The following is a 144,179-nucleotide window of genomic DNA, read 5'->3' as shown; positions in this document are numbered from 1 at the left end:
TGTGACAAGGACTGCTTGCTGAAGCTTACTCACATTTCAGCAGAATCGTAAGATGGCTCCTTGGGATCATTTATCTGGAAAGATGGTATGCTTTCGAACTGCTAGGCGGGGAGGAGCTAGGGACGAAATGACGGGAGCCCAGTTCCATCATGCGGAGCTGGGCTCAAACCATTGGAGTGTCAACCATTTCTGGCCGGCAAACTCCAGTGTCATTAAGCCGCTGCACCACCATGTCCCCTTTGAATGCAATGTAGGGACACCATGACTAGTAGCCATTCAAAGCTTTATCCTCTGGGCATATGGCTGTTTTTGTTTTTGTAGGCATCTAAACTGGTGGTCGCTTTTGAACTTTGGTGATTGGAGAAGACTCTTGAGAATACTTAGGACAACCAGGAAGACAACAAATTGATCATCAAACAAATCAACCCACAGTTCTCACTTAACGCACAAATGACAGGCTCAAATTATCCTACTTCGGACAAATTATGCTAAGACCTAGCTCTCTGGAGAAGGCTTTAATGCTGTGAAAGGTGGAAGGAAAGGGGAAAAGGAGGAGGAGGAGAAAACCACCAGCAGCAAGGTAGATAGGCTCAGTTACAGTGGTAATGGGGCACTGTTGAAAGACCAGGTTAGGGACAGATTGTCATGGATAAACTCCATCTATGGGATCACTAAGAGTTGACACAACTTGAAGGCACATCATCAATCAAAAACTGGTGGTCATCACCATATTTTGTGGCCTTGAGTTCCACAGATCCACTCTGATATGTCAAAAATATGTTTTCAGTCCCTTGTGGGTCTCCTGTCATTCATTTCCATCCAATGACATCACAGTTCATATTAATCCATGGCTGGCTCAACCATGGTTTTGTTGTACAAACCAAAATGGAATGGATTCACACAACACGCCAGGCTACAAACCACAATTTACAAACCACCAAGGTTGGTTTACACAACTGGCTAAGCTGAAGCCAAAGAAACTATATTCTCCTTTAATGCAATGTATGCGTTTGTTCACCAACACTTGCTGATCTTCTATATGCACCCAAAATAAAGGGGGAAGGGAGCATGAACAAATACAGATGGATATCTTCCCCAACCAGTACTCCCTCAGATATGTTGGGACTGCAGTTTCCCAAATTGTCATCCGGGCTGACCTTAAGGAATTCTTGAAATTACCTTTCTTACAAACAGAACCCATTATTTCAAGTCCTCCTTGCAAGAGTATTCTTCTTAATTAACTGTGGCCATTAACCAAATCAAAGATTGTTAGCTGATTAACCCCATGCTTTTTAATTGACAACAGTTTCATCAGTTCCCATATTACTAACACCTTGAGACAGTTATTTTGCCTTAAAAAAATTACCTGACAATTTAAATATAGCAAAAAAAAATAAAAATATTGGCTATTTATTACTATAATCAGAAAGGCCAGCATTAAATTGTTTTTCCTGTTTTCCTATTACAGCAATCAAAGTGAATAAAAACAACCACATAAACACAAAAAAGCAAAATCATACTCAACCAGAACCTACTGATTAAAGTTTTCTGACCTCCCTCTGACTTACATGCACCTGATTAATCTAGGAAGCCACTTAAAAAGAGTGAGCAGTGACAATTTCTGATTTAAAAAAAAAACACTTGAAAGAAACAGAGTCAATAATCAGTTTTAAACCAGGATGAAATCTGGTGAGCTTCTGGTGGGTCAGAGAATCCAGCAGATGTGAAGACAGATATGAGTGCAGGGGATAGGAATAGAGAAATGCAAGGAATGTGGTAGCTATGAATGCCATCAGAATATAATCTGTCCAGCACAAAACTGGCTTATTTCAGCAAAAACCTCTTCTCTAAAAGCAAGCAGCATCAATTCCAGACCCACCATGTTGCACTCCCATCAACATTTACAAATTGTGCTCCATTCATCGGCCCAGTCAATTATTTTTTGCGGTAGTCTGTTGGCTTCATGTCCTTTTTTCCTTAGAGGAAGACAAAGAATGAATTTGAGAAGGGGAGTCTCTCCTAGCCACAGCTACGGTGTATGCTAAGGGCCACACAGATCTTGGTTGCCAAGTTCTGGGCACAAAGCAGACTGAGAACAAGGATGCTGGGCAGGAATTCTTCTTTTTCGGTGCGTCTCCAGATGAGGGGAGGTAGGGCTGACTCTGAGGGACTGGGCTGGCCTTCTGGCCTCTGATGGGGATTTTGGGAAGGGTGCAGAAACTTGTTAGACACTGGGTGGTTTTCACTGCATCTCCAGTTTGTTTCCCTGACTCTCCCTAAGCTATTCAGAGAAGAGGTAGAGAAACACACACTAGCATATGCAAAAGAATTCACATTGCGTGGAGGTGGAAACAACCTAGAAGCAGAATTTTCCTTTTTTTGGTAAGGTTCGGCAGCTGCCAGGACATATCTGGGCCCAATCCAAGGAACAAACCAGCGAGATCCTTACACCGCATAACTGTTTCCCAATTCCGAAGAGCACTAAGTTTAGCACACTTCAACGGCCTCCCCACAGCAGGTTAGGAGGGCTGATACAAAGAAGTCCCCGATGAGCTGAGACTGTGCCCGTGGGGACAAGGGGCTGTTGCAACTACAGCTCACGTCCTGCTATACTGTACCTTCTATAACAGTGTTTCTCAACCTCAGCAACTTCAAGATGTGCGGACTTCAACTCCCAGAATTCCCCAGCCATTCGTGCTGACTGGGGAATTCTGGGAGTTGAAGTCCGCACATCTTGAAGTTGCTGAGGTTGAGAAACCCTGCTCTATAAGGATTCAAGCCTTATGACTCCTTATCTGGTGAAACACCCAGGAAATTCCGATCTTTTTTATGCACAGTTGTTGTGATCAGGTCAGTAATGATTCACGCTCCTTGAAAGTAGCTCCATTTTGCTAGGCTGCCTGTAAAATTAGGCAGACTTTTACTATCCGCTGGCAAACCCACCATCAATTGTATTATTTTATTTTATCTTGTTTTGTTTTTACTTTATTTTCATTTCGTCTTTGTTTGCAATTCTGGCCAGTGACCATAATAAAAATATTCATTCCACCTCTTCACCCTTGAACAAGTAAGGTCATTCCCCCTTTCATTTTCCGTCCTTTTGCAAACAAAACTGCAGGTTGACTTCTGCTGCAGTCCCCACATCCTTCTGTCTCTGGGGTTCAGCAGATTATGTGCAGGCATTCTGCTAAGATCAGGAAAGCCAATTCTGAAAGAGCTCGGTAGAAAGAACACCACCGATAGAAACAGGCTGGCTCACAGTTCTCTGGGGAAGTGCCCCCCATTATCCCTATCAGGCCCCTTCCTTACCCCAATAGCATCTTCTGCCTAGCCCAATCCTACAAAAAGCTGTTTTCTTATCCACTTTGCGTCTCTAAACAATGCTCCCATGGCCCATCTCACACATTGACTGGCTCTCTCACTGGAGAGAGCAATGTTTTGCAATGTTAATTTCTCACCTTCCTAAACAGCAAAGATTTATCATATACTCGACAGAAATATTTAATTTTACAAATGTCTTTTATTTGTCGGCCGTAGCGGAGGGGGGGAGAATCATTCAGCACTCTTCGGTTCTAGAATAAATCACCTTTAGATTTGATGGCTGAAGACAGACGCCCCAAATTGGCATCTTCAGGAGGAAAAAAACCCTCTGGCCTCTAGTTGGATTTGTTCTCACCACTCCATACCGTCCAGAGTTGAGGTCTGGTGTGCAGAGTCAGCCTGGGAACATTGCCCTGGTTGGATGGAGGAAACAGAAACGGTTCTACTCCGTTGCATCAGAGAGAAGTGTTAGCCAGCATAATCTCAGCCGGTACGTTAACAATGCTTGGCAGCCATTCCAACTGGCCAGATTCAGACCCCAAGCAATGACTTGCATTCCTGTGCAGAAGGAGGGGGACCCTGGAAACAGGAATGAGAGTAGTAGAAATCATGCCTGAGGGCCAAACAACGGGGTCCTTATTTATTTACTACCCTTCTGATGTTGGAAGAGTTGGAGTGGTTTAGTTGGAATACTAATCAATTAAAAACCAGAACTGCAGAGCGGTGACAAAAACAGCAGATGAAACTAGAAAATAAGAATGAAACAGTGAGGGGCTAAAGAGCACACTGCATGATGTTCAGGCAAAAGACGGGGCCAATAAAGAGCAGAAACATCAAGAGGCATTCCTTAACAACTAGAAGAAAAAAGAGGTCTTTGCTGGGAGAAGGTGGTGGGGGGTGAGTATTCACTTGGGAGCCGAGGTGTCTGCAATGTAAGTGCTGGCAAGCTGCTTTGGGACAGGTGTTCTACAGCTGGGAAAGCACACTTGGCGGATCATTTCCTTTGTAGGCAACTGCCTCACCTAATTAGTCTCAAGTTTAAATAAACATACTTAACCTCTTTATTTCCCAAAATCAACCCCTTCTTCACAATAAGCACTGCTGGTTAATGATGTACCTGATGTCATTTTATTGATCCTCATTCAGCAACCAAGTCTCACCAGGATGAACTCTCTCTCCTCTAAAGGGGATTCTGAAGTACATGTCTCTGCTCTTGTTCCCAACTTAGGTCTACTGACTCAGCAGTGGGCAGCAGCTGGCCACCCTTCTCTGAGCTTACAAGTTAAGCAGGATTAGGCCTGATTAACAGTTGGACAGCTGACCATTAGCAAATCCCAGGACTGTAGACTGGACTGTTGAAAATGTTTCTAGAAGAAGGCAATGTCAAACTAGTTCTCTACAGTTGCCAAGAAATCTCCAAGGTTTTGTTCATGAGGTCACCAGGACTTTTTCTTGACTCAAGTGGCATATTACCCAGCATCTGCCTCTCTTGCATCTGATCTAAATTTCTGGCTAACTTGCTTCTTCAAGTCTGCTCCACTGGGCTCATCTTTGTCAATCAGGCTGGGTTATAACAATGTATGAAACATTATGCAAAAATCCGGTGTTTGTTTTCCTCTTCCCTTCCATCCTTCTTACGACACAACTGTTGAATTGCAAGCTTCCTATCTGAAACTGCTAACTCTCTTAAGGAGTGGCAGCATATATCTGTAGCCAGGCCACTTCTCAAGAATGAAGAGAGATGTCCAGATCTTTCATCATAGCAAAGATGGAGAGAAAAGAAAGCTTTTCTTGGTCCATTTTTTAAGCAATTGGACACTGGGAATTTTGCAACCGAGCTCATCAAATGGCAGATCTTCCAATAGTCATTAACTAAGGCAACTAAATAGAACCCAAATAAAGATCAAAACTATGAAGGCAATGGTTTTCCATCAGACACTGTATGAAAATGAAACTTAGACTTTGAGGAAGCAGGACAGAAAGACTTTTAATACTTTGGAACTTTGGTGTTGGAGAATATTTTTTTATTTTATTTATTTATTATTCAAATTTCTATTACCGCCCATCTCCCCCCAAAGAGGGGGGCTATACCATGAATAGCCAAGAAAACAAACAAATGGATCATAGAATAAATCAGTCCAGAGTTTTCACTCAGGACACAAATGGTCAGCCCCAAATTATCATATTTTGGGTACATCATGCAAAGTCGCAGTTCCTTTGAGAAGTCCATAATGCAGGGAGAGAGGAATGAATGAAGAGGACAACCCAGGCTAAAGTGGAGGGATTCACAAAGGGGATAGATGCACCACTGGGAGACCTGAAGAGCCAAGTGAGGGACAGATCCTCCTGGAGAAGGTCTATCTGTATGGTCACTAAGAATTAACACTACTCTGATGGCAATGTAATCAATCCTCAATTTGTAGTAGAACTCAATAGGGGGATGTGCACAGTCCAGAAGACCAGGCTAAAAATAGGTCAGGTAAGTTATGGGAACGTAGCCATTGTCTCAACATATCCTGTGAACTAGGCCATCATATTAAGCTGCAATGGAGTTTATTTGTTTGAGCACAGCATGATACATGACCATGGCATTTTGTTAACCTGGAATTCTGCATGTTTGGGGAACCCAGCACACAGCTCTCCCTGGCTTGCAGAGTTTATGAGTCCTCACAGTTCTAGATACACTAAATATCTGGGCTTTTCTCTCCCTCTAAAAGTCAGCTGATACTGATAAGCATCCTACCCCTTAGGAACAGTTAAAAAAAGCTAAGAGGAAGACTTGGAGGGGGAGGGAAAGATTGTGATGCCAAATATCCGGAATTTAGCATCACCCAATCTATTCTTTATGAGCTCTACAGGAACAAGAGAGAAAAAGTAATATCGGGAAAACATGAGCCTGCCAGGGAAGGGGATGGGTAGGGAGGGCCATTAGCATAAAAAGTGGTCCAAAAGCAGAGTTTTATGAATAATAGCCTTGCAAATTGGAGAGAAACAATCTAACACCTGTTAAGGCACAGGTTCCAATCTAGACTCCTTGCACAGCTCTACATACAGATGGTTATTAGCCCTGCCAACTAAATGGAATTTCCATTTATTGGTGCAATCACTCAGAATACCAATTGCTGAGGAAAAACAGGGAAAAACCCAGCTTGGGATTGGCAGGTTGGCCACATTTTTCTGCCTCACTGTGATTCTTGAAGGAAAGTTAAACATTTAAGGGAGTTAGGGGACACATTCAACCATTCAAGAATCCAGCACAGACTTGATCATGTCAACAGACCACAACAGATACTACATTAAGCAAAATAAAGGATTGGGTTTTTTTAATCAGCTCAATAAAAACTCTGTTCCCTTTGCCCAGAACAAAATACACAAGTCACTCCCCTGCATTTGTGAACCAACCTTTTTATCTTAGAAAACTCCAGGACACTCAACTCCCAGCTTTCTCACAGGCTGCTGAGCTATGCTTTCATTTAAAGTATGTTTTGTTGAAGAAGCCACTGAACAGGCATCACATATAAGTGATAATTTACAGTTTGCAAACTCCAGTGGGCTGGATTCCTACATCATGTTAATCCAAAATCAAACATGCCCGAATATAGCTTAAGTGTAATTTTTTTTTTTAAATTCCCCACCTGAGCTCTGGCGAGCACATTCTCTCCACCCAAATCTTTTCTCCCTTCTTCTCACATGATATCCACTCTCCATCCTAAGGTGCAAATAAATACCGGGTGTCCCAGCAGATTTGCAATAAGAAATACATAAACCACCTATCGCCTCCCCCTTCCTTGCTTGCCAAGTTCACGCAACAGAGAAGAAAGGGGACAGAGGCCCCTAAAGAGCTGTGAAGGTAGCCACAAGTGACCATGCTGGATTGCACTGTGTTATCTACCTCTATCCTGAAGAGGGTACCACATCTATTTGCAGCTTCCTCTTTGCTCATGGTTCCCATAAAGAATTTCCTTCTGCCACAGTTAAAAGCTTTTGTCCTTTCCTATTCATTGAGTAACTGCTCCCCACAGATCCATGTTCCTTCATTCTTTTCAATATGTTCCTTGTTAGCTCACCTCCAAGTAAGAAACAGCAGCTTCCAAGATTGAGCGTCGGTTTAGAAACTGAACATTGTGCCAGGGGGAAAGACCCTCGATGCCAGTTACTCTTTCCCTCCTAAGAAACATCTTTGGAACACTTAACAGAAGCAACAGCCTACTTAACTAGAGAAAGGAGTTATGGCAACTTTTTTGGCCCAGTGCAGTGTATGTTATGGATGCTCTCCCATAATGGTGTCATTAACAAAACACCAATTTACCAGAAGACAAATTAATGAGGTTGCTTCCCACCCTGCCCTTCTATCCTTGAAGAAGCTGTCTTCTCCCCAGCCTCATTGTTTTTCTGGACAGGGATTCGTAACAGGCCAGTCAAGCTAGTTGCCCATCATATATTTTGGACTGAAATCCTCATCTCCTTCAGCCAGCATAACAGTAGCTTGGGTGAAGGAAGCTGTAGCCTAAAGAATCTGGTGGGCACCAGATGAATGGTCTGAGACCATTGCCAAAGGACCACCAGAAGAAAGACTGAGCCAAGGTAGAACAAGCAGCCGTTCCACATGATGTAAAGATCTCCATTGTGTTTGCCTCCTCCATAACTGTAAATCCAAACAGGTTTATGAATAAAAAGTAGCCAGATGGATCAGACTTTAACTTCATTGTGGGACACCTTCTTTCTCTCAAGGGGCAGATATATCCCAAAAGACCCTGAGAACATACTCTTAATATCACACGGCCTAGTTCTTCTGTGCACTTGGAGGATTTCTCAGTTCCAGAAAAGGAAGAACGGGTTCTGCTGACTCTGTGGAAGATTCATCCCAGAAACACCAACCCAGTGGTGAAAAAGGTGCCAGAGCTGAAATCTGGTACTGCTATTGGTAATTGAGGGAGGGATGGAAACTGAATGCTTTGTGCTGAAGCTGCCAAAACAACAGCTGACACGAAAGGCCAAAATTCATGCACTTATCTTCTACCAATTGCAGTTAATGTACATGCTCACAAGCAGAAGATACACAGGTACACCAGTCAATGTCCATGTGTTTACTTGAGCACATTCGCATTCACTAATGAGAAGCATTTGACTGCGTTAACCTGGGCAGCTCTCAGACATGTCAACTAACTAGTTAGGGATACTGAATCTCAAGCATTATAAACTTTCTTGAACATCTGCATTAACATTTCTGAGGGATGTTTCGTTTCTAAAAGAGAGAGAAGAAGAGAGAAAGAGAGAAACACTTCTCCTTTAAACCTCTCTTTCAAACCCCTCCCCTGCAATTTAAATTTCAGAGACAAGACAAACCAAATAAAAACATGGCTGATTGGGGAATTCTTGGAGTTGAAGTCTACACATCTTAAAGTTGCCGAGGTTGAGAAACACTGCTCTAACAGCTTTTTCTCCGTCTTAAAACCTTTCTTTTATGGATACCCTCTACTCTCTTTCTCCAAAGCCACAAGGAGTTAGAGAAAAACAGGGGGGGGGTTGTTTTTTTTAAACTGAAAATCTTCATTATAACCCAATACCTTACAGGGGTCCATCTATGGCTGCCGTTTTGCAGTAAGTCAATTTTTTTTTTAATCCACATTTCGGTGGGTGGCATGTGCAATCACCCAGCTTCATTGCCTCTGGAATAGGAATGCCAGAAGGGGTGACTGGTTTCCTAGAAGATAGGAATCTACCTAATCACCTCCCAGTTTACAATTTGAAGGAACATCAGCTGACAGCTTTCAACCAGAAGTGAAGCCCCATTTCCATGAATGGTTCTTACTTTAATAGCCCCATTTAGTCAATGGCCATTTTACTTACCACTATCTCCAGGAGGGGTTAAACAAAACAAACAAACAAAAAACAGTTTCTCCTATTTTTCTAAATGCTGTAGTTAGTCCTTGATGCAGCTGCTCTGATTCCTTACGGAAATAAAGATGTGGCAAAACACAGAGAAAATGCTGGGAAAGAGAGAATCCATGTAAAATGGCGCTCGCTTCATTTTCTCTGCTCCCACATCCACAGATGACTGAGCTCTCAAGAAGCAACTCTTCCTTTTGAGAAAAGGCAGGAAAAGAGAGAGAGAGAGAGAGTGCATTCATCTTATTTACCCCCAGATGAGGATTTTGCATGGATGCCAACTTTTGATTGGCAACCTTGAATTCAGCCTCGATTTTGCCACCCCCTTCTTGCCTGCAAACACTTCACAATCTCAACACAGTCAGAGCTGCCTAGCTTGATGTGGCCGTTAATTACGAGAAAGTTTGAGAGAAGTTGAAGGGAGGGGCAGCCCCAGAAAAGCATAAAACATGCCAGGAATAAGCCAGGGTATGTGTGTGTATGTATGTATGTATGTACATACAGTATGTATGTATGTATGTATGTATGTACTGTATGTATTTTAATTCAGACAATGCAAAAGATACCATACAGTGTTGGAATTTGTGAATTAATCGCAATTGCTTCCTGCCTTCCTTGGGATGGATCTGAACCTTCTTTTCTGGTAAAGGAGGTCCCAAGAAGCCGTGGGGCAGAGCAAAATGTGGGGAGAGCCGTTTAATGGGTCTCTCTAACACAGTGTTTCTCAATCTTGGCCGCTTTAAGACGTGTGGACTTCAGAAGGCAAATGAGAGGCTGAAGGACAATCAGGAATCTGCCAAGCAAAGGGTATCACCTGCCCTGGCAGGGCATCCTATTGCTAAAGCATTGAAGTGAAGGGTGGCTGAATCATAAATGAAACCCAGCTTCCAACCTCCTTTTTCCAGACACACAAAGCCCTTTGCGATGCTCCCCTGCAGGCATTTTCCTTGCATCGTTAGCGCGGTATTATTGCTTATTGCTGGCCATGTAGCTGGAGGGTTAGAAAGGTCAGCTCTGCAAATGAAAACCTCACCAGAGGGATGGGAAGGTATGTGGTCCAGGGCGAGAAAATAGCCAGAAGTAGAAAAGGAGTGAGACATCGCTGGATTTCAAGGGGGCAGAACCTAAATTGTACCTTGTTTGAATCTGGGAATTAAACAGCAGGCCCCAATTAATTGGAGGCAAAACTCTGCTCCTGTGCTCAGTTGAAATGTTTGTAACAAGCTGTTGGATGCACATCCAAAGGGTTGCCAGGAAGAGCAACAGGTGGAATCAACTGGAGCAGGAGGCAGCAAACAGCAAGGGGACTTGCTTTAAAGAAAGGGGGCACCCACAGGGACCCCAGCTATGACCCCCAACCCCCTGGACCTCTCGAAAGCTGCGACTAAATTGCATTATTTTAATGTGACAGAAGGGGACAACTGCTGAACGTATTAATTTAATCTATCACACTTTTCCATTTTCTTCGAGCTGCAACCTAAGTGATATCAAATTTAATTTTGTGCTCAGCCAGCCTGAGGCCAGTTCTTTGTCTCATCCCATTTGACTTGACAGTCTCTAGGTTCCTGCTTTAAAGGACCCTTGGCCTGAAAAACATTGTGACCCTACAGATCAAACAGAATGGAGAAAGAATGGCAGCAGGGGAAAGGCAACATCAGGGAAGGTTCTGAGCTTGAAATGGGCTCCACATGTTTGGGAGCTCACCAAATTCAGCCCATCCCACCCCTGGAACCCTCAGGATGGCCTGTTTTGGAACAGAAGATTCCATGATGGTGTGTGTTGGACATCCCTGGCAATAAATCAATCAGAAAACTGCTAATGTTCTCAATATTTAGAAATTCACAAGCCATCTGGTCTGGAAGGCAGACTTTCAAGAGTCCTTCCAGAAATCCCATGTGAAATTGCAGATCTTCTGATAAAGCATTCAACCTGTCCCTGAGCTTGGCCATGGATGAAAGGAACATCCATCTGTCTGAGGCAGGGGAGGGAAACATTAGTAGCCATCCCAAGGATCCAACTCACATGACTGTTGCAAAGAAGCATTACTGCAAAGGACAACATGGCCTGAACTGCCCCACCAGAGGGGTTCCCCAATGCTGAGGGGGACACATGTTGCACATGCTTGTAGGTGCCTCACATCCCGAAGTTTTGTTCTGGCATTGGGTGCAAGTGTGTGAATATAAGGCAGTTTGGGTTTATATAACCAACAACATGACCCTGAGGTGGGTCCCTCCTTCAGCACCTTCTAGCTGAGTATTTTTTAAAAGTTGAGACAACTTGCCAAAGCAGAAGACAGTCAAAAGAAGCCTTGACCTCCATTTTTGCTTCACCCTCTGTTTGAAGGCATGTCTACACTCAAACTGGCTTGAAACCAGCTGGACAATCACTGTTTCCACTCAACAGTCACCACCCAGCCTTTTTGAAAAGCTCCTGACATCTAAAGACCTCCAAACCAAATAATAACATGCTGGAATTTGGATGCACTGCATCTCAGAGCTAAGTGGAGAGAAAGCTCTCCTTAATTTATTTTTCTTAGAACGGCTAGTTTTTTCCATCCTCTCCAGAATTCCATTCAAAATGAGTTGAACTCTGAAGTTAAATAGCTCCCAGTGGGTGGCATTCATTCAGCTGCCAAGAGTGGAGAACCAGAGAGAGAGAGACGAAGGTCTCCAGTAGCAGATGGCCTTTAAACAGGGCACATGCTGTCCTTTGAGAGTTTCCACATGGACCACTGAGCTGCACAGGAGGAAAAAGACGGGCAAGAAAGATATTGGGGAGATGGAAGCTAGCAGAGATCAAAGTGAACTTTTTTTTTTAACTTGGCAGATTTTGCCTAAATCCCCTTTTCTGCCAAGATAGCTGTTAAAATCTGGCAACATTAACTGCAGGAGCTTCACCAGTTAGATAGCTGCTGAAAAAGTCCTACCACCTTCCTACAGTCCCCTAACTTTCCATGACCTCCTTTTTGCTCCAGTGTACACCCTTCCTAGGGAAATCTAACTTGGGGAAGCCACCACAGATTGAACCCAATCATCAAACATTTTTGGAAGTGGAGAAACACCACAAATGGAGCAGTGAAACAAGACTATCTGATTCCCATGGCTATGTATGCCCAAGCTGTTTATGCACAGGTCTGGATGGGGCTTTCCAGTCCCTGCAAAATACAATATCCCAGCATGTATGGAAATTCCCATGCACAGAAACAAAGATTTACATGAGCAGATTGTATAGGTCAATATGTGAAGGTCAGACTATGTGGCTTGAGATGACAGAGGTGAAGGACATTTCCAGTTCTCATCTGCAGTGTCCATAACAAGCCACAATGATATCACAATGTCAGCACATGTGTCACCCCATCATAGTGCAGGTGGTGTAACTGGGTAATGACCTTATGATGCCTGATGCAAGTACGTAAGCTGTGTCAGTTACATGCTGATATCATCTGTCATCCTTTGCCCACCCCTATAGATGTACAGGGTTCTCAGGGCACAGAAACATCAAATATCTGAAATGGCTACAGGTGGCCCATTGAGAGATTGTGCAACAATTGCATCATATTCATTCTCACAAATTTGAGGATATGCATTATTTGGAGTGGTGATCCCCCAGATGGGGCCCACCAGGCTCCCTGCTCCATCTGACTTTTCCCATTAATAGAAATTCATTACCGAAAAGGGGGCAACTGTTTGGTCGCAAGGCAAAGGGCCAACCTTCAGGGTCTTGTTGGTCTCCAAAAATGCCTCTGGATCCTACCCAGGCCTCACTGGCATTCCTAGAAAAAAAAAATACTAGAAAATTGATGCCCAGTCTCATTTGGAAGGTGCCCACCTGGCTGGCAAGGGACAAAGATAAGCAGGGGGAGTATGAAGCATCCAGCTGTGGGTGGCAAGTAACTGTTGCCAGTACATAAATCAATGCTTTGTAACTACTTGCGTCCTCCATGGCTGCCATTTTGTGAGAGTCCCCAGAGATGTTTTCAAAATTCCACATGCATCTTCTAGTTCAGAGTGATTGAGATGGAAAGATTTGGCACTACCCACAACAGAGGAATGGCTGGTGAAGATGATGGAATTTGCAGAGATGGCTAAATTGACTTCCTTGATCAGAGAACAGGCAACAGCTACATTTATTGCTGACTGGAAACCCCTTATGGACTTTTTGCATGAAACAGAAAAAAAATGAACTTACGATTTATGGTTTTGATGATTAGACTGGATAGATTATAGAAAGAAGAGAGTTATCTTGTAACCATAGAGTGAGAGGTAAATTTATGATTTACAACTGCTGTGAAGAAGTTTGGAAGCTACTTCTTTGAATCTATTTTCTTTTTCTTTTCCATTTTTCTATTCCTTTTTCTTTCCTTCCTTGCATGTTTAGCTTTCTCCTTGATTTCTTCCTTTTTTCTTTTTCTTACTTTATATTAGTATTAGTTTTTATCTTCCTTTTTAAAAATCTTTAACAAAATTGTATGAAACACACACACACACACACAAAATGGTTGAGGATTCCTGTTTTAGAGCATCTCTAGTGCAGAACAGGCTATCTGCCCCAATTACTGTCCTCAAGTTCTCAGGTTCAGACATCATAAGGGCCTCTGCACACTTTATCTTTTACCTCCAGTCACTGATCCTTTTTATTTTCTTCCTCTGCTTTTTTTCCTCCAGCATCAATTATGATGTGTGCCATTACACAGCTGTGCCAATAAGCTTCCACAGAATGGGAATGGTTTAGAAATCCAAAATAATAGTAATAATAATAATAAAAGCTCATCACCCTCATTGAAAAAGAAAGTAAGCCTTGTCGCATAAATCTTTCTGTTTGTTATTTCTGGCAGTTTTGAAAGGTGTAGGCAGACTAATGACTAACACACAGTTAGATGTTTGTAATGGAGCAAATAATGGAGCAATAAAATGTGAAGTCCTAATGCAGGATATGAAAAGAGGAAAAAGAGGCAGACTGGATGCTGGATGCATCGATATAAAAACGGAATCACAGAAACAGAGCAGGTTCTGAGTCAGTGTGATGTATCAAGAATGCACAGGGCAGGTCTGGGAATGGGTTGCCTCAGGTCTTCCAGCAACCTTCCCCAACAAAGTACCCTTTGCTGGACTCCATGTCCCACAAGCCACAGCCCCCTTTGCTGGGAATCATGGAGGTTGGGGTATTGTACTTCCACCGAATGTGATTCCATAACGACCTTGCTGCAAGAAGTCTTCCAGAAATCCCATGTGAAATTGCGGAACTTCTGAGAAAGCATCCAACCTGTCCCTGAACCTGGCCATGGACGAAAGGATCGTCCATCTGCCTGAGGCAGGGGGGCAAACATCAGTAGCCACCCCAGGGGTCCAACTCACATGGCTGTTGCAAAGGGGCATTACCGCAAAGGACAGTTTGGCCTGAACTGCCCACCAACGCTGAGAAGAAGGCATGTTTCAGCTCCCCCTCCCTGCAGTCCCCGTGGCTTATTAGGGGAGGCATAACCGTGACCTTTGCATGGAGCTCTGCTTATCTTGTCACTACACCTTAGGATTTTAATCGCAGGCTTTGCAGAGCGGGCTCCTCTCCGGCCAAGATGCTGTAGCATCTCCACCAGCCTCCAAGCTAGCTGGGGATTCTTTCCACAATAAGACAGTTGTCATGGCCTGCAAATGGATAAGCATGTCAAGATAGAAAAAATCCTTTCTTCTTCTCCCCACCCCGCTTTTCTCACCAGCAAAGCAAAGATGTGATTGAAAATGTCAAGCTCCGAGTGCATGAGCCAGATTCTCGTAGTTATCATCCTAAATAAATTGTGCCACCATTTGTACTATTTAGAAGCCCGTCTCCAAAATCAGACAAGCTACGAAAGCAAGGAGGGCTGAAATACGCCAAATGTGGGTTGTTATCTTGTGCCTGTGTGTTTTTCACTGATTGCTGCGCCTTGAGTTGCCTGCCGGAAGCGTAAAACGTCTCTGGAAAATAAAACCAGGGTGTGCAAAGAACTCTAGAAGTTCTACTTCCAAAAGGCCATTTTCTTGCACGCCAGCATATTCCTTGCACCGTTTTGACCGACCGTGGCTAGAAATCTCCTTTTTAAGGCATCTCAGCCAGTAGGGACTTCCCTCTTGCTTAATTCTATTACTTCATTCCAGAATTACAAAAGAGGTGGGGAGATGCTCTTTCTCCATTGACTTTCCCCACAGTAGGCATAAGCATATCACTTTACTGGAATAAAGAATAACAGAAGTCAGCAAGCAACTTTCCCATCCAACCTCTACCTAGAGTATGTATGGCTGTATAGCAGTGATACACACACATTGCATTTTAACTCTGTGGAATAGCATTGTCTTGAACGATGAATCCTCCCGCATTTCATCAAACCTACAGCAAAGGGAAAGAAGAAAAGGAAGGAGGAGCTTGGGGTCCACTTTTAGGAAAACAAGCTTCTATATGAAAAAATGGGTTAGATCGGGCTCAAACATCCCGCAGGACGAACATTCATGTCTTGAGTTCCTTAAAAGCAAAATCCCTGGTTCTCATTATTGTAAAATGATTCGCAGAGAAGGAAGGACTTAGGAAGGACTGAAAATCTCATGGACCTGTCCAAGCAGTCCCCAGGAGTCAAGACTGATTCAGAGCCTCCAAAAAGAGTGGGGCTGGCCATGTGTGGAATGGGGGCAGGCTCTCTGATGCAACATCTCATTAGCTCATGGAAGACACTGCCTTGGTGTTCAGTATGGCCAGAGACTTTGCGGGACCATGGGGAGTCCACAGCTCCTGAAGACTAACCTGCAGGAAAATATATGCAGCCTCTTTCTCAACTCCAGACAACCCTGTTTTCTTCCCAGATGTGCTAGTCCACCCCCTCCTTGCTTTTCTGATGTTCTCTTTCATATTCATCCCTAGCAGAAAGAATGTCTTACGCCAGGCTAGATCGTCGGATCACCTAACGCCCTTCTGTCCACGCTGACCGCCCACAGCTCTCCAGTGTTCCAGGCAGAAATCTTTTCCAGCAATACTAGGAGATGCTGAGGACTGAACTGGAAACCGCTCGCGTTCAAAGTAGGTCCTCTCTCAGGTCAGGCCTCACCCTCTTCAATGGCAGAGCCACTGCACACGATCTTAAACAAATCTGGGCTGTTTGACTACCAAGCCCAATGTGGTTCCTATCCTCAGTTCAGGAACTCCTGGAAGCCAAAGGCTAAGCAAAAACTGATCTCATCCTGAGAAGGCAGAAATGCTGGGGAGGAAGCATGCTCCTCCCTGGCTCTCACAGGCCCGGATCCAGGCAGATTTTTTCACTTCCTCCTATATGGCCTCCCACATTAGCTTTGCTTTCGTCTTCCACCTGTCCTCAAAAGCTCCAGGCTTCAGGCAAGAACCTAGGCAGGTGATATAGAGACCTCCTACCCCTATCTGGTTTCAACAGGTCCTCGGTGGCAGAACAGGGGAGGAGTGGCTGTCTAGGAAAGACCTGTACAGATAGTCCTTGCTTAATGACAATTGGGACTGGAATTTTGGTTGCTAAGCGAAGCCATCATTAAGCGAATCCAGTCAGATTTTACCACCTTTTTGTGGCGGTCATTAAGCAAATCACTGTGGGCGTTAAGTGAACCATGTGGTTGTTAAGCAAATCACACAGTACCCCATTGATTTTGACTGCTAGAAGCCATCCAGGAAGGTCGAAAATGGCCATCACATGACCACGGGACACTGCGACGGTCATAAATGCGAGCTGATTGCCAAGCGCCCAAATCATGATCACGTGGCCATGGAAATGCTGCAATGATCGTAAGTGTGAGGACCAGTCGTAAGCCAATTTTTCCAGCACCATCATAAATCCGAACCATCACTAAACAAATGGTTGTTAAGCGAGGACTACCTGTACTAGGTCTCAGCTAGGGGTAACCCCAACAGAATGACTTCCAAATTCTCTAGCTTTTTAAAATTTATTATTAATTATTAGATTTTTTATCCTGCCTTTATTATTTTTATAAATAACTCAAGGCAGCGAACAGACCTAATGCTCCTTCCTCCTCCTATTTTCCCCACAGCAACAACCCTGCGAGGTGAGTTGGGCTGAGAGAGAGGGACCAGCCCAAGGTCACCCAGCTGGCCTTCGTGCCTAAGGCGGGACTAGAACTCTCCATCTCCTGGTGTCTAGCCCAGAGCCTTAACCACTAAACCAAACTGGCTCTACCAGCAGCCTTTTTAGCATCCTTAGCGTTTTAACTAGCCTGGATTCACACATCCCACAAATTGCCATCACTGTGGAGACCCATGGAAGTGACACTGGAGAAAGCATCAAGAAGCCGTTACAACAGGTGCAGGAGAAGCATGTGTTAAGCCTAGGGGGGTGGGAAAACGTTAAAAGAAGGCTCAGACTGACTCACATTGACTCCCTGGAGTATAAGAGAAGGGAAGGGAAAATACAGACAGACTCAGAAGATTCTGTTGTTATAGCCTATCTCAATAAAGTAGAGTGCTAGTTGGTTTCCTGGCCTGGCCTACTTTATTAATTAATTAGTTACATTTATATGGCCGCCCATCTCACAAAAAGTGATTCTCACATAGCTTGTTCTGTTTGGCTTTGCATGTTGAATGAAGTCAGCCATCAATGTTTGTAAGCAACTAGTTTATGGTTTACAACAGTGTTTTTGAAACTTGGCAGCTTTAAGATGTGTGGACTTCAACTCCCAGAATTCCCCAGCCAGCATGCTGGGAGTTGAAGTCCACACATCCTAAAGCTGCCAAGTTTCAAAAATACTGGTTTAGAATATGAGCAGACCCCAATTGTGCTTTATTCGGTCAGGGTTGCATAAAACCATAATTTGATGAGATGCATGGATCTGTTTCAGGAGATGCTGAAGTTCAGGAGTTCCAACTGGGAGCATTTTGCATAGAGAGCTCTTACATTCAAAATTAACAATTTCCAATTGTTACATACTAAATTCAGGCACATTTGGTTTGATTTCAGAAGGCAATTCTTTCCTCCCAGAACATACCCTCCTGTTTCAACCATGTCTTATTTGGAACTAAGCTGCTGGGTTGTGGACGTTAAACTGGAAAAACCACCACTGATGATTAAAATATCTATCTCCATCTCTTTACTCTTGGCTGATCCATTTTTCCTGTCTTATGCCATTAACTGTTGAAAGCATACACATCTGAATTTTCATCCTATTATCGGGAATAAATCCATCAGAGGGAATGACATCTTGACATCTTGAAAACAGAAAGATGCAAATTTGGGTTGTTGTTCTGCAAAACACACGCTGGAAATACATTCACAGAGGCTGTGAAAACCAGGGATTATCCACTTGCAAAGCATCAACTCACTGGGCATGCCCACAAAATGTGTCTACAGAATGCTCAGAAATGTTGATTAATTATCTAACGCATTAGAACAATCCCGCCACTGCCTTTCAGGGTTTTTAAAAGAGATACTGCTCCAAAACAAAGAGAACAATACAGAAGCTAACCTGGTTTTATATCATATATTTCTTCCATGGCCAGCCAATGACAGAGGGGAAAAATAAATTCTTGTAAAATGTCCAATTTCTTAACAGTTAAAAACAAGTAAAAAAACACCACCACCACAGACCACTTTCTGAATTTTGTGTAATTCAGAGGATTATTTTAATAAAGAGAACCCTTTTGAGACTGCTAGGAAATGTCACCCCATGGACAGGCAGTATTCAAGAGTTAACCAGCATAAAACCCACAAATGTGTGGTGTTAATTAAACACTCTTTGAAAAGAATCAGCAGGAAATGCTTATGGACTATGAACACTGCGTTTTGGCCAATTACACATCATTCAGGTTTTTGTAAAGTCTTTTCATCCACACTCCTACCTCCTGGGAAGATTGGGTAGGGGGGGGGAGAGAAGGTTTTAACCAATTTTAACTGCCAGTGTAGCAAAGCATTCAAAAGTCACTCCTCTTTCATAAATGGTGAAAGCTTTCAAAGCAATGGTGGCAACATATAATCAACTTATCCTTGGGCTACCTGGTGGGATCTCCTGCTGTCACAACAAGGAACAGCTGGAAATATTGTTTGCATCAGATAGCACACCTGAACCAAAACACTTGCTCAGGGAAAGGATTTAAGATCAGGTGTGAAAGTTAGACTGCTAGGTTTTTTCCCCCCTTTCTTTCATATTCCTGTCTTCACGGAGATCTCTGCTCCCATGAGTGACATTTAAGGGGAAAACCTTGTTCGTGTTTTAACGTAGCCGCCGTTGCAAATAAAGCAGGGCGCGGAGGTTCAAAACTGAGCAAAACGTTACAACCAACACGGTCAGCTTAACGTTCCAGATCTCAGCTCAGAGGGGGAAGATCCATCTCCGCAAGGCAAAACCGCCAAATTTAATAGTGTGGGGAGCAGTATTACTAGAAGGACTTCCATTGTAACGTATTGTCATATTTCAAGCGGTAGTCCATCTACAATCTTTGTATCCTCAAGACCTGTAAACGTATAGCTTCAGAACGGTCAACAGTGTCAAAGAAATGGTTGATTGTTTTCACAGCACCACCATTCTCTCATCACCTTCAGATCTCTAAGCTTTTCTTCATGGCTGGAATGTCTCAAAGCATTCCATGATCTCACAGCAATATTGGCGGGTCACCTGGCAAGTAGAAGACAAGGAAGGGGCTATTTCACATGGTACTTTAAAAAATAATAATGATAATACCCCTAACGGAGAGTCGCTTTACAACAGAGAATATCTAGGAAGGGTTCAGTTTCAGAAGGTACTTTTCTTTTCACGGAAGGATTGTAGGGGGTCCAGAAAAGCATCTGCTTCTGACTGAGAATACTGACAGTTGTAGCCCCCTCACATCAGGAGGACACCAGCTTGGGAGAAGGCTGATGGAGCAAAGGGGATATGAAAATCCAAGGGGTAAGTCCACAAGTAGCAGCCTGTCCAATGGATAAGTTGCCCCCTGTGCAAATACTGCTACAAGATACACTACTGAGTGTGTATCTTGACTTCCCTAACAGTGAGCAATAGCAAGGTGAAAAGGCATCAAGTAAAGATTAAAGCTATCAGGTCATACCAGCTATCTGAGATATTAACAATATTAACAGATGCTCTTTAACTTCAACAGAGGTTAAGACCATTACAGGGGCTATTTAGTGCAAAGAAATATAGTACTAAAGCAAAAAGCAAATCCTATTACTTCTTCCGTGTTTTTAATGTGGCTCTTTCTTGATGCCCAAAAGATAAAAGCACAGACACCAGCTGCGCTTCCCATGGCCAAAGCCCGTAGTTGAATTTTCATTGACCTGAGCACGTCCATTATGAGCAATGGGATACTTGTGCCGTGGGTTACAGAAACCCCACTGAATGGTTCTATTCAAAGCACTTAAATGCCCAGTAAAGCATGTTCAAACTATCGAACAGTCGCACTCATTTCACATGCCAGTAAGGAAATGCTCAAGATCCTGCAAGGTAGACTCCAGGAATTCATGGAGCAAGAATTGCCAGATGCACAAGCTGGGTTTAGAAAAGGCAGAGGAACTCGGGACCAAATTACCAATATCCGATGGATAATGGAAAAAGCCAGGGAGTTTCAGAAAAAACATCTATTTCTGTTTTATTGACTATTCTAAAGCCTTTGACTGTGTGGACCAGAACAAATTGTGGCAAGTTCTTAGCGGTATGGGGATACCAAGTCATCTTGTCTGCCTCCTGAGGAATCTGTATAACGACCAAGTAGCAACAGTAAGAACAGACCACGGAACAACGGACTGGTTTAAAATTGGGAAAGGAGTACGGCAGGGCTGTATACTCTCACCCTACCTATTCAACTTGTACGCAGAACACATCATGCGACAAGCTGGCCTTGAGGAATCCAAGGCTGGAGTTAAAATTGCTGGAAGAAACATTAACAATCTCAGATATGCAGATGATACCACTTTGATGACTGAAAGCGAAGAGGAACTGAGGAGCCTTATGATGAAGGTGAAAGAAGAAAGTGCAAAAGCTGGCTTGCAGCTAAACCTCAAAAAAACCAAGATTATGGCAACCAGCTTGATTGATAACTGGCAAATAGAGGGAGAAAACGTAGAGGCAGTGACAGACTTTGTATTTCTAGGTGCAAAGATTCCTGCAGATGCTGACTGCAGCCAGGAAATCAGAAGATGTTTAATTCTTGGGAGGAGTAAGTAAGTAAGTAACTTTATTGATTAGTCAAATGGCCATATCAGAAAGTTGGGCATCAGCCACTAAAAGATATAAAACATAAAATATGATATCATAAAACAGCTAAAATACAGTAAAATTAGCTAAAATATGCTATGGTAAGGTAAAATACAATAAAACATAGTAAGGTAAAATAGAGATAAAATTGTAAGATAAAAATGCAAGATGTAATAAAACAAGTAATAAAATACAGAAACAATGTGAGTTTAAATGAATTCATCACCTTTACATGCCACCCCATTGCATTCTACAAATTGCGTTCTCAGTTGGACAGCCCTAACTATAAACATAACAGTTCTATTGACCACATACATATTTGTGCCCTGGAGGAAGTAACATAGTCTTTTGTTATGGTCCCAGTATATGGTCTCTTGGGAGGAGAGCAATGACAAATCTCGATAAAATAGTTAAGAGCAGAGACATCACACCGACAACAAAGGTCTGCATAGTTAAAGCAATGGTGTTCCCTGTAGTAACATATGGCTGCGAGAGCTGGACCATAAGGAAGGCTGAGAGAAGGAAGATCGATGCTTTTGAACTGTGGTGTTGGAGGAAAATCCTGAGAGTGCCTTGGACTGCAAGAAGATCAAACCAGTCCATCCTCCAGGAAATAAAGCCAGACTGCTCACTGGAGGGAATGATATTAAAGGCAAAACTGAAGTACTTTGGCCACATAATGAGAAGACAGGACAGCCTGGAGAAGATGCTGATGCTGGGGAGAGCGGAAGGCAAAAGGAAGAGGGGCCGACCAAGGGCAAGGTGGACGGATGATATTCTAGAGGTGATGGACTCGTCCCTGGGGGAGCTGGGGGTGTTGACGGCCGACAGGAAGCTCTGGCGTGGGCTGGTCCATGAAGTCACGAAGAGTCGGAAGCGACTGAACGAATAAACAACAACAAAAGCCAGTGTACCTAAAGTCTATTTTTCCAAGTACACCCATAAGAATCAGAATAAAATCAAAACTATGAAAACAGGGGAATGGGATTTTAGAAATCTGTGGTCACCAGCAAAATGTGTCATTTACTCTGTTATCTCTGTTCTCCCCAACATTTAATTCTCACTAGCAAGGAGAAAGTCCCCTTAAGATGATTTCAGATTTTTCAGTACTTTGCTGTAAGAACTAGTATTGACCACTAGGAGGCAGTACATGACTGGATTCATCCTATATTGGCCCTTGTCAGATACAGACAGATCTTTCTATGGGTTTAAACCAGTGTTTCTCAATCTCAGCAACTTTTAAGATGTATGGACCTCAACTCCCAGAATTTCCCAGCCAGCCATGAGTTTGAGAAACACTAGTTTAAACCCTTTATTGGGAATTGAACTCATGGACCATTGCACTTCAGATAACTATATACAGGTAGTCCTCGCTTAACAACTGCAATTGGGACTGGAATTTTGGTCGCTAAATGATGCAGTTGTTAAGTGAGGCATTACATGACTGGACCCAATTTTATGACCATTTTACCATGGTTGTTAAGCAAATTACTGCAATCGTTAAGCAAATCAATGGTTCCCTATTGATTTGGCTTGTCGGAAGCTGGCTGGGAGGTCACAAATCGTGATCATGTGACTGCAGGATGCTGCGACCGGTCGTAAATATGAGCTGGTTGCCAAGTGCCCAAATCATGATCACATGACTGCAGGGGTGGTGTGACAGTCATAACTTGAAGGATGGGTCATAAGTAACTTTTTTTAGCCCTGTTGTATCTCTGAATCGTCGTCAAACAAATGGCCGTTAAGTGAGGACTACCTGCACACAATGCATTAGTTTTAGGAGCTATCCAAGTCTTAGTTTTCAGCACTCTGCACTGCCTCCCAAAGCCATGACTTCAGTATGGATGTTACAGTACACTGGCAGAGTTGATTCCTCAACTTTAGCTAATGCATTTTGTATTAGCTCTATGGTGCAGACAGCCCGATGTACAGCACTTGTATGGTCCAACTGAGTGGTAATCAAGTGGTACCATCAACATGCCTTGGGGTGACTGTGAATGCAGCCAATTCTCCAATTGTTTCCTTCTGCAGGGCACACCCAGACTCACAAATGCCTACGAGAACCCCATTCTTGTAAGGTGCTATATCGTTTACTCACAAAAATTATTTTGGATCTAATCTTCCAACCTCCAGTGCAAAAGGCAAGGGTAGGTTGTCACTTTGTGCTCTTTTTCTGCTTCTGCACAATCTGGCCAGCTAGATGTCTAACTATCCAACATTTGGGGAAATCTCTGGGGATGGAGGCCAGAAGTGACTCTTCTCATTATCCGGGGGAAGTTTCAGAAGTATAAATCAAGAGATAAGCAACACTGTTGCTTAAGACTCAATTTTCGGTACTTAGCCTTATATCTTGCTGATGATTAAAAAAAAAAGTATGTTCATGATGTTTAACAGCATTAACATTAATTGGCTTAGTTCAAAATTGGCCCTCCTGGCAATTGTATTATTCTTACTTTACTTTTATCCTAAAAGCCCTCACTTAATCTGCATCTAGGACTGGAAAGCATTTTTAAAAAATTAGCAAGACATTTTTTTAAAAAAAACTCTAAATTAGCAAGACAGGAGGTTGCAATTTTTTGCAAACGGAACTGTGCATTTTGATCCCTTCCTCTGCTATGTATCCTGGGCACCTTTCCTCCCATCCTAGTCTTTGCTATTACATGCTAATTTTTCTCCTTGAGTTCAGAAACTTAAGTACGAAATCAAAATGAAGAGCGTCCATCCATTTCCTTTATTCCTTGGTTTGATGCAGAGGAGAAGAGAACACGCATTCCGCCAATTCCCCAGCCAAGGAAGGATGGGATGAAGGAAGGGGTACAAACTGCTTCCCCTTCTCTGCCTCGTGCTTGAAGCACAAGCCGAGTTTTATTCTGCAGTTTCTTTCATGGAGAAGATGGTCAGAATAAACACTATGATTCTCTGCCATCACCTGGCTGCAGTACAAAAGAAGGATTTCTAATTGAATGGGTCCTGGGAAGCAGCTTTCTCTCTCCAGTCCTTCTTCTCCATTCATAAACAAGGCGGCTTGCTTATGCTCCTGAGACCTCAATAAAAGACAGCAACCTGTTTTGCCTGGGAACCAACATGGCTCTCATCATCAAAAGATCAAGGGAGATTTGGTGGACAGACCATACACCAATCCAGGCTTTCTTAAGCACACTTTGTTGAATAAAGCACAACAGCTTTATGGGATGGATGGTATGAAGTCAACTCGGGTTACCTGCAGGTGAAACCCAGCAGATTCCGAGAAAGGTGGGAATCTCACACTGCCATGATTCCTTCCTTAACTGAGGATTGGTCCCAGTCATTTTTTTCAGCCGAGGACTACCCCACAACACTGAAACCAATACAAGCATTGGGAAACAGGAAGGGATGGAAGGAGAAATGGGGAGGGGGGAGGACAACACTTGCTTTCCCCTGATTTTGACGTTAGATGGCCAAGAGACTCTGTCCCCTTTGGCCAAATATGGTTGCACCTCGTCACGCAAGCCGGGGTCAACACCGGGGGGCAGCAGGCTGAGCCAATGGAGCTGTGGGTGTCTGACACAAGCCACAGTGATGTCCCGTGTCTCCTCTTGCCCCACCCCGCATGGATAATTTGGAATTTACAGAGTTGGGATTGGACCACAACATTCAGGTCTTGTAGGTGAGTGGAAGAAAGAAGAAGAGACTTATTAATATTGTTGCATTTCCTTAAGGGAGCGACATGATTGAGCAGATTCTTCTGACTTCTGTTTAAGCTGCTGGTGTGTTCTTCATTCTGTTCTGCCCTTATTTATTTTTTTAAAATAAAATCTGTTGAGCCCTTTGGTTCTGAAAAGAGATTAATAGTATCTAGGTGGGTTAGGAGCAGGGAGGCAAGCAAGCAAGTCTCTTATCTCCCAGCTCCAGCTCCAGATGACCAACCCGCTCCACCCACCGCTAAGCCATGGTGGGGTTTTTTTGCTTGGCTTTGTCTTAGTGTATCATCCAAAACCAACTGCTAAGGCTTATTCAATAAACCATAATTAAGTAAACTCTGGCTTCCCGTGATGCATGAACAGTGTCAATGTGTTTTAGGCATCTCATAAATATTAGCTGCTGGTGAGGCAGGAGAGTGTGGTATGGATCTCTCAGCAAATTCTTCCAGTGTTTCCAGAAGTCCCTTCAGAGGAAACACTTCAACAGAGACAAGTTCTGATGGTACCAAGTCAGAGCATGGCTAGGTTTCCTGGGTTTTGTCAGGCATCTTCCCCTTGCCCACTTGCTTCAAGCCGATGCCATGGACAGCCTCTTAATCTTTGCCAAACTCTCTCCCACTGCCAACACTTATGATCACCTTCCTTCTAAGGATACCCTTGGACCTTACAACCTGCCATCACCTGTCCAAGGACAGTCAAAAACCCAATTTGTCAGCTGGGTTGATCAGCATGTTTATAATCCTTAAGGCTCCACCTGTTTCTATCCTACCAAACAACCCAAAAGATTAAAATTTCATTTGGCACCATCATGTCTTTTTTCTCTTTGTCAATGAGCTTAGCAATAGTGGGGAGAGAGAGAGTTAATTTTTTTTTTCCATGAGTCAAAATCTGGCTCTCCTCCTCCTCTTCAACAGATAGCAAACTTTTCTTTCCGTCTCTCAAAGCACATATTTGAAAACCATTGAACCTTGACTTATTTTCCAGAAAAAGCAAGAGGACGCCAGGTTTGTGCTTAGGCACACTTCCAAAATCTACAGTTGAGCAACTGCTATTAGTGAGAGACCAAATTGTCACTGAATAGGAAGTCTCTGTTTATCAGTCTGGATGCTGAGCAGGTTGGGGAGAGGAGGAGGAGAGGGAGAAGCTTGGCTATGAAGTCTGCATTGAGTCTCCATCTGAAAAGGGGGTGTAGCAGGAGATTGCAGGCTCCTTGAGGATTAAGTTGGGTGTTATCCGGATTTCAGGGGACACCTAAAACAGCTGGAACTAAGCAAAACCCCACAACGGCTGATTTTCCCAATTTCAAATCCAGCTCTCCTTTTTACAAAGTTTGTTCCTGCTGGGACCCATCAGAAGACACAATGCAGCTATTCCATCTTCCCCTCATTAAAGGTGCAGGGATAAAGATAGAAAAACACTGAAAAGTTACAATAAAGAAACAGAACGATCAAGAATCCTCTGGCCATCTGTGCCTAGGGACAGGGAATTGCACAATTCTTCTCCATAGCTAGGCTCACAACCAGCTCATGATGCGTTTACCGGTTTTCCTTTAGCATGTGGGATGAACCCAGCATAGTGTGGTTTATTCAGATAAACACTAAACAAATTAGGGCTGGCCGTATATAAATGTATAAAACAGGAGCATGCCTCAACTTTCAGAGGATCGGAAGCAATGAAAAATGTGCATTTATATTTGGTATCGGTATGACTTCCACTGTTGGTGAACTGCCAATAGTGTGTTTTTCAGACATGAACTGAAGCCCTCTTCAAATGGAGCTTAGCTCCTGATGACTTCATGAACACACCGATGTAGTTTTCCTGGCAACAATATGGAAGTCATTTGCTATTGTCTTCTTGCAGGATGTTTTTCCAACTTCCCAAACTAGCCTACAGCCCTGAGGTTCCCATGTGATCTTCCATCTGAGTACTAGCCAGTTCTGAACTTTTGGGGATTAGCCAAGGTAAGCTAGGTGCTGCAACCTGCTATGGTTTCTAGACATTAATTATAGCTTATGAATTCTGCTTTGTCAAGTCAATAACTTTTCATCCTCAGTACATGCAAACTGAGCTGAATTATTCCAGGACCTCTCAATGAGCTTCCTTTGGCCTTACTGTGATGCCACTATTGCCAATGTCTTCCACCTACCATCACTTTAGAACAATCATGGAACATTACAACACTGGAAGCCAAATGGTATCAGAGTTGAAAAAGCAGAGGAGACCCTAGAATCCAAATGCCCCAATTAACTTTCTGAGCAGACATAAATTTTTACAGAAGCAACATGAATTATCCAAGGCTTTCTTTCTCAAAATGGAGGACAATATATCCTGTTTTCTGTACTAAATTAACCTTTCCATTGAGGACAACATGACTAATAAGGCTGAAAAATGTTGTTGACTAACTCACCATTGATTCACGGTGAATGAATGAATCAGAAATGTACCATTTTAAATCAAACCAAAATTGGAGCCGTTTCAGGCCAAAGTCTGACCAGTGCCAAACGGGCTGCTCTAAATCATCAGCGAAGGTAATCTAGTGTCCTCCAATAGATTATGCAGTTGAGATTAAAAAAAAGAGGTGGTCTTCCTCACCGACATATATGTAGGCCAACAAATCTAACCTTCTGGGTTGCACAGTCATTGGCCAGATGCATCCAGGAAGTTCACAAGCAAAGGCAGGAAAGGGATCACTTTCTTCATCCGATGCTCCTTGGTCTAAAGAAGAGTCCTGCTGTGATTTATGAGTGTTTCCTTATTTAGATGAAATATCCTGTATTTTGCCTGGTAGACACAGCCAGCCTATTCTTCCACAAACTTGCCCAGTCTTCATTGAAACCTAAACTGGTGGCCCTTCCCACACCTGGTGGCAGTGAATTTCACAATTTAACTCTGTGCTGTGTACCTCTAAGGCAAACCCAACTATGGTGATTTGCAAACCATGGATAATGACTTAGTAGGTTAGATGAACCCAACTGATTCTAGCTTTTTCCAAAACTCTTATTAAGCAGACCATGACTTTAGCATGCTAGGTAAGCATGGCCAAGTGCTCCTGTTATTCCAGTATTCTGTGGCTGCTACTACACACTGCCGTGGGGTCAGGAAAGACCTGTCATGCCTTCCCGGGGAAGGGGAGGAAGGAGGAAGGAATCAGTGATAATCTCACAAACACTTAAAGACAAATACAAATAAAGGACAAAGGAGCCATACCTTTGTCCTGACCTGAAAAGCCATCACCCTATCTCCCTGACATCTCTGCATTACCACGGGGGACACACCTGCTCCGGACACAGGAAGAGGACAGAGGCAATCAGTGCTAATCCCCCCAATCGCCCATCGAGACTCCGGATCAGGACTTTGGGACAATAGGGGGTGGGGAAGGACCAGGTCCGCACCACGGGTATTTACCGGATACCTCGCATGCCATGTGCTCATTCCCGTCTTTTTTCGTGTATGCATTCTATTCCCAATAAACCAGAAATCCTTAGCCCTAACTAGTGAGTCTGTGTTTCTTTGGGAATAAGGCAACCATCACAAGACCCTTGTTTGCAATTACAGTTGGTGTGCCTCCTGTACCTCATCTGGCCGTGTGTCTTCCTCGCCCCTCCTCCTTGTTCTACCCAGCTACATCATGAGTTACCAATCTCTAGGTAGGCATCAAAGCAGGTCTTTCTAAAAAAAGAAGCTTTTATTAACATCATAAATTGCTGCTCCAATCCAGACCCAACGTAGCATACAGCAAGTTAATACCAGGGCAGTTAAAAGAGCTCATTATAAGCAAGCCAAATTTGTAAGTCCTTTAATATCTCATAGCCTGCCAATTTCCTAAGGCATGGTCCGGAGCTCCACGTGGAACTCCCCCAATTAGTCTAATGTTTTCATTAGCAGGATTTATAATCAAATAAATTGGGCTCTGTCATCTCTTTGTTGCACTGAAAGAACCTTACAAAGGAACCAGTAACTCTTAATTTTGTTCCAAACGTCCCTTCAGGTGCCTTGAAAGTCACAGCATGAAAAAAACAATGGGGCCCATTCCAAAGACATCTCCATCTGGACCAACAGTTGGTTGGCCAAGCATCCCATCATCCAGAGCAGCTAGTCAAGGTACCTACAGGTAGCTTGGCCTTCATGGACCTTGCCCAAACCTCTGACACAGGTGACTTCTTAAAAATGGTATGATGAATTGGTGACACCTCATTTAATGGAGCCAGAGCTGCAACTTTTTTTCCCAGTCGCAAGAAGCCAAGAGTGGCTTCTCCTTGACAGTGGCCAAGAACCAGGTCTGACTTTCTTTAGCCCACAGCTTGGGCAAAACCATCACATCACACCAAAGGCAGGTGAGAGAAAGAGGGGAACTTTTCCAGTGGCCCATGAAGTCACTACAAATACCAAGTTAGACAAATCACTTCTACATACATGTCTTAAGGGGAGAGTGAAGATTTGTTGAATACTGGATCCTACCCACCTACCTACCATGTCAATTGAGTGTTCAGCGTTTCCCAGACTAGCCAGCTCTGTTAATTAAACTCTTAATAAATACCCAACTGGAAATACTGTAGTTCTCCTGTAGTAAATTTTAAATTGCCCATCTTCTCTTATTGATCCTTACTCTTGTTTAATTCTCTCCTTTGTTTCAACCATTTTGTGCTAACTAATTTCCAGACTGGACTTATTTCTTTCTAAGGCTCAGCTACCTTCATCACTGCTGTCAAGTCTGTTTCATTCATTCATTCATTCATTCATTCATTCATTCGTTCGTTCGTTGGTTCGTTCGTTCATTCATTGTTCCAGCAGGTTCATTCTGTTAACTGCAGGCAATAACATGCCCACATCCTTGAGAGCTCTCGCAAGTATAAGATGTGAAATCCTGGACACTATTTTCCTCTTCCTTCTGGAACAGGAATGAACAACCTTTTGGTCACAAGAGCCTTCGCTTAATATTTTTGCAAGGGGCAAACTTGGGAAGTGATGATGCAACATAGGATGATACTGGGTAGGATACCTACTGTAGCTAGAACCATTTTCAGAGGTGGATGGGTATTATTTTGTTCTTAAATGTATTCAAACTATTTTGGACACAGTAGCAGCAGCAGCTAGCTGGCCATTAATCTCAAAAAGCTAAATAGAGTTGGGGTTGATGATTACTTGGATGGGAGAAGATCAAGGAACATCCGAGGTATCAGCTGAAATGGGAAGTTGGAAAAAAAATCCAAGATGTTTTGGGAGAACAATGTCCCAATGATTCTTCTGCAGAAGATGAACTGTCCACTGAGATATGACTGCACTCAACTGAGTTCACCGCTCCCCTTCTTTCCATCATCACGAAATGTTGGCAACACGTTCCAGAACTGGTCATAATCCCTAGATGGGCCAAGCAACCATGGAGATTAAGACAGAATTGATCCCAGGAATGCAGGGGAAGGATGGGGACTGAAAATCCCCATTTTCTTTCCTCATTCTCACCCCTGGGATACAAAGCTTCAAACCCATCATCTCCTTGCTCTGTTGCGTGTTTTTACAGGAGCCTTCCAGTGGAGGATAATGGGAGCTGTAGTCCAACTCATCCAGAAGGCTGCTCTTTAAAAAACATGCCTGCTGAACAGCACTTGTGCCTTTAGTCCCCTTGTTTGCAATGAACCATTTGCAGATGGCTGAAAACTGGAACCATGAAATCTTTTTCCAGCCACACTGAGTGCTGATGGGTGTGTGTGTGTGTGTGTGTGTGTGTGTGTGGCAGAGTCACATCAATCCCCCAGGCTTGTGTAAATGTGTCCTGTGTGTTTCTTCCTCCGTGGGAGGAGCCATGAATCACAGCAGATGGACCCGGGCCTGTGGCTTATTATTTTAGGAGGGGCTTTCAATCTTCCTTCATGCATCCTTTTGATCTCATGAAATGGGAATTGGGCAGAGGCAGCAGGGGAGGGGGTGGGAGGCAAATGGTTAGCGTGCCTCTTGGAGTAGAAGGGAGAACACGGGTTATTGATTGAGGATAGTTGTGGAAATCTATTGGCAACATTTTCTTCTGGCTAGGCTTTCTGCACTCGTGATGGCTGTAGAAATACAAATCCAAAAGCCATGCCTGCTGCCTCTGCCCGGTTCCTGTTTCACGACTCCCCGTCTTCCAGCACAAGAAAAGGGTGTGCTTTTTAGCTTGTAACTTGCCACACAGGTCCCGAAGTCACAGGAGCGTGGCCACTGGGAGCCTGTTTCTTTAAGAACACAAGAAGGGGGCTCTCAAGTGATGCATAGTCAATTTAACACCACAGTGCAAAACAGATGCCGAGGCCCTAGAAAGAGCGCAGAGAAGAGCAATGAAGATGGTAAGGGGTCTGGAGGCTAAATCCTATGAAGAACAGCTAAAGAGTCGTTTTCGAGATGGGCGGTGTAAAAATACATACATACATACATACATAAAGGAACTTGGCATGTTTAGTTTAATGAAAAGAAGACAGAGGAGAGATATGATAGGAGTCTTCCCATACTTGAAGGGCTACCACAGGGAAGAGGGCATCAATTTATCTCCATAGCACCCGCGGGTAGGACAAGGAGCAATGGGTGGAAGCTCGTCAGAGGGCGATCCAACCTGGAAACAAGGAGGAATTTCCTGACAGTGCAAACTATTAAGCAGTGGGACAGTTGGCCTCCCAGAGTGGTGGGTGCTCCATCGCTGGAGGTTTTCAAGAAAAGATTGGACAACCATTTGTCTGAGATGATGAGGACTCCTGCCTTGGGCAGAGGGTTGGACTAAAGTCCTCCAAGATGCCTTCCAGCCCTAGGATTCCATGAACCCAGTGTCCTTTTGATCCCCATGGAAAAGTCGCTGCATACGAGTTGGGCGGTCGAGACGTTCAATAAACAAACAAAAAATAAAGACCCAGTTGCCCCTAGAAACCTGCCCCTGCAGACTCCTCTCTCACTTGCTTAGCAGTTAACCAAGTACACCATCCCTGATCATGGCAGGCATTATTATGAAGAGCCACCCGTAAGCCGAAAGAAAAGACTTATCTTTTTTCACACAGCCTTCTCCAATCTGGTACCTGTTAAGTGTTCTACCTTCTCAAGAAGCCCGCATAGGACCTGGCTGTCTGAAAGTCATTGGCTCAGCAGGAATGAGTACCTGAGGGTTCCCAGTGATAATAGCATTTAAATAGCATTTAAACTTGTGTTCGAAGCACTTTAGACATGCCAATCTCAGTAGCACGGGACCACTCTCCCAGGGTTCCTCAGCCTTGGCAACTCTAAGCTGTGCGGACTTCAACTCCCAGAATTCCCCAGCCAGCAAAGGGACGGAGAAAGGATAAGACTGGCTTCAGATCACCAAGTCAGCTTGCAACAAAGCCACCACGCTCTGTGGACCCCGCAGAGACTCGGTGACCCACATTAGCCATCAAGAACTGAAATTAGTAGCATCAAGATCTATTGATCCAGTAAAGAAGCCACGTCCACCCTGCTGCTTTGCTTTCAGTGGGTGACCAAGAAGGAAAGGATGTGTTGTTGTTTTCAAGACAGCATGCCCACTTCTGTACAAAAAAAAAAAAGTTCTGAAAAATTGGAGAACATCTCAGCTTATTCCTTTGCTCTACTCCCTTGCTGAAAGAAACGAATAAATAAAGCCAATTGCACAACAGCTTTGAATCATGAAAAAAGGAGAAATATATCTAATTAGATCTATGCAAAACTACTTAACTTCATCTAATTTATTCTATTCGAACAGCTCTATGCATTGAGCCAAGTTTATTATGCAGCATAAAAAGATGGAAATCCACTCCCACCCACCCCCTTTTCCACATCCTCTCAACCAACTAGGGTGATTTTGACAAATGAAGGTACCTTTGCAGCAAATCTTGGGTTGATCTGTTTGGGATCTGTTTACCCCCAGTGATACCAGGCCTAATTCCAAACCAAAAGATGCCACCGCTTTAGACGTGTCATCAATATGCATGCATTCTGAAAACGAAATACAGATGAGGAACAAGCGAGAAATCAAAACAGATGCCTCTTTTCCCAGATGAGGTTATTTGGGGCAAAGTGGAATTTTGGTCTGGAAAGAAAACTGAATGCTGAGCCATCAAACTGGCAGGGACGTAAGTGGGCGCAGCTAACTGTTGCTTATCTGACAAACCATGGGTTAGCAGAGGATGGGTATCAGGTCACACCTCAGTGATCACCTCTTCAGAAAACCTCATCAAGATCAGCCAGGGCCATGACTGGACCAGACTGATGGAAGCCAAGCGTGGCTGAGCTAAGATTCAAACAGAAAATTCTTACCAGCTACAGCAATACTGTTTGACCACCAGCTTTCTCCTAAAGCAGAGACCCCTCGCGCCTTCCCCACCCCACTCCTTCTCTCCACACATGTCTTTCTGACTCCACACATGTGCCGAAGGCATACATCCTCATGAGCATCACCCTGGCATCTCTGCATAATGCTTAATCCCAGATGCTCCACGCCAGGGTCTCACCCAGACGGCTGTCTTCAGCCACCAGGTCCCAACTGTCACACTGCAGCTGTGAAAAGGGATGGGCTTCTGCATGTCATCTCGTGCCGAGGGCCGAAAGCAAATGCCAGTCCCTCCTGGCATCAGAGCCAGCGTCTTCACAGGAAATGAGGAACCCAGGGAAAATTCGACCAAGCCAAGCGATATCCTGCCGGTCTCTGAGATTAATGCTCTGGAGGGTTATGACCTTGAAGAACGAACCCAGCAACCCATTTGGGAAAATCCTGCATCTGATTGATGAGAAAGCACGCAAAGCACTGTTGGTAACCAGCATGACAGAACGGAGACCTTGCCGCCGGTCTGTCATCAGTCACCGGGCACACCGTTCTGTTGCATGAATGCTGAAGCCAGAGATGAAGGTAAACCTTAGAATCCTAATTAGCCCCCCCTTCAAACTCAGTTTGCAAAGGGGCTGTAGTGAGCTGCTACCTTATCCCCTTGTTTCCACCTGCAGATGTCTATGATAGGGAATGATCAGAGTACTGGTCTACCTTGGAGTAAGGTTGTAGGGATGAATTCATAATAATTTAAATGGATGCCAAGAGTTTTCTCACAAAACTCTCTATAGCAGGGTTCCTCAACCTTGGCAACTCTAAGCTGTGCGGACTTCAACTCCCAGAATTCCCTAGCCAGCTTTGCTGCCAAGGTTGAGGAACCCTGCTCTATAGTGATGGGTTTGGACAGCAACTGAAGACTGAGTTGCAAGGGAGTGGCAGTGGGTGGGAGGGACCGTTTTCATATCCTTCTGTTGTATTAGCCCCGGAAGCATCTGGTTGGACATTCTGGAAGCCATGATGCTGAAACAGTTGAGCTTCCCTGGACAGCTGGCATTCAAATTCCCTTTCCCGGTCTTATGAGCCAAGACGCCTCTCATGTACATACTACACAGAGAGGCAGACAGACAGACAGACGGATGGAGGAATGGTTCTCTGCTGATCCCTTGGGGAGGCAATCAGTTACCCAGTGAGAAAGTAACCTGGTCATAAGCTTTCGTGCGCGAGGCGCCAAACCTATGAAGAGCTACATCAGTCTGTCTAACCTGCTGCCCACAATAAGTCTCACAACAATATATCTGGGTTTGTATCCCACTTAAAGCACTTCTAATAATTCCAAAGGAACTGAAATACACACACACACACACACACATTCAGACAACCATCAGCAGGTTTCCCTGATCCCTGGTGGCCAGTTTGCACCACATTCCAGTTGCATCTGGGCCCAGGGCCTTCTAGCGCACTGGGTTACATCATACCTTTGGGAAGATCAAGGAATACTTTGAAGGAAGAGCATCTGAAATATGTGGTTGTTGCAACTGGACAGCCTTTTCCTTTGAGTTTTGATCGTGTAAAAAGTAAGCGCAGGAATCCCAACCGCTTCCCATTCCTAAAACACCCCGGCAGGGGTAGGTCCAGACCCAGCCATGGAGGACGCTGCTGCAGGCCCTCTCAGTGGGTGCCATGCGGCAGCATTTGCAAAAACATACGTGGAGGGAGAACTGCAACTGCGTCCTTGCAATGACAGCCTTGCTGCATTTACACCTGCAGCACCGAAGTACTGTAGGAAAGAGGCTGCCCTTCCTCCGAGCGAGATAAGGCGACATTTCTCTGCAAGGGCCAAGTGCAGCCCGGGAGATGGCACACGGTGCACGGGAGCCAGGCTGGCGCATGAATGGAAGGCTCAGGAGTCCTTGAAGGGATGTTGAGGGAACTGAATAGAACTTGGCCAACTGCTCTTTCCTCCTCCCCAGAGCTGTCCATCTCCATCCCTGGCTGCCACCCTCTTCTCCGCTCACTGGCCTCCTTCACTCCACCCTGTTCCTCCATCCTGCACCCATAACTCACTTCCCACAAAACCCCTCTTCCTCTGCCACTTCCCTGTAGTATTCACTCCATCCTCTTCTCTGTATCCCTCCCTCCCTCCTTCCCTCCTTCCTTCCTTCCTTCCTTCCTCATTTCATTCTCTGCCCCACCTCAACCACTTGTTCCTTTCTTGCACTTGCCAAAACAGAAGGCACAAGACAACCCCAAAGCTTGCTTGCTTGCTTGCTTTTTCTGACAAGCTGGTATATTCACCTGGCTCTTAAATAAAGAAGAGAACAAGGCAGGAGCCAAAGAATCGTTCCCAGACTTAGTCCTGTCACACACTTCAGGGGGAGCCAGCAGTCTCCCTTCCTTCCCCGGGTGGCCTCTCTCCTGCCCAGCTTTCCAACAGAGGGGATCCCCATAAGATCCACTCCAGCGCTCCCTTTTACAACGTCCCTGGGCTTTCGGTCCAGAAACGGGCTGCTCAGTTTTGGTTCCCCTCTTCTTTAGAGCAACCTCCCTTCCTCCCCCACTCTTCTCCCCACCACCATCAAGATCTCCTGTCTTAATCCGTAAGGTTGGAGCAAAGCGGACATTCTATAAATGGAGGAAAAAAGGTGAGAAAGGAACTGGGGGGGGGGGAATAACTGGGCAACATCCCCCCAATAGGCTAGGGAAGGAGAGAGGGACCCTGGTGTCTGGGGATACTGGCGCTCCCGACTCCAAGATGACTGGGGGAAAATGAGGCTCCCCGAAGCCCAGAGACCCGATGGCACGGGGAGGGGGGCATCTCCCGATCGCAACGTGGGGACCCTTAGCAGGACTTTCTCCTTAACCCCAAAGAGACGCCGGGGGGATCTGCCACCACTTGGCCCCCGACTCTTTCCCCGGCAAGAGGAGAAGCAGCCCTCTTCCCACGTTCTTTTACTGGGGGGGCTGGGGGTGGGGAAGGGGCTCCATCAACAGACGTGCCTGAATCCCGGGCTGGGAGGGGGCGGCGCGCGAGAGGGGCGCAGGAGCCGAGCGGCGCCCTCGCCGAGCCCCCCGAGGCGCGACCCCGAGACCGCGCGGGGAGAGGGGGAGGTGGCGGGGCTCGGGCCGAGCGGCAGGCTGGGCTGCGGCTGGCAGCGGCCGGAGGCGGCGGAATTCCTACCTGGGCGGCTCCGCGGGGCTGGGGCGCAGCAGGGCGGCCGGCTCGGAGGCGCCCCGGTTGCTCCCGTCGGGCAGGCACGGCGCGGGGGGCAGCGGCCGCCGCGGCTGGGGCGCTCGCCGGCCGGGCGCTCGGGGACGGGAGCGAAAAGCGGCGCGCTGCGATCCGGCGGCGGCGGCGGCGGCGAAAGCGCGTCGGGTGCCGGCGGCGAGGAGGGCCGAGCGAGCGGCAGGGCGCCCCCTGGTGGCCCAAGGAGGGACTGCGGGGCACGAAGCCGCGGGGGGGCGGCGGCGGGTTGGCATACCGGGGGAGCGGGGGAGGCTTGCGATCGCAATAACCCTTCGGCCCGAGGAAAACTGTCTGTCGTCGTTTATGAAGCGGCCCTAGAGCAGCGGCCCGGCTGCAGATGACATCATCAGGGTGGTCGCAAAGGCGCGACTGAGGGAGCATCGCCGGGATCGGGGATCCGGGACCTTTGGCTTCCCTCTGCAGGGGATCGTAGCCTTCAGCCCGCGGATCTTTCGGGGGAGGGGCAGAAGGGAGAGGCAGGGGGGTCTTTCGCCCCGGAGGGTGCTCGTGGGCAGAATTAAAGGGGCGGCGGGGGGGAGGGATGGGGCAGGCTCAGAAGCGTGGCGAGCCCCACTGGGGGGTGGACAGGAGTGGGGCTGGGGGTCCGGGGGAGAGGAAAGAGACGGGCAACAGGCAACGCAACAGGCAGACCCGGGGGTGGGGTGGGGAGCTGTATTGAAAAAGGTGCTTGGGGCACAGCTGTCGGGTTGGCAGTGGCGGAGAAAAAGAGAAACGCTCGGGACGGGGGCGCTTCTTTTCTCAGTCGCCCCACCCCGCACCCCGCTGCCGCCAGGGGCGCGTCTGGGGTTGCTTTGGGGCTCCGAGCCCCGCCCGGCAGGAATCGGAGCGGAGCGAAAGGAGGCTGCCCGGCGCGGCTTCTCTCCCGCGACCCGGCTGGGCAGGAGCCTGACGGGCTGCGGCGAAGGGAAGGGGCACAGGTCGCGGGAGGAAGGAAAGAAGGAAGGAAGGCAGGCAGACAGACAGACAGACAACGCCGAAGCCGCGTCGGGCTTCCGCGGCCGTGAGCGGCTGGGCAGCCGGAGACGCAGCAGCAGCAGCAGCTGGACCCGCGGCGGGCTGGGAAGGAGGCTGGCCCGTCCCCAGGGGGGAGCGACGGTCGGGACCCAGACTCCCGGGCTCCCCCTTCTGGGCGACCGACCTCCTTCAACGGACCAGCCGACCAAGGCGGCGGGCAGCGGCTGGGCGCGGAGAGCGGCGGGCGCCCCTGTGTGGTCAGGGAGGAAGGGAGGGAGGAAGGAAAGGGGTGGATCGACCCAGACTGGAAACTCCTCCAAACTGTCAATCAATCACTGATGATACCTGAAGCAAAATAACTTAGGCGCACAATTAGTAAATATAAACCATTTACAATTTTTGAAACGCGGAGAAGCCCCCATTCACAGACCCATAGATTCGGGAGGGGTCTTGGAGGTCTTCTGCTCTGACCCCCTGCCCAGGGCAGGAATCCTCAGACTCTCCCAGACCAGTGGCTGTCCAACCTTTCTTTGACGCCCTCCAGTGATGGAGCCCCGACGACTCTAGGAGGCAAGCTGTCCCGCTGCTTCCTAGCTTTCCTGGTCAGGAAATTCCTCCTTATTTTGAGTCTGACCTCTCTCTTGAACGCTTCCATACACTGGCTCTTGTCCTACCCTCCGGGAATAAGGAGCATAAATCCCCCTCCTCTTTCCTGGGGCAGCCCTTCAGCTATTGGAAGACTGTTGTCACGTCTCCCCTCCGCCTTCTCTTCTTTAGGCCAGACTTACCCAGTTCTTTTGGTAGGGTCTAGCCTCCCAGCCCCTCACCTCCCTTGTTGCTCTTCTCTTCACTCTTTCCAGATCCTCAGCATCCTTCTTCTTCTTGCCGTCAGAATATCTGGGGAGTGTGGGGATGTGGGGGTGTTTTGGAACAGGGACTTATTCATACCTCAGGGTGTTTGAGGAAGAGGCATTTCTTGTCCCGTTGGTATATGACACCAGAGAAACTAAGATGCATAAAGGTACAGTACATCTGGCCGATGCTGGAAATGTGGAGAACACAAAGAGACATTTTACCACGCATGGTGGACTTGTGAGAAAGCAAAAAGAAAAAGAAAAAGATTCAAATACACATGATGATACAAAGAATTTTAAAGATTAACATTGAGAAGAAACCAGAACTTGTTCTACTGGGACTTAGCCAATTAGCCCATTAGAAAAGACTCATGGAAGACTTGATTTTATATACGGTAGTTGCAGCAAGATTATTATATGCACAAGGATGGAGGAATACCAAAACTCCCACGATGGAGGAATGGATTGGGAAGATGGCAGAAACGGCAGAAACGGCAAAACTGACCTGTTTGGTCAGGGACAAAACAAGAAGTGATTTTATAGAAGACTGGAAATGTTTTGTGGAGTTTTTGCTGAAAATGGAAAAGAGTGAAACGATTATTTCTGGCTTTGACAATTGAAAAAGGGTTGAATAAGGGGCTGAAAGGATTTTTTGTAATATTAAAGAGGGAGGAGAGACAGTGAGTTTGTAACTGCTGAAAAGAAGGTTGGAAGTCTCTTATTTTGTCTGCTTCTTGTTTCTTTAATTATCCTTTTTTCTTCTTTTACTGTACTGCTTTTTGCACTTTTTTTCTCTTTTCTTTCTTTTCCTTCCTTATGTATTTTTATATTTGTTATGACCAGGTAACTGGAGTCAGCCACATGTAATCTAACAAGGACCACTGTCAGTTTTTCCAGTTAACAGGTGTTTAGTGATCATAATTCAGATCAAAATGATTTAGGCACAGAGCCCATTCTATCTTCTGCAGTCGCATTTGTACAATACAATGTCTTTTGTGCAATATAATATCTGTGTCTTTCCCACACAGCCTTTTGACAGCAAAATTCAGCAGTTTATTTTCCTTGAAGAATGAACTCTTTAAGTTCAAGGGAATGCATTTTCACCTAAGGGTATATAGAATTGAATAGGTGTGGAGACAAAAGCATTTTAGCTACCATATTTTCTCCTATTGTGGCAGAGCAATTGTTGATAAAAGTTATACTTAGGCAATGATTGATGATGATGATGATGATGATGATGATGATGATATGGAGTTCTTGGTGCTCTCTGAGCTTGGTTGTTTGCTTGTACAGGTAGTCCTCATTTAGCAACTGTCTCATTTAGTGACCATTTGCAGCTACGACAGTGATGAAAAAGTAGCTTTACGACCAATCCTCGCATTTACGACCTTTGCAGGTCTGTGAAACAAAGGAAAGCTGAAGTCAGATTGTAAAATCATGATGTTTCACTTGGTGACTGCTTCGCTTAGCAACCAAGTTGTCGCTCCCAATTGTGGACACTAAACGAAGACTACCTGTAGACGTTTCAGTACCCAACTAGGTAACATCATCAGTGCAAGTGGGCGTAGGGCTTTCTTGCCTATTGGATGATGGTAATATTTGTTTTGGCCAGTGACCAGGTAAAAGAGAACATATATAAACGAAACACAGCAAAGAAACAAACGAACAGATCATGTCCATAGCCATAAGATAAGCGAATCAGGTATGAGGCCGTCAGCCATGTGCGATAGCCAGATCGTTGCGCACATTCACAACAGCAATACAGAATTTTGGTACGTTGCGGGTGACAGCATTTTCCTTGTCTGATAAGAGGAAGTTGACGTGGAGCTCCTCTGGGTAATTTGGTGCCTCCAGCAAGAGAGGGGGTGAGCCTTCTTTGGATAGCACTGCAGCAGCACCTGGAGAACAGATTCCACTGAACCACCACCAAGGGGCAGGTTCGGCTAACCCTGGGGGTTTTATTAATGCTCCCGTATAAAAGTGCTGAGGGTCGACTGTTATGCCTGGCTCTGAAGAAGAACCGTTGCTGGGCTGGAGAGATGAGTGAGTTGACGTCGTTGGCTGGCTTCCACCTGACACAGTTAAAACCAAGTTTCGACGGAATTTGGGACCAGCCCTCTTTCATTCTGGGCTTCAACATCCAAAAACCTTTCTTTAATAACTCCCCCAGCCTGAGTAAAATCAAGACAATATGGGGAGTTGAGGGAGAGGCCACATGACAGGAGTTTTTAATGTTCTGCTCGAGTCCAAGAGGACTCCAATTCATCTGAGAGAAGGGATGGATTCAGCCCGGTTGGAAAATAATGGCATTTAAGCCAGTTTAGAAAATGATTTATCAGGGGGCAGCTGATTGAATGTGTCTGGTTGACAGTCCTTTCCTTTAAACTCCTGGACCCACATCGTCCCAATATGTTGGTTTCTATTTGCAGGTTTCTTTGCTTGCTCGTTTGTTTTTAATACAGGTAGTCCTCAACTTACAACCATAACTGGGACCGGAGTCATTAAGTGAATCACGTCCAATTTTACAACCTTTTTTGCCACGGTCATTATGTGAATCACTGCAGTCGTTGAGCAAATTCAACTTCCCCATTGACTTTGCTTCTTGGAAAGGCTGGGAAGGTCACGAATGGTGATCACATGGCCCCGGGACACCGCAACCTTCTTAAATATATGCTGGTTGAGAAGCGTCTGAATTTTGGTTGAGAAGCGTCTGAATTTTGGTCACATGACCGCAGGGATGCTGCGATGGTCCTAAGTCACTTTCTTCAGCACCGTCGTAACTTTGAACGGTCACGAAACAAATGGTTGTGATTCGAGGACTACCTGTATGGGAGAGTGCTAAAAAGGTTCCATTCCCACTCAGGGTCTAAACTTCTACCTTTCATGTTGCCACCCCAAGATTACCCAGCCTCTTTATTCCACTGCATAAACAGAACCTGCCTTAGAACGGCTCAACTGCTAAAATGGGTCAGCCTTTCGCTGCAAGTCTGCATCCCCTACAATTGACGGCTCAGTCGTGCTGAGGCAAAAGTGCGTTAACACAAAATCTCCACCTCGCCTTGAAAACCCTCAGCTTCGCTTGGCTTGATTCTCAGCCAGGCGAGATTCGGCTTTGTCTCTAAAACGGCTCATCGGGATTTTGCAAAAGAGCTCAGAGGCAGGAGCACCTGCTCCGGCTGCAGGGACATCTGCATTTTGTTTCGGGGGTCTCGGAAACACGTAACTTTTTTCGTTGGGTGAGGGACATGAGGCCCCTACTTGGCATTCTGGCCTGTTTCAAACATTAGCCAGGCCTAGGACAAAAAAGAGCGTGCAGTAGAAGCGCGCCAAGCGTGGCAACGAAATGAAGTTAAGAGATGGGGGTGGAGGGGCGGGCTGTCAGCATGTGAAAAAAATGAAGACAGAAGTAATTGATCTCTCTGCTCAAGCCCCAAACACTTCATCCAAAAACGCCGATGTAGTTTTATTGGAAGAAGTGGTTTGCCACTGCCCTCCTGCACGATTATGATGTATGTATCTACTTCCGGGTAGTCCTCAACTTACGACCACAGTTGGGACCGGAAGTTGAGTCGTTAAGCAATGCAGTCATTAAGTGAGGCATCACTTGACCGTGCCTGGTTTTACACCCTTTTTTGCCACAGTCATTAAGTGAATCACGTGATCGTTAAGCGAATCCGGCTTCCCTCATTGATTTTGCTTGTCAGAAGCTGGCTAGGAAGGTCGCAAATGGCAATCACGTGACCCCGGGATGCTGTAACTGTTGCAAATACACACTGGTTGCCAGGTGCCTGAATTTTGACCGGTTGCAAATCACCTTTTTCAGCGCCGTCATAACTTTGAATGGTCGCTAAATGAACAGTCATAATATTCATTATTTCAATTTAAATAGCTGGACTATGGTTCTTCTTCCAGACCTAATGGGATGGGTAGATGTAATTGGGGGAAGCAGTCCCATGCCATGAATGACGTGGTTGCTTTTGGATTTCCTGATGGTGCCCCATCCAAATATTTAACCAGATTCCAACCTCTTCAAGATCAGCCATAGTCAGCTATATGCTGCCTCTCCTTAACTGGTTGTATGCAGCCTGCAGCAATAAAAAAAACTTTATTTCCATAAGACTAGGTGGATGTGTTTCTTTCTCTTGTCGGAGACACCCAGTATTCCCCCTCGCCCATCCCTGGTATATCAAATCCAGTTTTCTACACACCTTGCTAAGCTCTAGTCCTTGGAATATTTCCACAGTCTGTTCTTTTTCTTCTCTCTTGCTCTTGAACAGCAGGCAAAGGAGAGCTTTTAAACCTTCAGTTAACAAGCTATTTCATGAGTTTCCTTCTGCCAGCAAAAAACAGCAATCTCAAGATAGAATTGGGGCAGGAGAGAGAAAATCGGGGACTACCTTCACTGCTGGCGCAAATCATGCAGAAGATCTGTATGGAAAAAAGCGAAGGGGCACCTTGCTATTTCTGCAGATCCCCCCCCCTTTTTTTTTTTTAGAATAGCATCTTTACAGAGGTACGATGCTTCTCTCCTTCAGACTTGGGACTGGAGGCCTGGATTCACAATACAGCCCGTGGATGTCACGAGGGCAGAAATCTGGGTACCCTGACCTCCTTAGTAGAGTGACAACACAGCAAGGCATCCGTCAGCCTCACCGGGTAGACAGGACCGGGAAATCAACTCCACAGGAAGGCTAAAGCTACTTTTCTTGAGACGGGCTACAATTCCAGCATCTTGCAAGTCTGTATTTCAGTGAATCAGGGCAGTGTCTGGCCGAGCATCTTCCCAATGTTATCTCGCTGTTCTGGACTATAGGCAAGAAGGGGCTGAAAAATGTTTCAGCCCCTTCTTGCCTATTTCCACCATGGTCATTCATCTTCCTTACTCTCTACAGCAGCTCCCCATAGCGGTCTGCAAAGTATTCCAGAATGCTGCTGCACAGACAGTTATTGGTGCTGTTAAATCGGTACGTGTGACACCACTGTTACGCGAGCTGCACTGGGTGCCAGTCTGCTTCCGGGTCCAATTCAAGGTGTTGGTTATCACCTTTAAAGCCCTGCATGGCATGGGACCAGGCTACCTGAGTGACAGCCTCTTCCCCGTTACGTCAACCCATCCCACCCGGTCAAGCAGAGCGGGCATGCTGCGGACCCCATCAGCAAAGGAATTTCATCTAGTGGGGTCCAGGAGGTGGGCCTTCTCGGCAGTGGCACCCGCCCTTTGGAATATCTTGCCCCCGGAGCTGAGACGGGTTTCCTCGCTCCCGGTTCTGCCGCCTCGCTTGGGACGAGGAGGGTAACAGCTCCACCTGGGGGTGGTTGGCGCCATAGCACCCCCTATTGATTGGGATTCCATCTCCTCTTGGATTTTATATTTATTGTGTTATTTATGTTTTTAGACTGTAATTTAGGTTTTTATGTTTGTATTATTATTTTTATTGTAAACCGCCCAGAGCCCCCCGTTGGGGGAGATGGGCGGTGATGCAAATTTAAATAAATAAAATAAAAATAAATATTCCCTTGGCCATTTGTAGAGGGACAGGGCTGAGAATCAGGCCAGGGATGTCTGCAGGACATGGTTAAAAAAGTCAACATGGCAGCCACAATGGTTTTTGTCTGGCAATGAAACGTCTGGCAAAGAAAACAACAAGGCTCAGAGAGCACCAAGGACTCCACAGTTCAACCTTGAGCTACAAAATATTCTCTTTGAATGGTTTTTTTATGCGTGCAGGTGGAGCTTCGATTGCACCGTGGCAGCCACTATCTTGACTTCTACATCACTACCCTGTGGATGCCACTGGTTTGAACCATTGATCAGTGAGGCCTCAAGAGAGATGTGTTAATTCACTGATGTGTTGCTGGACTGAAAAAAAAGAAGGATCCAACAGATCTAAGGTAGCATTGATTGGTCCAGTGGAGATGCCATTCCTTCACCATCTCAGAAAAGGCACCTGATCCATGCCTTTTGGCCATGCACCCATTTCTGATGAAAATCAGATGTTTCTCGTAGCCTCCATGAGAAAAGCAAGGCCTGAAAAATAAGCTAGAATGATTCATCCAGTTAAACAACAATGCAAGTGGGTTTCGGGATCTTGCTCCCCACCCCCCGAATCCTAACATCCATAGCCATTTCTTGCTAGCATATCCAAATGAATGATTTTATCGGCAAGAACAGATCTGAGGAAACTATTGTGGTGCAGTGAAGTATATAATAGCCATTGTAAACCATCCTTTCTCAACTCCCCGCCCTCCTACATCTAATTGTACACATTTCTCACCAAGAGTTAGCTGGCTCAAATGAACTAGAAAGATGAGTTGCATGAATGAAATGGTGTGCGAATGAAATAGTGTTTGGGGAAAATGGTTGGATGGTTGCCACCCAATGTAGGGGATGAGTGGGGAGAACAACAGAGCAAATTATTAACCAAGGTTTGCAGAAGTTGGGGGTGTCTGCAAAGTGTGGTCAAAAAAAGTCAAGGAAGGTAGCCAAACTCACTTCTGTTTTGAGGTCACCGCCAGCTACTCTGGATGGAAACCCAACTCATTATTTTGTAGCATGTCACCATCTAAGTGGTCAGATTAATCGTTATTCCTGCTGGAATCAATTAAACAGATGCTCTTAGGTAATCAGCAAATTTCTACCATTTTGTTTAAAATGGTTAAAAAAAATTTTAACGGCAAGTATTTATTTAAAGGCAAGCTGATAGCCAAATTCATTTCGGTTGTGATGCTTTGCACTATACGCACATGCACACATTCACACACACAATTAAAAAGCTGGAAGGCATGCTTCAGAACAACAGAAGCCCTGTTTTTATCTGTATACAGACTGAAATGTGTAATAGCACACAGAGTTTCAGGTCTAAACTCACCTATCTGGATTTGAGCCACTCTGAACTCAGAGAAAACTTATTTCTCAGTATTGCCCTGGAAGATTCCTGCTGTTGCTCAGCTAAGATGGCTTTAAGCAAGCAGTGTGACGTTTGTAATTTCTGGCGTGACAATATGGGTTGTATTTTTTCACTAGCGGGGAAAGGCATCCAGTACCATCTCGAGAACACAATGTGAATCCTGGCTCCGTTGTTGCAGCGTCTGGAGTCCTTAGGATTATGCTGCTGAAATTTAACAGCAGATCACCAATTTTCAGGGGCACAGTAATCTACATTAAAAAAAAAAGGGATGGAAGAGATGTACAGGTAGTCCTCGACTTACAACCGTTTAGCGACTATTCGAAGTTACGGCGACGCTGAAAAAAGTGACTTACAACTGGTCCTCGCACTTATGACCATCATGGTGTCCCTGAGGTCACATGATCAAAATCCAGGTGCTTGGCGACCAGCATGTATTTACAACAGCTACAGTGTCCTGGGGTCATGTGATCGCCATTTGCGACCTTCCCAGCTGGCTTCTGACAAGCAAAGTCAATGGAGAAGCTGTATTCACTTACCGGCATGATTCACTTAATGTCTGCAGCAAAAAAGGTCATAAAATCAGGTGTGACTCACTTAATGGCTGCCTCGCTTAGCGATGGGAGTTCTGGTCCCAGTTGTGGTTGTAAGTTGAGGACTACCTTTATTAAGCTGCTGCTACGTCTAGTAAATTTATTACAGTTTACATCCGTGCACCCAGCCTCTAAGAGACAAAAAAAGGTCCCAACATTTCACCAACACCCTCATGGCACTGCCACACTTCCCATGATATGAGAGGCCTTAAACGTCTTTTTCCTTAAGCATGAACCCCAACCAAAATAAAATTACTTGCTTTTTACTTAAACGATAAAAATTAAGAAACTGATCATGAACGTCCAGAAATGAAAACCATCCATCCCAACAAGGAAAATCGACAGGGGATGACCAACCATCCTGCCCCAAGGCCTGGGAGAACAGCCAAATTTTTGGAGACTTTGGGAACATCATCAGGGAGGGAACCATGTGGATCTCTGGAGGGATACTATTCCAGAGGGCAGGTGCTACAACAGAGAAGGTTCTGATAGATGACAGTAATTGAAGGGACCTGGAGCATCTTAACTGCGCACATGGTCCCCTTCAGCCGTTACTCACAACAGAGACTGTAGTCCAGAGCTACTGAGGGATGGCCCAAAAATTCACAGGGAAAGAGCCTCCTACACTTCAGGTTGCAGAAGCGCTCGAAGGTCTATCTTACAGAAGCACAGCTCTTCTCTTCCCGGTAGCTGCCCACAGAAGATCGTTCCCTGCTGAAATCCATGCAAAGCTTCCTTAGACTGGTGTGGGCAAACTTGTAATTATTTCCATCAAAAGATATTTACTTTTGTCTGCCTTATTTATGTAACGAGGAGGAATGAAAATGGTCATTTTTGAAACTTTTTTGAAAAGCGCCTACAAGAAATGAAACCCTGTAGGGGTTTAAGGGAAAAGAAGGCGGTTCGCGTAATGATCAGCTTGCTTTCTCAATCTCTCTCACCAGTCTTAGAAGGCACAGATATTTTACAACTGAATTCTGAATCAGTCTTTTACCAACATGGGACTGGATGTGAGCTGAGCATCTGCCAGACAAAAGCATGAACATCTGCATGAAAGCAGGTTAGTTGGTAACACATCAGCAGGTTACCCATCATCGCCTTACTCCATTTGAGCCCGTGGAGAGAATGGAGACCCCCTTAAATGAGTTCAAGTATTGATCAGCCCAAGCAGAAAGAACAAATTCTGAAGAACACGGAGAAAAGAACAGTCCCCTTGCTTTAGATCCAAAATTCTATCTACTCCAGCATGTTATTTTCTGCTGTAAACAAATGTTTTGACTGATTGATTGATTGAGCATGCATTTATTTATTTAGATTGATTTTTATGGCCCAGAAGCATGGATTTAATGTTTCAGGAAAGCCCACCACCAGCAGCAGAGGGGGATGCAATGGCATCATCCTGCAATCAGCACTAGGAACCCCTGCCTGAGCTGGCAAGCCCCATCGCCTTTTCCAGCTCCATTAAAAGTTCACATCGTGGGGAGAAATGGTTTCTGTTGTGGATTTCCCACGGTTCAGCCTCCCTGGAAGAGGCCAACATTGACCTTAATTTCAGTTATTGGATTCGTAAGGCCACCCAATTCAAAATGACTTTGGGCAGTATACAATATTAAAAACGGGTAAGAAGCAGCAGATAATAAAAGGAAGTAAGTGACTAGGCAGAACCCAGTAAGAAAAACTCCCCAGTCAATTTCGCTGTCCCAAGTATATACGTTTTTATCCCCTTATTCTCCTTTCGCTTCCCCCCCACCCCTCTTTCAGGGTAGTCACAGCCCTTGGATATGGGGGGGGGGGGCGTCCTCTCTTTTCCAGCACTGCAATATCCTTCCTGAGATGCAGCAACGCAGGGACCGTGCACCAGCGTCCCGTCCGGCTATGCCAGTCGCAGTCATAGCATCTGCTTCCAGGCAACTATTACAATAACAGCAACTGCAATTTTGATTCCTTCCCTAGATGGGTGCCCAGCATGGGATTTACACGGGAGCCACACACTCAGTCACTGTTGTGTTAAATGGTCCACCATAATCCCAGTTTCTTTTCTGACCAGGCGTCCTCAGCTAGAGTCTGGCTTTTCATTTTCTTTCTGGTCCAAGGCATTTAATAGGGTGGGGGTTGCCGGTTCATTTGAAGGCAGAGAAGGATTGGACTTATTTTGGAAGGTCTGCAGAAATCTTTTAAAGAGCTTGTTCTTGTCTTTTATGGGAAGAAACATCCTGAAGTATCCCAGCTGTGCAGGCCTTCTTTGCAGCCCTTCTTGGAATGACTGTGTGACGGCATGCTTTCACTATTACAAAATATTTTTCTCACCATTGCCCTAGAAATTGCAGCAGTTATTCTAGAACAGCATAGCTGGACTTCAACTCCCAGAATTCCCTGGCCAGCATGTGCTGGCCAAGGAATTCTGGGAGTTGAAGTCCACACATCTTAAACTTCCTGAGATTGAGAAACACTGTTCTAGAACCTAAAGGCCCTCTCAGACACGAAGCACCCTTTCCTCTATGGAACAGGAAAACTGAAAGGCATTTGTAAAATGAGCCAAAATGAGTCTTTGGTCCTGAATATTCACAGGATGAGGTCAGCAAATCTGGGCCAACTGTTTTGTTTTTGTTTTTGTTTTGCAGTTTGGCTCCTGAGCCAGCTTAGGTGTATCCAGCTGACCTAATTCTTCCCCCCAAAACTAAGCAGGGTCAGATCTGCATACTACTAAGGATGAGAGACCACAAGGAAATCCCATGATGGTGGGCTGGACTGGGAAAGAAGGACAGGCAGGGAGAAGATAATGGCAAACCTCTCTTCCCCCCAAAACAGGATGTGTCCATGTAGTACTGAGAATTCAAACCTGCACCATTTTTACTGAATTTTCTCTCGGTAAATACTTAATAACATTTTAAAAAATTGGACAAGATTCAAAGCTGGGTCTGTTTTTAAAATGATACAACCACTTAGAAGAAAGCAAATTATGCTAATAATCAAAACAGCTGGCAAACAATCCTATCGTGTGCCAGCCAGCTTTCCTGCTGAGCAACACTCATTAAAACCTGAGAAAAGTTATTTTGTCATTCCGCAGAACTGTGGATAGGATTTTACCACTATAAATGCCTCCCCCCTTTTCTTGTTTATTTTTAAAAAGAAGGTAATAGCTAAGAAAATTCACTTCCTAAAATGAACAGTAGTCAGCTTCAGCTGATCTATATGTAAGACGACACTCAGTAAGATGTTCAGTTCTAGTAAGATGGAAGAGAAATGAATACAAGTTCATTAATTTTGGAAGTTGGGCCAAAACAATAAAACCTGGAAGCTGAGAGAAAGTCACCTTCTCTTAAAGGTTTTGGGTTGTTGTTTTTTTTTTTGCAAAAAGCCTTGTTGCCACCTTCCTCCAATACAGATACAGCTCCATGAAAGGGAGAGGGAACCAGGAAAGTAGCTTTTCTCTGCCAAGAGAAATGAATAAATTGTTTGCCCCAATTCGTTTTCCTGCTGAGGTTCGAGAGAATTAGCTTTAGGAAAATACAGAAGGCGACAATGGAGTCTGTCTTACATCAGTTATTATTCTCCCTATCCTATGGCCAAGAGAAAAAATGTCCAAGATAACAGAAAGGCTTATCATCAGAAAAGCAAAATAGAGCTCAAATGAATGATTACCTAGAAATAAATGGCATCTTTTATACAAAGATTATGAAAAAGGGGGAGAGGGAGACAGAAGAAGATTACAAATATTTCAATAGTCCCAGACAATTGAGGGTTAGGAGCAGTGATTCAGCTGAATAGAAATTCACATTCAGACTAATGGAAGGATAAACTGGAGGTGATGTTCTTAAACCCTTTTTTGCTCCAACAAGCAAACAGAATGTGATGGGGAAACAGTCTGGGTCGGCACAGGCAGATGCTGACTGCAGATGCTGTTGTTAAACACGGGGCCCTTTTACTTGAATCACATTCGAACTCGGAGCAGGGGATGATTAAGGAATAATAAAAAAAGTGCGATATCAAGAATGGGAAAATTGAAAACTGCCCAAGACTCCATTTCTGTCTTGGCATGTGGCCATTTCCTTATGTCTTAGCACCACCTTGAGAGAAAAAACTGCTTGCCTAAACTTAGCTTATTCGGAAAACAGTTGCAAAGCCATCCTTGGTGAACTCTCCGATCTGTAACGGCTGACGTGCCTCTCGGACGGCCTCCCATGTGTTGCTGAGGCCTGGAGCTCCAGTTCCAGCCTGGGGGCCAAAGAAATGTTGGAAGGACAGACGTGCATCAAGTCAGCACACAGACGAACACAGGGTGGGCGATCGCTTTTGAGCCAGCCAGTCGAGGCCTTCTGGATTTTTATCTGCTGCAGCATCTCTCCATTTCCTAATTATACTGATTTTTTTCCCCTGGTATTTATAGTTTTCTGATGCTGTAAAGCCCCTTGGAGCATTTTAAAACAGAAAAGTGAGGTTATGTTTTAATAAGGAATAAACTTTGACTGTGCTTTAATGTTATGTACAAAATGACACCCAGGCCCCGCAAATCTCAGAACTGTCATTCCTTATGTTTTAGGGCAACACGCTGTGCTTGCAAGCAAACTAGGCTGTCCTCAAATAGACTGTGTCCCTTGTTTGTCCTACATACTTAATTCCCTGCTTTTGTCATAGTTGTGCTACTCTTTATTTTCAAAGACCATTATTCTGGGGGGAGAGGAAAAGAGTGTGTTCTGGGGAGCTTTTCTTTTTCTCTCTTCTGAACATCCCCACACAGACAAATAAATGGGTAGCATCTTATTAGCCGTCTATTGATATGTGTAAATAAAATTATTTGAGCAGCTAGTATGCCAGTGAAGAAAATATGCACGTTTATTAGTCCAATTAATCTTATTGCTTGGTTCTCTGCCTCGCATAGCAATAAAAAAACTGGGAAACTTAAAAATGCTGCAAAACTCTGGCATTTTTTATTGCCAAGAATACCTCTGGACTCCAAAAGGGCCTCAGAAGGTTCTTCAGAAAAATCAGCCTTATGGGCTGCTGTTCCTCATTGGAACGTGTCCACCCCACTCCCCATAATAGGTAAGCAAGGAGAGCAGAATCATCCAGCAGGATAGTGGCTAGTATTCTGACAAGCTCTTTGCCTAAAAAGAACTTGAGAAACAAACTGAAATTGTTACCTCCCAGTCAGGTTCTAAACACTGTGAAGAACACCACCGTCACGTGTTGGCTCTTATTATTTACTGATATCTGAATGCTTTAATTGTATTTTCCCAGAATCCAAAAACACCCACAAAACTCAATGCTTTTTTTAATGATCAATATTTTGTTCCAAAAACATACAACTTTATCAGCTAATAAGAGCTATTTTACAAACATACATACATCTGGATAATTAGAACAATAAATTCTTTTTTCTTTCCTTAGACATTCAAACATGATCAGTTAAAAATACAGGATATTCCATCAGTCTTGTTGTTGTTGTCCTTTTTTGTTGGTTGGTTGGTTTTTGCGTTTTCCTTTTCAAAGCGTATTTCCAGATTGGATTGTTTTGTTTTTCCTTAAAAGCAGAACCTGTTAAAAGGAGTAAATGTATGGCAAGCAAATAAAATACAGTTCTAGCAGTTAGAGCATTACAACAAACAATTCCAATTTTTTTTTTTTTTTTAAGAAGAGCAGAGTAACATTCCAGCTGCAGAATCCTTTTGGACAGCGTCTGCCTATAAGTTGGTGCTTGGGGAAGAGCGCGCAAGGGGAACAAAGGATTTCTTTGGAATGGGAGAGGGAGATCCAATTCACTCATCAAATGTATAAGCTGCATTAAGGCCCTAGATGAGGAAACAGCACAAATAAAGTAGTTTCTCTACCAAAGAAAAAGAGGTACCCTAACATGTTGGTACGGTTATCTTTACGCAAATATGGCAGAGTAAAAGGCAATACTGTATGGGTCTTTAACCCACGAAACATCCCTCCACTTCAGTTGCTAAGGGTCCCCTTTTTCTCAGAAGCTATCAAAATCTCGTAGGAACTCAGCACAACAGTCAAGTACACCCAACATCCAAAAGCAGTAAGGGAATAATTGCATGGCCTTCCTCACCCCTCCACCAAGCAGTCCTGTTTCTCGCTGGTTCTAGTTTCAGCGGTGGACTAGGGAGAAATTGGCCGGCAGTGAGACAGGACTGTTATGCAAAAGGGAACCCCAAGAACTGAGTACAGAAGATTTCACTTTTATTCTTCTCCTGCTCAACTTACTATTGTGAATCAGGGACAAGATCTCATCTACGCAGGCAGCAAGGCAAGATGCAGATGAGTTGGTAGAGCTCTGAGGGGTCAGAATGACCTGGATTCTTGCAAGTAGACTGCAAGACACGGCATCATTATTTTTAACGCCCTTGTGTAAAACACAAGGGTAACGTAGTTCAACAATAGGTAGAGCCACGGGATTAGAGTTAAAAATCAAATACACATGCTTTGCAGTCTGCCAGACCTTGAGATGTGGCTGTTCAGCGCCGATTCAGTCTGTGGGGAGGTAGCACTAGTAGAACTCAGAGCTAACAAGCGGCGTCCAGCAGGCTAAAGCACCATCTCTGCAAAATACAGGAGGTTGCGCCAGCCTGCACGTTGCTGTTGGAAAGCAGAGTCCCTTTTACAAACATCATCCGTAGCTTCTTATGGCCCTGGACAACCCTGAGCAAAGCAAAACAATCCACTCTCCCATCAGTATTCTACCAACTCACTTTGTCTTGGGGGTAAAGTCAAAGGACCCACAAACCAGCAGGGCAGGAAGCTGCCTCTAGACCCAGAATTTGCCTTTTGAGCCCAAATTCCAATACACTGGTCCAATAAATCCAGATTAAAAACAAAGACATTCTAGGTATGACTGTAGCACAGACAACATAATATTCTCTGGTTAAAAAAAAAGTCTTTCATTACTTATATTATTTTCAGCTAGCAAAGGGCGGGAGGGAGGAAGACGAGGGAGAACAAGACTGCTCCATCCTACTCTCCAGTCCCGAGGAGGGAATGATCACAGCCGGTGGGGAAGGACAGGGAAGGTGTCTTTGGCCGGAATTCCTCATGGCTTTTCTAGAGCACGAAGGATAAAGACCAAGACCAATGGGAATCCCACAAAGTGCATTTTAGTGTTGACCCTTTCACAAAATTGGATCTGTGCCTGGGGCCTGTTGTACAGTAGACGTGCTAGGGAGCTGAGACATCTCCTGTGATATTCAATTATGGTGCTAGAAGCAATCGGTGATCCCCGTTTCTCACTACCTTCTCTTTCTTATCGCAAAATAATGCCCTTAACAGGAGACTGCGTAATAGATGGCCTAGACAAGCCTGAAAAAAACACGATACGAAGAAACCACCAGGAGGAAGAGAACACAGCACTCGGCTTTGCTCTCCAGTAAGGGGGAAAAAAGGCAGTTACACCCTCTATGGAGGTCAGTCAAGCCTTCTGATGGTCCTTCTGCATTCTGCTGCTCTGCATGGCTTTCGGGCACCCTGGCCCGAAACCTCTTTTGCGGATGCTGAAGCAACATATGGCAGAAGTACAAGAGCAGACACAGGTCTTGCCACAGTCTCTCTAAAGAGACTGGCATCCAAGCGTCACCCAAAATTTACTGATTTCTGGCTCCTTCAAATCTATCTGTGCTAGGGAGAGGTCTGCACGTGAGCCTGACTTCCTGTGGCTCCACAGATGTGGAACTGCGACAGGGGAAGTGAAAACAAAACCCAGTTCGGAGACCAAGGAAAAGAGTTCTTTGAAAACAGGAAAAATACTTTTAAAACCACAGCCATCTGTGAAAGGGGTCTGGTCTTCTAAAGATAAATTTCCATTTGGGAAACTGCTTGGACTTTTAGGGTGGAGAAATTTAGAAATTAGAACCGACAGACTGGCCCCGAAAATGAGAAGCGGAAAGGAATTCCTTTCAGGTTTTGGTGGCTTCCAGCCTCTGAAGGAGGTTGGTGACCCAGACAACTGGAAAGTTTCCTCTCTTAAATAAGCACCAGTACATTGATTGGAAATATTGGGGAAGGGGAAAAATTAAAAAAAAAAAAAAAAAGTTCCAGCTCAGCCTGACTCTTTCCTGCAAGTGGAAACAGATATGGATTCCTGGCTACAGGAAAAAAATGTTTCTCTGCATTAATGGAGCACGGCATGACATTCATGCTGAAAATAAGAGAAAAAAGAAGAAGATTCTCAACACTTCCCAGTGTATTCAGCAGGATTAAAAAAAAAAAAAAAATCAAAGGGATTTCTAGAATTTGGCACATTTAGATCTGGCTTGCCAGGAAAAAGAAAGGGCCCAAGAACTGGATAGCTGGTGCAGACATACGCTGAATTGTCTGTCCTGGTGGAAAAACCCGCCCAGTGTCTAACATTCCACATCAGTGCTGGGAAGCTTTGATAAGGTCCAGCTCCAAAACGCCAGGATATCGGCATTCCGCTGAGATTATACCAGAGTTGGTGTCTGTTACTCTGATTCTTCTATTGCAGATGTTTCTAAGTTACCAGGGAGATTTCAGAGCACCTTCGCATAAAAAAGGGCAAAGCAGCACTATTCCACGCTAAGTCTTGGTCTACCCCACACCAGTCAGTAAGGCACACTTCTGGGTAATGAACGCTGCTGGCCCCTACCTTCAAACAGCAGCAGCTAACTTCTGCAGCAGTTACTACCCACAGCTCATTAGAAACATGGTGACCTCAGGAATTTCTCACAAATGCATTGCTTGTCCTTAACTGGAAAAAATTCCCCCTCCCCCAAGCTACAAATGTCAAGCTGTTGCTTTCAAAGGGAAGTCACAATCAAATCAGTATCCGGGCAGGGGACGTATTTCCTAAATTCCAATCCTTTCCTCTTTTTGCTCAGTACAGGAGAAGTAAAGGCATTCCCAAGGAGAAACTTGGTTGCCAGCTTCAAATCCTTCCCTGGCTACACAGTGCACACAGAACTGCAGGAGAAGAAAGCCCATCTGCATGCTGCTGGATTTTGTTCCACAAATAACTTCTCTGAGGAACAGACTGGTTGTTGGCAGAATCCAGGGGAAAATCAAGACACGCACGCAACTCAGTTCAGAATAAGGGTCCAGGAGAAGAAAGATGCTGGGGGCCTAGCAAACTGGCACTATTATTTTTTTTAAAGCAAAATAAAATACAAATTAAAGTGTGCTTTCAGTACACGGAATGAAGTCAAATAAATACATTGATTCTTTTTTTAATGTCTAGATACATTTTTATATCCTACACCCAGAACTTTATACATTTGGTTTCTTCTTTCTGTTCCTCTTTTTCCTCTGTCTGGAATCAAAAAGAATTTCTGGTAGCAAGAGGAGGGGAACAAAATCACCCCCTCTCCCTGAAAGGCTAGTGCAGACACCTCAAAGGAAACTGCCCACTTCTCCACTACGTGGAGCCCCCTCACACCGGAAGGGTCCATAGAAAGAGGCCCGGGGCCAAGAGAGTCCAGGCAGAGGCCGGCTGTGGCTGACTCAAGGCAGAAGGTTCCATCCAATCTCCAGCCATTTGCAAGAAGCGTGATTAACTTTTATCTGAGGACAAAAACAGAACCAGAAAGGAGTGCTGTGAAGGAGCCAAGGACCACCAAGGAGTTCAGAGATGGAGGACGGCTGAAAGGGATTATACAATGTGCGCACCACTACCAAGTGGCAATCACTGCCTGTGTATGTGGGTTTGTACACTGCACGAGGCTGTAATGTGATTTGATTTTGGCTTATTACAACATATAAACCTGGCCACTTTGGTTCGTATGCCATGGATTTATGGCTCAATATACTGTCATTTGTAGCCTATTCAGCAGAGCACAGCTTAGCGTAATATGTGACAGAAATGTATTCGCTTGCTTGTACAAAATGCTCTAATTGCTTATTCAGAGTTAGGGTTTTGCTAAGAGTTTTACTAAATTATTAAATGTGTACAGAAATATGATTTCTTTCCACATTTCCACTCACAGTAGTTTCATGAGAAAGAATGTGACAACTGTGACTTTCTCACCTTTTTAGTCACTGCAATTTAATTAACGTTTGTATGAAGATGGGGCAGAATTCTCACAGATTTCTGACTAAAATAAGTAGGAGTTGTAGGTTACATGGATCACGTGGAAGAGCAGACACAAATCTAACCCAGAAGGCTGTCAATTACCAGAATATACCATCTGTTGCCCATTTTTAGTGGTTTCCAAATTTGTGTCAAAATTCTGAACCTGGAAATGATTCTGGAACCACCTTCTGTCCGTCCCCCGTCCCACCCCCCCGGCTCTTTAGATGCATTTGCTCCTTCAATTAAGGGGTGTACAGCCTCTTCTGGGCTGAGGGAATACACTTGGCCTTTGGTGGCATGCCAAGGACTTCCCTCCACAAGCTAAATTTAATTTTGTTTCATTAACATTTAAATAAGATTAAATATTGCCACCATGTTTATCCCTGACTCAATGTACTTAATAACGTACAATATAAAAATGTGGCAGCAATGACTTTGGTATGCCCTGGACTGTGCATCTTTGTTTAGACAGAGACACTAGTACACATTAGCAAAAGGGAAAATGCTGAGCAGAGAGGATGCAAGGCCAGAAATGCACAATCAGCAGACCTAGGCACTGATTAATAATGTTTTGTAACCAGTTTAAAAAAAATTCTGGAAGTGTCATGAAAACTGAAGAATTCAACAAGCACCACACAGTAGCTTCCCTTGGAGCTAAAGCCCGCAAATTATTAACACGTTACATTCCTATTTAGAAGCTATCAGAGGAAAAGGACAAACATACCCAAATGCTCATCTGTGGTGATGGAGCCAGCCAGCCTTTGCTGAAGAAGAGCGGTGTAGTTTTCCTCCACTTCCTGAAAGACACAATCCAGCATATACGCTTGAGCAGTGCCCCTTCCAGAGAAGTAGCCAACTTAATCTGCCTGGCACTGGCTGGCTAAGTTCTAAAACAAACCTGGTGTTCCATTCTCAAGCCATCACTGGGACTTCCAGTGCTGACGAGAGAATAGATCCAGTTCCTTTCAGCTATTTTACTTCTAAATATGGCAGTCATCTTGGAGGTTTGGCAGAAGTAAATACAGGATTCCTTCGAAGGGAGCATGGGAATACACTCATTATAGGGATCATCTTCCCCACTGCATAATTTGTTACTCATCTGCAGTGGCCTGTCCACATTTAGATTTCCTTCTTGAGCAGCTACTGTGCATTTTCTGCTGCAGCCATGAAACTGTACACTTCCTAGCATCTTGTCTCAGCAAAGACATTCAAGCCAATAGTCCTCTCCCTCTTCATCTAGAAGACTGGTCTAAATCCCAGATCATCTGCTCACGGGCTAAACTCCACTCCAGCTTATGCTTTGTTTGCATAAGCTGCACCCCAACCAACTTGTGAGCTTGGTGCCTAGACAAGACCACCAATGAATGGTTCAGTCACACTGATTTGTAGCATACCAGGAAACTATGCCCAAGCTGGTGAAACCAAGGCTCATGGCCTCATCACTGACCGTTATCTTGGAATGATTTTTCCAAGCTTATTCAGTGAGAATAAACGCTTTTTATATACAGTAGCTTTATGTTTCATTGAGTGGCACATGGTTTTCCATTCTCTTTGGGTTCTCAGACTGTTAAAAGATTGAAAAGAAGGCTATCAGTTAACATACACATTAGGGATAAGTACTGCTTCCATAAAAAGGAGAGATGTCCAGAGATGAGATCAGTTTGGGTTTACTGGATCCAGAAAGACAAAAATCCTTAAAGCCAAAGTTAGGCAAGAATCTGTTTATAAGGTAGCAACTAACCCTTCCATTTAGGACACTATGCCCTCCTCAGTTCTTTCCCTCTGATCTTGGTACTGTAGTGACTTTTGGCTCTGCTGGATTCCTCTGAATAAAATATTGACTCTTCTCTTTTTGGGCCTCTAAGACTTGAACAGGTTCTTGTTTAATTTTGACTTTAGGAAGTTTCAGCATCTTGGCTTCAATAAATCAACACTGATTTCAGCCTTTACATTTCGGTCTTTTAAGCTTTATAAGGATACTCTGCAATACAGTGCTTGACCCTAAAGTCATTCGTAACATTCATTCACATTCCCCAGACATGAAAGCTTGTCCTCCTCCAGGGTTATTCCAAGGTTTTCATTTTTCATCTTCCTGTCTCTGAAAACTAGAGCAAGTCTTTAAATCTTGAGCAACCCAGTGAGAAAAGGCACAGGCATAATTATATATATTCTGGAGAATGTCTGATTTTCCTGATCTTAGAATTTATAGCACAGAACTGAGCATTACTTTGAAAAGATGCTGTGATCAGTCAAGAAGATGAACACACATGCACCCCTCAGCATGGCTTACTCCCAGCAAGCCCCTTTATCTCCAATCCCTTAAACTCTATCCATTTTTAAAAATAGATATATATATCCCAAAGATAATCCATTTACAGGAGAACGTGCTCTACCTTCAGATGCTGAAGGCTGGCCTCTATGTTCTGGATGTAACGCATCATCAGGGCACGTGACTCGACCGAGAAGGAAGCCCTTAGTGCATCTGAGCAGGGTTCCTTTGCAGCTTCCCAGTGGGAGGCCAGCAATTCCACTGCAAATGGCGAGCTTGCTGTAACTGGCTGGGCATCCCGAGACGTGGGCTGTTGGTGGGCAGAGTCCATTGTGCTTTTGTTCGCAGTGCACTGTAGAACTAGCGAAGTCACCTCCTCGTCGGTGGAGCTCTCCTGTACTGTGCCATATCCATCAAGGATCAAATAATTTCCTGAGAAGAGAACAACATTAATGCTCCCATTTATGAATGGCTCCAGCAAGGAAACAGCTTGGGTGAGCATACATACAACCCAGTCTACATGTGTCTGTATGACTCCTGCAAACTTCCTTTCTCAACAGTTCTGCTGCTCTGCTATGAAGCTGTACAACTGCCAACTAGCTCCCACCATGCCTTGCCCTTGCTGTTGCTCTGGAAGAAAGGAGAAGGGAGCTGCTAGAGAGAGGGACCACTTATGTTAGATGAAAAAACGTGCTGTTTCTTGAAAAGCATGGGACGTGCAGGGGAAGTGGCAATCCTGCTGGGATTTCGGTTGGGGAGAAGGGGAGTCTAATTGGGTTTAATAAGTCTTTTTATTGCTCCAAAGGGGCAAGGCAGGGGGGAAAGGCCCAAACCTGGTGAGATGGCCAAAGGCTGGAAGCCTGACCTCATACCTCCAAATTCTACTTCTTATTTCTCTCCCAATGCATTTCACACATACTCAGAGATACTCTCTTTAACTACTAGGAACATGCTTCATGACAGACTTCAGCATTCAGCATATACTCTATGTCTTGCTACGGCTCAGAAACACTCTAATCCTTCCCAACAGCATCCAGGGGCTTTATAACTACTTTCAGACATGTATATTGATGGACGGGCTCACCTGAGATCCGCAGCTGCACATCTTCTACCTCCTTTCCATCTACCACTTCACCTTCTGATTGGTTCTCATCACTGTGGGCTTCCTGGGCATCAAAATAGTGCTCCCCACCATCATCAGCAGCACTTGTTCCTCCTTCCAGTTCCTTGGTTGGGGGCTCTGGGTTTGTGCTCAAGGGGTCCATCAACTGACTGCTATTCAACACAGGGTCCCCTGGTGATACCAATTCACTTGAAGACCATTTACCACAACTAAGTTCAAAATCATTTCTTTTCGGGCCAGTGGGTGTCCTCCTAAGCCCAGACAGGGCACTGTCATCATTATCTGAGTACTGAAGTCCTCTCTGGACAATGTTCTCCTCAGGGGCCCCTGGCAGAGCTCTCCTATGGTCAGAAAAATGCTGCCAGTCTTCAAGGGACTCTTGTTCAGACATACCAAGCTGCTGCATCAGTAATTTCTTCAATAAGCCCACTGAAAGGAAATGTGAGAGCAGCATAGTAAGGTCCTGGCAAGTAAGTATTCTTGAATGCATCAGTCAAGATGCAGGAGCCCAAAGCCTTGGGAAGGAGCTACTAACTCTAAGTGCCTTGCCTGAGAAGCTGGAAGCAGAAGTCAAGATTTCTCCCACCTGGCACTAACTGCCAACAGCCTTCAACAGAATGGCCAGGGGTCAGAGAAGTCAGGAGTTACAGTCTGAGTCATCCTTCACTTAGTTTAGGGAAAGCTAAGCCAAAGTCGAAGACAATAAGCTCAACACTGGCATTATTATTGGAATACAGTCATATGCCTAAGGAATGGAAGAGTAACTGGCTCATCCTCTTGCAACTCAACACCTCCTAGAGAGTTGGAAGGTGGTTCACTGTCAAACAGTGTACTGATGGCCACTGGATGACTTTAAGAAATTTGATAAATCCATCAAAGATGTAGCTAATCGGGATGGCTACATATTACTTATGGAATCGGAGGCAGTAAGTCTCCCAGTATCAATTGCCTGAGAACACAGCAAGAAAGCTCTATTGTGCCCTCATGATGCCAGTGGGATTCCTTAGGGACCTCTGGTGACCACCGTGGGAACAAACTTCTGATGTGTTTGGTCTTATGAGATCAGAATGATGCTATTAAGACAGCAGATTGGGATGGCTCAGCCTCATATTCCTAAGTCACAAACCCCAGTTGTATGGGACAAATATTTTACCAGCAATTAGAGTGGCATATAAGATATCATAGTCTGAACTGGAACTGAAGAATTATATCACCTTAACATGCACCTTACAGAAACACTTTTAACTGTAGCTTAGAGATCAGCACTGGGTCTATTTCACTGAAGTGAAAATTAAACTGAATGAGGTATGCAACAAACATAGTTTAGGGAGCAGTCAGCGCTATCCCTATGTATTGGCCTATGTCGGATTTTCTTTTACACGATGTTTGAAAGGCAGATTATCTTCATTTGTTCAAGGAGCAACAGATACCTCTAAATCCATCAGACTTTCTCACCTAGGCCTCCAAGATACATGTACTTTCAATTACTTACAGTTTCTTAGTGCATCCGATGCCCATCGATTTTCTGAAGCTTGGAATGAGAGCTCTGGGCTTATTTGGCTGTAGTGTTCAGGTGATCCTTTGATCAGCAGGTCTGCTGACAGTTTTTCTCCAAACTGCTTGTTGGCGTCCAGGAGTTCTTCCTCTTCTGACTTCTCAGACATGGCTACTGAAGGAGACTGAGTCTTCAGCCCCAGGGGTGATTCCAGTCCCAGATCTTTATCTAACAAACAAAATGCCGAAATGAATGCAGGAGTTAAAAAAAAAAAGCATAAACATGAACAAATACATAACATTCTCTTTGACTCTTAGCTCTTATATCTTCTTCTGGAGGGATAGCTTAAACTGCAGAACTTATTATTAGACAGTAAACATTTATGAGCTTCCAAATCTTTGGAGGCAGGGAATGTATGCCAAACAGAATACGAAAAACTATTAATGTACCTTCGGCTACTGAGTATCTAGAAGAAAGAAGTGGAATACATCCGCAGAATTCTGTATCATACCCTGTCTATGGTAATTTTCCAGAAAGGTTCATTTCAATCAAGAAGGCCTTCGATCGCCTAGAAGCTATCCAGTACAAGCAACAGTGTGTTGAAATCGCACTTAGCTTTTACCTGGACTTTGCTTGCTGCTATCTGGGGTAGTTTGTTCTTCCTTCAATTTATGCTGGTCATCTTCTTCCTCATGATCTTCCCTGCAAGTCAAAGGAAGACAAATCAACCACATGCAGTTCTGGAACTCTCACTCATAATGTGTGTCTTTCTAAAAGGAAGCTCCTGTTTAGTTATAGGAAATATTGAATTAAAAATAAACCAAAATCATCTTATTTATATGCTCACACGTGTATATTTTTTCCAACTTACTCGCAGGGTCCTGATTGCGGCAATGGAATTACATTTCTGCCTCTTCCAACTTTGACTGTTCCTGCCATCCGTACTATGAGGTCCTGCCATCTATAATAATGCAAAGATAAAGAAATAGTATTCTACCAAAATACATCTTCTTCTCTGCCCCCTGGTCTCCTTCTGTCACTTTGGTCTCCTTCTCACTGGGCTGTAATAGCTTAATGGACAGGCATGTTCATAAGCAGCTGCTATCCTGACCAATTCCCATCAATTATGTACAAAGTTACAGAGACATGAGCAAAACTGCTGTCTGGATTTTCATTAGAGGCAGGCAGATATTCAGATCCAGAGTGGAAAAGTGGCATTTCGGAGAGGTGGACACAAGGACTACTCCTAGCAGTGCTTCCTTTAAGACACTGTGCCTTTTTCTATGTATGCATGGCCGTGGTACAGTCTCTGTGTAGTGAGTGTGCCTACACCCCTTTGAAGTACCTTCTCTGCTTGAATCTGAATAGTGGCATATCCCTAACCTTCATACTTGTGTATGCTTCTTGAACTAGTCGAGATAAAAATCTTAGCAGAAAACAGGGCAAGAAAATCCTTTCTGTACCGCTTCTCAAAGGACAGCAGAAACATAAACTGTCCAATGCTTTGCCCAACTGAAGACAGACAGTCCTATATATCTTGCTACAGACTACAAATATTTCCTACTACATGTTTTGAAAAGCCCTGCTGTTGACTAATATGTTATTAATCCAGGTTGGCTCTAAACATGGGATACTACATGGACCTCAGTTTTGTTTCTTACTTAAAGCTCCTCTAATCTATGCTCCATTTTTATCAGATGAGAGAAGGATGACTTTATATACCATAATGGGAGGAAAAGTCCTCATGGAACTCTACAAGGAGCCCTAAAACGTTTAGCAGGAAGCTACTTCACAGATATGGAACACGAGATTTATTTCTCTCCTTAACAAATGATAAATACTCTGCATTTGCAGAGGCTGCCCAAGCCTACTTACACCGTCTTTTCAGAAACTGTCTGTGCCACCAGTTCGTAGATCTGTGCTCCATTTTCCGACATGGAAATGACAAAGAATGCTTTATTATCTGGAGAAACAAAGAGCAAGTTAAATCTGATAGAACTTCTGTCTTATTTTGTTTTACTAGGATTCAGCTGTGTATTTCAGATAGAGTTGAGTAGAAAAAAAGCAACTGCCACACAAACTACATGAGTTTAGAATGGACTTCAGTTGTACAGCTCGAACTGATAGAACAGAAATTCTCTTTTCCACAAGCAACTTTTCCAACAGTCAGAGTGTTCAGCCTGTTTTATAAAGTATGCTTTGAACTAGTTCTTATCCATTGGGCATAATATGCAGGTAAGGAAATGACAAGAAATGCCATGTAGCCTGTTACCTTCAGTCACCCAATCACTCAAGAATGTAGTATGACAGTTATAAGAAATAACTGCACACAGAAATGCAGCCATGTATGAACCATTCAACTAATTAACTCAGATTTAATAATCCTAGTTTCTTAAATTCTGGTTTCCTAAATAACCGGGAATACATTAGGTGGCTATACGTTCCCTCAATACACTTAGTTTATCATGTGCGACTCTTAATGTGATGTGTCCAACATCAATCCCCCTGTACAGAGTAAACTCCAGCCCAGGTCTCTTGGCTGATGTGGGCCATTCTGCATTAAGGACTGTCAAACAGGTGAGCAGGAAGGAGTCAGAAGAAATGGTTAGGCATACAGTTCACTTCTACTTATATAAAGTTCTATGAAAAAGTCAGTGCACCCATTTCAGATTTTCTGAATCTTTGTGTATTTTTGTCGCTGAACAATAGCAGAGCTTCATGTGGATGCTACTGATATATATATATGCTTCAAATATCTAACAGCGATTTTTTAAAAACCCTCTAGAAACCAAATAGCTGAAGTAATCCCTTTGCCTTAGCCTGAAGGAATGCAGCAGCAATTCTAACACTTCACCTCTCGCAGGTCAGGGGTTTCATTACAGCATCTATTACACTATTTGCTGGAAAATCAACTACACAACTTCTATATGGAGCTTAATGAAGCCCGTTCTCCAACTTGGGTCCTTACAAAGAAGGGTGATTAGAAATACATCCTATATGAAGGCTTGAGACTAGGAGCCAGCTTTTTAGGAACAGAAGCCAAACTCTGGCAAGCATTTTTATTTAACTGGATTCTAACAGGGCTGCTTCTATTAATAACATCTGATAGGTATAGATCTACCTGGTAGCAGAACATCACAAGAATATTACTCTCCTATGGCCTTTCCCCAGGAAAAGCTGAGGTGGTTATTAAGCAGCAGACTGAAGATTTGGAAGACCAACAAGACTGTAAAATCCATGTAGTTTGGCTACAATTCTTAAGAGAATCCCAGAGACACTCCCATCTTACTTATCCCAATACTTGCAGGGTACCCCCTAGTCCCCATTTTGATGCCCCGCCCTCAACAATTTTAAAAGATAGATTCTCTAGCTGGTGGTGCCACCTTTAGCTACCAGAACTGTAACCAAATGCTTCCCCTAACTGGTGAACCGTCTTTCACACCACTATGTAGGAATTTTGGCCCATTCTTTCATGATGAGCTGCCTTGACACGTTTTAATGGACTTCGACTTTCCAAAAACCTGACATTTGTTCTGAATCCATTTTCCTGTAGCCCTGATTGCACGTGTTGGATTATTGTCTTGCTGTGTGACCTATTTGTGTTTTAACTTCAGTTAACAGACAGTTGGCCTGATATGCTTCTGTCAGTGATGCTAGACATCCAGGGTTTGGAGGCAGCAATCCACGACATTGCCCACACCAACTGGAATGAGGCTGTTATTGTGGAATACAATTCTCTGGGTCCATCAGACATAACGACATCCATATAGCCTGAAAAGTTCCAGCTTCGACTCATCTGCCCATAGAACATTCGTCAGAAGACTGAGGGTCACCCAGGTGCTTTCTGCAAACTTGAGAGAAGCATCAAGGTTCTTCTTAGCGAGCAATGATTTTCAACTTCCTACTCTTTCCTGAATCCCCACTTTATACCCTGGACAATGACTGCATTAGAGAGCACCATTTTTTCGAAACAACATTAGAACCAGTTAGCATTCTCAGCTGTACTAACCTGTAGCCACTTGGCGAACCAACACGGTGTTCAATTTAATGACAGGGCTAAATGTGTGCTTGCTATCTGCAGTGTTAGCCAGGATCTTGCTGTGACATCTCAGCACCAGTCTGTCATCCTGCTTCTGCAGCAATACCAGAATGTCTTCCAAGAGCAATGTATAGAGGTCTGCAGTGGTGGGAGAAAAACAGAAATGGGTTATCAGTTCTACCTGGCAGACATCAAGGGCTGGATCCCACGCAGAAGCAACAGTAAGCTGTGAACTTTCTCAGCCAGGCATACAAAGCATTTAGACCCATCTGTAATTCTGAAAACCAGCTTGAAAATCACTGCTGTGTCCTTGCACTGTTTTTATTATCTTCCCATCCATTTCAAAACACTCATTGTTTAACCAACTCTAAGGAAATTATGTAACATTCTCAAGCACTTTCACCCCAGGCCCTACAAATCTCACAGAAAATAATAGGTGATAACGTACCAATAGTTTTGTCACGATTCACCTTCCAGGTCAGAGGCCCTTCATGAATCATTTTCTTCTTGGTTAAATCTAAATTCTACCCCCCCCCCCGAAAAAGCAAAAAATAATATTAATCATCAATCATTAATCAACTGGCAGGTCCTTAGGGTTTTACTACTTTTATTGTATTTCATTTGCCTTTAGGTGTTGTTTTAGTGTTGCGACTACTTTGCTGGTCACTGGTTATAAATAAAATTTCAAGTATTTATCAGAAGGATCACCATCACAAACTTGATGAACCAGAGATCCTTTAATACCTATACGTCATCTTAATTGTTCACGAGACAAGGCAAAGCGTGATTCTTATTATCTCACTCCATAATTATAGTAGGCAGGTTCTTTTGTACCAAAGAAGTCTAAACTGAGAAGATGGACTAGAAGGGACCTCCTATTTCCCTTTCAAGCCCCCCCAACTACCTTTTAGGCAGTAATTCTTATTTTATATGGCCTGATCCACCCTGCTCATAAATCCAGGTCCATCTGTGTTGAGCAGAACTGGGCCACAATTTGGTGATCGAAGAGAAGAAATCCCAGGTATGTGAAATTCTCCATACTTTCTGGTTCTCAGTAACTCACAGTACAGACACTGGATCCGATGAAGCATGTTCCACAGATACAAAAGGCAAGGAGAAGGGGGGAAGAGGACTTCATGGCTAACTTGCGTTTTGAAGCTAAAGCCTACTTCATCTGAGGCAAAAAAGTCAAGCTTTCAGTGGAAGAGTAAAGAGAAGACCAGCTTACTACCTCACAGACCCTCTTCAAAATAAAGTCTAGTTCTACCAGTTGGAAAAAAAGCAGTATTTCTTTGAGGGAGGGAGCTAGAAATCCAAGGAGGTGGAGGCTTCATCGGAATCCAGTAGGCCTGTAATTAACACAGTTTAATCCACCTTGAAAAGGAGGCCTACAAAGCAGTCTTATTTCTGGGATCACCTTTACATAATGGAAAATGCAGGTTATCGGGACCAACAGTTAGTGCCACTCTTTCTGAGGAGACAGCTACTGAGGAAATTTCTCATTATTTTGGCCAATAAAATATATAATGAAATCAGAAAGCCATCTATGTTACATTATAGCTATTCATGGAAAAGAAACCCTAATATGTGATTTTCGCATCTTTTACTCAAATTCTGATTTAAAACAATTTCCCGCCTTTCAAACTCTAATACATTTTCAGCCAAATATATCAAATACATTTTTCATGAAAATATTCATAGCAAGCAGGCAATAAACGGTAAAACCCATTGATTTTCATTATACAAGCCAACTTTCTTTCTATTGCTACTTGCCTCTGAACATCTAGTACAGCTTATAAAGTGAAAACTATTCTGCAGCAAGGAGGAAATAGCACAATTAACCCAGCTAAGTAACATACTGTTTAATACAGAATCCAATACATACCCCATAACTGAAATGGGGGGGGGGGAAATTGGGTAGAAACGTTCACGCTCATAAGCAGAAACAAAAGGACTACGAAGTACATTTATGAATGCTCAGAAGACCTCAGGGATGCCTCTCGTGTTTCTTCCACTCACCCTGAATTCATCCAGCAAAGGGCCCTCCACCTGCTTCAAGTAGGACAAATCAAGCCGCCGCTGATAGTCCTCCAAATGCTATTGAGAAAGGACAAAATCCAGTCAGTTACATTGGCCAAGGCCAGCTGGCTGAAGGCAGGCAACAGCCCAGAAGAACCTGGTCGATCTGGAATCCCGCTTAAAGCAAAAGATAGACAGAAGCCTTCCCGTTCATTGCTACAAACCCGCATCACCGCCAACGGTCCCTTTAGCTTTTGAAAACCGAGTTACATCTCCCTCGTCTTACCTGCTTGTTCTCTGCTTCTTTGACAGCTTGGTTCACAAAATTGAGAATCTGCCGACAATGATCTGCTGCTTTCTTCACTTTTTCTTTCTCTAAAGGTTGCTCTAAAAATGAAACAGTAAGAAAGAAATATGTAACTTCACACATTAAAGTTATGTTCCAAAAGATTCCAATAACTTTTCAATTTTACACACACACACACACATTCTTTTTTTCTTATAATATATTCTGAATACATGAATGCACTAAAAGAAACCCCTCTGTGCTTGGTAATCACATTTCACTGTAATAACGGGAGCAACCATACTGAAGTATTACAGATTTCCGACAGCCAGCAGTGTGTTCATTTCCATCCACAAAATAGTTCTTAAAACAAAATGTGAATGCCCCACATCTTCAAGCTTCTTTTAAAAAGCAAATTTGAACCTTATATCAATGCTTTATCATATTCATGCATGAAAGTTATAGCTACCAAGAATGCAAAAAGGCAGAAATGGCAATGACAAAAATGAATACCCACAATACTTTATTTCATAGTTAACTCTCTAATTTTTTAATCATGTCTCATAATTCCTCTTCTTCCTCTGGAGGAAGATATTGGCATCTCAGAGGGATTAAGCAATAATAAAAGGGGGGCAGGAACTCATATTTTGCAACAGAATTAGTTAATTTGGGTTTCATTTTTAACCCAAGTTGTTCTTTGCAACTGTCACATCCCGATCCAGCCCCAAACAAAATGAGTTATGTGGTACCTGAGTACTTTGCAATGTTATCCAGAAGGAGGGGATACTTGGTTAGCCTTTGCATCTCAGTGGGAATGATATCTTTTAGCTGCAATCGGCGACAGAGTGGATTGCTCTCAGCATCCTGAATTGAAAAAGCGTTAAGCGCATTTGTCATTTTTATTAAGACCATAATTATCTGAATGGATACCACCCTATAAACGTCTTTAGTGGTTCACATTTCAGGCTATTAAATACAAGTTAGGGAACACCAAGATTTATCAGAAATGCAAACACACCCTATCTAGTGGGCAATTACAGAGGAAAGGTCCAGCACAAAACCTGGTAACAGCTTCCTTTCCTCATTACTTCAGGCTTGGCATCATCAGCATTCAATCTCAGTCACAGGCTTAAAGGAGACGCAGTTTAGTCTTTTGCTTTGTGTAAAAAATACATTGTATTTTAGAATCCCAACCACAGAGCCTGGCAAATTAGCAAAGATCTTCCCTAAATAAAGTGAGGCACTAGGCATTTACTCCTGCATCTCTCCTCAACGACTGTCTTGTGCTCATTCTCCTTCACTGTTTTTTTTAAAAACAGGACACAGCCTCAGAGTTCTCTGAAGAGCTTTACTTTGGAAATGGAGAGCTACACTTCCTGCAGCAGCTTACACGTGGGAGGTTGTCCTCAAGCCTAAAAATTGACTCCCAGAAAGCTCATGGAGTTAACGTGAATCTGAATGAGCTAGCAACTCATCACAGAGCTGCCCTAAAGGGAGGGCTATTTGGTAGCTCTCATCTGTTCTTATACAGCGACTTGGAGCAATCCGCACATTCACTGGATTATTCTGTCAAAAGTCATAGCAAAGAATAGTTTGTGCCCAAGTAGGTTAAGTATAATTCATTACTTTATCCTCACCTCCACTCTCCAGCAGCAAGGATCAGCTAGATGCCACACCCCAAAATATTTACCTGGACGAAAGTCTGGAAGCGGGAGTCCTTCTTCTGCCGTGACTTTACCACCTCCAGAGCAAAGGGCTGGTTGCTACAGAAAGTGGCAGTGGCTTGCTTCAATTTCTCTTCGCCGGCTCCACTGAACTGGGATGCGTATCCACAGGTACCAAACGCAAAAAAGAAATGCAAACGAAAGAGAGTCATCTGCAGGTAGAAACACTAGTATGAACAATTATTCAGATAGCAGGAGGATGCTTGGGGACAAAATATGTAACTATGCTGGCCAGTTCATCCGAAGAAGACCTACTTGCCTCTTTCCTTCCATCCTCCTGCATGAACTTTGGAAGTAGGGGTTTGGACTGTAACTTAAAGAGCTTTCCATGTACAACTTCCAAGATTAAATGATAATGTATCATAAAATATATGCCTATCCATTAAATGCCAGCACACCTCACTTTTTAGAGAATCCTGAGAAGCCCTTAAAGGCCCTTATTAATGCATTAATACTTGCAACATTTTTGTATTTTAAAAGTTCTTTCTTGCATCCAAAAGCTAAGGCAAGAACTTACAGCCTGACACTCTCCAAGATGCTTAATCCCACTGTCTTCCTACCACTTCCAAGTTTTGCTCTCTCTTGACTCTGTTAACAGCTTTTAGAGGATAAAAACAGGTCCTCCTTTTTCTCTAAGAGGCAAGGTCACCTTTAAGCTAAATCATCTCATTCACACTGTTAATTATATAAGAGAATCACTCACCTAGACATTTCTTAAGAGAATACATACTCCATGCTGACCAACCTTCTCTGTTAATGCTCCCCCTTTTACTTAATTCTCCCAGAATGGAAGAGTTTCAGATAATAGGTTTCCAGACAAGATAAACGGCCAAGCTGACCTATAGTGGTCCATTGCCAATCTTTTATTTCACAAATATTTCACTTCTCAGAAAAGAAAAAAAAAAGCGCTCTTTCTCATATATACACACATGAACAAAATTTAGTTTACCCAAGTTAACAAATCTTCTCCAATTTGATCAATTACAGATGTCTCGTTTCTTTTCCTCACTGCTTTCATCTGCTCATTCAATCCAGCTAAGTAGCAAAGAAAAAGAAAGGAGGAGAGAGGTTTGGGAAATACTGAAGCAATTGCCTGAAACCAGTGATACTTAACTAACCCATGAGCAATACAGTGCAAAAACGTTCTCAAGTACCTATCAATCTACAAGTTGGGCAGCCCAGTGTTCCTCCTTATAGTCTGCCTGGAGTTACTCTAAGGCCGTCTTTCTCAACCGTGGCAACTTTGAGCTGTGTGGACTTCAACTCCCAGAATTCCCCAGCTGGCACATGCTGGCTGGGGAATTCTGGGAGTTGAAGTCCACACAGCTTGAAGTTGCCACGGTTGAGAAAGGCTGCTCTGAGTGGAAAGTCCACGCTCCTGCCAGAGAGGGACCCCACAGAGCTTTGGGCTAGGAGAAAACTAGCAAAAGGGACCAGATGTTCTAGATTCCCTGCCTCCCTGAAGTTACAGTCCCATATTAACCCTATTCCAGCCAGAGTACTAATTCTTACCACCTTCTCTGTGCTTTTGTTGCTTTAAAGATAACACAAATGAGCAGCAACACCAATGCACATTGCCCCATAAATGAAAAAAAGTACAGGAAGACCACAATCACATGCAATATTGCAAATTTGAAGAATCAGTTCCTAAATAGAGCAAAGGAATCAAACAAGGAAACCAATGGTTTAGAAGTCAGCATTTCACAAAATTCCCTCTAAAACCTTATTTGTTTGTTTGTTGTTGTTTATTGCCTTTATATATTTTGGACTCGGAACCAGCCTCATAAAATATGAAAATAACATAATACAATATCATATACATCAAGTTGTTTTGCTGTATAATGTGGTAGCAGGGAAATACTCTTCTCCAGGGTTATCTTCTTGGAAAATATTATTTTTAGAGGAATCAAAAATACCATAAAATCCTCCTCCTCCTGTCATCATCTTCCTCCTCTATTTAACATACACCCTTTTTGTCCAACAGCTTGCACATGTGACTGGTTCACAGAATGAGTTACTTTAAAGTCAGAGATGGGATAAGAAGCTTGCAGTAAGCATATATTCAAGCATCACTCTACTCTAGTAGCTCTTAAAAAAAAACAAACACCTGTTTCACACATACAAACAACTATACTGCACAATCTGAGCCCCTGAAACCCCATGCAGCCCTCAAGCCTTAGATGTGGTATCCTCAGTGCAGCCCTCAGAAGAGAAAATTGCACTGTTTTCTCAGTTACTTTTACTATTGCCCAGCCAAAGAAGACGACTAGGTCGGCCACTGTGATAACTGCTTTATTAAACCCAGCATCAGATAGCCTCACTCACTGTGAAGCTGGAGGATATCCTCCAGGTTCGAAAATATATTCCGCAGGTCAATAGGTGGTAGAATCCCTTCGCGGGACACACGCTGATAGAACAACTGATCCAGGACCTTCAGCGTGCGGACATGAGCACGTTCAGTATAGAATAATTCTGGAAATAAGGACAACAAACAAGAGTGACTGTGGTGGTCTTCATAAGGGAGAGGAGGGCTTATACAAAGAATGGGTGGATAAAGAACAGCTTCAGGATGAATATTAGGAGGTATTCCCTGAAGATAACAGTTGCTAAACAACAGAACAAACAAACCCTCTAGATAAAGGAGAATCTAGATTACATACTCAGACTGTCCTTTAATCTGGCTCACTGCCCCAAATATATCACAGTTGGCACTGCCTTGAGAACTAAAGCAGGCCAACCTCCCTCTCATCTTCACAGAAATCTTCCTCTGGACAATGTAACTGAAAGCTCTGCAATTTTGAGGGCTGACGTAGCACCTTGGTTACAGAGAACAAAGAAACAACAAAGCATGAAATTCCTCTAGTTCCCCACCCCCCACCCCCCAATAACTTACCATTAATCACTTCCTGGCGTTTAATTTCGGATGGTTTCAAGCCAAGCAACACCTCACGGCTCACCAGCTGCTGCCAGTTGGGCTGGTCTGTCTCCATGTCGAAATCAAAGAGCTCATCTTCACTCTGGACATCCCCAGCACTCACACTGTCCACCCTAGGAAGAGGGAAAGGACACGCCTCTTTAGCAAGGCACTTTGTGGGAAGAATAAGAAAAACAAGCTAATAACAACATAGTCTGGGCACGTGGTGACTAAAGCTTGCCTAATGATTAGAAATGATGTCTAATAAAGCTTCTGCCATAAACTTGGTACTGTCTTAGTATTTTCTTTTTACATTTTAGGTGAAGAGAGACAAGACTGTAGCTCAGCGAAAAGGGGGAAGGCACATTTCCCCAATGATGACATAATAATTAGCTAACTTTTAACGAGGATCCACTTGTCCTACACTACATCCAGGTATCACAGGCAAAATTGATATGAATGTATTCAGATTTTTAGTTGTCTCTATCCAGAGTCACTAAAGATACTGGTAGTTTGTGGGGCTTTTCCTTGTTCCACTGCAGTCAGACTAATATAGGAAATTATTGCCAAATCTATTTTAAACACATATATGCTTATACTCACTTGCGGAAAGATTTAGGAGTCCCTGATTCTCCTAACCTAGAAAGAAAACCAAACTTTTATGAAAACATTACTTGATTGAGTGATTTTTTTTACGGAGAGCTTTAGATACAGAGTTCAGTAGTAGCATAAGATGAACTGCATATAATTAAGCAGTGCAGGTATAATTTAGAAGACTAAAAAAAGTGGTAGACAATCAAAACATCTAGGCTATCATCTCTTTCGTTCTAAAAAGACATGCCATACTTAATGCTCCCTCTATCCTACCTATAAGTAACACAACTTTAGTGGTGCTTAAGTTTGAGGCTAAGACTTGCCTATCAAGTTCTCCTTCTTCTTCTTGCAACTGGTCCAGGGGAGGAGATGGAAAATCAAATATGATGTTAGGTGTACAAGGTGTACCATCCACAGAGTCACCAAAAGTAATTGTTTCTCCAACTTGTTTTGGCCCTAAATATAAGCACCCAAACAAATAAATAAGACAGAGGGCAGGCAAAGCTGTATTAAACATCTAAAACCATTCATTTTCTGAAATGTTTTCCCCCATTTCTCCATCTAATTTTCTAGGACCACATCATCTCTCGAATGAGATAAATGGCCTTTTCAACAGTCAGAAACCTATGAAATGACAGCGGCCCGCATGACAACTGAATATTTTATCTTACAACTGGAACATGAACAGAGGTATTCCCTGGGCTATAATGTGGTTTTTAGCAATAACTATCTTTTCACCTGTTTCGCTGTCTTTGCTCCCTTCCTGAGATGGAAAAGTTCCAGCAGCTGCTGGAGACACAAAGTTGGCAGGCTGGTAGGTCGTATCCATGCCATCACTGAACCCACTTTGGCGCATCTTGACCAAATCTGGTGGTTCCGGGCTGACAGAAGATGATGAGGATAAGTGCTTTGGATGACGTGGTTTTTGTATTTCCATGGCTCTGCCTACTGGATAAATAAAGAGTAATCAGCAATGCAGAAGAATTACTCTCATCTGAAACCTGAAAAATACATCCACCACAGCCTAGCAACATTTAGCTTCAGGATACTATGATCAAATTATTAGGAAAGTAATATATTTATATCTTCACTTGACATACTTGCATAGCTGTCATGGCGGCTCGGCCTCCTTGGAGGTCCCAGGATATTTGAGAAGACTCTCCTCTTCTTTTCATCCCCTTCCTTATCTTTCTTTATACTTTGCTACAGTTAAAAAGGAGCCAAGGAAATAATTGTCAAGGGTATCGTCTCTCATGCAACCATTTAAAATGGAACTTTTAGTTATTCAGCAACTCAGAATTAGCAAATGATCTTGCACCACCCTTCTACTCCTTCAAGATGGAAACAATGTGAAGACCGACAAGAGACCAACACAAGTAGATGCATGGTCTCCTGAAACATCTAGTGCCCAAAGGAGAAAACTGCAAAGGTTCAATAAAAGGGAACAATCCACTGAAATTCCCTTAGCAAGCCCTATTAAAATGGAGCTGCTTTACAACATTGTACTGACATCCTTAATTAAGTCTCAAAACTGACACTTTTCACTCTTTTGCAATAGCTTCTGAAGAAATAAGTTTCTGGTAGGAGACTGAATCCACTTTTGAGTGCTCTCAGTCCATGCACTAAAGATGTGCATTATGCTTAATTCTGAAAGGGTTCTCCACCAGTATAGCTAATTAAAATGAGTGTACATAGGATGCACTCTAGTTTGTCACCAATATCAGTTTCAGAGACTCCATTTCCTGCTACATACAGCTGTTCTTCTATTGAAGGAAAAGGCTTTTGCGATATGTCCACAGTGGCAAAGACATACGGTACTACTTAAGAGCACAGTTGTTTTGTTAACGTCACTTTATTAAAACTGTTAAATGTCAGTTTGCCGAACAGTCATCTGGACCGAAAGTCTGATAAAAAAAATGTGTCAACTTTACCTTTATTTTTGGCAGGAATCCAATCCGTCCCCTTTTTTGGTCTAGACTCCGGGGCTCTTTGACTCTCACCCCAAGGTGTTTCATGTAGGTGAGAACAACATACTGTATAGCTGAACTATAGATGAGACCATACAGAAGAACAGGAAAACAACATCAAGTTACTTCAGTGAAGGGATGGCAAATGGATTTCTCTCTTTACCAATGTATTTCTCTTGACACTGACAGCAATTTATATTGTTATGACTGACAGGAAATTGTTAAGTTATCTGGAGATGATTTTGTCTCCATCATTTCTACTATCTCACTAGTGAAACAATCAACACCATTATTATTATTATTATCATTATTATGAAGTCTATTTAAGTGAGAATTAATAATAATAATTGAAAGAAACATTATGCAATCCAAAAAGTATTGAACTCCAACTTCATTGAATACTAGCAATTATAATCCTCATAAACCCAGACTAAGGGAAGGGATAAAGCACATGATTGGCACGTGCAGTTTTAAATTCAGCATTTTTCTAAAAATAGGATGTGGGATGGAAAGGCTGTGAAAGATCCCCTGCTTGATATTATATAGACCTAGGACCTGTCAGATTAAACTGTAATCTGTGTAAGGGAGAAGAATATACAGAAGATAAATGTAATTTGCCTAAATAGCCAATAGAGGACTCCACCAGTTCAGCATGCATAAACCAGGATGGAAAGATACAGCATAATTGTAACTAGGGTTTAATTACCTCTTATCCTCTTCTAGAGGCTGAGATGACATCCTGCAGAGGAAAGAGGCAAAAATAAATAAAAAATGGCAGCTTCAGTATTCTTATTCTCCCTCATTTAGGTTTGCAAAGGCTGGCTTGCCCATCAACCCAAACTGTTATAATCCAGAAAACAGTAAGGCAGGGGGGTTCAATGTATGGAAGGTAAACAAGTATCAGATGTAGGATGCATAAAGCTTCTACATTCCATCATTGAAAGTCATGAGCAAGAAGTCTCGGATCATGACAAACAGGAACCCACCCTGGATAATCTATCTTGTACTTGAATGTAAGTACCACGGCCAGTGGTTATTACCAGGCATACCACAAATCTTCTGGATATCAAGCCCTCTCTTCCTCGGCAAAATGTACAGCTCTACTTTGTGACAACTCGTCAACAGAAATAATTAAATAACACTGGGCCCCAGCTTCATTTTTAAGAACTGGACTAAGAGCTGCAACAGAACCACACTTTGAACTATGCCAAGCTCAGAGCAGCATCTTCCTATAAAACTCATCTCTGTGGAAAGAGGCTGTGATGTCCTTCCTCACCAAGTTACCTCTTCTACGTAGGAGAGCTAAAGGCTGTATCTGCCTCAGGCATACTCACAGCACTTCTTCGATTTTGGTAAGGATTTGCTCTGCGCATGCTCTCTCCTTCTCTAGTGTCATCCGGTCCCGAACACGTTCTGCGTCCAGCCTGGTCAACTCTCCTTCTGCCAGAGTGAGACCCATGCTACGTTTCTGTCTGAAGGCACAGAATGAAGAGCAAGAAACTGTTGTGGACACAAGATGTGAAGCAATGGGAGCCCGCCCTCGGGATTGTAAACAGGTATGGCCAAAAGGCCAGAGATGGGGGGAGAGAGAGAGTTGGGTGGGGGGAGTTTAAGTGGAGGCCAGCATGGCAGGGCGGTGGAGCCTCCTCTGTTGAAGCTGGCTCACCGGGCCCAGCCAGGGAGGAGGCAGCAGGACGGAGCCAGCAGCTCACACAGGGGAGGAGGAACATGAGGTCCTTGCCTAGCGACCACAACCCAAACTACTGGAACTGCCATCACTAAGTGGTGTAGTCATGTTTCACCTACTGATCGCTTTGTTTAGCGACAGAAATCCCGGTGCCAATTAGGGTTGTTAAGCAAGGACTACCTGTACAAGAACTGCAAGGTAAGACAGAAACCAGTGTAGGTTAGAGAAGGACTGAACTAAAATGAAGCCAATTTTCCTACTATGTGCTCAAAACATCTGTATACGATCTAGTCATTAGATATACACAATAGCATCTACTTTTCTTTTAATGTAATTGGCCTTCAGAAGTTCTATGAAAAATTTAAGTAAGGTCATGAATTTTGAGAAAGAAAAGAAGAAAATATATTGGTCAGTTTCACTAATAATTAAAAAAAAAAGGATACTCTATTGGATATAATTTCCAAGAAACCAAAATCCTCAAACTGAAGATGGAATTCCCTTTGCTGGAGGTATTCCCCAAAAACACTACAAATGAAAAACAACAAAATTACTCTTCAAAGTTTGCACAAAATTCAACATATACCTAAAATCTTCAAGGTGCTTGTGTACTTCAAAAAATACTTTCTCTTGCATAGCTTGAATATAATGGCGGTGCAATTCTTCAGGAATTAATTCCAGCCTTCTCTTTTCTGCATATAAAGGGGGAAATCAAGTTTATTTAGAACAAAGTATTTAGCCAACAACTTTTGCCTTTAATTCTGCAGCACAGATTTTTCCTACCTAAAGATTAAAAGCTTTATTCCCCCACTGTGGATTGGCATTACTCAAATGCAACTTTTCCTACCACCCAAGTTACACCTGGTGATATCAAAGAACACTACATGGACACAAAATTCACTGGAATTTCTCAAAAACCATTAAATGTCCAAGTTCTAAAATAATCTTATCTAGATTATTTTTAACAATCTTACCTAAATCAATTACAATTTCATCTGGAACTGGGACTTTCAGATTCTGCAAAAATAAAAAATAAAAACATATAGAAAATTCTTCTCTTGACTAATTCTGGGAATTAGTCTTCCTCCACTTCCTGATTTCCACTAAGAGTACATCATTCCAAGATGCATGTACATGCATAGCAACACATATAAAACCTTCTCCCATATTCATTTCCCTGGATCTAAAAACAAAATGTAATCTACCTTCAAAACATGAGCGATTTGGTTCAAAAAATGAGTTAGAAAGCACTGCTGCTGATCTAATTCCAAAGGCCCCAAGGCCATCAAACCAAGAAACGTAAGATTAAAACAAGAATGTATATACATGTATATGTGTTTGGAACTTACTGCAGCTCGATCCAGAAAAAATTGATTAAATTCAGCGAACACTCGGCGAGTCTCTTTGGAATTTGTTTGTTTGTACAGATCCGCAAAAAGATAACAAAGCTACATGAAAAGAAAAATAGTACAGTAAATGGCAAAAATAAAGCAGAAACATAATTCTATCTACAAATGCTTCTTTCAGGTTTTCAAGAGTATTTTCACAGGGATAAAACTTTCTCAGAGAGTCAGAAAATATCATTTTTCTGGGGCATTCACTTCTGTGACCAAGCTTTGCACCAAATTTATAGAATCAGAACAAAATGGTGTTGTCCCCTACTAAATCTATACGAGCCTTCCTCAACTGATGTCCTCCATATCTATTGAACTGCCTGAGGGATTATAGTGGCTGAGCTGTAATTGGATTTGGTTCAACACATCTGGAAGGTGTCAGATTGGGAAAGACATATTTAGGCTGAATGGGATTTCAGAATCCATCTGATCCATAACACAGAAACGAGCTATAAACCAACATCTTACCAACGAAGCTGGGTCAAACTGGGAGATAACATGATGCAAAAAGACAGCCAGGTGAGCGGGGCGTGATTTCAGCAGCTCTATGTTCTGGAAACAGCTACATTGCCCATTGATCTGTAGAGACAGCATGAACGTTTTCAGAATGAGTACTCCAAGGTTCATGCCTCTTCCATCATAAACTCAACATAAAACTGCATCCTGTTCTTTTCATCCTAACGTGTACCTTTAACATTTCTTAAACTATAAATCTTTTGCTCAGACACTCCCTTCTGAATCCCCAGAGAGCCAAAAGCATTTGTAGCTGAGTGTGAAGTTCTTTTATGCTGCTACCAAAAGTCAAACCAGCCAGACACTTTAGTATGCTCAATGTCTTTATCCTGATTATGAATTAGGATACAAAACTGCCCTCACAAACCCTTTAGGAAAATGAAGTTATTACTGGAAACGTATCAGTGTATCCTAACAAATGTCAACAGAATTTTCCTAAAGAGAATCCTCTATCCACATTTTGAGGAAGGGGGGGGGGTAAGCTCAGATGGGGTAAGCTCAGGAAAGCATTCACACAACAGATTCCCTATTACGGTTGGAAGGCTAAGAGCCTACCTGTTCTTGTTCACCATCAAAGTCATCATCTTCTGCTCCTATGATTGGAGGTGCCAAACGAGAGGAAGGGCTTCCGAGGCTGGATGGAGAATCCTGGCATTGTCAAGAGAAGAGAAATCAGTGCAGCTTCTATTTTACTGGATGCGATTATTACAAGGATATTTCAATATACTAGATTTTTAGAAAGCATTTGTGGGCGTGCATTGCACTTCTTGGTTCCAGCATGCTGTACATATTGCCAGCACCTATATACAATAATCTGATCAAATAAAAAAGAAGTCTTGTATCAAAAACACTATTGTTCATTAAACCAAATGACGCAATCAGCTACAGAAAGTAAAGATAGCTTTTGTTACACAGCTGCACAGTCTGCCCTTAAACCAAATATTTGAGCCACTACAGAAGCTGGTACTTTCACTGAAGTACTGTTATATGGAGGAGTGTAGACTGTCCAAAAAAAAAAAAGGACGGTGGAATTTGAGGGAGGGAGGCAGCAAAGAAAACACTGGGGTCCTACATCCTTTCCAGCTGGATTGCTCCCTCCCCACCATGGAGCCATTAACCCCAACTGCCCTGTAGGGAAGGGAAAAAAAAAAATCAGATGTCAGGCCCTGCTTTAATGGAGCTGGTTGCTTTGTTTTGTTTGCAGTGTTTGATTCTTGCTGAATCTGTTATATGCTTATAAACACTGTCATCTGATTTTGAGGACTTTGGAAAACAGGACACACATCTGCTAAGTAAATTAAAAACTGGTATGTGGAACACAGCCATGCCAGCCCAGTGACATACCCTCCCCAACAAAATACAGAACCATGGGAAAGACAAACTTGTTTCTCTGCTTAAGAAAAACTGGTGTTCTGGCACTTGCTTTTGACCAGAAGTTCAATCTTGTGTAGAACTTTTAGAGGGTGAAAACCCTTGCACTAATAGGCCTATTCAATGAATATTTTCAACACAGAATTACATGGCACATTTCTATTAAGTTTCTTGCCACAGTACTATGATGTTAATATCTGCAGGTCTTTGAAGCCTCTAGTATTTCCAGTTCTCCTTCTTCAGAGGAAAAATATACGTTCTATTGCTTAATGTCAAGGCAGAACTAGTTCAAGCATGGCTACTGACTCTGCCTCTCCAGTTCAAGGGCACTTCAGAGAAAATATCATTTCAGATTAGAGGCTGCAATCCTTGTGCATTGTTATGAAAATGCCTCCAACCTGGGTACACAGATCAGGCCTATAAAAGAACAGCTGCTTTTCAAGTCTCTCTCTCTCTCCCTTAAAATTAACAGTTGACTGGGAGGTACCCTGTAAGGTAATAGGCAGCCATCTCTCCCAGCTTTGCTACCCAGGACTTTTCTAACAGGAGTGCTGGAAATGGAACCTGAAAGTGGCTGCAGGTAAGCTAATGTTGAGGAACAATTTTCCATAAACGGCAACAAGTTGCACAGCTAACTACAAAATCTTAACTGAAACAGATGGCAGTACCCCATCAAGAACGAACAGCAATATGGATTTCTTAAGTCTTTGAATTGGCTAAATTTATAAAAACCAGTCAAAAGATTGGCATACATCTGCGAGGTCAAACATCCAAGTGGCATCTCAAGAAGAAAAAGAGGAAGAAAGAACACAAGCTTTTGCCCATAACTACTGCAGAAATTTCTATCAGAATCTTCCTGGTACTCTTACAGTTTCATGAGTCTCGTTCTTCTCTGGGCTGTCATCCAGAGAGCTCTGCTCTTTCAGGCCACTCCGAGGACTCTGGGGAGAAGAAGTGAAAGAACGCTCCGATCAGTGTTTACTATGCTGAAAAGCAGGACCCAACAGAAGAACACAGCAAGTTCAGCAGTTACAACTTAAGAGTGGTTGTAGGAGACTAACTAAGGTTTGGGGCTTCACATGCACATATGTATGTATGTATGTATGTAAGATGCTTTCATTTAACCTTTTTTTACATGTTCCACTGTATTTATGCATGCACATGCACATGCACACACAGTGGAACGTGTAAAAAAAAGGTTAAATGAAAGCATCTAACATGGGTAAATATCATCCGGGTTATATTTTATGGTCTTAGGATACAAAAGGGGGAGTTTGTCTTAATCTTAATTATGAGAGGGTGGGTTTAACACATCATGCTATACCTCAGAGTGGTTAGATCATTTGGGATCAGCATAATGTGTGAATTTAGAAATTGTAGACTGTGATTTACCCCTTAGTGTGTTATGTGCCCAGCCATTATTCAACAGACCATAATTAAAATATATCATAATTCTGTCTAATGTATGAACTTAGACAGATAATAAGGAAAGTCTTTGTAATTTCTATCTGGCCCTTCTTTTTATTTTCACAGCAAAACTGCTCATGACAATTCTAAGTGTACCCAGAAATAAACCTAGGTACACAGAATTGCTACCTGAAACATTTATTGGCAGCAAATAATAAAAAAGAAGTCACACAGCCTCATAATCCACTAATATGTGCGAGTATGTATGCACACACACAAGCATGCATGTATCTACCACACTCATTTCAACTAGAAGAAAGAAGTTAAACTCTATGTGCATATCTACATTTTTAGTGAGACTTGAATATTCACTCAGACTTATATTCACCTGTGTCAGTCACAGCTGAAAATTATGACACCTCTATGTCATTCACAGTCTGAATATATATCAATGTCAAATAAGATTCCTAAAAATGGTACTAAATTGAGAGTCCATACTAACCTAAGCTGAACATGTGCCTAGAAAAGAGGGCTACCCCCAAAACATTAATTATTGCAAAGTTCTAAATGGGAGAAACCCCCATCCCCTCAAATCTTGGTAATTTTAATTTCAATGTCTTCCCTGACTGCTTCGACTTCTTTATAAGGCCAAAAAACAGCGTTTTCTTATAATATTCACAGTTTCTTCTGCAACACAGAATCAGATCAGACCCTGTATGGCTCAATTTTTCTTTAAGAGGATAAAAATAATAAATTTCCAAAACCAGCTCACAAAATATCTGGAATCGTATTTTCATATCACAATCCTGATTTTGGTCATCACGGGGTCGACAGAGTTTAACAGTCTTGTTCCACAAAGATTAGAGCCCCACAACAGAACCAAGTGCAATTCATTGGTGAGGCCAATCCAAAGGCCACCGTAAAGCATCCTGTCAGTAGTAGTGACAGGCAGGAAGCACAGAAAAAGCGCAGGGATTTAACCAATGTGAGCTTGTGATGCGCTCATCCCACACTTCATATTTTGGGTGGGTCACGTGTTCTTATGTCTTAAAGCTTCACAGAACACTGGAGTGTAAAGTTGACTGGCGCACGCAGTGTGAACACCAGACTTTACTCTTGTCAGTTATAACCCCCAACAACTGCAGCACCAGCTCAACGGCTTCTGCCTCGTCCCCCAAACTCAAGTCAGACGTGGGTCTCACTCCAGGCGAGAGGAGGGTCCGAGGGCAGGAAGCTGTGGTGAAATTAATTTGTTCAGATCCTTTTAGGAGGTTACAATTTTCTGTCAGCTAAAATTTTCAACAGTTTTCTAGAAAAGTGTCAAGGATTAATAGTACCTTACAAAATCCCTTGATAAGGATGAAAGATGGCAAAGCAAATGCCAAATTTCAGTCCTCTAGAACTCTGTTTGACAAAGGCTGTATAAACACAAGTTTTTTTCTGACCAACTTTGAACTCTGTTGGCTACTAATAATTACATCAGTGGAGAAACCTTATACACAGTTGCCCTCCCCCCCCCGCAAATATAACAACTGAGAAGGAGAAGGGTGAGGAGAATAAAATGGCACAAATATCAGGTTGCTGTTGTGAGGACGAACAGGAAATTCCAGCTTCATCAGGAAGCTCATTTTGCTACCTGCAAACATTTCTACCTTCTAACTGTCAGGGAAGAGAACAGAATAAAATAAACATGGCCGCAATCTGCATCCTGGAATCTCCCTCCTTTTAGCTGAGGCCAGAGAAGCCTGCCTGTCCCCTGGAGAGACACAGAGCTTTGTCCTCTCTCACTAATAGAGCATCGTTTTTCCTCAGTGGAGAACCCACCTCTGCTGTGTCATTCATCTGGGGGCCATCACCAAAATGACAGTCCCCTTTGTTCTGTCCATCCCCCCTCTCAGCTTCCGCCTCAGTGATCTGCAAAGACTCGGACACAGATTTGGAAGACAAAACGACATCCTGAAAACAGACAAAACGAGGTCAGAAACAGCATACACCTTACTAAAACATTTAAGCAGTTGGCTGTAGGTGACCATGTAAGATTTGGCAGGGCCACCTGCCTAGAAAACAATTTAATTATTTGTAAACAAGCAAGTGAAACAAACAATAACCCCTCAGCTTCCTTATAATTTAAGGGATGCACAAAGAGACAAAAGCAGAGACATTCACATATAACTACATCGTAAATAAGTACCTCCAAGCAGACTCTCTTAGTAAAGGGACAGCGTGTAATTTGTTACTGCAAGGCTTTAATTTCTGCATATACTACTCTCCCCATCAAAACCAGTTTCTACGAGCTAAATTAAAAGTAAGTGCTGGCGCTTATTTGCACATCCTTGAATTTACTGTCCTTGGAAGGCTAAATGGACTTGTGCAAACTGCTGCAAGGCGTAGACGAGACCAGCTTGCTCTCACATGGCATGCCCGCTAAGACCGCCACGATCCGGACGATAAACCTTCCCAGTCCATTACCTGAGCAGAGCCTGTTGCTTTGGACAACTGCTCTTGCAGCTGAGGGATGTGCTTCTTGGCCTCCTGGATCTCTCTGAGCAGTCGGGGAGCAGGAGCACGGCTATAATCTTCCTGCAGGGACTGAAAGGGTTTAAGGATAACGGGAATCATCATCATGATGGTCCCTTGGCCACTTTTTTAAGACCAAGTTTGGTAGCCAGTGTTGGACCAGTACTGGCCAAGCAAAGCATTTGGAAAGCCCTATTACAGTTCATATAATGGCTGGACCACCCGCCCTACTGAAACTCTCACCGTCCCAATGAGCGCTGCTGGGATATATCACCCGCACCTTACAGCACATTAACTACACATTTTCCTAAAATACCGCCCTGTTGTTCATTTCTAAGTTTCTGTGGCTATTCCTCTAATATTCAAGACAGATTTAATCTAAGACAGGATGGGGAACATGTCGCTAAATGCTGCTGAGTTACAGCTATGCTGTTGAGGCCATAGGCTCCCCACTCTTGACCTAAAGGAACAGCCTCTCTACCGATTTGCCACAAGGAATTTCACAGTGTCATTCCACATACTCCCAAGCTTTTCTGGTTTCTCGCCAAGGGCGTTTTCTGTTTTGCAACTGGAACACAGAATATCATGTTAGGTTAAATGACCACCCCTGACTTTTTCATAAAATTCCTTTTTGGTACCTGCAGTCGTTCCTGTTCTTTCTGCAGCATCTTCCTCAAAATCTCTACTTTCTGGCTGTGAACTATGTTATTTTCTTCCTAATAAGAAAAGATGGCCAGTTCTCATTTACACAGATAGTGTGCCTGAACTTAAACAGATTCTCTACAACGTACACTTCTAACAATCTTATGAACCACAAGAAAAAAAATCATAGCTGTGATTTTTAATCAGATTCAACTATTACTTCAATATTCATTCCCGTATGTTCCTATCTCCCCTACTGCATCAGAAAAGCATGTACGGTATATAGATGGTTTATGGGCTGGATACGTATACCCAGAGCAGTAGTTCAGACCAACTGTAAATATCCTCTAGTGCTATCCTAGTTCCATTTCTTCCTCACCCTTCCACATAAATGATTCCGCTGTGATACATAAAATATCCAATACAATGATGAGTCTCAGAATGAATGTCCTAAGCACAAACGAAGCTGGACGAAGAACCTTTTCCAGCCATACGGTGCAATCAAAATCTATTAAACTCTTACCCCCATCAGCACTGGACTGGTAATTCTCTCCGTGTTTCCATATGATCCAGGAGAGTGAGGTGATGTCATGATGGGAGACATATGCCCAAATGCAGGTGGATCCACCTCAGAGTCAGCCAGTGGAATCTGGGGCGACCCAGGTGGGCGCCCTTGCACAGTGAGCGCTACATAGGAACCCGCTGCAGACAGAGGATGGAATTCCATTATTTGGGAGTCTAGGGACAATGACTTCAGTCAAGTCTGGGACAGCTTTTCCTGTTTGTTTCAAAGTAAGAGAATGGGGTCCACTGGAGGAGGACCATGGCTTGACATCAAGCGCAACATACAAAAGCAAGCTTTCCTCCATGAGGAAGCAGAGTTGTGTAGTTACTTGAGAAAGGATGGACAGTTGTTCTACATAAACAAAAAGATTAATTCAGGACAACCACTGAGATATATCAGTGATCCAACCTGCCTGCCCCCTCCAATTAAAATGGGCGCTTTTTTATTTTGTCCAAAGTGTCCTGGAGATTTGGAAAGGAGCATACAAGGGAAAATGGGTGAATTTACAAAATGAAATATGCCAGAATATTGTTGCTTGGGTTCAGTGTAGTATTGAACATGAACTGGCTCATACAGATTAGAGTTGTGTGTGAATCTGGAATCATAAGTTGCTCAACAAATCATAGCCTCCTTTCTAGACCTTCTTCAATCTAATCCTAAAATAAAGAGGAATTAACCTCTTTATTAATTGACCTCTTTAATTGTCTGAGCTTCTCTCAACAGATCTAGTGAGGGAATTACTAGTATGTGACACAGAGGCTACGAAAAACAATTCTGAGTGTAGCTTCTTCAGAAATTAGCCAGACCTTCAAGCTACACTTAAAATTAAAAACTGGCTAACAGAATTAGCAACAGTAAGTGTTGTTTCCTCACTGTAGTAAAGAATGTTTTTTAAAATATTAATAACATTCTTGAAGAGTTATCCTTGCCAAGCGGAATTAACATTGGCATCCGCATAACAGAATTCCGCCTGGCGGGGTCCAGGAGGCGGGCCTTCTCTGCAGTGGCGCCCGCCCTCTGGAACATCTTGCCCCTGGAGGTGAGGTTAGCCCCATCGTTTTTAGCCTTCCGGAGGAAGTTGAAGACCTGGCTCTGCCACCTGGCTTGGGGTGGGGAGGGGGTCATCATGTTTGGGGATGGCTAATAACCTAGAGTGCTGGTCGCATACAAGGACTGAGTTATCATCTGCCATCTGGATTCTATTTTTATCTATAATTACTGTTTACCTGAAATGTATTTTTAGATACTGTATTTTTAAATATTGTAATTTGATTGTACATTTATTGTTTTATTGTTATTGTAAACCGCCCAGAGTCCCTCTGGTGGGAGGAGATGGGCGGTGACAAATTTGATTGATAAAATAAAATAAAAAGTAAATAAAGTAAAATATATGTGTAGTTTGTGAATAAGAGAAGACAGCACCATTTTGCTGATTGAAGGAATTAAGTTAAGGATATCTCAGGGAATGGAATAAATGTATTAACTTTCATTATGAAGACGTCAAGTCACAGACAGCATATTGAATGAGGTAGGTTCTTAATCATTAAGAACTCAAGCATGTCAAATATTCACCCCATTTACAGTTGTGGTATTGGACCAACATCCACAGTATCAATCATGGGGGCAGAAAAAGGATTGCTTTGAACCAATCTGTTGTTAAATTTAAGTTTCATCTTCTTTAACAGATACTTATTTAACAGTGGCTGAGGAAGATGGATACTACAGTCTAACACTTCTCGAAGGAACTAGAATGGAGAACACTGGTACAATGAATCAGAACAGCAAAGCACAGACAAACCCCGAATATTGACTCAGTAAAGCAGAGAACCAGAACAATTGTGGATGATTGACACAGCAAAAATAGAAGAGTGGGTTAACAGAGTAAACAGTGGAAGTCATCTGTCAGTCAAAATACATTCAACAGTCTTGTTGATCTTAAGGATTTTTAAAAAAAAAAATCATTTATTTTCATTTCATTTCATGCTGTTTTCCAAAATTGCACCTTAAGGTTTTCAGATATGTGATATTTCAATACCATGGCTAAAATCAAATTCTTGACAGTATCATGACAGTTTGACCTCCCTCATCCCTCCCAGAAATCTCTTAGAGAATAAAAAAGGAATAAAGCAGCTTGAACAGTATTTACTTACACTTTATCAGCTTGACCACCTCTAAATGGTTTGAATGTGTTACCAGAGTCCCATTCACCTACCAAAAGATAACAAATGTGCTTATTTTGATTTTCAACTTGAGTAAGATGACAGATCTCCTAATCCACGAACTAAACTGATTTAACTTCCCCCCATGCTCTTTATTAGGAATTCTGTTCCAATATCATTCTGGACAAAAGTACCCTCCAAGATTCAGCCACCTCTTTCAAAAACAAACTCATCATATGGAGCATATATTTGTAGAGTAACAGAAAAAGACTGTAAGTTATTCTCTATGGGTTATTCTGCAGCCAAATTTTTAGAGATTTTGTAGGCTAGTTTAGAAAGTGGGGGGGGGGAATCAAGTGCACACTCGTGAAGCAGAAATTCTGGCTTTGCTTTATATACAACTCATTCACATTTTAAGGCCTTTCACAGACATGAAGTTGGAATCTAGGGCCATTTATATCAGCCTACAAAGCAAAATTATTTAAAAAGCAGCTGGAAACAGGCACTTATTGCTCACAGTAAACCACTAATTTAAGTTCAGTGGACTTCAATGCTCAAATACCCATGCTCACACTGCCTCTTGCTTTCTGGCTGTGACTCAACCCCCCACCTTTTTCCCCCTATGAGCCTGTTTTTGTGTTTGAAAAAAATAATTTGCCACTTAATCAATTCATTCAGCTTTCATGAACACCCCTCCCTACATCTGTACATCAAATGAAGGGTTTATTTGTATTGCTAATTGTAAAATATAGATACACAGCCTGCATTTCAAACTGTTCCTGAGAGGTAAGGTTTAGCAAAACATATACATTGATGGAAGAGCCAGTTTGGTCCAGTGGTTAAGGCAACAGGCTAGACACCAGGAGACTGAGAGTTCCAGTCCTGCCTTAGGCACGAAAGCTGGCTGGGTGACCTTGGGCCAGTCCTTCTCTCTCAGCCCAACTCACCTCACAGGGTTGTTGTTGTGGGGAGAAGAGGAAGGAGTATTAGGTCTGTTCACCGCCTTGAGTTATTTATAAAAACAATAAAGGCAGGATAGAAAATAAATAAATAAATACATACATACATAAATACATAAATACATCTGAAGCACCTCCTTCAATTTATTCTTCCAACACTAAGTGATCCTACCTTAATGATTCGGTCACCAGTTTGAACCCCAGCCCGCATGGCTGCTCCATCTAGACAGAAGAATCAGCTACTTAGAATTCAATACATTATTTCTAGCATTTCCAGTTATGCAAGGTATTTTAGAAAAAGGGACTTGTTAGCAAAAAATCAGAAAGGGTGTGGTAGCATCTTTTCCACCTAATACATTTTATTAAAAGCCATAAGCTTTCGTGAGCCTTCACTCACAAACTCATCCCTTTTAGTAAACTTTGTTAGTTGGAAAAAGTTTCCTTCCAGTTATACAAGGGCCACACTCAACAAAGAATGACTTATTTCATAACAAAAAATTAAGAAGGACTTGGTTTGTGGAACTGTGAAGCCTCCCAAGCCTTTATCAAACTTACCCCAAACTAAACAGGTTACTTGGTCTAAATGAATGATCGTAGGTCAAGGACTACCTGTATATTTTTCTGATATGCAAAAAGCACCACTTTGGACTTGGTACTGTACTTCAAGCACAAAAGTCTGTGATTCAATAGCCTTCAGTATCATTTTGGATGTTACCACAATAGTGATATAAATTAGATAGTGTGATTTACTTGTACATTGTAATGCACAATAGTATGTTTGTGTTCCTTTCTTCACATATGTACTGCAAAAACATGCTAAGAATTATGGCCAAAGACAATTCTCTTAAGCATGTTTTTACAGCACAGAGCAAGTTTATATCTCATGCATTACAGCTGCATACTGCAAAATGTGCTTGATAGAACTATAACATGTAAAGTGGTCCTGAATCAGCTTACTCACCTTCTTTGACAGACTGTACAAAGACTGGGTTGTCGCCACTGACTGTTAACCCAAATCCATTTTCATCCCGCTGAATAATAACACACCGTTGAACTAGACCTGTACAGGAAGGAGAAAGAATCACAAGGAGACATCAGTGTAGGTATCAGAGAAAAATCACATGCTGGTAAGTTTCTCAAGTCCATCAAATGAGAGCCTACGCAAAATGAAGCCAGGGATGGCAGTGGGGAAAGAAGAAAACCAAAAATAGAAGATTGGGATAGAAGGCAGAAGATAGTAGGTCAGTTGCCTTTCAAACAATGATTCTACGAAACAGACATAGCAAGGAGAAGTTTGCTTTGGTGTATCAATCATATTCTAAGCATAAATCTTTTAAAAACTGTGCTTCAAATCATTCCACGCATATAACCTTTCTAAATAAAATGGACGAAATGTGTATAACCATATAATTTGTCTTACTGTTCAAAATGATTGAAGATTCACCATACTCAAATTTGTATGATTCACACATCTTTCCACTAGCAGGAAAGTAACCACTAATAAACTATTAAAATTCTCAGGGAGTGGAAGGTGATCATGCTTTCAACTCATTATCATGAAGTAAATTACAGCCCTGTACACTCAACTGCAAGGAATGATCAGTCAAGTTGCTAATCCCAAGGCTCTATTACATCCCATGAAGATCCATCCTGTACTCATTCAGATATTTACATCTGTAGATATTACCTATAGTTCAACAGAACTTTAATTATGATGGATGCAGTCTGTGTTTTTTCAAAGAGAATCTGATCATTGCAACCAGAAGTAGGCTGCACCAGTGAAAGAGCATCAGGACGTCTTTGGTGCATCTGACTCCATATATCCTTCTTTGGGCATATGCTCAGTGACAGCTCAGATTCACCGATCTTAATTATCATGGATATATCTCACTAATTAATAGTAAGCTCCTAATTAACCAATACTTGGATGTTCTAAGGAATCACAAGTTATGGAAATCAGCACACAGTTATTGATTCCACTCATATTCTCTCCCATTCATTGATACATGTGTGCTGAATCACATCAATGTACTGAGAGCTGGACTGTTATTTGTTTTCATACGATTTTACAGCTGACAATCAAGTCATCACAGTCTAGATTTGTTCCACAGGATGATAAGATGAAAACAAGCTACCCAAACAGCTGGTTATTTGGCTAGTAACACTTCTTATAAACTGTGCCAGGCTTTCCCAGCACAATGCTTTAAAACTATGCCAATGGCAGCGATCAATGGGTAAGGTCATCAAATCTCTCTGATGCTGATTCTCTACATGCTGCCAATCCCAGACTGAAAATTGCCTTTTTCATTGTCTCTTATACTTATCTGTGTGGGAAAAGATTGCCAAGGGACCAGACTCTTATTACCTAGATTCTACGGAGAACAAAAGGATATTTTTATTATTAGATATGGTGCCCAGATTGCTCACTGTGTGGCTTCTTTTGCCGTAGCATGCATAACATTATGCATAAAATAGCTAAAGGCTGTAAAGATTGTAAAAGGGATTTCTTTACTTAGTGAGGTAAATACTCTGTAAACTCAGTGAAGATTAACTTTAATGTATTGTCTCTTGCTCTGGGTAAACCTAGTGTAACTGTCTATGGACACAGACTTAATAAACTAGAATAGTTACAGATTAATTTTTTTAAAAATGTGGCTGTACATTTAGGAAGCTACCTCACAACTAAGACAAATTATTGATTAATCTGTTTACCTGAATAAGAAAATGGGAGAAAAACACAAAAGCATCCAATTGCTCAGATAACTGGCCAATCAACTTCAAATACAAAATTATGCCACACTAGAGCACAATTAAAGCATTCATCCAAACATCACTGGATATAGTTCTACCAATTCAGCTAATTATTTAGAGAACACGTGTGATAGGTGAGCCAACTTTTAATTCATCCTTGTGAGCAAAAATATGAATACAATTTGATGAAGCAATAATTCTTAATACTGTAGCTTGCAAATTCCTTATGTAAGCAATTGCTCCCACATAATGAAGAAATTAAGCAAATTTTTAGCCATGCACTCATTTGATGGGGAAAAAAAAGACCTCCAACAAAATATGGGGAATAATAATGCAAGCACAAGCTATCTATGCACTATTTCCCAAAGAAGGCTAATTGCATAAGGACAGTATATTCTGGTTTGTATTCTTGGTTTAACCATGCTATCAAGGTAACGTCTAAAGCTGCCCGATACAGAATAGAACTGGTTATACTTCTGATTTTAAAAAAATCCCAAAACAAAGGAAATCTTGAGTATCACTTCATCTCCAATTCTTTCAGGGAGTAAATATCATTAGCCCAGACTCAAAATATGGTGTTGAAGGGAAGGCATGGAGAAGAAATAAAGCCTTTTTCTACAAAAACAAAACAAATCGCAATTCATATAAAATTGCCTAACAGACAAATTTTATGAGTAAGAGCTTCCTAGAAATACCTTTGCCAATTTCATTCATGATCCTGCATAGCTTCTTTTCCTATGCATATCTGTCCTAATTTTGTTTCCAAAACTGCTATGGATCAAATGTTTTGTAATAGGTGCTACTCTGTGACACCTTCTACAAATCTAATTTAAGAGCACATCGAAAGGAAGGCTTTAAAAAAAAGGGAAGTGCTATAGATCCAGGTGAAGATCTTCAATTGATTATAATTGCTGATCCATGTCTTGATATTAAAGTAATCACATCATGCTGTGGTTATAAAAGCAGGACAACTAAAAATTTTAAAGTGTATTTTTTGCTTAAAGTGTATTTGTTACTTATAGCTGTGATACAGAAAGGCCTAAATAAGTGAAATGGAATAGGCACTATCAATCTGGAAAATAATACAAGCAAATGTACAGGAGATTTGTGAACCTCAGTTTTTCTTTTCATGGTGTCCAGTATTTGTAACAATGTGCTTGCCTTCCTAGAAGCATTTAACTGTCTAAAATTACTTTTCCTGAGACGCAAGCCAGGATAATTACCAAACAATATAGACTCAAGGTAAAGGCACTGGACCGTGCTGCAGATCTCTTTCTTCAGAAAGAAGAACATTTAGCCATTCTAGAGTAAATATAAAACACGATCATCCTTTCAGATATTAAGAAATATCTGACTGAAAAAAGACTGATCTTATAATTTTCATCATGCTAAAATGGTACAGTATTCCTTACTTACTTTACACCTCTTTCCATACAACAATCAAGGACTATGGACCTTTCATTCAGAAAAGGAATTGCAACCGTTTTCACCTCAAAAAGGTAACTGCCACACCTCTAATCCCCTTTGACACTTTTCAGATATTTCCTTCCCAATGTCCAGAAGCGAGCAGAAAGACTGCAGTCATCAGCAGTATAAAGCACCGCAGTCTCTGCTGGAAGCTTCTTAAATAGCTTGTCCTGTCCAAAGCAAATACTGCAAACTTTTCCACACAGATTTCAGGGCTAGGAGGAAGAGGGGGAGAAGCAGCAACCTAGGAAAGCAAATGGGCAATGCAAAGAAAGGAGTGGAGCTTTCATAGTTAACTTGTAACTGAACAGATAGAATTTTTGCAGGAAGTCTGAGAGGAAACAAGGCTTGCATTATGAAGTCATGCTTTATTACACATACATGAAAAGTCAGGATAGAGCACACAACAAAGAAAACACATGATAGATACATTCTAACAGGCACACCACATATTTCCCGTAAGCAAGACATATCAGTTACTTCATAAGAAAAATTCTGCTTTGCAGTGGTTTCTCCCAGTAGTACATTAGGAAAGACTAAGACCAGTAGTTACCCCTCTGTGCAATACAACTGCATTGCTATTACTTAAAATGCTATGTAAATGGATTTTCTGAATGCAGCAGAAAAATGTGCAAATAGCTGCAAAGGAGAGGAATACATTCCCATAAAGGGAATTTAGTCAAATAAAATCAGACCCACCCGCTATCACAGAGAGTTTTTATTATTACTTTTTTAAAGAGATGGCTAAGATTTCTTTTATGGATGTATCTGCAGCCTTCACTGTAGGTGCTCCTTATCCATCTTATCTCTGTATCTATTTTAAAAACATTTTATCTTCCATAAAGAAGATACAGTTTTGAAGAAAAAAAAATTCTAGGAAATCTTTGGGAATTTGTTGTGAGCAATAATCTTAACAGCTTTGGATGTATCAATTTAAAATATATCCAACTATTCACAGGGTAAGTAGTAGCAGACCGAAGATTAAAGCAGGCTATAAAGATTTCTACCATGCAATTAAATGAAGTTTCATATTATAGCTACAAAGCCATCATGCCATCCTACACAGTTCTGTGGAATTTTTAAAATATTTCATATGATAAAGAGATACCTATAGAAAATTCCAGCAGGTGATGGTCAAGAAGCTAAAAAGCGAAAAGACTGTCCCTTTCTTTAAGCAAATTGCTATCATATTCCACAGAGTACAACTCCACACTTTCAGAAAACTGTTTTACCTATATATTAGTTTGTGCCAATTCTTCAAACTTTCTAACGCAAAGAAAAGGTTTCATTTAGAGACTGGAAGACAATATAAAGAACATCTAATATTCGCTATACAGGTTAGTATCCACCAGCAAGCTTGCACATTTAAGCCACACTGAAAGCTCAGTCCTTTCCCCTGACGCAAAGTTAGCCATGCACAGCAGGGAAAGGCAGAAGCCTTGGGCACACAGAACAATTGAACAGGACAGACTGAACAAAGGCACAAGGCTACAGTGGCTGCTTCAGCTTACCATATGTCTCGGATCTACTCTCCTCTGAGCTATACTTTGTCTTCCTGGAGGAGCTATCTGCACGAAAGCAGGAGAAAAGGAGAAAGAGATATAGGAAATATGGAGACCAACATGGAAAAAATTCATTAAAAAATAAAATGATTACTATAATTGGGTTAATTCGTGCAAAACACAAAAAAGATATGAGCATACAGAGATGATAATATCTGAAATCAGAATGTGAAATAACAGCAGTTGACTATATAGATAACACCAAATGTAAAGTTCCAGTAAGAAAAAAGAAGGCATCATAATCAAGCTCCCTCCTTTCTATAGCAAAGAGTAATTGGAAAAGATGTTTTAGATATATATAAAATTATAATGCACAATCTTTTATATAAAGCCCTACAATTGCCAATGGTACCCAGAAAATACTCAATACTGAACCATCCCAGCCACATTGGGAATGGCGAAAAAGCCTTGAACTTAGTTATTTTGAGAATACATTCTTCCCCATCCCTGAAATAGCTAGGGACAACATGCTGCTTGAAGAACATCCCTTCTTGGGATATACAGGTCAAAGGATTCTGAATATCCCTAATCACAATGTTGTAGGGCCACATTAACATATGAGAATATATTTTCATTTCTTTCACTATTCTTATTTCAATTCTTTTTAGTGTCCATTTAAAACTGCACTAATTTGGCAAAAGAAGGAAATATTGGCTACTTTTATATCAAAAACCCAACTCTTAAGAAGATCGTACTGCACTCATCCTCACAGCCAAACTCTAAGTGTTCTTTTTATGTTATAGATGGGGAAATGCTACATTATGTTGTATAGGGAATGGCCAATTCTCCAAAATTCAAGCCAAAGACCTACTTCCAGGATCTCATCTAGCAAGTATCAGCAAAGAGAAGGTATAAACATTTGGTCCAAATACAGTATGTTCTTTCTCTGTAATTATGCATCTTCCTGTATCACACGCTGCGTTCTTCAAAGTTATTCTCGTTTGTGGTACGTTCTTGGAGAATAACAGACAGAATAGCTAAGTTGCACAAACGAAGAGCAACACACCATGTGGGGCCAAGAGGTTCGCCCGCAAGCCAGTCACACAGTTAGGAGCATACAGCAGTCAGTCACTGGGTTAGTAGGTTGGGGTGGGTGGAACCTTCACATGCAGACTAATTTCCAAGACAGCATTAGACTCTGAATGCAATACAGATGGTCTACAAGTATAGGGAAACAAAAGAAAGAAAATGAATGTGTCTGTCCAGTTAAAGTTGATAGAAATATAAAGTAATTGAGCGCAATTTCACTCAGAAGAAAACACTCCTCGGCTCCAGAGCTGAGTAATGTTAAGTATTTGCTCCATAGGCAAACTGTCAGATAGTACAATCCATCTAGCCCAGTAGGTTATCTACAGGCAGTATCAGACGCTGAAGAGAAAATGGAGCATAAGCCCCCCCCAAGGAATTCCCGAACACAGATAAACTGAACAACATTGTACTTTTTAAACAGCTGTGGTATGATCAAGAAGAAGCCTGAAAAATAAATATAAATTTGTGCAATACCTCATTTACACTGGCCCACATGGGCTGATTGCTAATAACACGGCTTATTCATTAAGAAAATAAGCAATGACCTGCTGGATGAGACCTCTGGCTCGTCTGCCTTAGCAGTCTGTTCTCATAATGGCCAACCAACTGCCAAGGAAGTCCACTAGTCTCCCAGCAGATGGCCTTCAGAGGCAATAACACTGCCATCAAGGCTAATAGCTATTGATCCCTATTAATTCAAAGGAGATACACACACACACACACACACATATACACACATACATACACACATACACAGATGAGTATAATCACAGGCATATGAGCATAATCTAATGCAGCTCACAAATCTTGGATGTATTTTATACAACTGTTTCCTGAAGCTTTACACTCAAACAAAGCTGGATTTTCTAATAATTAAAGAAGCCACAAAGGGCTCTGTTCCTAAGTGCAGAAAGTGTGCTACAGGGTGTTACATTCACACACTAGTGTTCCATCTAAAGCGAAAACAAGAGCAGCCACCAGAGCCTCTACCCGAATCAAAATAAGAACACAGGGGAAACTAAATATACCACTAGAATAATCTGCCCATAAGACTTCAAAGATCTCTCTTCTAATGGATGATGTATACTTTCCTACCTTGGCCTCAACCTTCTAGGTAGATTTAAAACAAACAAAAGTCTCATTTATTATGCAATTCCAGAAGTATACACCTAAAGAACACAGTAATAAGAAATATTGTGCAATACTTTGCAACACTTACAAAAATATTATGCAATTAAAATGAGAAAAAAAAAAAAAAAGAAACCCTGCAATTGCCTCTGAATATAATATTGGTGAAAGAGCTTAGGCAACTTTTTAATTTCAAAGCTCTGTAACCTGAAGATCTGGACAGTTATTTGGGATGTGAAGATGATTCTACCTGTTGGGTCAAAATCGTGGGCGCTAATGCAGCGCTCAACCTTCTGCTTCTTGTCTGCTGGAGACTCTCTGCTCAGAATGCTGCCATGCCTGAAGCCAAACAAAAAGAAAAAAGTAATTTTTTTATTGCATTATATACACTGAGCTAAACTTAATTTTCCTAATCTTAAGAGCCTAATTAATTAATATGTGCTGATTTTCCATATTATTTCTGTGCTGGAAAATAATCTACCCATACCAAAGGCAGGAATCCATGGTTCATTTCCTATATCACAGATAAGTCAACCTGGTTAGTGGAACTTTGGGTATAGCTAGATGTATCCAAAAACTGTTTTTTTGGTGGGTTACTGTAAGATGGGGGAACCAGAACTTTCTTAGTAGATAAAGTCAAACCCTTAGAAACTTACCTTGTAGGTTTTTTGAGGGGAAACCTGAGAAGTAAAAATAATAAATAAAAATAGTTAGTATCATATAAATTCTTTCCAGATTACAGGAAATTAATGCCAGCCTTCACATAATAGATTTAAGGATTTAACTTAATAATCACTTTTATTCCTTCTTTTTTCAGATGCACATTTTGAACTGTTGTTTGGTTTCCCACAAAATCACTAAAGAAACATGGAAGACTTTAATCCCATGATCTGCTCATGGGATTCTATTCTATTACACAACATCTATAAAGGTTTCTTTCAGGTAGAATAGAAATATTCTATTCCTTTTTTCCATATGCAAATGATTAATACTTCTTCTAGCTATTGAAGTCAACCATTGTGGTACAATTACAGGAACTCCTAAAACGAGGCATAGCGTTAAATTCATCAGGACTTGAATCACAAGAATATTATTCTAGTATGTAGTTCAGTCGTTCCTTCAGTCTTCTGTCCATTAACAAACTATGTAATGATTTACCCCTAAATTCAATACAATAATTTTTAACAAATATACATTGAACCTTAAGGTATTTAAAGCACCTATTAGAAAAGTATTTAAGAATCTATTGCACACAAAAACAATTGAGTCACTTCATTTTATCAAAAACTCTCAACTGAAAATTGGTTATTAGCCAATGCAATCAAGCAGCCTCGTTTCAAAGCTTAAAAAAAACTTTATTAATGAAACCAGCATTAGCATTTATAGCATCTCTCTCATTTCTATTACTAAAAATTAGAGCAGATTTTTTTCATAGATTTAGAGATAAACACTCAGAAATGCGTTACTGGGAAAATATATTCCATACTTATTCTTCCTTAGCCTCCATCTTTCTACATGAGAATTCTAGCTTCCAAGCAATGATGCATATGTCAAGGGGACAAATTTTAAAAAGGATTTCTGGGATAGATTCTCAGAAGCTTATGGGCTGCAAGCCAGATTTCCCCAGTCTCTCTTTTTTCCTCTCTCTTAATGCATCTTGAAGGGGAGGGAGGAACAAAAAGGAGTAAAGAAACCAAAGCAGACAGAGATAACTACAGGGAAACCACACATAATCTTACAAACTGCTATTATGCACTGCCTACTCCTTGAAGACTAGGACTTAAGAACATTAATTTCTCCTTTCCACTGTAAAACGCTATTACTTAATACAGAGGAAGACCAAAATAACACTTAAATAAAAGCCAGCCCTAACTTTAATATGCCATCACACAGACAGAACATATACAAAAGGCAAATATTTTTCCTCATATGATTTAGATATTATTCACAGAACTTGATTATTTGCTGAATACATGGTTTTATATCAAAATACCATGGAGAATGAGTTACCAGTGGACTATCTTTCCTGATACCACACAACCTGATACCACACATCTGTCAGCCTGTCAAGTTCCAATACAACTGGGTAAGATACTCTGAATAGTGTCAGAAATTAAAAAGGTGGTGTATATCAGTGTAAAATAAAAGATTCAGATGTATGCATTCCATAAACCAAATTAAACTGGTATCCACTGTGGTGTAACTACTTTAGAAAAACTCTGGTAGCTTCTTTTAAAATTAACCAACTTTTATTTTAAAAAATATTATTTTTAAAAATGCACTACACCTAGGTGAACAGTGTATCATCCCACTCTCATTACGAAGTGGCTTTGTATTTATTCAACGGAAACGCCTTACAAAAGAAATTCTATCACACTGAAATTATGTGATGATTTTTACAAAAAGTACATTTTTCTCATGCCATACTAAATTGAAAATCAAAATTTCTCTGTATTACCTATAACTATACCAGTGAACTAAAGAAGCAGAGATAGCCATGACTAAGATTAAGCAAAACTAAGCTGTGCAAAATCTATATATACCAAAATCGATACGGGGGATTGCAAATTGTGATACTAGCACTGCCATCAAAACAGGAGATCAGAGGCAGCCAACTGACAGTCCTTACAAATTATCTGAGATGACCACATCAGATGGTACTATTTGCATCACCTACATGTACAGTATTTATCTTCTTTTCTTCAGGGAGGACTAAAGCTGGAGACAGAAAAGTGTCTGAACGTAGTTCAAACCTTGCACAACATATTCCACCAACTTTTCTACAACCAATTTCGAACTTTAGATCTTACTCAACAAATTATAAAACAGAACATTTTTCAAGAGAGCCAGCTTGGTGTACTGATTAAGGCTTACAAACTGGGAGACCGTGAGTTCTAGTCCCAGCCCCTAAAGCCAGCTGGGTGACCTTGGGCCAGTCACTCTCTCTCAGCCCGAGGAAGGAGGCAATGGCAAACCACTTCTGAAAAACCTTGCCAAGAAGACTGCAGGGACTGGTCCAGGCAGTGTCCAAGAATTGGATATGATTGAATGGATTTAAAAAAAAAACATTTTTCAAAACATGTTTTGTTTATCATATATAGATTGCCGTATCAAATGCAATGTTGGTTTTCTTTGAAATCAACCCTGAATGGATTAAAGTCTATATTAGGAAGAGAGTTGGTGTTTTTTGTTTTGTTTTTTTCTGCCTTTGAGTCAGTCTTGACTCCTGGACATACTGTTGTCGTCTTGTTTGCCTTTTCAGAGGTGGTTTCCCTTCTTCCTAGGGCGGAGAGAGAGAGACTCGCCCAAAGTTCCACAGCTGGTCTCAGGCCTAAGGCAGGAATAAAACTCATTGTTTCCCACTTTCTAGCCTTGTCCCTTTAACCACTACACCAAACTGGCTCTCAAATGAAGTATAAATGCAGTGAAAGTGTAAGAGTTTAGTTACTGAAGTTTCAGCTACAGTCTAGCCATTCAGTCCTTGCTCAAGCAAGCTCTTTAGCACTGTTCCATGACACTAGTCCTTGGATTTTTCCAAAAGCTGATGTCAGGATATTTCACAGAGAAAGAACTGCATTTACAAGAGCAGCAGGAAAGGAGGGCTTCCCCAGCAACTATACTAAATGTAGCCATTGTGCTGCACTGTAAGTTGGAGCCAGGGTGTTGTCAAAGGCTTAACTTGCTGCAGAATTTGTGCTCACTTAGGAAAAAGGATTTTTAAAAACAACAAAAAATGCCAAACATCTCCCCTACCAAATACTGTTCTTCCCAAAGGTATTCATTTCTACCATTGGTAACTCATTCTATAAACAGGGTAGCAAACTACTTTAGTCATAATGAACTTACCAAACAGAACTCACTTCTGGTTTCCTAGTTACTCTTAATTTGTAAATGATTACTTGTACGCACTATGGCATTGAAGATTTCCATTTTATAGATTTCTAGAGACTAGGATACAGCTGGGTTAGGTAAAATCTGAAATTCTGAACCAATAAAGTTATGCTGAGAACAGTCCCTAGTCTACTGACAGAGAATACATTAGTTTATGTAGTATTTTAGATAATAGCCTTGAGCAAATCAAACAATTGTACAAGATTGGCTCTGTAATTATGACTTAGAGAAACTGGAAGACAAGGTAATGCATATAGGCGTATCAATTACGTTTAATAATTTGAAATTCAAGTATGCTTAATGTAAGTTCTACCTAGAATCTTTGTTTCAAAACAACAAAAATATATGAACTTGCATGCAGAGATAATCTGAATAATCTAGGAAAGGCTCTATTACTCAATGACTGAAAACCTGCTTTTGATGCAGGAGATTCTAAATCCCTAGTGTCTCTAGGAGGGACTGGGAAAGAACCCTGTCTAAAAATAGGCAACACTGAGCTAGGTGGATCAAGGGTCTGTTTTGATATAAAGCACCTGTTTATGTTACCTACCACAGTCATAACTACAATAAGCCCAATAAGCTTACAGCAATTCTAACCGTTGCATCAATTAGCTGCATTTCACATGCTTTGCTAGTAAGAGACATCATTAAACAGCTATTCAGATTTTCTACTTCAAATCTGTGCAAGAAACATTAAGATCATTTCAGACTGCACTTGGAGGTGAACAATTAGATTTCTCTGGTACCCAAAGTATTTTCATCTTATATGTAACATGGTACTGAAAATTGGAATCCAACATATATGGCTAGAATAGAAGTACCAAGGATAAATTTCTGAGATTCCTATTGGATAGTGGGTTGTTTTATGATATATAAACTGGATGATTTAATTTAAAAGTTGCTTTTTATTTATGTTATTAAATCGGAACATATTTATTACATGCATGAGGGCATGCTTTGCTAAACTTAATTTTAAAATTGAACAATTCTTTTTAAAAAGGATATTTCTTTAAAATATAAATTTTGCCACAAAATAGATTGATTTCTCTACTTGCAGTCAACATATTTTATTACATAGCATATAGTGTTCTGTTGAATAACCTACACATAAAACAAAAAGATTTTGAAGACAGAAGATAAATAAGGTAAGAGAAGCAAGACAATACTGCTTCAGTAATGCCAGAATAAAAACTGTTAAGATGTACATAAAGAACATATTATTTCATTTGAATAATACCCAGGATCTTGCTCCCATTAAGTCAGATCATTGGTCTATTTAGATCAGTATTTTCGGCACTGAGGGGCACTTCACTAAAGCTTGACACAGGCACCCTATCTAGTTTTGCCTGGAGATACTGGAACTGACATTTAAAAAGCATATGGTCTCTCACTCATCTCAAATTTGAGCTCTAAAGTTAAAGAAAGAATATTATGCAATACAAAATATTGTATGCTGTTGCTAATTGAAAGGTGAAGATTTATAATGTCTTGTCTAGTAAACACACACACTAGACACCTGACCTAAAGACATGAATAACCAGAATGCTGTTTCTCTAGGAAAGAATACAGCTTCCTCTGTTTCCACTCAATAAAATTACTTCCCAGCATCCTTTTGCTCAGTGTATCTAATTCAACCTCAATGCCTTAACAGGAAAAGATAAACGTGAAGCCTCTTTCAAGTCAGGTTTGATTCCTGGCAACTTCATGCATATGTTCATGTAGTTTTCTCAGCAACAGCATGGATGTGGTTTGGTATTACCTACTTCTGGGAGGTTTTTTCAAATTCCCAGTTTAGCCCTGAATGTACTTGCTGGTGGCCTCCTACCCAAATACTGCCAGGTCCAATACTTCTTAGCTAAGGTGAGTCAGGTGCTGCCACCTGCTGAGCCATGCATTAACTGCCCTAACTGCAAATGGATACAGGCACTCCCCGTGCTGTCGCAAAGCATCACAGAACCTTGTATCAGCAGTATTATGACACACATGGACAACAATGGAACCTTTCAAATTAGTCATTCAAATTCGGGATCAGTAACGCTATTAAATATACAAACTGTCAACATAATTCTCCAATCCTGATTTTCTTTTTAAAAGCAACAATAATCTAACACAATGACCCAGCCAGCAATCACACTTTGAAGTAGTTTATTGCAAAACTCCACTGGCCCAATTTAGAAATTGTCAAATTAAAATAAATCACAGATTATGTAATATTTGTTTTCCTAGTTCCCTCATCCATTCCTATTAAATTAGCCACTTTGATGACTAAATACAGTATTTCCCTCTTAAAAAGTTGATAAAGAGAAATAGTATATTCAAACCACTATAATAATTTACTAACACTGGACAATAACTGCTATAGAAACATTAGCCAGCCTTACTTATAAAGGCAAATCACAAAAGCTAGCAAGCTACTTCTAAAAAGCAGGATAAAGCTTTGCATTCAGCTCAGAATCTCCAATCAACAGAACAGAATTACTGCCTGCTTCCTTCATGCAAGACATCTTTCTTGGCTGTCAAAAGCTTTGTTCTCAAACTGAGGCTAACAAGAGCAAAATATGCTTTTACAAAATAGGAACCACATCCCCCAAAACAGCAAATGAACAATTATAACCTAGCTGCACAGAATACAAATATTACCATATGTGTTTTTGCCTTCCATTGTACTCGGGATAAGCTATATCCTATCCTTTTTTACTACATCATATACAAGGAAACAAAGACTTTGCTTACCTGGTCTTCTAAATTTATCCAGGAAAGGTCATTCCCTATTAAGGCCAAATCTTAAAAAACAAAACAAAAATCTGCTACCTATCTGGTTTTGATGCTGTCTTTAAAGAGATCCTTTAAAATTCCTGAAAAGGCTTTTAGTCAGTTCGTTGGGAGACAGGAAAAAGGAGGTGGAGTTTCATCAGCCCTCCCTCCCAGCATGAACTGTTAACAGAGCAACAAAACACATTACAGGGCAGTGTCCATATTGCTCCTCTGGAAACTATTCCTACCAGAAAGAATTAGGTTGCTTTATATCTGGGCATTCATGTATCCTGAACGGACAAATGAATTAAAAACAGACTTAAGAAGCTTCGTCACAAAGCAGAAGATAACTGGTATCAAAGCTATGAAATGGTATGAAACAACCTACCTCAAGCCAATAGTCTCCAGATGAATTGAACTACAGCTGCCATCACCCCAACAAGCAGGGCACTAGATCAGGAGAGACTGAACCACAGTATTTTGCTTTACAGTATTTTTATGCATTTTCTTTTTAGAGAAAGGTCAGGCATTTCAGGATCTTCCTTCTTAGGTGCAATGGAATTGATCTCTCTTATTTGGCTACACAGTGATCCTAACAGCTTCAGATCTGTCCACTTCTCCATTTTCTGGAACAAGATGGACATATTGTCACTTCACATACAGATAATTCACCAAAGTTCAAAGTATTAATTTACAAATGCATGAGTAAACACAACAACAAACTTGATATTAGAGGTTTTACCCCTCACAGCCTTAGTTTCAAATTTTGTTGACATATGAACAGAGAACAAAATGAGGGTGTAGGAAAGAGAAGTACCTCAAATCAGTCTTGTCTCCAGCAACTGGCTGTAATCAGATTGATTTATCAAAACGTGTAATTCTTTCACCACTAAAGGCCTTCTTCTATCTTACGAGGTTTCCTAACTCTCCTGCTACGGCTCATTTACTTAGATACCAACTCATGCTCCTAGCTCACCTCCCAGTACTACACTTTCTCACCTCCCAGTGCTTTCTTTCCACTATCCAGGCTTCACCTGATCACAATTCCAATTCCATCCATGCTCAACCCGACTGTTTGCCAGGCTCCCAATCCTGCCCTTCCCTCAATTTTTCTCATTTAGTCTTGCTGAATTTATGTGACTTTCTAGTCCAGAACATTTTATTTCTTTGCCTACTGCTACTTTTATCCTGCCAGGCAGGTCTTTCAGAAATCAACACCTGCCAGCTATAACCACATTAGGAACAATATTCCGGAATCAGGGCCTTCCTCTCGCAAGCGGGAATGAATAAAGGTTAACAGATCAGTTCAAAGAGGAGCTAGCAATGTAACCAATTCAGATGTGGGGAAGAGAGAGAGCAGCGGAGAGACGTGTTTTCTTTTTCTGCCCCAATAAACCTAATTAGGATTGTGAGCAGTGCTGGCAGGAAAGAAATTTCTTCACGCTACGCTGTCTGTCTGTGTTTGATTAATGTAGATCTTCTCGAGACTCTAGCCATGCCCCAGGCAGTATGGTGGCTGCAGTTCTGTTAACCAGAATCTATGCAACTGAAGAAAGAAAGGCACAAAATGGGAAGGGGACCTTCTCAAGACGCTCCCTTAATCTACTCTAGTGACACAGTTTCAACAATGGGCTTTGAAGGCCGCCTGAGTGAATGTCATTTCGTCACACTACTCCACACTTCTGTCAGGAATAAGAAAACTAAAAGGAAGACAGAAATAACAATTAGCAAATGCAGGAAAGAGGGAATAAGCATTGTTTCTTGCAATGCTCAAACATTTAGTTTGAACATCTAGTTTACGGCAGAATATAATTACAATTGGAACAGAGGTATCGATTTTCATAGTCAACGCCAAACCAAGATAGATGGTCCAATTTGTTAAAACTTGTAATCTAAAAATATTACCAAAGTGGTATTAGAAAAGGTTACTATGCAGTATAGTGGACTTTTGTTTATATTTCAGCTCCCTGGAAAACACATCAGCCTGTGTCAGCATGTTGCTCAGCGCTTCGTTTCTCACTATGTTCCAATGCATGAAATGGCACAGCTGTTGTGATGAGGAAGAAAAACACGAACCAGTTCTGGAAGATCCGTGCCTCACTCCTTAAATTCCTCTTACGTGTTGAGTAATCCAAGCACCTCAGGTCCCGCTCTGTAAACTGGTGTTACCCAACTTTCATTGAATCTGACATTACAGAGATCTTGCCAATATTTGTTTCTCAACTTTTAGGAAATTTAAATGGGAATGGGCAGAACGTAACATTTCAGAAGAGATAAGGTAGCTTACCTCCTGACTTTCCAAGATAAATATTATTTAAAGTATTCTAAAAGTATGCTCTACGTGTAACATAAGGTAAAACAATTTAAAACAAAGGCAATACAAACAATACTTAAAATACCAGAGCATTAAAATCTCTTGTAAATTTTATTGGCAATGCCTGATTGGGTCAAGCAACGTTAGGGGTTTTTTTTAATACTGATTTTGGTGTAAAGCAAACAATGCTTAAAAAAATATTCTGCAGCCCTGGAAACAAAGCTAGCAGACTTCTGAACACACCCGTACTATTCCATTTACCAGCTATGCTACCTATCAAGCAATAATTATTAGGAAGAAACAGTCAACTGTTTTACTATTTTGATTTTTAAAAAATTTCAGTGTTAGTTTTGCCTGCCTGTTTAAGCTAAATAGGAGATGCTATATTCCTTAGTTCAATAGCTTATACCTCCATTTGGAAAAAAACATTTTGAAGTAAATTATATCAATTAGTGAAAGACTTAAGAAACTACTTTTAAATTTTATAAATCAAACATACTTTTGTGAGCAACCGGGTTATGTGTAATACATTTTACAGCGCCATGAAGTAACTTTACATCCCTAAAATGTGCTAAAATCTGTATTGCATATATTTCAAGTTTTCTCAAAATAGCTTCCCAAACCCTCCCAGTTCGTTTTTCTTCACTGCTTCAAAATTTCTAGAAAATGTATCTGTGCACAAGAAATGCAGTATTACCTTGATTTTACATTGTGGCTTTTTAAGAGGGTGAAGCACACAGTTAATATCCTTTTATTGATTGATTTAAAGATTTTTTAAAAAAAATAATCAGGTGGGGCAGAGCTTGAAGGGTACTATGAAGGTGTCCAGGGCTGCACTGGTGCCCATGCACATTAAGTTTCTAAACCATGCTTTAATTATTCTTCTCTTTCAGCTTAATGGAGACATAACCCTTTGCAAGAACTCACCAATCAGAGTTTCTTGACATGACAACAAAGTAGTTGTAAATATTTATATGGAATTCACAGACCTTTACCCCAAATAAGACGTCAGGCATGGGAAATGAGCAGATTCTCAGAGTTGTACACAGCAGCTACAGCCAAACCTCCAAGGAACAGAGGCCTCATCACTAATGGAAGCTGAAGGGCAATTGCTAAATACAGAGCTACAAAACAGCCTCAGATTTCTCTTTTGCAAGATTTATTAGCAGTCATACTATATGAACACCCTGAGAATACCAAGCAGCTTACAGAAATTCAATTTCTTAATGAGAAATGCAAAACGATACCTTTGTGTTGACAATAAAGTTTATGGCTAGGAGTTTAAATGCTAACATTCAATACAATTTACCACCAGAGGGGGAAGGTGAACACATTCAGCCAGAAGGGGGGGGGGACGGGGACATACTGCAGATCTCCAAAAAGGGCCAATTCCTATATGCAGAAGTATATAAATATAAAAACCAAAAATGGTCTGGGAGGTGCAAAAAGGAGACTACAGCTCCTACCTTTTTTCCAATGTTACACTGCTACCAGAGAATAATTCTGCAAAATTGTCTTATTTATTCTGAAAAGTGGAATTCTTTTTCCACACAGTGGTTAAAACACATCTTGTAGCAAATAGAAACTTCAGATTTAAATACTTCCCCTACAATGGCTTCATATTTCTCTATCTCCTGCATCATTAAAGTTTCAGGTATTTGAAAAAACAGTGCTCCAAGGAATACAGAATATGCGAAAGGGTTGAACAATGTTAAATTTCTGCTCTTCCAAGTTCACAAAATTAAAGTGAAAAGCTTAGAATCAGCATAATTCTAATACTTAATCAACTCTTAAGATGATTTCTGCAACATAAAATAATAGAAAGAAGCCTATGTAGCATATTATGGAACTAACCATGTCTGGTTGTGAGGGGAGAAAGTCTAAGAACACAAAGTATACTGTTAGTCTCAACTCCTTAGCAGAAAACACAACATAAAGGAAATAAGATGTGTCCAGTAATACCTATTTTATTAGTATGAAGTCATGTAAATGAGCCTGTTAGCAAACAGGCTACTGAATTTAAACTGAAAAATTAACAGCATTGCTTATGGTAATTATGAATTACTTGCCTAAGAATCACTCCAGATCAAGGAAGTATGAATGTTTTTAGTGGCAAAATACAAGCAAGGAAGTCTAAACAAGTATATGCTATAAGAGGGACTTTCCTTTGTGTTAACAAAAGCATATGCATAATTGAATCCTTGGAAAAACATAAAAAGGGTTATAAATGTATACTATTATCTCAGACTAACTCTTGAAAACTATAAATCCATTCAGTGCTAAAAATTAAGGATCAGTCAGGCTGAACGAAGTTCCTATATTAGCAAAATATGTTTTAAAATACAAATTGAAAAAACTATCCTTTGCCATTATCCATGCCTGAATTACATTGCTAATCTCTGCCAAATGGGCTAAATTCTATTCCAATTATATTTGGGACCCTTGAGGATGCGTGGTAGGGTTAGATTAGATATATCCAATATAAAAAAGCAAGATAGATAGAGAATTAAACAAATAACACCTATTTTCATTCTCCCAGTCTCTGAAAACACAAGGATCCACTCCCCAAATTAAGATTTTTTTCCTTAATGTCACAAAAACACCCATCAATGCCCAAATATTAGTAAGGGCAGATAGTGTATGAGGCTCCCAGAGTTTCTCAAGCCTATCTATTACCATTTAATTGATGAAATTACTGATACATTCTACACGAGTATTTTTATACTATTTCCAAGCAAGTAAATCACCAGGGTTTTTTTTCCCAGGCCTTTTCAACTCCTTTTTCAAAGTTAGGTCCAAGTCACTGACATGCTTCCCTAAAGCTATGCAAGTGCTCAAAACTTTTAATATCCCTTCATTTTCTATTTACGAAGTTCTAGAAAACTTCTGTCAGAAATGCTATTATTAACCCCCTTGTAGCACAGGAAACTATCTGAAAGACAACTGCAATACTAAAACCTCAGAGACAGCTATGATTTCAACTCAGATCCTTAAATCCAGGAGTATGTCTACTCATGTGAATATGCAGGCTCTTAATTCCATTATTTATTAAGCAAAGGACATTCAGGTGTTCTCTAACGCTGAATAAACACAAGTCAATTGGTCACTGATAACTAAGCATGTTAATGTTTCTCAATTTCTCAGAGATTTCTAGAGTTAAATACTCCACTGCCAGTTCACTGGATCAGCATTACCGGAAAATAATATTTGTAGCCTAAAAAAAAAATTCTTTTCTTTGCCGTTGTTTTCATTTTTTCCTCTTTTGAGCAATATAGTACATTAACATTTTGTGTGCAAACCCAGCAACCACAACCTTAATTGGTCTACAGTTTATTGCAAATATATTAAAAACAAATTCACACACAGTAATCAAACTAAGGTACGTATATAGCTAGAGGAGAAGAACAGTAATGGAACGGTTGAGTAGGAAGTCTGCGGTTATACTATAGTGACTGAATACTTTTTAAACATCTCCAAGCCCAGCAGTACCAGTTGTTATGGGTTTATTCCAACTATTTGCTATTTAATAGACAGCATTTTAATCCATAGTATGGAAAAGTTAATTCACACAACTTTTCTAGTCTTGACCATCTTTTCAGTTATTTTCTTAATAGTAAAATTTCCAGATTACTTATCCAGCCCTGCTTACTCCATCATTCCTCCCTTGCAGCTAGCAACCATCCACAAGCTCCAGAAACAGAGAAAGCTAATCAATGCCACTATTTTTCACTGCTGGGGGTGCAGCAGAAAGGCAGGCCCTTGTAGCTCTTAAGAAAAAAATATTCTAAGGGGCCATTTGCCATTGCAATGACTTTCAAGAGACATTGAAACCTTCCTGACATTTTATCAGTGTACTGTAAGAAAAATGGTGAGATGGCTCCTACTTTACCATTTTTGAAGGCAAAATTCTTCCTGTTTCATTGCCCTGTAAATTATAACAGGGAATTGGAATTTCAAAACTTAGGCTCGTTTTTTTTTTTTTTAAAAAGCACAGCTAAGAAACATCTCATGGGCACAGATCTGATGCTTATATCATCAGATTGGATGCTTATATCTTCCCTTTATGGTGCTTATATTATCCCCCTATATCCCTGCTGCAAGGATACACAGGGATACACGAACAAAAAGATTTTAAAAAATAGTACCTCAAACATAAAATCAGGTATTTTATTGTCTTCTCGCTATCACTGCATTGCACTCACCTTGCAAATTGATCATACACAGCTATTTTTTTAAAAAAATGTCCAGATATACTTAGTGTGCACATGTGTATATTAATAATCTTAATTCTAACCATCTTTACCAGCAGCTGGCATATTTATACTATCCATCCATCCATCCATCCAATTTATATAGCTGCCCACCTCAGACCAGTGACTCTGGGCAGCTAACGATAATAAAAAACAGTCAAACAATTAAAACAATACAAAAAATTAAATATAAATACAACCAAGAGATATTAAAATCCATCGGTGTCAGCACAACCATGAAACGGGGCCCTTCGCCCACTTGGGGCCCCAGGCCCAGGCACGAAGCCAGGACTTCAAGGCCTTCCAAAAAGCCAAAAGGGTCAGGGCCATCCTAATCTCAGGAGGGAGGATGTTCCAGAGGGAAAAATCCCATATTAATGGACAAGATTTCATATTTTTTAAATAGTGAGTGCAACATAAACCAGACACAGTTCAGAACATTAGTGAAAATCTATTAAAGATTAACAAAGTTCACATCAGGAAGCTTTTAGCTTCAATGAATCCAGATCAGGGAAAAATATTTTGGCAGTATGAACTGATGGACAAACCTCAGACTTTTAGCAAATATTGTACAAGTGTTCAAGAATTAATTACTTTTTCAAAGAAGAGAAACGGGATAACTAAAAATAGTCATTTGTTGTAACACTATCAAAACTTTCTACTCATCCATGAATTGGGAATTGGGAATCCATGGGTATTTTAGTCTGTCATGCCTCTTGCACAAATTCAATGAGATAGAAAGTAAAACATTAAAAAATGCTATAGCAGCACAACTGCTTTAAAAATGGAACAGTACACATATCTCTAGGGCAACTCAATCCTACAAAACAATCACACATTTTATTACTAGCATTTCTATGCTGCTCTATTTAACCGCAACTTTTAATCAACAATCTGTGCAATAACTGCACAAGCATTCCAATGTCATAGGGAACCTCTGGCCTGAGGGGCGGCTGTGACCAATGAGGCTGCTGCATCCAGCCAACAGGGGGCAGGGTAGAGACTAGGCCTCCATTTGTCCGCCACGAAGGGGCATAACATGCAGGGGCAATTGTTTTTCAAAGTTCTTAATGCAGATTAAGGAACAGGATTATTGTACCTCGCCTTACTCTATTTCTTCTTCTGTCTGGAAGAGGTCCTCTGAGGACAGAATCCAGTATTTAGCAGAAGAGCTCTTTTTTTCCCCCAAAGCCCTCTGATATCTAGCTCGCCGGGGGAAGGTAGGTACATTCCAGCATTTAGATCCGATTTAGTTTTCCATCTGTTTTATGATCAGCCCTGAATAACACCAAACAAAACCCATGCAGCCTCCCAATAGATTGAAAATTACTAATTCTCCTTCTTTTTTTCCTTCATTCTCTTTCGTCTTTAAATTTTTGTACAACAATGTGAAAATCATTTGCACCATCAACGACTCCTAAAAAGAGCTGCCCTCCTTTGATAACAGCCAGCTGAAACATACCGTGCAATAGTACATATTTTATAACTTCACAGATCAATCATATTTAATCCTTTTCATAGCTGTTTCTGTCTATTCTTCTTGGCAATTTCCAATAGCTAGTTAAAAGTACGTGATCAGAGTTCTAATTTAACAAATGGAAGTTCACAACTATCGCTCAGAACATCAGAGCCAAAAATTCAAAGGAATCAAGAAGTATTCTTACAAAAATTGCTTGATCCACTCTAGAAGGCAGACAACATTTATATTTTCATGTTAATACTTCTACAAACTTCCAATGCAATTTCCCTGACAGCCAGTCCAAAGACAAGCACTGTTTAAGTACATCAGGAAACGTTATGCTGATCTGAAGGTAACATTTCCTTACAATTCAAGTAAGTGATAGGTTAAAAAAAAATCAAAGCGTTTCTTAGGCATTCTAATGTTCTTATAAATAAACAGATTTGAAAAAAAACTTTCAGCCACTATGGAAGCACTGATGACAGAAATGGAATCTTTGTCTGGCTGTCTTCCAGCTAATGAGACCAAAAAAGATTGAAAACTACTTAGTGACAAATTGTAAAGTGATTTTTTAAACTGATAATTAACTGAGTTTAATTATCTGCTGCTTTATCAATGATTTTCCAACACTTTTGGAAAAGATAACCTTCTTCAAAAAAAGTTGGTCATAACAGCCAAGAACAGATCCTTTTAGCAGCATAAAATTTTAGCTTTAGATCACATCTGTCCCTAACCTGGTCCTCCAGAGCACCTATTGCCACTGTAATTGAATCGATCCACTTTGAAGCTGGTCACCCTCTTCTCTTTCCTTCCATCTTTCCTAGCATTAGAGCCTTCTCCAGAAAGCTAGGTTTTCACATATGTTCGAAGTAGAATAATTTGAGCCTGGTTATTTGTACTTCAAATGAGAACTTTGGGTTGATTTGTTTGATGATCCATTTCTTTGTTTTCTTGGCTGTCCACAGTATTCTCAGGTGTTATCTCTAACACCAAATTTCAAAAGCACAAGTACATTTCTATCCTATATTGAAATTATTATTATAGTTATACAATTATATTATCACAGTATTTCATCATAGACACTGTAAACTGTGTAAAGTGCAGTTGGATTGAGACAGTGTATCAACTATATATATATATATATATATATATATATATATATATATATATATAAAACATATCAACTGCTCCTTTTACCTGCCAACAATTGGCAAAACCCACTAATGCATAATAATAATAATAATTCTGACACTACACCGGAGACCTCTGAGCCACGATAACTGGGAGCACTTTTGCCAGTTTCCCATCCCCAAAATGGAAACACTGTTTCCAATTTCAAATAAGCTAAAAATACTTAATAGAAAAATGACGAATACTTCCCTCACAAACTGAAACACCAACCAGTATTTGGTGCGTATTCCCCACCAATGAAACTCCTCTTTACAGGAGGCTCTTCCCGTATGACTAGCACAGGTTAAGAGTGGGCAAAACAGTTTAAGTAAGTGTAGACCAATGACTTTGTGAACTTGGTTTTATAAAAACCAGCCCCAGATAACCACTTCTGCTTCTCAAGCCACAATGCTTGCACAAAACTAACCACAATTTTTCATTTGTGTGTGTATTTTCCATCAGATTGCAAAAGCATGCTACCAGCCTTGAGAGCTACAGATTCTTTTAATGATAAAATACTTCAATTTTTGGTCAAATCAGTGTAGGAAGACAATGAATTTGCTTAAATAAGTCAATCATCTTTGTAGTGCTCATTTTTGCTAAGCAGCAAATCAAATTATTCCAAACAGACTGCCCTTGCAAAGCCACACCTCATTCATGTGGATACAGGCACCCAACTAAGTAGTTTTCCCTTTGGCAATCTGTACATGTCATTCCTTTATCCACACTGAGAGGCCCATATCATTAATTCACACCTCGTGCTTCATGCCACATCCCTCAATGAGATCATAACAAAGACGGCATAATTTCACTGAGTTGTTTAAACAAGTTCAGAGGTTTAAAGTGCATATCCCAAATCAGCACATCCTGTTGCAATCCTAAAGATAAAAATGTGTTCGTAACAGAGACAGCAATACTTTAGCCATCAATGGCCAAGCCCTGGAGGGTACATGACAAGCATTATGACACCTCAAGAAAATAAACTTACACCTAAATGAGATATTAATGACTGGATTACAAGACATGATATTTGTACAGTCCATACAACTATTCTATTTCACTGCTAGCACTCCTCTGTCCAACTAGATAACTATAAGTAGTCCTTGTTCATTTACTGCAGGGATACACAGCTCAGGGGACACAACAAGCTTTGTGGAGCAGGTTGAGGATACTTCAGTTGTCAGCAGGACCACAGCCATTTTGCAAGGGAGTGGGATTCATGAGTTTTAAGAGATAAACTGGGTACCACAAATATGTGCAAGATGTAATCTATGCATTTTGCCTTCCAACCACCCAAAATGTAAAACAACAAAAAACCAATATATCCTGAGGGGCTCCGTGAGTCACAAAACGGCTAACTTCAATATTAAACCAACATCAATCAGGAGAGATTGACAGGCTACATGTGATCCTCAATTCACTTTTTGTCCCTCTGACCTACCAGACACAAATTTACAGGTGAAGGGGAGGCATAAGAGTCAATACAATGGGAAATATAAAACCATCCGCCTATAAATGGAGGTCACTTATTCTTCCAATGGAAACAAGTGCATGAAACTTTTCTTGCTGTCAGAAATTAGGATGGGTGGTAGTAAAAATCTGAGAACTAACTAACTAACAGAACAGTTTCATTTTTAATGCAGAACCATGGGGTCAGAGTAGGCCACCAATGCAATATAAAGATCAACAGATCCTCTAAGAACTTAACGTCTGTAAGGACATACTCCTATAAGCTCTTTACAGGATGCCAAGTTCTTGTGAGCTGTTTCCAAAGGTTAAAAAAAATCCAAACAAAAAAGCAACCCTTAAGATCAGACAGTACACTTCCTTTTCCTGTTTTCTGTTTTATGCCTCTATGTTCACAATATACACTAAGAAAATCCTGCTTCTTCTCACTCAGTAATTTTAAACAGTGTCTTCTTTTTTTGCTAAAATTTGTCCCATATAAAGCTTTGATTTTCTTTGATTTGCTGTGGAGCTTTGTTTTTTAATTTTCTCCTCCTCCTGCCACTTCTTTGATTAGAGATTGTGCTTTCAAAACAAATGTAATGAATGTACATGCATAACTGTACATATACACACACTAATCAGGCTATTCCCTTGGGGTAAGTAAATATGAAATAACAAGCTAAAGAAATTACAGGCATGAGGTAAGAAAAAGAATTGTTAAATTATAACTTCTCCATACTTTTTTCTAGTCTTGCAAACCATCCTCCATGACATCCATACACATCTTCATACATTGCATTTTGTTCTTTAAACAGTGAATGTACAACTTCCTATCTTTTTATTTAACCTCTGGATGCTTCTCATAAACAAACATGTATTGTTTATTTATGCAACATCCTCTATCAATGATCTCATGGGAAGAAAAAGTGCTGGGTTAGAGGGAAAAAAATTAACATAACCCCCCTTCAAATTCATCTGATCAATTCTAAGCCTGTTAATATGTAGGCTGGGCATGCTATACACTGATTTTCCTATTTCTTTTAAAAATGCATCCATGCGTTCATCACATATCACAAGATACATTCAGCAAATGCTAACTTCAATATTAAAACCAATGTCAATCAGGAAAGAGTAGCTGTAAAGCAATTGTAGATTGCTCTAGAGTAAATAAAATATTTTATGGCATTGTTAACAGGACACACCAATCAAACAGCCGAGGCATCAGAAGAATTATAGTTCATAAAAGTGTAATGAAGTTTCTTAAAAGTTCAAACAGCCTGAAGTTATACAAGAAATTTATTTATTTATTTATCAATCAAATTTATCACCGCCCATCTCCTCCCACCAAAGGGACTCTGGGCGGTTTACAATAACAATAAAACAATAAATGTACGATCAAATTACAATATTTAAAAATACAGTATCTAAAAATACATTTCAGGTAAACAATAATTATAGATAAAAATAGAATCCAGATGGCAGATGATAACTCAGTCCTTGTATGCGACCAGCACTCTAGGTTATTAGCCATCCCCAGACATGATGACCCCCTCCCCACCCCAAGCCAGGTGGCAGAGCCAGGTCTTCAATTCCCTCTGGAAGGCCAGGAGCGATGGGGCTAACCTCACCTCTGGTGGCAAGATGTTCCAGAGGGTGGGAGCTACTGCAGAGAAGGCCCGCCTCCTGGACCCCGCCAGACAGAATTCTCTTACCGACGGGGTCCGCAACATGCCCTCTCTGCATGATTGGGTGGGATGGGTTGACATAATGGGGAAGAGGCTGTCCCTCAGGTAGCCTGGCCCCATGCCACGTACGGCTTTAAAGGTGATAACCAACAGCTTGAATTGGACCCGGAAGCAAACTAGTACCCAATGCGGCTCACGGAGCAAAGGTGTTACATGTGCCCATCTAGGGGCACCCAAAATCGCCCACATGGCCGCATTCTGGACCAGCTGTAGCTTCCAGATACTCTTCAAGGGTAGCCCCAAGTATAACACATTGCAATAGTCTATGTGGGAGTTAACAAAGGCATGAGTGACTGTTCAAAGGGCTTCCCTATCCAGGAAGGGGCATAACTGGTGCACAACACGAAGTTGCACAAAGGCCCTCCTGGCCACAGCTGCCACCTGCTCTTCAAGCAGGAGCTGTGAGTCCAGGAGGACCCCCAGATTACGCACTGGGTCTGTCTGGGGCAGTGCAACCGCATCCAGAGCCAAAGATAACAAAGTCCTGGATACGGAAGAGCCATTAACCCACAGCCACTCCATCTTACCAGGGTTCACCTGAAGCCTGTTGTTCCCCATCCAGACCCCCTACAGCCCCCAGGCACCAAGAGAGGGTGGTCACAGCATCACTTACCTCACCTGGGATGGAGATATACAATTTGGTATCATCAGCGTATTGATGATACCTCATCTCATGGTGATGGATGATCTCACCCAGCAGTTTCATGTAGATGTTGAAGAGCGGAGAGAGAACTGAACCCTGAGGCACCCCACAATGGAGGGGTCGAGGGTCGGACCTCTTGCCTTCTATCACCACCGACTGGGACCAGCCCTGGAGGAAAGAGGTGAACCAGCGCAGAACCACTCCACCCACCCCCAACTCCCTGAGCTGCCCCAAAAGGATACTATGGTCGATGGTATCGAAAGCTGCTAAGAGGTCAAGAAGAGCAAGGATGGATGCACTGCCACCATCCCGCTCCTGCCAGAGATCATCCATAAGTGCAACCAATGCTGTTTCCATCCCATATCCAGGCCTGAAACCTGACTGAAAGGGGTCCAGATAATCCATTTCCTCCAGAACCCTCTGGAGCTGCAACGCCACCACTTTCTCGACCACTTTCCCCAAAAAGGGGAGGTGGGAGACTGGACAAAAATTGTCCAGTACAGTAGGGTCCAGCGATGGCATCTTGAGGAATAACCAATGAAATTCTCAGCACTGGAAAAACATGTTGCAAAACAGCCTCAGTATCTTTGATCAGTTTTATCTAATCTGGCACCTTGAAATATGTTGTGATTACAGCTCCTGGAATTCCCAGCCAGCACAGTTGGGGAAAGCATATTAGGGAAGACTTTGTTTGAGTAACTGTATTTACACATATATAAGATTGTATTCAAATACATTAGTAGCAAGAGGCCATCACTGGAAGGGGCAAGCTCAGAAGTTTAGGTTTACTTTTTCTTGGGAGGGGTGTGTGGCCTTGGCCTAATGTTAATTTTTAACATTAACAGGTAATTAACCCTGTTTAATCTTTACCATAACCATTTTTTTCATCCACACTGAAATTCAATGATTTGCTGCTAAACTAGAGCAGCAGGATCTTGCCACTCTAAGTTGCAGGAACTGAGCACCACGCAGGGACAAGGTGTGCCACCAGAGGGGAGAAAAATGCCCTCAATTTCATTATGCAATCCTTTCACAAGAATCAATCCTACATCACTAATCAGAGTACTGGAGAAATGGAACTCCCTTGCTAGTAAGATATTTAAAGTTATTTAAGAAAAGATTGGACAGCCATTTGACTGGGATATGAGGATTCCTTCACTGGGCAGGGGATTGGACTAGGTGACCTCCAAGCTCCCTTCCAGCCCTATTATTCTTTTAAATGAAGAAATGTGTATTGCTGAAAATCTTTTTGGTTTTGTTCAAACATTAAATCCACAGCAAGTTGTTAGTATCAATGCAATCTTAATCACCACCAACTTCTCTATTTCTACAAAGCTGTTAGTTATGAACTACAGAGGGATTCAGAATAAGCATATCTGAATAGAGTCTTACTACAGATTGTAATAACACTCTGAAAAGCCATAAAGCAGCTCTCAAATACAGGTTTTAGTAGAAAAAATGGTCCCTCTGGTATTTTGGCAGCCAATCTGAAATATGAAGATTTAATAGGTTCCCTTCTTATGCTGGTATAGATCCAAAAAGGATGTTCTAAATGGAATGAAAATAACTCAGTACTATTCTTGCTCTGAATCTCTTAGTTCTCTGTAGATACTAATAATTTATGTCATAAGTTCAATGCAACCAAACAACTGCATATATTGGGCCAGCAAGTATCTTGTCTCCACCCAAGTAATTACCTCAGCTTTCTTCAAAACCAGAAAAGCAAGCTCTAGCATCAGCTACTGACAGAACAGAAGCCTAGACATAGCCATCTAGTTCTAATGAACAGAAAACTTTCAACTCTTATTAAGAGAGAAAGAAAAGAAAAGAGAAAACAGAGAAAAGAGAAAAAAGAGACAAGACAAGACAAGACCAAGGTTATGCTCATATTCCTGGTATTTGTTCCATATCACATACAGAGTTCCTGAAGCTTTGCTAAAGAAAAGTGAACTATTCAATAGATAGGAACAAGCTTTTCTGTACTATCTGATGCACCGCTGAAACAAATACTATCTGGATATTCACTCAAACTTTTGCCAGGGAAAAGCTATATGAGTCTTTGGATTTATTCCTGCCAATTGGTTCACAAACCTGCTTGATACATCACAAATTTTTAAAAAGTGGCTCTAGGACAACCTGAATTATTACCACACACAAAGTTGTTAAAGCACCCCTCTTCCATGGATGCCAGTGCAGGGCTGTTTAATTACCTTGCCCTGAGAGATGTGCCCTTTAAGTCACTCATTTATGGCCTCATCTTCCTCCCAGGATTGTTGTGATAGGAAGCTACATAGGTTGCTCCACACACACTGTGAACTATCCAATCAAAAAATGGATTATAATAATTGTTTCATAACATCATAGTAATATTTTAATGTGAACTTTGTGATATTTACCTGACAAATGGAATTTAAGTAAATAGGATACATTCATTGCCTTAGGATATGATTTATATTATGGCCTTCAGCAGGTTTCTCTGATGACTCAAGGAGACTGTGATTAACAACCAAAAGACTAAAAACTCTTTTATCCTGATGTTTAAATAAAGACAAACTCTTAACAATGATTACTTGCTTGAACACTACAGATGGCCAAGATGAAAAAGTATGCTGGTCCAGCTTTTGTAGAATTACAACAAAAAATCTGAATTTGTTGAAATGAGTGATTCCTGACTGTGCATCTGAGTGTCAGAAATTATATATGGGCATACACTCAGAAGACAATAGAAGCGAATCAAGTAAATTAAAAACAAGTGCACTATAATTCTATACATGTCTGTTTTGAAATAAGTTGTCTGAATTCAGTGGGGCTCATTCAGAATATGAGGATGGCTGCAAACTCAATCAATTTCAGCATCTAGTAAGGGGGGAAAGCAACAATTAAGAAATCGCCTGGAAGTGATTATGTAAATCCTTTTCCATTCAGGTAGATTTCACAGAAAATGCTGAGAGAATGGAAATCATTTTTTTTTAAAAAGGACCATTAATTTGCTCCAGGATTATTCTTTACTCCTATAAAATAAAAAGGCATAAAACATAGTATGTCTATAACATTGTTGTTTTTTAAAGCATAGTTTGGAAAATGTATGAAAAGAAATACAAATGTCTAGGCTGCAAATTTTAAAAGGCAGGCACATTCAAACGTTTCTAGGTTGCAGCAACATAATATACCAGAGTTCAGATCTAAGATTTTTCTGAATTCCATCCGAGCCCCAGCTTGCCCAGCAATGAGGAATAAAAGCCTTCATCTCACTCAGCTCAGCCATGTATTGCCTACCACAAATGACAGGACAGAAAATGTCCAAAGCTTATCCGCTTTCAGGCTGGGGCAGAAACATGCTTTTTATCCTATCTGTTATCCAATGTCCAAGAAATATTTTACACTATCTTGTTAATACAAAGGAAACCATGATAGACCCAGCAGTAATTAGCACTACATTCATATATGTATCTACTCAGTCGTAAGCCACACTGACTTAAGTAGGACTTGCTCCCAGGTAAACGTTTAAAGAACTGTTGTGTATTATCACCGCAATCTCATTTAATCTAGGATTAAAAAAATATTTTAGAAGAAACAAGTCAAGTTTTATAAATGAGTTATATGAGATCACAGAGATACTGGATGAAGCTAATAGAGGGAGACAAAATTCATACCCTTGAGAAATAGCAAGGAGGAAATTTATTAAGTGTGGCTCAAGAGGCAATGAGATTATGTATTTTAATGTCACTGAAATAGCAAATACCCTGCCTTAACATATAAAGACTGCTAAACTCACTTCAATTAATGACAGCATTGATATCCAAAGTACAGTAGTCATACTTCCTAGCGCTAGAAAGATCAATGAAATAGAGGGATAATATAATTTCAATTACATGAAGATTAAAGGCATAATGAAAAATCACAATGAACTGGAAATGGATGAAGATAATGTTTGAAGCTATTGTCATCAGTGACAATGTGTCACAACCCAATTCTGAGCAGTTCAAGCCTCGTCTACACGTGCCTAAACCATACATAAAATATAAACTGTACAGAGAAAGAATTTTCCTATTCCTCTTTTTCTTCTCTCTTAAGGCACACTGCCTTAAAAAGATTTTCAGCAATCTACAAAATGAGAAACATTATAAGCAGATTCTCAAACTATAATGCCATTAATCCAAACAGCCTCATTAAAAATATAGAATAAAAATATGTACTTTTAATCTACAGTTTGGTTAAACAACATTTGTTTCACCGTCTAATCTTTTACTGAAACAAACAGGACTTAACTATTTCCCAGAACGTGATGTCAAGGGATGGAGAGTTCACCAAAAGTACTACAACTGCAAAAGCACTGCTGTGTACTCCCACAATCCCACTCCCTCCAAAGTTTCTGGAAGACTTTGGGGCACAAATGATGCTTTTAACACAAAGCCACCACTATAAAGCTATCTAGAACAGCTGCAAGTAGATTAAGCAGATACAATTTATCTATAGAAGATCTACCTCTTGTATTAGGTCTGAAGGAAATAAAACTTAAAATGCTACTATGGGGCAGCTTGATCGCTGAAGACATTTGCACTATGTAAGAAGCTACGAGGTAACCACCCAGAGTCCCTCCTTTGCGGAGGGAGATGGGCAGTAATAAAATTTGACAAATAAATAAATAAATTACAGTTTAGCCATATTTAGTATTTAATTTTTTCAAAAAAGTCAATCCATATCTGAAGAAATATCGAAGTACTGTAAGGGACAGCCAGGTAGCCTTTTCAGCCAATCACATTACAGAGACCAGAAACCATTATATACAGCTTGATATTCCAATTATTGCTTACCAAGGAGAGAATAGGAAAATATTTACCTTAGAAAAGGAAGCTCCTCTAGGACAGGCCAAGGACAATAGCAAGGAAAGTTGTCAGCTTCCTATACCATTCACTGTTATCACATCTGAGTTGTTACCACCATCATTTGCAAATATTTTAGAACTGACTTACAGAATAAAAAGACTATAAAAGGAATCAGGAAAATGAAATGTGGAATAATAGGGGATAATCCCCAATAATAGGGAATATTCCATTATCACGACATACTTCCTGCCTGTTAACTGTTAGCTGCATTAAAGTGTAACATGAAATTAATAGTCCTACAGATCTGCTGAGCTACAGAAACACACACTCACTTTTAGGTTACAACCTCCAAAAAGTCATTACATAGAACAATAATCAATGCTTCAGCACATGTTCTCTGCAGAAGAAAAACAAAACATCTATATTATTCTATACTATATTTTAGAAGATGAACCCAGTAAGAAAACACATCCAGAATTCCTGATATTCAAATTCCAATTACTTTAAAAGGAACCATTTATCCATCCTCATTTCAACTAACACTTCCCATCCCCCAAAAGTCAGGTTCAGTATTTTAGAAATGTAAGAATGTACCATATTCACCTTATTTTGTAGTCAGCTTGGGAATCTGGAAAATGATACCACAGATCATCAATAGTCTATGTTCCTACTGATTCCATGACTCATTTGCAAAATATATTGTTCAGCACTGTTGCAGTGATCCCAAAACCAAACATTTATTTCTTGTAACATCTATGTTCTTGGATGGCAAACTAAAATGTTGTTGGGTATCTGCTAGGGAAAAAATAGCTATCTAATGCATTCTTTCTCTTTATGATACTTCATCTAATTTTCATAATACAGGCTTGCAGTGGCCCTGGATTTTTGCATTTATGTAATATCAGATGAAAAAAGTTGACGCTTTAAAATTGTCACATGACACTGGTCACCACCCAACATATTAGAAGTCCCAACCAACTGGGCCCATCCCCAACTACAATGGAATGGAAGTTGATTCTCCAGTTGTAGTTCAGCTCCAATTCCCATCAGCTCCAGGAAACATGGGCAGTAACGAAGAATGAGAAATGCAGCCTGGACCTGAGATGTCAGAGGTTCCTTTTTCCAAGGGGAAAAGAGTATCTTAGAGATTCCCAAGCCTCCAGTTGTTGAGAGGAAATGGGGTGGGTAGAAATATTACGAGGTAAGGGAGGGGAAGCAACATGGCCACGGGCCAACCATAACAGGTCTCTCTTCTATTACATGTACAGACACTTCAGTATTTAGTTCTGGAGACCTAGGAAGTCCAGTTACTAAAATGACTCCAAAAGGAGAGATCACACGCCACAAGACTGAAAATGCCACTAAACCATTTAGGACATAGGCAAGCAATCTAGTATCACCCTGAATGACCTTTACTCCTACCACTGTATTACATAAGACGCAGGGACCTTCTACACAGCCCAAACCTTCACTGCAGTTCTATCAAGTTTCCAGCTGAACTCCTACCATGAGACACTGCCAGTCTGGTGGCCCAGCAAACCATCAGACTAATACGTTTGGGGAAGACAACCCAAAGCAGGCTTGCCAATTCCAGAAGTGCATTCCAACCTCATCCATGTCAACCTGTGTGCCTCCACACTCTCACCAGATTGAGCATTTTTATCCAACTCCCAAGCAAACAGCAGCAGAGGGTGCACAGAAGCTTTATACTGACCTGTCCGTGATTGCGGACTGTGTGCCACTCATTGGAGCCCTCGGCAACAGGACGATTTTTTAGCCAATCTGCATCTTACTGGTTACTTTATGTTACTGTCACTTTCCCACACACACACCCAAGTTCAGAATCCAGCTTTCTTCCAAAGGATAGTAGGGTTAAAAACCATCAGCAACACAGTTCTTCTCAAACTCCCAAAAGAGCCACATCCAAGCACACTCGAGAAAAGACGCGGGGATCTTCTGCCAAGAAGAAACGAAGGCCATCATGGCCACGATGCATGCCTCTGGAAATCCAGCCATGGCCTTAGCTCGGAAGGAAGCCACATCTCAGCTGAAGACAGTTACTCGCTCAAAGAAGGTGCATCTGCTTCAATTCCTTCCCAGCCCTGGTGCCCCTCATCACAATGGCCCGGTCCCCTCCAGTCTCGGCTGCATCCAAGCCAGTCAGGTAAAGCGAGGAGTCCTCCAGGCTGTAGCTGTTCCCCTCCAGGAAGGCCCAAAGAAAACAAGAGAAAGGAACCGGGGGCGGAGGGGCGCAGGGGCGCGGGAGGGGGGGCTTTCTGGCTTCTTCCCACCACCCTTTGGAGAGGCGGCGGCGGCTTCCTCCAGGTCTCTCCGAGGTCCACTGTCTGGGCGCTGAGCAGAAACCCCGGCGGACGGCGGCCCGCCGAGCCTTTGTGGGACGGCCGTTCAAACCTTTGCGTTCATGGAAAACACACACAAACGCACACCCCGAAGGACGGACGGACGGACGGACGGAAGGCCGGCCCTTTCCCCCGGGGGGTGTCAAGAAAGGAGCGGCCGGCGGGGTCCCCTTTGGAGCTGCCTCTTCCACGGGGGGGCTCACACCATACCCGTCGAGCTGAGACAGGACAAACAAGTGCCTACAGACGCGCGCGGGTGTGCGTGTGGCTGTATCAACCCCCCCCCCGCCCCGGCGGTGGAGAAGCCCCCTCCGCGGAGCCAGGCGCGCCCCTCCAACTCAGCCCCGCGCCTCGGAGGCCCCCCGGCGGGCAGGGTCGGAGGGCGGCGGCGGCGGCGGAGGAGCCCTCCTTGGCCCCCGGCCCTTTTCCTAGGCCTCAGCGGGCTTCATCCTACCCGCAGGGCTGCTGACAGGGCGGGGCGGCGGCGCCCCCCCCGCGAGCCCCTTCCGGCCCGCTCGGCCGACTCGGCCCGTCCCGCCTGAGAAGAGTCTGAAGCGATCGCAGCCGCCGGGGAAGCCGAGCCTGCTGGCCGCCGCGGCCGGTGAGGGGAGAAGGGGGTCTCCGCTGCCTTGCGAGCCGCCGCCGTCCGCCTCCCCTCCCGCCGCCTTGCCGCCTTGCCGCCGCTCCTGAGGAGAGCCTTTTCCTCAGGCCAACGGTCCCCGCCGGCTTCCCTCAGCCAGGCCTCGGCTCCCCCTCGGCAACCTTCGGCTCTTTCCGGAACTCCCGGGACTCGTTTCCCTTCGCCGCGGCTCTCGCTTTCTCCCCGACGTTCGCCGCGTCCTGCCTCCGCTCTGCCCTCCCCCCGCTGCGACACTCCAGCTATTTTTTCCACCCGACCTCGGCGAGATCCCTCCGCCGGGAGGCCTCCTGACGTGTTATGTATTTTCTTCCGCGCAGTCCGTCGCCTCCGCCGTGGGAAAAAAAAAGGATGTGAGGAAAAGGAGTCCCTTGAAGGATGGGGGCCCCGTGGTGAAGGGGTTCAAAAGAAGAGAGTTTGTGCAATTGTGTTATCTGGGAAGGCGTGCCAAGAGTCAAGGGAGCAGCGCCGGAGAGGCAAAGCGACAAAAACGAAGTTGGGGTCCGCGCTGCAAAGATATTTCCACTCCAGTGAACTAAGAGCTAATCTCACAAGTTTTCAAGAGAGACTTCCAAGTTAGGTTTGTGCGGGACACAGAAGAGCACAATAAATGCGTGCAAACTCCGGCATCTAGGACCTGGTGAAAGTTTTGTCCCTAAAACGCCCTTCCAAGTGCATGAAATTTCTTTTTGTTTGCTAACTGGTTTGGGAGGTCTGCAAATAGACGAGGTGATGCTGTTCGTTATTATTTCCTACGGACGTTCTTCCAGGGAGTGGGAGAGACCAAACATGGCCCAGCTAAGTTTGCCCTTAGTGCTTTAAGCCTGCTCTGTAACAAAATTGGTACAAATATACATTATCTACAAAACGTCAAGAAATGGAAGCAACACAAATTAGTTGATGCAACAGGAGAACAGCCATGCTAACAGACACAGAGCTTTTAAAATGTCAATGCTTGAGTGCTATCAGTTAAAATACTACGATCAGTAAAATATTTAAAACCTGAAATGCCAGGGCAATAAAAGAAAAGGGTTGCCAGGAATGAAAATCCTGTAGCTTTGGGGGAATTTTTCCGGCATAGATTCTATGGTTTAGCTGTGCAGCCCAAAGATAGGGAGATACTTGATATGAAACAATCTAGAGGGTTATAAAAGATGGTGGCAGCAGCAGAGAATTCAAGGGATCTGTAAGAATCATAATATAACCGTCTGTTAAGGCCTGTTGTGAGGTCCTGCTGCCAAGGACACCCCCATCCCTTTGGCAACAGCATCAACTGCACAACCACCTTTCTTCTGTAGGTTCCTGATTTTGGCCACCGCTCTAAATCCCATTGCAATAAATGAGAGGATTGAGGATTGCAGTGTTGAATTGTGGAATTGTTTCATTTTTACTGCTTTGATTCTTAGCCTCTTAACGGCTTTAAGGCAGGGGTTCCTAAACGTTTTGCCATCATACCTCCCTTTAGTGTAATCTTAATTTTGTTTTTGTTTTTTTTAATCCATTCAATCATGTCTGATTCTTGGAGACTGCCTGGACAAGTCCCTGTAGTTTTGGCAAGGTTTTTCAGAAGTGGTTTGCCATTGCCTCCTTCCTGGGGCTGAGAGAGTGACTGGCCCAAGGTCACCCAGCTGGCTTGGTGCCCAAGGCGGGACTAGAACTCATGATCTCTGGGTTTCTAGCCTGTTTCTAGCCTCACAGTTTGGGAAACCCTGCTTTAAGATCACGGGTCTCTTTGGATAACTTATGCTGATTTGACAACAAAGTCTAAAGTATCTTGAAGGCCTGTTGGTAGAGATGAAACAGTAGATTTTAAAGTACAAGCCTGCCATCACCAAGATCTGGGAGGGGAATTTTCAGGATACAGTGGACTGGGGTTTCATTTGCTGCCCTGGCTCACAGAATTAAAACCAGTTGCTGCAGAACGCAAGCAGAAGCAGCTGTGGCATCTGTGTAGGCTTCACATTGGTATTTGGCTTGCCGTGGGAAGGGGAAAGAAAATGCTGGATGACAAAGGCGGCTTGCTTTTCTGTTCTTAATTGTTAAAGCTGTTTATCCAATAACCCATTAGATAAAAAAAAAAGTAATTTTCTTTGTAACCATGAGGACTAGATGCTTACAGTTTAAGGCACACAGCTGATTCTGAGGCAGCCGATTGGATTGGTTCTCCTGTTGCATTTATCCATGGTTTGTCTAAGCTTACTTTATTGGCTAAAATTAGCTAGGTTTGCATAAAATGCTAAGCAATAAATCATGACTGAAGAGGCATAACAGCTGGAGTCATGCAAGATTCTAAGTCCAAACCAAGCAAATTATATTATGGCTTGGGACTGTAGGGATGGTAGGGACTCACCTAAATCAGAATCTATACATTTCTTCAAGCTGTAGCTGTGGGCCATTTTCTTCACAGATGAAAAATGAAATGAAGTATTGAAGCACAAGTTGCTTTTTTTCCCTTTAGACATTAAAATATGAAGGTTTTAAAAATAAAACTGTGTACCAAAACTAACCACACAAAAAACTGCTTAGACTTTAAGGAGTCCCAGAGTTTGTAGATGCTAAGAAAGAGTTCAAAAAGGAGGGTAGAATTTTTATTTTTTACATTTTCATGGCAATGACTTCCATGTACAGGGAGTCCTCAACTTACGACCACAATTGGGACTGTAACTTCGCGATGCGGTTGTTAAGGCATCACGTGACTGTGCCCGAATTCATGGTCTTTTTTGCCACGGTCGTTAAGCGAGTCACGTGGCCATTAAGTAAATGGCATGGTTGTTAAGTAGATCAGGCTTCCTCTGTTGATTTTGCTTGTTGGAAGCCAGCTGGGAAGGTTGCAAACAAGACCCCGGGACACTGCAACAGTTGAGGGTTGCCAAGCACCCAAATTTTGATCACATGCTTGTGGGGACGCTGCAATGGTTGTAAGTACGGAGACAGTTGTAAGTCACTTTTTTCAGTGCCGTCATATCTTCAGAGTCGCTAAACGAATGGTTGTAAGTTGAGGCCTACCTGTACTTAACAGAAGGGAGTACCACTCAGTGTATTGACTCAGGGAAGAGGAATGGTTGAGCTGAAAGTCCAGTATCCAAACTCTGAGAAATTGACTACTCAGAATAAAAGGTCTGCAAACTTTTATTGACCTTCACAGCTCTCTTTAGATCCACGGCCACCAGGGGAAAATGCTTGTGACTCGCGGAAGCAACTTTGTATGGAAGGACGACGGCCCCGTTTATTTCAGCTTGCCAGGAAATCCATTGGAAGGAAACCTCAGTTCATTCATTCTCTGGTGCGACAATCTGTCACCGTTAAAGCTTTATTGCCACATGAGTTCCCTAAATTCACAGCGTTCTGATCCAAATGTTCAGCCTGCACAACGTCCACGGGGATGTCATGGAAATTTAGAAGAGATCCTGAATGTCCAGGAAACACTCAGAGAGAGAGCACCATCATGAAAATAGAAACTGAAACATGAACTTAAAGATGTCTGCTGGAGTAGTCACTTTGCTGTATGATCAAAGCAGCACAAAAGCATTTTTAATAAATAAGATTTGCGCATTCACACACACCAACATGCACACTCCTCTAGTGCAATGTTTCTCAGCCTTGGCATCTTGGGGGGGGGGGCTTCAACTCCCAGAATTCCCTAGCCAGCTGGGGAATTTTGGGAGTCGAAGACCCCCATTTTAAAGCTGCCAAGGTTGAGAAACACTGCTCTAGTGTGCAATATAGCAGGGTAGACAAAATAGAGCCTTTTGTGGGATTTAAAATATTCTCTCATTTTTGGATCTAAGAAAGAAGCTTGTTGAACCTGCTGCAATTTTTGTAGATACCCCAGACTACAAAGGTTTAGTCTGCTAATCAACATCCATGCCACAGACATACTGAACGAAAAACTGGGCCTTTGCAAGCTGTCAGACTGTTGTTGTTGCTTTTAATAAAATGGGCTTGCAAACCTCCTTTTTAAATGAATGTGTCTGTTGAAAGAGAACTAGAGAGTGAGTGAGTGAGTGAGTGTGTGTGAGAGAGAGGCAGAGAGTAAAACTGTGGCAGGTTTTGAGACAAAGGCTAGGAAAATAGTAGTAGCAGCATTTCAAGGAACAACCAGAATGATTATGTATACGTACAGCACCTGGTTTGCGCAAAACGAATTTGATCCAGAAGAAACAGACCTCCTTCATGCACCGCACCAAGCCACAAATTTATTACACTAAATAAATCCCAGTTTAGGTTAGATTTATATATCAAACCATAAACCATGATGCTTGATTCACACTTCACCAATGTGACTTGTTCGGTTTTGGCTTAGAGGGATGTGTACATTTAACAAACTAAATTCAGCAACCCGTGGTTAAGGGAAGCATATCTTAGTGCAAGGTATGAACCTTAGTATGTTTTTTTCAAACTGTCAGAAGATACGATAGCCAGAAGCGTTACTGTTTTTTAAGGGGACTGGACAAGTTTGAGGAGGAGGAGGAAAGATTATCCGCTATTAACAACTAAAGCAGGTTTTTTTCTCTTTTGCTGATACACACAATGGTGGAGCAGAGAAGCGACACACACTATCCTGAGCATTGAGACCGCGTCTTGTGCATGACCACCTTAGGACGCATGTGACATCATCACGGCCTGCCCCGGATGCACACTGTGCCAATTTTGTGTCCATAAAATCTTTTTATTATTTGTTATAAAATATAATACAGAGTGGCTGTGCCCATCACTGGTGGAACATGAAATCACTGTTACACAGTAATGCAACGGACACGTCTGTTTACACAGGTCTCAGCGAAGACTCCATCGGCTAGCCCTTTCAAAGGCAAAACCCACTTGCCCGTTAGGAAGTCTTTTGGAAGAGAGCAGCATAGAAACCGTAGTAAAGGAAATCATTAGTCAGTCAGTCAGTCAATAAATAAATAAATAGCTCTCTTGCTTTCCTCTCTCTGAAACCTGGCCCTTTCGCAGGTAAGACGTGAATCAAAGGCCAGGTGAGTCAATGAAATAAACCTGGTTTGGGACTTGGAATGTGCATGGCGAGATGAATCTTTGAAGATTCCTCTGTTTGAAAACCAAAGCAGACGCCTTGACCATTGGAAATCTAGCATACCAAGGAGATTCGTTAGCTCCCCATTTATATTTTTAGTATTTTAGTATTGGTGACTTTATGATGTGAGGTTTTCAGGTGAATTTTATTGTAAACCGCCCAGAGATGTGAATAATAAATCAATCAATCAGCCTGGCGTGGGAAGAGGAATCAGGTCGCAATGGCTGCAGTGACAATGACTCTCGATTGGGCAGTCCCACACTGGGAGTCCAAACTGATTTCAAAACTTCTTTTTCTAGTCTTCGTTGACTCTTGTTTGCTTACTACAGAGGGCAACCCAAAACCCTCCGTGATGATTCAGCATTATGATTGGCAAGGAAAACAAGGGAATGCAGAACATCTCCCCGTTTATATTCTGGAAGGGGGCAACTGTGGAGAAGGGGATTTGGAGGGGCATCTGGAAGGACAGGTCTGAGGATGGATGGATGGATGCTCTCTGTACATTTAATGGCCTATAGCTTCACTGTCCTCCTAAGAGAACCCTTGAAGAACCCTACATTATTTAACAGCATGGACTGGGCTGTTTTATATCTTGCCCATGTTTTTTCTAGTCACCTTAGCTCAGACACACAGCGACAGAGAAGAGGGGGAAAAAGCCAAACCAGGAAAAGTTTGGAAGTGTCAACCAACCCATGAGATTCTTTAGAAATACCCCTGGGTGAATGGGGTTATGCTTTAATTTTGAAGAACAGAAATCAGAAAAGGTCCCCCACAATAGGAGGGTGTGCAACACGTCCCACTAATCATAAGCATTTGCACAGGGCTGAAACCGGAATCGGCTCTATTCTGGCTTGCAGTTTGTGATGCGTCTCTCTTTGCATCACGCTTATCTCCCATCCTTCCTGCAAACTGCTCAGGCAGTTGTCTCCTCTCATCCTGAAACAGCTCTGTGAAGTAGGGTAGGCTCAGGGCAGCAGCAGCAGGACCAGCATCCTCCAACTGAGCTTCACGGCTGAGCAGGGATGTGATCCTGGATCCTGTAATCTACCTACAACACTGCCTTGGCCCCTTCACTCTGATAGGGACTGTGATTCAAACGTGACCTTGCAGGTCCAGCCCAGGCTAATTACTGATGCTAAATCTGGAATAAGAACCCACTGGTGGGGTCAGTGACTCTTCAGATACCCATTAGTGTTCAAGTTGACCTCTTTGTTCCACCAATCCCTCCAGGCCTGATATCTCCTGATGGTTTTGCGCCGGGCAAACCGGCAGATGTTTACCATGAAAACACAAGACACTGCATACATGATGAGACCCGCCACCTTGATGAAGCGCCTGGGCCTGGGGGACAGCAAGACGCAGTACATCAGCCACGCCCCAACCCCGATCCTCACTCCTGCAAAAAGCACCACGAAGAGGAAGTCCACCACATCCCCCGTCAAGCTGGGGCACAGCCCCTTCTCCCGCAGAAACCAGCGGGCCTGCAGGAAGGGGTTGGTAAGCTCGCTGCCAAAGATGACGGCGTTGACCTCCGTGGCTGACTCACCTAAGGCGAGGGAGGCACTGATGCCCAGGATGCTGACAGAGTGATGGGCCAGCATCAAGGGCCCTTCGGCCTGGAAGTAGACACACCATCCCAGGTCAAACAGGAAGTAGCCCAAGCTGATGCACAACGCGTGGACCTGAAGCACAGTATTTGGGGACCCTGGCGGAGAAGAAATCGAAGAGAGCAAAATCACGGCTGACGTGCAGATCTCTTAGCTGCTAGATGTCATGTCCTAAAAAAGACCGACTACTACCAGAGAATCAAGTATTTCATTTGGTTCGTTTTTAAAAGGGTCTCATTTGGCAATTAATTTTAGATAATTAGTCTGCCCCTCCACTACTGGTAGTGGGGCCATAATGATACAGGAAGCGGGCTACTAATAGAATCAAGGGCAGGAGGGAGCAAACCAAATAATTTATGATAAGGGTAACAGCTTTGGACAAGACGGAAGGACTGGTATTATTTATTCTTGTAAACGTTGCCATTGGATCTAACATTATCATCCTAAGCGTTTTTATTTCCTCACATTAAAGAAGGAAAAAAAGATGTTGGTAGGACTGGTTACAAATGTATATCATAAAATATATACAAGCTCATAAGTTCTATCTCTCCTTTTTAATTATGATCCATCAAGAACTGAACACAGTATTGTAAACCTAGATGCAAGTAATTCCTAGAATTCCAGATTCCTAGAAGGGATTTATTTCCCTTCTCTTTCTGAATCATCCTAAAAAAAGCAGTTGCTGATTTCCTGACCTCCAGCTAGCCTTCAGTGGTTGGCGTGGTTTCGTCATGGTTGGTTGTGGGAACCCAGGCCATGAAGGCAGAACCAGTGTCTGATTCTAGGTAAACGGACTGGACGTACCTGGGTGAGTCATTGGCCAGGGACCATCGATAAACCCGATGTAGCCAGCGAGGCAAGTGGCAAAGACCCCGTGAGTAAGTGTGACCAATCGGCAGCTCCACTCGCAGCTGCGTTCTCTGTAGTGACGGCAGGACCAAGTGTAGAGGGAGAACCAGCCCCACAGGCTGAGGGCCACCCAAAGCATCATGGCCGCCATCCTTCTGCAGTGGAATAGAAGGGAAATGTGGGAAGAAATGAATCCTTGCAAATGTCACAAATTGTCCTAACAGCCAGGAACCACGCTGAGACAAGGAATAGGTCTCTAGTGTTTTATTACTGCTACATAACAGAGAATCCTAACAAACTGAAGAAGCGTGGGAAAACCCAGACATATAAACCCCAAAGACTAAGGCGGGCCCGATCTGTGTCTCTTTGAATGGCCACCGATTTCCTCAGTACTACGCATGCGCTTAACAGCCTGGATGGGAGCCCCCTGCTCGCCATCCTCGGATGGGAGCCCCCTGCTCGCCATCCTCACTCAGGACACAAATAGCCACATGACTGACAACTAATATACACATCTACCCAAACAAGCATGTATATTCCATTTATTTACATCTCAAATTTCCTCACCACCCATCTCGCCCGAAGCGACTCATGCACAAAGACAGCCATTAACAAGCCACGAAGGCATCAGGAGGCCAGCATTCACGGCATCACTGGACAAATGACACCATTATTTAATTGCATCATAATTCTGATGCAAAAAGAGATTTTTTTAAAAAATAAGCAATTTATATGGCTGCCTGCCACACTACTGCAACTCTGAGCAGTGAAGGAGATTAGAACCAGAAAACAGCAAAACAACTCAACTAAACAAGGAATTACAACCACAATCCATCCACGTATTGTGTGCTAGAGGTCCAAAGAGATCATTCCATCTTTTAATCAATAAAGAAACGACAACCCACAGGGCTCACCTAACACCCAGCCCAGATGCCTAAATCTGTTGGATGATGATATCATATGTATAGAATTGGTCCTTCCTATAACCCCATGGATGCCCATATAGATCTGACTCTTCGGAAGATGGAAGAAACCCAACCCATCAGTCCCCAGACTGGAGGACCAATGTGCTCAGCAGTCAGGCAATCCCAAGGGTTAGTCGGCAAAGAAAAGAGAAAATATGGGATTGGAGGACCCTACAAATGGAATGGAGTTCTCTGAAAACAGGCATTCCTATCTGGCTGGCATTCTAGGAAGAAATACTCCTGCAAGAAGATGAGAACATCCAGATACGTTTTGGACACAGGCTCTTGACTTCTCAACTGGTGCCATATCAGCTGGGGATGATGGGAGTTCAAGTCTAACACTCCTAAAGGACAGCAGTTTCCAGAAGGGAAAGCTGTTCCATGAGATGGGTCAGCATAGGCAAGTATTAGCAATAAAAAGGGCTTAAGGGAATTCTTCTCTCTCCCCAGTCCCTGGTAAAGCAATCTTAACTGGGCAGCATCCTTAGATATTTCCGTTCAGATCTCTGTTCAGCTTGGAGAAATACTGGCTAGATACCTACACTGTGTGAAGGCATGGTTTGATGAACAAGCCTGGCTCACGCTGAATATTAAACCAATGATGCCTCTTCCTTTCTCATGCAAAACTACCGCATAAGTGAGCAATTCTAAACGTTTTCAACACTGTCTAGGGCACATAAGGCCAGACTTCAAACTAGGCCTATTTAAAGTGAGAGGACACCATTAGGAGAATGTTGGTGAAGCCAATAACATAATGAATAAATGCATGGATTGATTGTGGGCCATCAAGTTGTTGCTGATTCTTAGCAACCACATAGATTTTCTCCTTGACAATCTGTCCCTAACCTGGTCCTCCAGGTCTCCCAACAGTGGCATAATGAATAATGGGTATTGAATACCATCCAATAGTGGTAGGTGTTGATAGACCAGTGCTTCTCAACCTTGGCAGCTTTAAGGCGGGTGGACTTCAACGCCCAGAATTCCCCAGCCAGCATTGCAATAGAGGGTCCTTCCCCGATTTCGCCTTCCACCAAGCCACATGGGACCTACGGCTGGGTTCGCACCACGTGATAAGCCCTCACTCGCTCCACCGGAGTTTACCGAGGACATCACAAGGCACGCAAATCCCGAGCCATCAGCTACCAGCCACCACGGCTTCCCGGTTGGAGCAAGCCCATCGCGTGAACCCCGCGGCCACCCTCTCCTCCTCCCCCGGGCCGCGGCGCATGGGCGTTGCAACCCCGTGCATCTGCGGAAAGAGGTGGCTCGCAGCTCCAGCTTCGCCCGTGCCACGCGGGAGCTCGACCTGTGGCGCTTCGTCGGGGCGTTGCACGTTCCTCGCGCGCCGCCGCCGCCGCCGCCAGCGTCTCCTCGGCAGACCCCGGAGCATCGCGCTCCAGCCGGCCCCCGACGCGGACCGGGAACCGCCGGCTGCGATAGCCCGGTCTTTCCGCCCACCGCCCCGCCCAGCCCAGCCCGGCCGAGGCGAGGCGGCGCGGGGAGAGCGGCGGCGTCGGGCAGCTCCGCGAGCGGGCGAGCCTGCCGGAGCTCACCTTGCCTGCGGTGCCAGGCAGGCCCCGGGCGAGCCTTTCCCGCTGCCCCCGGCAGCGAGGCGCCTCACGGTGACCGCGATCACCGAGCTCCGTCCGGGCAGCAACGATGGCAGGCGGAGAACGGAAGCCGGCTTAGGGTCACCTGCTGGTGCGGAGGACGGATCGCAGCGCCAGCGGGCGGCGCGCCGGCGGCCGGACAGCGACGAGGAGGCCAGCGGGCACCCGGGACGAGCCCCGAAGAAAGAAGACGGGCTGGCGGGCTGGCGGGCTTGCAGCCTTGCCTGCTGGGCGAACCCGGCCAGGTGTGGCTTGCTCAGCAGACCACAGTTAAATACGCTTAATGGCCCACGGCCAAGAGCAGAGAACCGCTTTCCTACCGCGGTCGCTGGATGAGAGCAGCGCAATTGAGAAGGGCGCAGGAGCGCCTGGTCCCGCAGCAGATGCAAGCAGAAGGATGCGCCTTCTCGTAGTTTGCAAACAAGCAAAACCGACGTTGTCCCTGTTGAGGAGTTACCTGCAGCTGGGCCAGTTCTCCAGGTCGGGAATCAGCCAGAAATCTGATCCAGCCAACAGCTGTTGAGTCTTAAGTTGGCAATGCAACTGTGCCAGTCCTGGGTTTGAATGCAACCCACAGAAACCAAAAAGCACTTGATTATAACAAAAAACGACTGAAGCCACACAGAGCCCAAATACATTGGCTGCATTCACACAACATGCTGTGATTTGTTGAATCATGATGGATTGGATAAACCACAATTGGCTGGGTTGAGATCACACATGATGGCTAACATGTTATGTCAGTTCAGTCTTTGTCTTGCAAAGGATCTTTAATACCTGACAGTTTCTTCATTGTTTTTCTCAACTCCAACAGCAACTTGGTTTTAAAAAAGCATTATTTCTTTCCCTGCAAATATACATTAACAGTGTCCTCAGGCATAGCATCCAACAGCCCCTGAGGTTTAAACTGCAAGAAGGGTGTTTGAAATCTTGTTGGGTTAAAAAGAAGATGTACGTGCCCAATTAAAATATTTTAGAAAGCATATGTACACTTCCAGTTAGTCTTAGAGAACTGGAAATCAGGCAAGTTTTAATGGGTGCAATACTAGAGGGTTCATCAATGTTGCAAATATGTATTTGTTTATACCCATTCAGCTCTCCCAGTGAGCAGTCCATCTTCATCTCTGACCAGGAATCCTGGCTCCATTAGCCTGATGCTTGCTTGTTGCCTTTCAGATGTCTTTAAAGTTCATTGGTTGGTTAGGATGGTCCATTAACTGGGCCAAATGCTATTTGGCACCCAAAATAGTCTTTATCCAAAAGAGGGGTTGTCCTTTTATTAATCGATAAACACAGAGAATAATACACAACTGAATAAGCACACTTATTAAAGCCCAGTCATTCAGACTGAACTCCACTGAGTAAGTAAGTCTGCTTCAGTCTGGCCAGCGTTTTGTTGAGTTCCCTTACCACAGATTCCCACACCATGCAAAGGTATCAAGAAATCCTATCTACAAATTGTGATGGCTAGATTCACACATCAGACTCAGGTTTGTTAGAATGTGGATTAGTTTCAGTTTTTCTTGCAGCAAGTATGACCCAGTTAAACTCTGCAAGCGAGCCTGTGGGACATTTCAGAGATTGCTTTTGGGGATTAAGGGTGGCTTTCTGGAGCATTGCAAGGTTAGCACTAATTATTCCTCCCAGCACAGGACGACAATTTCAGTGGTACGCAGCCAGGGGGAAACCCTCCCATTAGAAACAGGGCATGCTTGCTAAAGTTGTACACTTGTGTGCGCAACGAATGTGGGGAGACCCTCAAAAAATAGCTAGCAGTGGAGAGAAGAGCCAATGTCCTTTGTATCTAGAAGAATGCAAAAACATTCATGATGTCCACTGGGAAAACATGTATTATATTCTGTGTTTAGGCCAGTTCCTCTGAAACCCATGTACCTTTGAACGTATCACAGAAGGGTCCTTTTTAGCAGCTAAAGCAACAATATTACCAACAATTTTTAAAAAAATACAACCATCATTTTGGACAACATACAAGACATTTGGGATAGAGAACTGGAGATTCCCCTATTATAAAACTAATGGTTTCAAGTCTTAAGGAATGTTAAATATATTTGTTATGATCTAAAAATAAAGTTAATTCAACAAAAATTCTCTTTCAGGTTTATTGGTCTCCTAAAGGGATGTTCAGAAAAACTGAGTTATCACTCTCATATCGGAGATGAAACATACTGTACTGTGTATATTTTGGTAATCTCCATGGTTGTTCCTTATTGATTGGATATTATGACTATGGTGAACCAGGTTCTTGAGGGGAAGAAGATAAGGTTCAACAATATTAATGGATTGTTAAATTATATTCCAGGTTTTTGGAATTTGCCCATTTATGAAGAGCTCTGGATACATCATGCTCAGTCAGTTGCTGAAAACATTGTTTTCATGTTTTTTTAAAATTTATTTTCTATCCCTCCTGTATTATTTTTATAAATAACTCAAGGGGGCCAACGTGCCTAATACTCCTTCCTCCTCCTCTTCTCCCCACAACAACCACCCTGTGAGGTGGGTTGGGCTGAGAGAGGGTGACTGGCCGAAGGTCACCCAGCCGGCTTTCATGCCTAAGGCGGGACTAGAACTCACAGTCTCCTGGTTTCTAGCCTTAACCACTAGACCAAACTGGCCAAAATTCCTGAAAGGACACTTGTATGTCAAATACCACAGATGTTCAGTTCTCTGAATTGACTCTTTATTGGCAGAAAGAAAGCACCAGATAATATGATTCCATGCAGTTAAAGTTTAATTGGTTGTTTAAAAACTGATCTTTAGCAATTTTGATACAGATGCATTTACTATGTCTGTATTGCAGAAAAGTAGACAAAAATCAAGTATTTTGCTCCTTTCCTTGTGTTGTTCATTTTATTTAGATTTTCATTTTTTCTTTTCTTTGACTTGTATTTGCAGGTTTTTCAAAATATTTTCATTTGTAGTTGTAAGAAAATTAATAGCTGGAATGTTTTTTCCCAGATACTGAAATCCACTCTGGAGCAGAAGGTTCATGAAACTATTCAAATCCCTTGGATTTGTACTGTGAAGAAATAGGCTTGAGGAGACCATGGTTGGATTCCAAAGGAATGGCTGCTTCCAGGATGAGCAGACACTGGCTCAGTGTGATGTGAAATTGCCCCCTCTGGAGGCACAAACACAGTATAGATTTACCCAAAATCAGCTGCCTGTGATTGGCAGGTGGCCAGCTTCTAGCTTAGCCAGGTAAGATAACTGTACCAGAAGTCCAGTTTTATGTCCTGTCCTTGACTAACTGACTAGCATTTCTTCTTTACTACCAGAGTTACCTGCAGTGATGCTCTGAATCAGGTGGGACTCTGGCTGTCCCCCAGCTTGGTCACCAAAACAGAATGACCCAACCCTTCTTGCCACAGATCCATACTTCACTATAATCCATTTTAGCAGCCCCCTTGGGCAAATGGCCTTTGATTGTATTGGCAGGGCATTGTGATTTTAGAATTAAACCCTTCCTCTTGCATGCATCTTTTTCACAGGCCATTTCTACCGTCTTTGTCACATTTCTTTCTTCTGGAAGGACATCTTTAGTTCTAGATGGGACTCTGGAGCTTGGTCATGAATCCAGATCTGGCCCTGAAGGTGCTGCAAAGCTCAGCGAGTTCCATTTGTTCCTGGCAGGTTGGGTGCAACAGGCCCCTTGATGTCCAAGTTTACATACTGGAAGATGTCAGTTTCTCTTGGCATGATCTTCTTTGGTTCTTTCACTTCTCCGAGCCTGGTATTTCTTGGTCGTTTTCCTCCTGGCAAAACTTAAGATGTCCAGCATAAATATGACGGACACTGCATACATAGCTAGGATTCCACCCTTGAGTGTCACAATTGTCTTGGGTGAATTCATCACTGAATGCACAATCCATGCTCCCCCAACAATCCGCAGTCCCAGGAAGAGAGTCACAAACGAGTAATCCACCACATCCCCAATTAAGCTGTGGTGGCATCCGCTGTCTCGCAGGAACCAGCGCATTTGCAAAAAAGGGTTAGTGACCTCGCTCACAAAGATGATGGCATTGAGTTCAGAGCCTGACCTGCCGGTGTCCAAGGCAAGTGTCATGCCACACATGCTTAGGAAGTGGTGAGAGAGCATCAAATCGCTCTCGCTGTTGAAGAGGATGCACCAGCAGAAGTCAAAGATGAAATAGCCTAGCGACAGGCAGATGAGAAACACCTGGAGTGGCGTGTTTGGGTGGCCTAGAAATATGGTAAATTAAAAAAAAGGCAATTCAGTTTTGTGTTCCAATTTGCATTTTCTCCTTTTTGAAGACTCCAAAGCAGTGAAATTGTAGATTTTAAAATGGTTTAATTTTGACAATCATTTTACATCCTAAAACTTTAATAAATTTGCCAGTTGAGGTTGCATACCCATTCCTTGAAACACTTCCCCCGAACATCACTCAAATCAAACTTTGGCCAAGAAAACATCCTGCTTAAAGAAAATTGTGGGGAGTGGCATCAAGCATTACATCTAGAAATCCCAATGTTGGAGTCTACAATTTAAAATCTCTACGTTCAAATTTATATCCGGGCAGTGAGTATGTGTATGAGTGACTTAGTCATACGTTCAGTTCCACTCTCAGTGGGATTCGATATTTCCCCCTCCCGTCCTTAGCCTTAACTGTGCTAAGAGATGGTTTGTTTTAATCACTGGTTGTACAAGCCATAACTGGCTAGGTTTGCACAACTGGCTAAGCTGTAAATTATATGTTCAGGTTCAAACAGCATATTAAGAGGTAAATCACGTTTTGCAATCCTCAACAGTTGGCTTCATATACTGTAGAAGCTAAGTTACAGCCAAGCAAATCACATTATTGCTTAGTGTGGCTTGTTGTAAGCTGCTGTGAATCTCTAAGGATGTAGTGGCATACAAATAAACAAACAAACAAACAACAACAATAACAACAACAGTATTAGAAGAATATGGTTTGCAACTGCATACGAACTATTGGCTCTAATATCAGCATTTTTGCTTTGCTTTATTTGCTACTCATCTGCTTTCATTTATTCTGTTTTTATACTATTCCAATTCTGTCAAGATTAGATATCTGCTAAAATCTCCAGGGCAATTATAAAATCAACACCCACAGTAAGGTAACAAACAGAAGTAACATTTTGAGGAAGAATTCTTGAGGACCACAAAGCCTGTATAGTATAGTGTTTTGCAGCCTTGAGCCAAGTTATTGTCCTTCTGTCCGGCCCCAATTTAGCACCCCCACTTGCGTGTGCTGCTTATTCTAGATACTCTGCCTGCATCTGGCTTTCCTTTGCAGGCCCTTAAGGGTTGGTCATGTGTGCAGAAGCACTTAAAAGAAAAAAAAATCAAATCTTCATCTTTGATCCTAATGTTAATCATCAGTCCTACACTTTGAAGACTCTCCTTGGGGCAAATTAAGGATTTTTATGGAACTTCAATGTTATTAAAGCTGAAACTCAACATTTTCTTTATGCAGACAGCTCACTCCCTTTAGAAACCCTTTGTACATCAAGCCTCCTCCTGCTGACTCCACATTCCTGATTTTCCTCCCCATTCTCACTATGACTCAAAAACATACTGGGCTATTCCATGCTGAAAGGGCGGAAAGACATGGCTTACTATTAATTTAACACCTCTCAAAATACAGGATATTATCTTCAGTGCCACTGCCCGGCTCTTATTACCCCTGGAAAAGTTACAGGACTCCTACATGCAAATAATGAACAGGACTTGCAAACGCTGTCCGTGTTATATGGGGCATGGAGCCAAATAGCTTAGAGTAAGACTTTCCTCCAAGGCATTTTTAGACCACAAGGCTGGCAGGTGTTGCGTGAAAAGAGTTCAGGACCTAATCCTAGCAAAGGAGAGCTAAACTAAAAGCAAGAGAGGGCTTGTGAGGACACTCCAGAGGATACAACCTTCAGACTAGTAAAACCTTCAGGCTACCAAAATCTAAGCCCAAGAGAGGAGGACAGGAGGTGGTAAAGGAAGGAGAGAGATGAAAGATGGACGATCACTTCGAAAGAACGTAGCACCATCACTCCCTCAGCTTGCCTGGGGGGCTTACAAGCTTTTGGTATGTCCTGGAGAGCCCTGATTTCCCTCTCAGAAGGAAGATTCTAGTCCTTATCACTGAAACTGAGTTGGCCACCCTGTTGGCTAAAGGCTCAGAACTCAGTAAACAATCACCGCCTCCCCCAAACGTTATATAAATAATTAGATAGGTATAAGGACTCCTTAGGTGGTGACTAATTTTACATGCCAGCATTCTGTTTATTGTTGCCACCAAAGGTGGTGTGAGTGTCAGCTTTTGGTGACCTCAAATGACAACTGCCTTCTCTGAAATTCTTGGGATTCATGCTTCGGAAATGACAGAAATATCCTTGCAGGACAAGCCCAACTTGTCCCTGCATTGCCTCTTCTATGCACTACTCACCTGCACCTATTATAGAAATCCCAGTATTTAATTGGGTCACTAATGCTTGTATAATGTAATGAGTAACAGGGCTTAGATAGCAGAGAACAACATCCAGATCCCTGCTTAGTTACAATCCAGCTTGCGGAATGGCCTAAAAGCAGTTACCATCTCTCCATCCGTCCCACCTTACAAGGTTGAAGTGTGAAGATTCTGGGGTATTGGGAACAGAACCATAAAATGTTTGAGAGTACTGCATGCTCTAAACCAGGGTTTCTCAGCCAGGGTTCCGTGGCACCCGAGGGTTCTGCAGCAAGTCACTAGGGGCTCCCTGGGAGAGCACGATTTATTTAAAAAATTATTTCAAATTCAGGCAACTTCACATTAAAGAGGTCAGTTTCATTCCTTATTTTTAGTTCAAGAACACTGTTCATGCATCTATGCAGGCCTACCCATGAAACGAATATAATAATTTTGGACCTCCTGGCCTACATCTGAGCCTGAATGTGCAGGGGTTCCCCGAGGCCTGAAAAATATGTCAGGGGTTCCTCCAGGGTCAAAAGGTTGAGCAAGGCTGCTCTAAACTTTTCAGGTTGCTGCTAAAAACTACAACCAGGTTGAACACAAATTGGGAGAAAGGGTAAGATGGAATGGATTCCCTAAAGGGGATCTGGGTTCTAGCTAGCACTTACAGCCATCCCTTTAACAGCATCGTGAGTTGTGGGGTTTGAAGCAAGGTCTGATCTCCCTTCCTACTCTGATTCAGTGTCTTCTCCATTGTTTACAACACCCTTGAGCAAAGGGGATAGGTGTCCATTGGACTTCTCCCTGTGGTTGCAAAATGAGGAGAGGGGAGGAGATTTTAATATGTCCTCTTAATGTACTGTATATATATTTTAAAACTACATAAATCTGTTCCAGGGTTTTAGAATTGAGCAGTCAGCTGCAACAAGGGCTGTTCCCCATACCAGCTAGCAGGTTCCTGGGCACATTGGTATATTGGGCCACTGAAATTTGGTGGCACAAGAGCTAAACTCTGATGTTGTGGATTCAGGTTGTGGCGGGCGGCTTGGAGGAGACTGAAGAGTGGAAATAGGAATTAAAATTTTCAGAGTTCAATGTTCCCTTGAATTCCATGCCTAGAACATGGAATCTGACAACTGGACAATGTAAATGGATTCTCCGTCTCCTTACTATGGCCAAAAAACTGATACTGCAGCATTGGAAAGGTAAAATGTATAGCCTCATTCACTGAGTGGATCAAAGACCTGATTACACTTGCCAACTATGAGCAGATCGCCTGCAGAGGTAGACTTCATATGGACAAGTATAATGAAATACGGGACTCATTTATACAAAACACAGTAGGTTAAAAAAAGCGTAATAGTTATATAGTGTATTAGAAATAAATGTATTTATATTTGCATAATATTTGCATTAGATAGGCATATGTAGAATTGAAACTGTTTACCATTATAACGATCTCTTATATTTTGTTTCTTTGTTTCTTTTTCCTGTTGGTTTTTTTCCACTTTTTAAAAAGCAATTGTTAGCTTTTTTTTTTTCCTTTGACAATGCATGCATTTCTATCATGGTTATCTTTGTGTTTTATTTCTTTTGTTTCTTTTTCTGTCAATATTTGAAAAGCAATAATAAATTAATAAATAGAGACATTTTAAAAAAATAATGGAAATGGGAGTAGTTTGCCTCCCAGAGGCCTTCTGCTTCCACGTCCATCCTTATTTTGGGTAGGAAGAAACCCAAACTCTTGCTGCACACTTTCAAAGGAGATGCTATTTCTCTCCGTCTACCATTTCTTTGCAGAAAAAGGCAACAACAACCCATTTCAGTCTTGCTGCAGAGAAAATCACACAGGGAAGGTCCAGGGAGTCACCAGCAGATGAACTGGACTTAAAGAACACTTAACTTATTATTTTGCATCATCTATGGAGTCCCTGTTAATTACAGGAAGGAGCGAGAAGCTGTTGATGCCAAGGAGAGACAAGAAGTGGAAAGTTTTTCTATACCAAGTGGAAGAAGGTTGGCAGAGCAGTGCTGGAGAATTCATATGAGCTGGGTGGGAGATGAGACTAAAATGGAAGCTGGTGCATTGATGGGAGCAGAAGTGGCTGATAAAGTGCAGGAGGAGAACATGTGGAGATCGAAAGGGTCACCTGGATTAGGAGAAGCAGTGACAAATAGGCAAGAAGGCTGAGAGAGGGTTCCATAGGTCAGGAAGTTCCTAATTTAAAACTTATGACCGTAAGCCATTCCTCTCCTCCCCCTTCTCCCGCCCACCAGGATAATGACAGAGGCCTACTTCTGAGCAAGAGTTACATGATGTCTGGGACCCCAATGAAACATTCAGAATCAAGCTGGGCAAAATGTTTGGAGGGTCAGTTTGGGAAGCATCCATCTGAATCTGCTGCCTGGAGCACAGAGGCATTGTATCTTCTTGAAGGCTCAGCACGGCTGCTTTGGGGCTTCCCCACATCTTCTGAGTTGCCCATAAGACACTTCTTCCAGGCTGGTTGCCAAAATGACTTCTGTGCATGCCATTGATGGGTAAGGGGCTGGAAACAGCCACGCTGAGCCTTGGAGAAGACAGAGTGCCTCAGTGCTTCAAGGACCAGAATTGAGCATTTTGTGGTGTTACTTTGCATAGTCCTTGTTCCAAGGCTGAGACAATGGGGATTTTAGAGCATGGTCTGGCAGTGTGGATGAGGATGATCCAACAGGGCTACTGCAATCATGCCAGTCTCATACACCTTGCTTTTTCCAGTACATTGGTTGAGCTTCACCCACCCCTTCCTACCTGCATGAGTCAGCGGCCAGGGACCATCGATGAAGACAGTGTAGCCAGAAAGGAAAGTGACAATCAAGCCATGCAAGAAAGTGACCATTCGGCAGCTCCATTCTGGAGTGCGGTGCTTGTTTCGACACCAGAAGCCACTGTAGAGAGAAAGCCAAGCCAGGATGCTACAGGTGACTTGCAGAAGGATGGAGCTCATATTCTTGTAGCTGAAAAAAGAGAGTGCGAGAAATAATATGCATACTTACCTAGTGACAATGAAGTGACTTGTCCTATCTGAATTATGTAGACCATCTTAGATTCTCTAGATCCCGTGTTTCCATTTCTTTCTGCTTTCCTCCCGTTCTCCTTCTCTCCTATATTCTTTCTCTCATCTTCTTCCCCCTTTCTCTTTCTGCAGTACTCAACCAAAATAGATAGATGATAGACAGACAGACTGACAGTTACTTTGCTGGAAGTGCAGGCAGCCTCGGGCTTCAGTCCACCAGCTGGAAACCAGTAAGTCGCAATCAGCTTCCCAAAATTTCTGTGGCCGTTTATGACTTTACCCTATTCTATGACTTCCATTCTATGACTTTAGTTTCTTAATTTCCAAATCCTCCATTATTATTCTTAATGTTAAACCCAGTTAAAATATCAGGGAGTTGACCTCTGCCCGAGTACTCCCAAGCAAAGCCCCAGATCCTTGAAACAGAAAAGATGACAAACCCAGAAAATGATTCAGTGGTCAGCTAGCAGCTTCCTCTGTCATTGCTTGTGAATGAAGTTCTGGAGTCCCCAAGCACCAGCCTGTCTGCAAATTCTCCTCCTCCTCCTGCTCCTTCCCCCTCAGCTCCAAAAAACAGTGGAACCTCAGAACCGATCAATATGATGGTGGAATCCCTTGACTCAGAGGGTGCCGGCCGCCTGAACTGAGGACTGGATGGATTGTGTCTGCTGTGCCTTGTTTTTCCTTTTATAATGACTACTTCTGTCAATCACCAGTGCAAACCAGCCAGATTCTTTTGTGATGACACTTTAGAAGCATCTGAGGTAGGCACTTCATGCGGGCAATGACTGTTTCTCCAGGGTTAGGAGCTTCCTTCTGTCTCTGATGAGGACTTAGCAGCACCACAGCTTTCTCATGGCACTACCGTGCAAGCACTTTGCATAAGTAGGGAAGGTCAAGTGCTGTCCAAAATGCCTCTAAAAAAGGGAGGATGTCTAGGAATAACTATGGGTGTTCTGAGAAGGTTATGGCAAGCTATTCCATCTTAACAGAATCCTTCCTTCCCTCCTTCCCTCCCTCCCTCCCTTCTTTTTTTGGGGTGCGGGCCAAGAAAATTGATGGAAGAACTGGCAGGAAATTGGGATTATTTCAAATAAAAGATTTGAAGTCTGGATTCTTCATAAAACTCTTTTGCTGGAGGCACAGTCATTACAGGATGAAAACTGCATCCAGAAGCAACAAAGAGGGCCACGTACTTGGAGTTCAAATCATGGAATTCTAGAATTGGAGCGGGCCACTGAGGCCATCTAGTCCAACCATCTGCTCAGGGCAAGAATCCAGGTAAAACATCCCTGTCAGATGGCAGGTCAGGCTCTCTTTGAACATGTCTGGTAAAGGGGAGTTCACTACCTCACTTGATAACTGGTTCTAACATCAAACTGCTTTTAATGTTAGATAAATTTCCCAACATTCAGTTGGTATCTGCCTTCCTGTATTTTAACACCATTATTCCTGCATTCTCCTCTCGGGGATGATGAACCGCTGTTGACCTTCTTCTGTGGGATATCCTTCCAGGTATTTGAAGAGAGTCTTCCTATCCCTCCTCACTCTTCTCTTCCCAAATCCATCCATCCTTCTTCACAGGACTTATCTGTAGGTTGA

General features: G+C 42.4%; 3 protein-coding genes across 5 annotated transcripts; all 3 read right to left on the bottom strand.

Moving 5' to 3' along the window:
* Positions 1-51,170: 51,170 nt before the first annotated feature.
* On the bottom strand, positions 51,171-121,923 carry ARHGEF12 (Rho guanine nucleotide exchange factor 12). 3 transcript variants are annotated; one of them, XM_063311429.1, is made up of 41 exons: positions 121,733-121,923; positions 96,174-96,197; positions 95,768-95,856; positions 93,310-93,366; positions 88,542-88,640; positions 87,753-87,802; positions 86,613-86,670; positions 84,421-84,599; positions 83,894-83,971; positions 83,208-83,327; positions 82,563-82,694; positions 80,201-80,272; positions 78,516-78,608; positions 77,916-78,026; positions 77,403-77,501; positions 77,028-77,070; positions 76,640-76,745; positions 75,704-75,841; positions 75,076-75,108; positions 74,334-74,448; positions 73,503-73,605; positions 73,141-73,350; positions 72,726-72,858; positions 72,412-72,447; positions 71,788-71,942; positions 71,220-71,366; positions 69,844-69,929; positions 68,861-68,986; positions 67,920-68,034; positions 67,171-67,271; positions 66,885-66,962; positions 65,314-65,389; positions 64,836-65,003; positions 62,702-62,789; positions 61,698-61,787; positions 61,449-61,528; positions 60,824-61,054; positions 59,293-59,760; positions 58,333-58,640; positions 56,664-56,736; positions 51,171-55,431 (listed from the first exon to the last, which is right to left on the bottom strand). In XM_063311429.1, the coding sequence occupies exons 1-41, from the start codon at positions 121,762-121,764 to the stop codon at positions 55,421-55,423; spliced, it is 4,611 nt and encodes a 1,536-aa protein (XP_063167499.1). In that variant the 5' UTR covers positions 121,765-121,923; the 3' UTR covers positions 51,171-55,420. The 3 variants fall into 3 exon arrangements, with proteins under 3 accessions (XP_063167499.1, XP_063167500.1, XP_063167501.1); XM_063311430.1 differs by lacking the exon at positions 93,310-93,366; XM_063311431.1 differs by lacking the exons at positions 96,174-96,197; positions 121,733-121,923 and adding an exon at positions 94,367-94,518 and having other exon boundaries at positions 95,768-95,849.
* Positions 121,924-129,156: 7,233 nt separating this feature from the next.
* Positions 129,157-130,659, bottom strand: LOC134502568 (TLC domain-containing protein 5-like). Its single transcript, XM_063310960.1, has 2 exons — positions 130,462-130,659; positions 129,157-129,755 (listed from the first exon to the last, which is right to left on the bottom strand). Exons 1-2 carry the CDS (start codon positions 130,655-130,657, stop codon positions 129,217-129,219), a joined length of 735 nt encoding a protein of 244 aa, XP_063167030.1. The 5' UTR covers positions 130,658-130,659; the 3' UTR covers positions 129,157-129,216.
* Positions 130,660-136,781: 6,122 nt separating this feature from the next.
* Positions 136,782-142,508, bottom strand: TLCD5 (TLC domain containing 5). The gene is made up of 2 exons (XM_063311357.1): positions 142,313-142,508; positions 136,782-137,302 (listed from the first exon to the last, which is right to left on the bottom strand). The coding sequence occupies exons 1-2, from the start codon at positions 142,506-142,508 to the stop codon at positions 136,782-136,784; spliced, it is 717 nt and encodes a 238-aa protein (XP_063167427.1).
* Between the last annotated feature and the right edge of the window lie 1,671 nt (positions 142,509-144,179).

This window comes from Candoia aspera, chromosome 9 (assembly GCF_035149785.1).
Source record: "Candoia aspera isolate rCanAsp1 chromosome 9, rCanAsp1.hap2, whole genome shotgun sequence".
Lineage (NCBI taxonomy): Eukaryota > Metazoa > Chordata > Lepidosauria > Squamata > Boidae > Candoia > Candoia aspera.
Note: the sequence above shows the minus strand (reverse complement) of the source record. Positions and strands in the feature narration are given on the sequence as shown.

What these genes read in the sequence shown, in the direction of transcription:
- TLCD5 (XM_063311357.1), bottom strand. Translation starts at nt 142,508, where the DNA reads ATGAGCTCCATCCTTCTGCAAGTCACCTGTAGCATCCTGGCTTGGCTT. An exon ending in CTGGCCGCTGACTCATGCAG is followed by an intron (nt 137,303 to 142,312) that starts GTAGGAAGGGGT and finishes CCATATTTCTAG; the next exon opens with GCCACCCAAACACGCCACTC.
- ARHGEF12 (XM_063311429.1), bottom strand. Translation starts at nt 121,764, where the DNA reads ATGAGTGGCACACAGTCCGCAATCACGGACAG. An exon ending in TTTTTCTGGATCGAGCTGCA is followed by an intron (nt 77,071 to 77,402) that starts GTAAGTTCCAAA and finishes TTATTTTTGCAG; the next exon opens with AATCTGAAAGTCCCAGTTCC. An exon ending in TAACATTGCAAAGTACTCAG is followed by an intron (nt 67,272 to 67,919) that starts GTACCACATAAC and finishes TTTCATTTTTAG; the next exon opens with AGCAACCTTTAGAGAAAGAA.
- LOC134502568 (XM_063310960.1), bottom strand. Translation starts at nt 130,657, where the DNA reads ATGGCGGCCATGATGCTTTGGGTGGCCCTCAGCCTGTGGGGCTGGTTC. An exon ending in CTGGCCAATGACTCACCCAG is followed by an intron (nt 129,756 to 130,461) that starts GTACGTCCAGTC and finishes CTTCTCCGCCAG; the next exon opens with GGTCCCCAAATACTGTGCTT.